At 36.7% G+C, this 144,179-nt stretch overlaps 5 protein-coding genes and 1 long non-coding RNA gene across 32 annotated transcripts in view; 5 read left to right on the forward strand and 1 right to left on the reverse strand.

The window, feature by feature from the left end:
- Window positions 1-3,639, reverse strand: part of LOC104607868 (uncharacterized) — a 5,689-nt gene extending 2,050 nt beyond the window's left edge. For 2 of the 13 annotated variants that reach the window (XR_016078272.1, XR_016078273.1), the window contains exons 1-6: window positions 3,409-3,636; window positions 1,961-2,186; window positions 1,788-1,846; window positions 1,657-1,693; window positions 1,220-1,301; window positions 1-1,080 (exon numbers count right to left, since the gene is read on the reverse strand). The exon at window positions 1-1,080 is cut by the window's left edge. This is a non-coding gene — a long non-coding RNA (uncharacterized LOC104607868). Of the gene's footprint in view, window positions 1,081-1,219; window positions 1,302-1,656; window positions 1,694-1,787; window positions 1,847-1,960; window positions 3,291-3,408 lie in introns of all 13 variants that reach the window. The other 11 variants (XR_016078282.1, XR_016078277.1, XR_016078276.1 and 8 more) reach the window with 8 other exon arrangements.
- A 1,458-nt stretch (window positions 3,640-5,097) lies between these two features.
- On the forward strand, window positions 5,098-76,866 carry LNO1 (Nuclear pore complex protein). The gene is made up of 17 exons (XM_010273626.3): window positions 5,098-5,491; window positions 5,620-5,828; window positions 10,472-10,640; window positions 28,134-28,280; window positions 30,975-31,099; window positions 33,652-33,764; window positions 35,858-35,997; window positions 41,667-41,832; window positions 41,974-43,204; window positions 44,316-44,468; window positions 54,108-54,165; window positions 56,401-56,534; window positions 56,613-56,737; window positions 66,805-67,156; window positions 74,082-74,313; window positions 74,397-76,322; window positions 76,493-76,866. Exons 1-17 carry the CDS (start codon window positions 5,278-5,280, stop codon window positions 76,582-76,584), a joined length of 5,586 nt encoding a protein of 1,861 aa, XP_010271928.1. The 5' UTR covers window positions 5,098-5,277; the 3' UTR covers window positions 76,585-76,866.
- An 11,120-nt stretch (window positions 76,867-87,986) lies between these two features.
- Window positions 87,987-91,110, forward strand: LOC104591154 (E3 ubiquitin-protein ligase RGLG1-like). 8 transcript variants are annotated; one of them, XM_088891883.1, is made up of 12 exons: window positions 87,999-88,436; window positions 88,765-88,836; window positions 89,049-89,130; window positions 89,206-89,340; window positions 89,435-89,548; window positions 89,652-89,749; window positions 89,826-89,881; window positions 89,962-90,070; window positions 90,168-90,289; window positions 90,426-90,516; window positions 90,699-90,755; window positions 90,867-91,110. In XM_088891883.1, exons 1-12 carry the CDS (start codon window positions 88,287-88,289, stop codon window positions 90,960-90,962), a joined length of 1,182 nt encoding a protein of 393 aa, XP_088748009.1. In that variant the 5' UTR covers window positions 87,999-88,286; the 3' UTR covers window positions 90,963-91,110. The 8 variants fall into 8 exon arrangements, with proteins under 8 accessions (XP_088748012.1, XP_088748004.1, XP_088748009.1 ...); XM_088891878.1 differs by having other exon boundaries at window positions 87,996-88,436; window positions 89,049-89,340; XM_088891879.1 differs by having other exon boundaries at window positions 88,009-88,436; window positions 89,049-89,340; window positions 90,429-90,516.
- Window positions 91,111-103,319: 12,209 nt separating this feature from the next.
- LOC148790235 (E3 ubiquitin-protein ligase RGLG1-like) lies at window positions 103,320-106,559 on the forward strand. Its single transcript, XM_088891751.1, has 9 exons — window positions 103,320-103,638; window positions 104,402-104,483; window positions 104,565-104,705; window positions 104,808-104,921; window positions 105,031-105,128; window positions 105,311-105,363; window positions 105,749-105,854; window positions 105,957-106,084; window positions 106,197-106,559. The coding sequence occupies exons 1-9, from the start codon at window positions 103,474-103,476 to the stop codon at window positions 106,378-106,380; spliced, it is 1,071 nt and encodes a 356-aa protein (XP_088747877.1). The 5' UTR covers window positions 103,320-103,473; the 3' UTR covers window positions 106,381-106,559.
- A 10,205-nt stretch (window positions 106,560-116,764) lies between these two features.
- Window positions 116,765-119,888, forward strand: LOC148790236 (E3 ubiquitin-protein ligase RGLG1-like). 8 transcript variants are annotated; one of them, XM_088891893.1, is made up of 12 exons: window positions 116,777-117,214; window positions 117,543-117,614; window positions 117,827-117,908; window positions 117,984-118,118; window positions 118,213-118,326; window positions 118,430-118,527; window positions 118,604-118,659; window positions 118,740-118,848; window positions 118,946-119,067; window positions 119,204-119,294; window positions 119,477-119,533; window positions 119,645-119,888. In XM_088891893.1, the coding sequence occupies exons 1-12, from the start codon at window positions 117,065-117,067 to the stop codon at window positions 119,738-119,740; spliced, it is 1,182 nt and encodes a 393-aa protein (XP_088748019.1). In that variant the 5' UTR covers window positions 116,777-117,064; the 3' UTR covers window positions 119,741-119,888. The 8 variants fall into 8 exon arrangements, with proteins under 8 accessions (XP_088748022.1, XP_088748015.1, XP_088748019.1 ...); XM_088891889.1 differs by having other exon boundaries at window positions 116,774-117,214; window positions 117,827-118,118; XM_088891890.1 differs by having other exon boundaries at window positions 116,787-117,214; window positions 117,827-118,118; window positions 119,207-119,294.
- A 12,225-nt stretch (window positions 119,889-132,113) lies between these two features.
- Window positions 132,114-135,353, forward strand: LOC148790237 (E3 ubiquitin-protein ligase RGLG1-like). Its single transcript, XM_088891750.1, has 9 exons — window positions 132,114-132,432; window positions 133,196-133,277; window positions 133,359-133,499; window positions 133,602-133,715; window positions 133,825-133,922; window positions 134,105-134,157; window positions 134,543-134,648; window positions 134,751-134,878; window positions 134,991-135,353. Exons 1-9 carry the CDS (start codon window positions 132,268-132,270, stop codon window positions 135,172-135,174), a joined length of 1,071 nt encoding a protein of 356 aa, XP_088747876.1. The 5' UTR covers window positions 132,114-132,267; the 3' UTR covers window positions 135,175-135,353.
- Window positions 135,354-144,179: the final 8,826 nt, after the last annotated feature.

Here is a 144,179-nt window from a genome sequence, read left to right on the forward strand (position 1 = left end):
ACCTCACTGGTGTGTCCAATGTAAAGCGGATGGGGAGACTAGGTTTCACTTACTGGTGCCGTGCCAATTTGCAAAGTCAATTTGGGAATGGGCTTGTTCATTCTTTGGGCGTAGGTGAAATCCTCCATCTGATTTGCAAAGCCTATTTTCTCCTTCTTTGTTCAGGTGGCGTAGGAAAAGAGGAAGGATAATGTGGAGAGGACTGAGGGCTGCAATTTGTTGGTCCTTATGGGAAGAGAGAAATCGTAGAATCTTCTCGGATAAGGAGAGAGGGGCTGAATTGAGGGCTGTGATTCATATCAGGGCTGTACAGTGGCTGAAATCAATAGAGTTATTCATCGACTACACGCTGGATGACATGTTAAGGAAGTAGGGTGAGGTTGCAAGTTGTATGAAGTCCAAATCAGTTGTGAAGGTGGTTTGGACACCCCCACCTGTTGGATTCCTAAAACTGAACTTTGATGGGAGTTGTAGGGGGAATCCTGGACAGTCAGGGATTGGGAGTGTATTTAGAGATGAGAACAGAGTCATTTTAGCCATGTTCTCAGGTCCAATTGGAGTGGGGGACTCTCTTAGAGATGAGATCTTGGCAGTTATGGAAGGTGTTTAGAAAGCCAAGGAAATGAACGTCAGAAAGCTCATAATTGAAGGGGACTCGGAGGTGATAATAGGGTGGCTGTGGAAAGACAACTACGGGCTATGGAAGTACAGAAATGAGAAAAGAAAGTTCAAGTGGTTGGTGCGGGAAATGGTTGAGTTGGGTTAATAGATCAGCTTACTTCTTTTTCCCCTTCTTTCTTTGAGGACTTGAGCTATCTTTGGAAGACAAGAGTGTTTGTCTTCCTTGATGTAACTATTCCTATCATATTTCAATAAAATGTATGAAGTTGTTATCGATCCAAAAAAAAAAAATTCTCTTACCTGATTCGCAAGATCATAGATTCCTTCACTGACATCAGATAAGACTGATTTTGCTGGAAGTAGTTCATCACATGGGAGGGTTGAGCTCAAGCTGCTAATTGCTTGGGTCTTGTTGGAAATATTCAAGAATCAAGGATAGTGCATGTGTCTCTAGTGAACCTGCCATTCAGTAATTTCCTTTCTGAGATCTGTCATTGTTTTCTTAAGTTTGATAATTTTCTTTCTTTCTGTACATTTCTAGGAGGTAAAGAATTCTTGAAAATATGTGAAACTATGGAATAAGAGAAAGTGGATTTACCTTTCTAGAAAGAAATACATCCCAAAGGCCAACCAATTAACACAGGACTCGTCCTGTTAATATCCAACATGCTATAATAAGCCTGAAATAGAAAAGGAATTCCTTATGACACTTCCAAATTTACTCGTGTGTTAAGTTCCCAAGAGATTTGATCCATTCTTTCAAGCACGGAATCAAACTTAAAAAATACTGAACGTGTATAAAGACACAAAATTAGTGGAACATCACAATGGGGGAACCTGTCTTTGTATGAGGGGAATATGAAGAGGATTTTTGAACCATCATTTAATAGGTCCTACTGTAGCATTTAAGTCAAATTCATCTCATTATTTGATGCCAACTATATATTATTAGTGCTAGCATTATACTACTACATGTTATTATTTCTTTCTTCTAAGAACATTAGCATTCAAATGGGTTGGTTGAGATCTACTTACAGGTGAAATGAATGGCGCAACTTCAGAAATCTGGATACTGCAATAGAATAAATGTCAAAATGACTCAGGGTTGAATTGATCAAGTCTGAAATTCAGGTAAACCGACTCAAACTTTATTGTAAAGTAGTTACCTGACAATGCAATGACAGCAATCAGGTTTATTGGAATAGCTACCGTTGTTGTTACATACCTGCAACAGAAACATCTTAAGTATGGTAATTGTAAGCACTGTGAAAGGTAAGCCCTGATTGAGCTTATGGGCTTGTAAGGATTATAGGAAGAAGGAAAGTTACACTATGTTTACCCCTGTCTATCAAGTGCCTGTTCTTTCTAGCCTGCCTCTCTATGTCTGCAGCTTCATAGTCAAGCCTCTGAGATGTAGAGTTAAGGAATCAGAAGCCTCTCCACCTTCTTCAGAGGTTTCTAGGTTGTCTCTAATGTCCTTCATTGCTCCCTGTAATTTCTGCAAAACTAGATGCTAGAATTTCCATTGACAAATATGCAACCACTCTGTATTCCATCTTCCTAACCTGTCAAATGAAGAACTCCAAATGTTAGCAACAAAATACCCCTGTTTTGCCTTTATACCTAACCCATAACACAATTAACAAAACCAAGAGAGCAAGAGAGAGAGAGACTAACCATATTTTTAGGTTATGTTTGGTTGGATAGAAAATAAGAAACAGAAAGTTCTCAAGGAATTTCACAGAATTTGTTAAAAACTTTCCTTGAAATTTCTATTTCTCTCTTATTTTCTATCAAACCAAACATATCCTTTAACCTTAACCCCCGAGGTATTGCAGAGAAGAAGACTAAATCAAATGAATAGAACTGTCAAGTGCCAACTTAAGCTAGTTTAAATAAACTTCAAAACAGAGGCCAACAGAAGAAGAAAACAATTCATATAGAGGCTTACCAGAGCTTAACAAATTTCTTGAAACCTGATCAGTACCTCAAATAGAAAGCCTTTGATTACCAATATTTACAGTACAGAAGCATTTGCACCAATTTTCAGAACCTAAATCAACCTTCAGAGCTTCGAATTCAAGCTCACTTTTTCTCATTCCCTAGCTTTTTAAAGAATTGAAAATTTGAAACTAGCCGCAGCTACAAAGCCTTCAGAGCTTCCAATATAAACCACTTAGATCTTAAGGCTGAGTTTGGAGGGAGTACAAATACAAATATGTAGAGTGCAAAACCTTGTATTTTGTATGTATTTACTCTGTACATATTTGCATTTGTACTCTTTCCAAACTGAGCCTAAATTTCACAAAATCATACAATACCTATTTCATAAACTTGAGTACAAGTCTCTCCAGTTCCTGAAATCCCAACTCTCAAAAGCCTTAAGTTCTCAACTTCTAGAGACTTGGGCAAGTCTAAAAACCCAGAAGCCCCAACAGAAGAGAATGAAAAGTCCTCTTAAAAAGCCCAAGTTGTCAAAGAATCAGACCTAAAATCAAGAATATCAGCAACTTTACTCAAACCCAGTTCACAAACACCCAGAAAAATGTTCGAGCATGTAATCATTTTTCTTGAATTCTTCTTCACAAACCAGTAATGCTGAACATAGATGTTCGAGCATGCTCAAATGCATGAGGAAGCAAATGGTTTAGAGCTTGCATGAATGGCACCTTCGATCAAACCATGAAGAAAACTATTTTTAGTTTCATCGATTAATGCCCTAGAACCGGAGAAAACACAACTGAATCAACCACGAAGAAGCCGAAGAAGAAGAAGAAGCTCCCTTACCTTCAAAAGCTTTTCTCAATCGATTTCTAAAAAAGTTTTGCCAGAAAAACTCATCGAACGCGCAAAGTAGGAGGGAGTGCGAGAGTTTTTGACTTCTTGTTCTCCCTTTCAAATGGAAGAGGCTATTTAGACCGTCTCAAGCTCGGTTTAAATGCAAAAGTGTCGCGTCTGTTCTCAAAGACCGCCGGTTAGAATTTTATTTTCTTTATTTTAGTGTTATGAAGACCGCCGGCTCTAAACTTAAGTAAAGCAAATATTTGTATTTATACTCTTTTAATACAAATATTTGTGGTGTATACATATATATTATACGCATTGTACAATATTTGTATTTATACTCTTTCCAAACAGAGCTTAAAATAAAGCAAAGCATTTTCAATATATGGTGACAAAGGCGTTTTATTTAGTTGGTGCACATATCGGAGATTAATTACTCGTTGGCTTTAAGTGGATTGGACTCAACAGATTAAAAAAAGATGATGCAACTAAAGAGGGACGAGTTTATTTAGGAATTAATTGAGGGGGCAAAGGAGGATGAGGGCTTCAAGAACTTGGTACGAGTACCAGAGAATGGGATGTCAGATGTGGATACGGTAGGTTTCAAGAACTTTAGTCTATCTGTAGTTGTGATTCACTATAAAGCCTAATGAGTTTGTCTTGACCAGAATGGCCAAATGGGCGGTACTCTGCCTCATAGAATTTGGACTGGTCATGGGAGTAGCTAGACGTTTGAAGGATGTTAATAAAATGGTTTTGTAGTCCAAAAATGATGACCTTGGTGAAACCTAACGGTGTTCACGGTTTAGTTAAACCGGTCTTAACGTTTTTTCGATTTCTTTGAACCAAAATTAAACTGATACCATTGATTAACAAGTTGATCGGTTTCGGTTTTTTAGTTTTTGGTTTTTTATATTTATAATATATATTGTATAAATACATGTATGATATTATATTATAAATAATAAATAATATACATATATATATATATATATATATAAATGTATATATTGATCAATTCAGTTAACCATTATTTTTTTTAGGTTAACCGACAATCAAACTGGTCTTTTGATTTTTTTCAAAAGCATTGAATCAGAACCGAATTGATCAGTTCGGTTAACGGTATTTTTTGATTCAATTTTCGGTTTTATGGACACCCCTACCAAAAATAATTTAGTACCATCCATAGGAACAAAGGAGCCCAACAGTGAGTTGTGATTCTAGGAAAAACCTACAATGCATCCATAAATTCTGTACTTCATGAATTTTTACCTATTTGTGCTAGATTTAAATGCAAAAATGATTGTCGGGATTTGCAACGGTCATCTTCTTCGATATATTTCACTCTCAGCGTGAAAAAATGGGTCTCTAAAACATTCTATCCCTTTAAGTATATGATGGCAAAATGGACATTTTGTCGTTGCCAATCTCTCAACCTGTACTCTCTCCCCATTTCCCTGTTTCATTTTGAAAATTTGAAGGAGAATGATGGATAAAATAGTATTTTCGCTTCGGTCTTTAGTTAACAGACGTTAATGACAGTTGTTAATGGCAAAGAGTTTTTAGACAATTATAGAACTTAAGGGTGCTATATGATAATATGTAAATAATAAAGATAGAATTAATCAATTAACTAAATCATAAGGGTAATTTAAAAAATTTGTCCTAATGCATTTTCATTTGGACAACCAGCTCCTTGATTTATAGGGCAGCTTCTCTCTTCCCGCCCAAACGCTCCCTCTATTCTCACATTCCAGCCACTTCCGGTGCGCGTTCACAGGCACTTGAAATTGCAGTTAACTGTCTGTCAAGTTAGGGTTTTGAATCCCATTGTTGCATACAATTTGATGATTTGATCTCCTCTAAGCTCTAATGGCTGTATCGAACGAGGAAAGAGGTGCTACTGTTGTACTGGAGGAAGAAAAGGAGGGGAACCGTGAAGAGTCTGCTGATTACTATTTCGACAAGGTTGGAGAACCTGTGCCTCTTAAACCCCACGATTCCGTTTTCGATCTCGAAAGCCTTCCAGCACAGCCATTGGCGGTGTCCGAACAATTTAGTGCCATTTTTGTCGCCCATCCCGAAGGTTCTCCCTCTTACGTTCAGTTCGAGTTTTGTCGATTCTGATATTCTGTTAACGTTACCAAAAAAAAAAAAAAAGAAATTCTGTTAAGACTACTACTTATGGTTGGGTTTTGAGTTTATAATTTCCAGGTTTCTGCGTTGCGAGGACAAAGGACGTTATCGAGTTGGCCAAGGATATTAAAAACAAAGGAAGTAGTTCCTGCATCCAAGAACTGAGTATTGTAGATGTTCCACTTGGTAAGGTTTACATACTGGCACTGTCTATGGACTCTTCAACGCTTGCTGCTGCCGTTGGAGGAGATGTTCACTTTTTCTTGGTCGATTCGCTTCTCAAGAAGGTATTCATTTTAATTTTTGATGCTAATGATAATCTCATTTTCACAGGCAGGGCATAGACCCATACAATTCCTTAGACCAAAATATCTAGCAGAAATTCATTTTGCGATTGCCTTCTCTTGGATTTTATTAAATTCCTTTTGGGTTGTTGCTTCTGTTTTTCTTGATGCTTATGTAGTCCTACTTTAAAAACAGAGACCTTATTCAAAATCCAGAAATAATTTCCACATTCCATGTTACAATGAAGTACCTGACCTATTTTACTCAGACATACTAACTTCTGTTTTGAGTCTTTGTACAACGATTGGATACAAAATTCATAAACATGAAAACAAGAAATACCTTTATGGTATGAAATGAAAATCATTCTTTGGATGGATATTATTCAATTAGTATATTCTCTTTTTGCAAAACGGAACATACTATGTGATGATGCATTTGCTATCTATTCTATGCTAATTAGGAGGAGATGCTCCAGAGACATCAGAGGGTGTACTCAATACAAAGTTCGGTTATATCATGTTTGCTTCTTGACTTTGGAATTATTTAGGGACATCTCAGTAGACTCAATTTTGCCGAATTGGTATTCTGTCTGTACATAGGTTGGCAGCCCAAGTTGAAGAGATTGAGATTGCTAGGGTCCTCTCTTAGTCATTATCCTCATGCTATTTAGCATTTTTGGTGGCTATTCAATTGGGGATCCAATCCCTTTGGGATTTTTTTTGAATAAGGTAATAAAAGTATATTATTCAAAAGGAAGATATGCATGGGAGTCTCTCTTCCATGTGTATCAAGATGCTATGCATGACATGCTGAAATAACTACGTGAGCATAATGTCAATTAGTCAACAATGAGAGGTTCAGACTAAAAAATTGAAGCATGCCTAATTCCCTTGAAATCCTTATGGAATGATAGCTAAGATGAAGTCATTACAACCATATTCCTTGGGACTTCCTCTACTTATTGGCATATGCCCATGAAAACTCTGCTGCTTCTTTCCACCAGATGGCCCACATGATTTCCAAGGGAAAGCACCCATGTGAAATGGATCCTCTTTGACTTAGGCCATTCAACTTCCACAAGGTCAAGTTATCCTTGATGGAGTTTCCAGGGACTACTACACACCAAACATATTTAGATAGTGTGACCAAATACAAACGGAAAAATCACAATGGAGAAGAAAGTTATAAGCTGATTCCTCCCAAGAATAACAGAAAATACAGGTGGTAGAATCCAGTGTCAGGGCTCAGGCCTCTTCTAACCAGGCTGTCCATTGTGTGGCATTTCTCCCAGGTGGCAGTCCAAGAGGGAAAAAAAAACCAGAAAAAAATGGAGGAGGCTGCAGACTTCCAGATGACTTTGTGGGGAAAATCACTGTTAAGTGCATGAAGAAATAAAGGATCAGGTGGAGGAAATATTTAACTGAGACTGTCCCTGAAGGATCAATGATCCGTTTTCTTCTGTTGGAAATATTAGAATCAACTGGACTGTTTTTCATTTTTGGTGGTTATGAAGGGTTTGATTTTTTGGTTGGATCTATCTTTTGCCATCATTTTTTTATTAGCATTTGCCATCAGGTTTTATTATTACCCCAGTTGGGGCATCTTCTAATAGCGGGGTAGGATTCATGTAAGCTGACCCTATTTTTTTTTCCTTTTTGAGAAGTGGTAAAATGTTGTATTAATATTCAAGGATGAGTTTAGTTTTAATTGTCTGGAATTTTAGGTAGTAAAGGTATTTTTGTCATTTAACATTATTTGAGCAGATTAGCCATCCCAAGCATATCCTTTCAAAGTTTCAAGGTTCCAAGGCGAATCATGGCGATAGAGGGGTGTCTTGTCACCTAGTTGCCTAGGCACTTACTAGGCAAAGGAAATTTTTACATAGAAACCATGAATTCTAGAGTAACTCCCTAGGTTTCATAGCAATTGGCAACCATCTTTCATTGATAAATTATCTATAGACTTCATTAAAAAGTATAAGCTTCATATTAAAACATATAGATCAACATATTTATGAGAAGGAAAAGAAGAAAGGAAAATTCAGAAAATATAGGGGATGAGAATGTTTTGGAAATTGTAATCGTATCGTAAATTGTAGAGAAAGTTGAATCGAATCGAATTGTGAACTGTATTGTAAATCATAAGATTATTTCTATTTTATACAAACTTGTCAAAAAAATTAAATATGGATATATTAAGTCTAAATATATATAGGAAAGTGATTTTACCATATTTTTGATCTATATCTACCATATATCATATATGTACTTAAAACAATAGATAAGGGCTTTAAGAAAAGTCTCCCATGGAAAAACTAAACATAAACAAGAAAAAAAGTAGATAAGTAATTCTTAATTGAATTTATTTGAACCGTAGTGAATCGTAAAAACCGTAAGATTTATAAATCAAATTGTAGGATTCAAAAATCGTAAATCAAAAGATTTTGACAACATAAGATTTGAATTGAAACCCTTGGGATTCATGATTCAAATCGTGAATTGTATTGTAAATCAAAAGATTTTGACAACATTGTCTGAGCCCCTATTTTTGTCTAGGAATAAAGAATGTGTTGCTTGGACAGAATTTTAAATTCTTCCTTGCTTGTTGCTTTAGGTAGGGCTGTTCATGGGTCGGGTTAGGTCGGTTTATTGATTTTTTCCAATCGACCCGACCTAGTCGGGTTACCTGAAATTGAAACTGAAACCGACCCTGTGTTAAGCAAAACCGACCAGATCGGTTTGAGTCGGTTTGGGTCGGTTTCGGCTCTACTTAGTGGTGACTTAGTTGCTGTTCAAGTGTTCATTTCTGGCTCCACATTCCCAAAGGAAACCGACATTTCCTTAATGTTTTGTGGCCAATCCATGGATCCAGTTGTGGAGGGAGCAGAGTTTGAGAGACAACTTAGTTAAGTAGGTTGTAACTAGGATAGAGACAACTTAGTTAAGTAGGAACTAAGTAGGTTGTAACTACTAACTAGGAACTAACTACTAAGTCGGTTCGGGTTGGGTCGGTCCGGGTTGGTCGGTTTGGGGGTTAGGTCTTCTTATGAACAGCCCTAGCTTCAGGTTTTGAAACTAGTATATAAACCTACATAATGAATATTTTAGTTTAATAATATATTCAATTATTATAATATCACAAAACGAAGAATACAAAGTGTTTCATAGAGTCATGTACAAAATAGGTAGGCGATTAAGTGAGATGACCATCCATGGGCACCTTGTTGCCTGGGTGTCACCTTGATAACTATGATCCCAAATATGCTTTCCTGCTACTAATTCGATTATCTTGAAAATATTTTGAGACCTTAGAAGAAAATCCTAGGAAAATCACACATTCAGACCTTAGTCTATAGAAAAGATAATCACCCCATAAACAATCCTTTCAGCTGTTTTCTCAAATTCTGCTTGCATCTCAAGTTTTTGCAAATATCACCTTACTCTTCTTTAAGAGTTCTGCTATTGCAGTTTTTTTCCCTAGAAAAGGCAACTTTCATTTCCAGAAAAAAGAAGGGGAGGAGATATACATGAGAAAATGTACAGATGAAACAGCAAAAATCCTAGAACCCACCCAAGAATTAGCATTGTACAAAAAAGCCCTATCCACCCTGGATTTAGCTAAAGCATCAGCTATATAATTCAACTCCCTCAGTATCTACCGAGCAAGACAAGAAGCTGAGATGCCTTGAATGCCATTATGAAGGTGAGCAAGTCTCAAGGTTCCATCTCCTTATTGTAAGACCATCTAATAGCATTCTTGGAGTTTCCATCAACAACAAGGGAGTTGACTTGAATGGATTTGGTGACCCTCATACCAATCAAGATAGCCCTGACTTAATCTTCTGAAGCATTAGTAACTCCAGCTGGTCCACTGTAAGCCCAAAGAACAATGCCATCAGCTTTAAGGATTAAGCCCCTAATAATAGGTGATTCCAATTGATCAAGAACTAATCTATGTTTGGCCTTGGAATAAGCAAAGGATTGGGATGAGAATCAAAATAAAATGAGTGCAGGACTTCAATAAGATTTCTATCCAAATCACCCTAATTAATACCTTTCAACCGTTTGCAAGACAACATCCATGAAAAAATTTGAGACATAACTCTACCTCTAAGACCTTCCAAAGCAGTGATTTAAAAGGCAAGCTTGAGGCTTATAGGTGAGGCACATTTCAAGGCCTGCACCTTGCCTGGGTGCTTTTCTTCAGTTGAGGTACATTTCTGCATTTCTGGTAGGTAGGGTTTGGGTTTGAGGTTTTATTTTATTTTATGGTTGGTTTTGGGTGTCTCAAACCCAATAGATGATCAAGTTTGTTCTGGTTTGGGTGCTTTTCTTCTTGGTTGACTGTTTTGAATGGTTCAATCCATGAGACAAGTGCCCAACCTAATACCAACCCCAGACTGCCACTCCTTGTTAAAGATCATCTGCTTGCTCTGGTTTTTGGTCTAGAAAATTTTACAGATGATACTCAGTTTTGATCCTTAACCCTCTCTATATTATAAATGTCAATTCTATTACTTGGGTACTCGAGAATTTGTGGTAATGAAATATTAATAGCATTAATTTTATTCTGCTTTTATATTTGAATGATAATCACTTGGATAACACTTCCAGTATTAATTGCTTTTATTGGCATTATGAAGGAGAAAAACCCATCTTTCCACTGTTCGCTCACTGATTCTTGCCATGTCAAAGACCTTCGGTGGAGAAAAAAATTGGAGAATTCCTATGTTGTTCTTTCTAATCATGGAATTCTATACCAGGGAGTTGTTGGAAGCCCTTTGAAAGATGTCATGGACAATGTTGATGCTGGTTTGTTCTGGACTTTTAGATTTGTTTCATTGCATTGTGTAATATGTAGCATCTTTTGCTCTAATATGCCAACAATTCTTTTTGTTGTTTTTTGGTAATTCTTTTGTTCTGGATTTTATAGTAGGATATTGGTATCTTTCTTTTTTCTTCATTGATAACTTGATGCATAGAAAAGTTACAATTATTTGAAAAGCAAGTGTGAAATTAGAAAAGAGAGGCACCTATATAAAAATTTAGGGAAGAGAAGCGGAGGGTAGGCACAAGAGAAGTTGATCCACCAACAATGTAGGGGATCTGGAAAGGAATCACAAAGTTCATCTTAGCCTTCTTAAAAATGTTTGCAATGAAGTGTGAAGTGGGACTCTTTGCTGGTGAAGTGGTGATGGGTTGGATGGTTAACAACAATGATGGGCCATGGATTTTTTCAATTGCAAATAAGGGAAGCAAGGAGGCTAGCAGATGAGGCTAAGGCTAAATTTAAATGGATCAACAGGTCAGCAAACACAATGGAAAATATGCTGGCAAAGCAAGGGGTGCACAAGGAACATTTGTTCTAGGCTAACCTAGTCTCTTAATGTGTGGTTGGCTTGATCTAGGAGCCTTATACTAAAATGGGTGTGATTTTGGCAATTGGATGTGATTTTGGGATGACTTCTTACTTGATCTCATTTTCAAGGTCTAAAACGGGTGTGTTTGGAAATTTAAAAGAGGGATAGGAGGATTTGGACCTTGTCACCCTATGATACTTTTACATGTGCATCCTTTTTCTTGTCCCTCATTCAGCTGAGTGGTGGCCATGGTTTTTCTTTTCAATTAAGGAGATTTGGAGTAAGCTTGTTGTTCTACATAGGGTGGGTGGTGTGTGTTGGGAAGTGTATCGGGAAAGAATTAATATTTGTGAGTTACTGCAAAGAAAATGATCTAATTGATGCCTTTCCCCACATTGGTGCTCTCTCTGCAAAGTCAATGATGAGAATTGCTCACTTATTAATCTCCCGCCCTTTTTCTTCTTCAATTTAGGAGTGGTTTCTATCTTTGTTTGGGTGCAAGTGGAATCTTCTGCCTAATGTACAAAGCCTATTTGCTCCTATTTTCATAAGCTGGCCAAAGAAGAGGGGAAGAATACTATGGAGGTCAGTGATTTAAAAGGTGTGCCTAGGCACCTAGGCGAAGTGCATTTTAGGGTAGGCGCCTCGCCTAGGTCCTAGGCACAACCCTTTCAAAAGGCACATGCTTGGTGCGCCTAGGTGTGTGCTTGATGCACCTTGCGCCTCGGCCAAGGTGTGTGCCTTTTGAAAATTTGACTTTTTTTGAACCTAGTGGCTGGCCCGGGGGCAAAGCCCCCAAACCCTCATGCCACGCCCTTCATGGCAAGCCTAAACAAGTCCATGTTAGTGTCTTATTGAAGCTTCGAGAACACCCTATTTGGTAATGTTGTTCATTTATTCATCCTAATAAAATATCTTATTGAATAGCAATTAAAATTAAAAAATCATTATTTTTGTGTGAGAACTAAGAAGTTAAGACCCTAACATGGACTTGTTTGGGATTGCCTCGAGGGGTGCGACACAAAGGCGGCTCGTAGAATCAGGAATCTAATATGTTTTACATTACATTAGCTAGTTGAAGTAATGCAATTGAGAAAAAAAAGAGATTATGGGTTTTACATGCTTAAAAATGTTTTATATGTTTGATTTTATTTTTAAGTTCTCATTTGAATATGCTTTACATGTTATGTTTATGTATTTTAATTTTAGATAATAGGTTTTTTAAAATATTTATTTTAAAACTTAAGTTTATGTTTTTATATTAATATTATGTTTAATATTTTTTTTGCATTTTTTTGAAAAAAATGGCATTTTTTGGATTCTTTAGCATTTTTTTTTTTAATTTTTGTGCCTTGCTTCAAAAAGGCACATGCCTCGCCTTGCGCCTCAGGTGCAAATTGACCCCTGCACCTTTTTTTTGCACCTTGCACTTTTAAAACACTCCGTGCACAAGGGTAGTAGTTTGTTGGACAATTTGGGAAGAGAGGAATTAGAGAATCTTTCTTGAAAGAGAAAGAAGTAGAGAAGCTATCATAGAATCCATTATCATTATAGTGGTTCACTGGGTGAAGTCATTGGATCTCTACAAGGATATTTTGGGGATTGAGTTGATGAGGAATTGGAGGGAGGTAGCTGGTTCTTCTCCCTTTAAGGAGGTGGTTAGGCCTTTTTGGTCCCCGTCTCCTAGAGGAGTTAATAAAGTTTAACATTGATGTCAGTAGTGAAGGCAATCTGGGCCCGTTTAGCATTGGAGGAGTCTTTAGGAATGAGGAGGGAAAAGTCATTGCAATTTACTCAGGCCCTATTGGAATAGGGGATTACTTGAGGGCTGAAATTATGGCTATTGTAGAAGGGTTGCAAAAGGCTAAGGAGCTGAATATTGGGAGGTTAATAATTGAAGGTGATTCGAAGCTTGTCATAAGCTGGCTCTGAAAGGAAGAGGAGGCTGGATGGTGGTGCTACATATGTGAGAAAAGGAAAGCCATGAAATTGCTACGGGGATAGAAGTGACCTACAATTGGGTCAGAAGAGATGCAAATGCTTTTGTTGAAACACTTGCTAAACAAGGGGTGGGAAGGAACAATTTGTTTTTGTCTATGTTGTAATTGAATTCTCTGTTGGGGAGAGCTAAAAGAGTTTATTTCTCCCCTCTTTCTTTCTTTATCCATTGTTTTAAGATTTTCCTCATTAATGAATTTGGTTCTATTATTGATAAAAAAGTATGGTCTCTTTGTGATGTAGGGATTCATTGCAATTTTCTAATCTGGTCACTAAAGGATAGGGGAAATGAAATCTCGATGACTAGGAAATCTTTACTTTTGTTTTATTTTCTAGGCTAGAAAAGATTGATATCAAGGAACACAGAGATGACATAAGGTAAGGGTTTGGACGTTTGATGGGGAAATGGGCATGCTCCGAAGCAAGTTCTTCAGTTTATGTACTACTTACTTTTCTGCATAGGTTTGTCTAGAATTGGGGATGTCAACTGACCTAGTCTTATATGGGTGACTATCAGAGAGAAGACAAAATGTGAAAGTTTGATGGGGAAATGAGCAATGTTCCAAGCAAGTTTTTTAGTTTGTGTACTGCTGACCTTTATGCCTAGGTTTGTCTAGAATTAGGGATGTCAACTGACTAGGTTTGATATGGGATAATGGGACACTGCCACTAATACTTAGATTTATAGACTATACTATAAGAGCATGTCAAGAAACCAAGAACTTCATTTTTTATCCAAGGAGAAGCGCAAGGGCTGTCCAAGAGAAAGGTCAGCTTGCGGATGGATTAATTTATTTAGTTCTTTGTGTGTTGACAACAGAGTTCATCAGATCTCATAAGTTTCTTAAAAGATTCTAGTCCTATAATTATTATTTTTTGGTTGGTAGGTCTTCAATCTTATTTTTATAGGTTCTTTTGTATAAACAGGTTAGAAAAGTCCATGTGGGAGTATTTAAGAGTTATTTCTAATTCATTCTGCTTAAGATGTATTGTAGAAAGCCCTAGTTGATGTGATCATACACCTTTATTTCTGTTAACTTAATAGATAACCCCATGGATAACACTTTTAGAGTCAATGAGTTCGTTTGCTATGATGCCCATCCTATATTTGTCTACACTAATATTTTGAAAATCATTATTTTATTGTCCATTTGGTTAATGTAATGGTGAAGGACTTTTCCCCAACTTAGTGAGATTTTAGGGTAGGCAAGTCCTTTCCTCCCTTGCTTATTACAAATTACAATCATAGTTGATACCCTTAGCTGATTGATCACTTTAGATTAGGATTGATAATATGATGGAGGGTTTGTATAGGTGTAATGTGGGCTGTGCCTAGCTGGCATGACATGGTTTTGTTGTGCTGCTTGCATTATAGTGGGTTGTCCTGACACGACCCAATAGATCAGGGAGGGCGGATGGCTTGGTCCGTGGGCCAAGACAATTTTTTTATTAAGGAAAAATAAAAAATATATATTTATATATTATTAATACAATATGTATTTATGTATTATTAACACTATATATATTTATATATAATTTATAGGACCCAATTGGATTCCAATAGAAGTGTGGAAAGGTATGGGAGAAGTAGGCTTGTCATGACTAAGTTGAATACTTGAAAGTGCGGTATTGGCAGTAGAGGATATTAGTGAAAATAAGAAAGAGGCAGGGGTTAATTAGTAACTTTGAGAGATTCTTGACTGCCCTTGTTACCTTTGGTTATACACAGACTTAGTTTGATCATACTCTATTTGTTAAGAGGAGAGGTTCCTTGGTGACCCTTTTGATTGTTTATGTTGATGATATTGTGGTTACTAATGATGACACCCAAGAAGTAGTTAATTTGAAAAGGTTTCTTAACACTGAATTTGAGATAAAAAATTTGGGTGACTCAGATATTTCTTGGGAATTGAAGTTGCTCAGTCTAAGGTTGGTATCTTTATTTCTCAATGTAAGTATGTCCTTGATCTACTTGTGGAAACTGGAAATTGGCAAACTTGGTGCTAAACCGACTTCCACTCCTATAGACTTAAATCACAAGCTCTCAACTACTGATGGTGAATTGTTGACTGAAAGGGGAGTGTTACAGAGACCGCTTGGGAAGTTGTTATATCTTTTCATGACTCGCCAGATATTTCTTATGCAGTGTCATTAGTCTGTTCATGCATTCTCCTAAAGATACACATTTAGCAGCTATAGAGAGGATTCTTAGTTACTTGAAAGGTACTCTAGGGAAGGGTATCCTGCATGCCAAGCATGGGCATATGAAGTTGGAAGCATACACTGGTGTTGGGTGGGCTGGGTGTATTGATCATTAGGAGATCCACCTTAGGATACTGTGTTGTGGTGGCAAGGAACATTGTTTCCTTAGCTGAGGCAAAGTAGAGTTCAATGACACATGGAGTTTTAGAACTATTGTGACTTAGATCACTTTTGGGAGAATTGGGTATTGATTGTGAGAAGCCAATAATGTTATATTGCGACAACCAAGCAGCTATCAACATTGCACATAATCCTATCCAGCATGACAAAACTAAGCACATAAAAGTTGATAGGCATTTTATATGGGAGAGAGTTGCTTCAAGGGAAGTCTGCTTGCCATTTATTGCTTTTGAAGAACAATTAGCTGATGTTTTGACCAAATGTATTCTAAAAGGGAAGCTAATATATTATATAAACAAGTTGGGCATGATTGATATCTATGCTCAGCTAAACTCTCTTCTCCAACTTCTTTCTTTTTTGCTATTTTCTTCTACCTTTTTTCCCCGTTTTTTGTTATAATCACAGATTATTTTCAGTTTTGATTGCGCTGGATCACATTTGAACCAATGGACCAATTCCTAGAATTAGATTTGATAGGACCAACGAAAACCCCTTAAAGAGAATTAAGAAGACAAAGGACCTCCTAGGACTTTTGATCTCTAATGAGGTTTGGAGTTTCTTTCTCTTTGTATATTGGATAGTCTGGTTGATATCAAGTTATCAACAACAGCACACCAACTTTTGTTGACATGGCTGACCATTGCTTTTGGGCAAAAAGTTGCTGTACTATGGTTGAATAATCTATTCTTCACTTTTTGGTGATTATTGAAGGAACACCAGGATTTTTTGAAAACAAGTGAAGACCACTTCACAGAATCTTCAAAGAAATCAGTTCCTTAAATTTTGTAATGTTCTGTATTATATAAAGACCATGAGCAGGGGTATTTTATGTACAATGGGATGGTTTAATGTGACATTAACTATGAGCGGATACTTTTTTTTGACCTTTTCTTTTGTTTTACATGTGTAAGGTCCAAATAGTATGGGGGGATTTCACGTAAAACGGGAGAATGTAGTGTGACATTAACTGTGAATGGATGTTTATTTTTAATCTTTCTTTTGTGCTACACGTGGAAGGTGTCCCAATATCCAACTGAAACTTGTATATAATTAATAGAGTTGATGTTACTTATGGAAAGAAAAAAAAAATCATTGACTGTTGGTGAAAGAGGATCTTTCCTCACCCATTGAGTTGGTGTGTTAGCAATATACTATTGTTAAGGATGGGGGCAACTCATGGATCTATGGATGTTGTTGTTAGAATTAGTTTTTTATTTCTGCTGTTAAAGTGCTGTCAGTCTAGGATGTGGTCAGCATGTTCTTTTCTTTGTTTAGGTTCTTATTATTAGGGTGGGCCGCTAGGGGCATGCTTGTAATTTCTCTTTTCTTTTATTTTTACATCATGTGAATACAAATAGGAAGTTGAGAGCCACTAGCCGATGTTTTTGACTCTCAAACACTTTTCTTCCTCTCCTCTTCTCTTCGTTTCTCTCTTCTCTCGTCTCCTCTCTCTTCTAGAAAGAAAATATGGTCTGGGCGATAGGAATCTTTTTTCTCCTCTGAATCACATTCCTTCCACCCATTTTTCTGACTCTTGGATAGTGAAGGCAAGAAACTCTATTCAGACTGATCAGAACCAACTGTTGCTGTTTTTTCTGGGTTCTTCCTTGGTTGTAGCACCAAGGTAACCCTAGGAGGAGGGGGCTGATGCTGTGAAGGCTTCCTTTCTTTTGGCTGATGTTGTGAAGACTCAGTCTTGGAACTGCACCTTCGTACATGTGCTGTACAGGGATGTGCGATTCTCTTTTGTTACGGGTATGTGCTGTGATTGGTTGATGTGTGTTGTGCATAGACCAATGATAACTGAAGTCTAATTCTTTTGGACTATTCCTGGATGGTTTGAGTGCTGCTAGAGGATTTCATGAGTGTAATTTGTTATTTTTGGATTGTTTTTTGAACTGTTGGTTGAAGTCCAATTTCCTGGATGGTTTGATTATTGCTAGAAGATTTCAGCAATGTTTTTGGACTGTTTAGTGGCTGCCATTAGATTTCAGCCGTGGTTTTTTTGTTTCAAAAGCAGATTTCTGGGTGTTTAGTGCCCTAATTATGACTGTTAGAGTTAGTAGTTGAATGGGGATTAGTCTTGTGCACCTGTGGTTTAAGTCTTGTCTTGTAGCCTTTGTTTCTATCAATGGCAAATGATGATTTTGCCTCATTTGGGGTTACATCAACCCGTAGTACAGCTGGTATGGGAGCTGAAAATATGATATTTCCTATGCCAATTACCCCTTTGAATGGCTTTGAAGAAATTGTTGGTTAGCCACGAGTGTGGGGTTCCATACCCACACTCAGACTCTAGTGTGTGTGGTTCCATACCCACACCTTGTTGCTTCTAATTTCTTTTAAGTTGGGCTGGCTGGCCTTATCCATGTTATGTTTATCCTTTTTTTTTCTATTTTATTAGGACTAGGACTTTATGTTTATTTCCTATTCTTGTAAGGAACCTAAAGCTATAAATAAAGAAGTGTATGGGGCGGCAGATGTATCAATCACCGAACCCCTTCTTTCTCCTCCTCTCTTCCTTCCACTCTTCTTTTCTCTTTCTCTCTCTCCTTCTCTTCGAACCTGTGTATCACTTATCTGATTACACAGCAACAGTTCTAGTTCTTTCAAGTTGGTATCAGAGCATTCGATCTAGGGTTTCTCATGTGGATTTAATTCAGCTGACCACATGAGAATTATTTAGGGTTGGAAGTTTAGAGAGATCTTTTCTTCCGCTGATTCTTGGAGGTTACAAGAAGGCTTTAGCAGCTGTCCTAAGATTGGAGAGTGCTTCTTGTAATCAGGAAGAATCAGACAAGAATGCGATCAAGATCAATTTTTTGATCAAGATTGGAGGTGCCGATCAGATTTTTCTTGGTTCTTTGATCAAGATTCAAGGTGCCGATAGTAGTTGATTGATCAAGTTTGAAGACTGAAGGTAGCAATCAGTTTTTTGGGCAAATTTCTTCTTTTCTTGAGGCCAGCAGCAGTAAGAGATAAATTGGCATACTGTTCTTCATAAAAGAGGTGCGACTAGAAAAATCTCTTCTTTTTTCACCTGTATTTAGGGTTTTTTGAGAGGAAAACCTAAAGTCCAGGTCTGACATTAATTCCAGGACAGTAGTTGGCTGTTATCAGTCCTAGGTCGGCTGTTATTTGTTTTTGGGTAACTGCAAATCATTGTCCTAGGTCGGCCGTTATCAGTCTTGGGGTACAGTTTTTTTCCCTTATTATAGTAGTTTAAAGCCTTTTCTTAATCAACTCCTAACTTGGAATGTAGTTCAAGAACCAAGGGTAAGGTGTTTTTGAGACTGGTGGTTCAAGTAATATGACTGAGAACACCTTTTAGATTACAACTGTTAAGTTTGATGGATCAAACTACTTAGAACGGGCCCAATCAGCCATAATGGCTATTGGGGGTAGAGGAAAACTAATTTCTTGCTAGGGGATGTGAAGGAAGCCTTCAAAGAGGACCCTACTTATGCTAAGTGGGTTCAGGAGAATTTTTTGGTGATGACATGGTTGTGCAACTCTATGTAGCCACACATCAACCAAAACTACTTGTGGGCCAAAACAATTAAGGAAATATGGGATGTTATGAAGGAAACCTACTCTCAGCCCCTTAATGTTGCTAGGGCTTATGAGCTGAAATGTGAGGTTGAAAATACGAGGCAAAGAGAAAAGCATGTCTCTGTTTACTTTTCAACCTTGAAATCCTTGTGGCATGAAATTGACCATCTTGAAACAATTGAGTGGGAGAGTCAGAAAGATGCATAGACATATAGAAAGTAGGTTGAAACTAATAGAGTATTTGAGTTCCTATCTGGTCTAAATTCTGAATATGACATTGTGAGTGTGACTTTATCACAAGCCTATTCCCTAGTGCACAGTGAAGAAACTAGGAGAAAGGTTATGTTGCAGCAACAACCCAATGAATCAGCCTTGGTAGCAGTTAGACCTAAATCTGGGGGGGATAAGGAGAAGGATGTGAAGAAGGAAGCTAAGAAGGACTTAATATGTGAACACTACAAGAAACCTAAACATACTAAGGACACCTGTTGGAAGTTGCACCCTCATCTAGTTCCAGCAAAACTCAAAAATAAGAAAGGGAATGCTAATATGGCTGTCAACACTGATAGTACAACTTCATCAAGCACAAGAGGCACTCCTCTAGATACCCTAGCTGTAGTCCGAGCTGCTCTAACTTAGTTAGTAAATGAATTTAGTAATTAAGCTCATTAGCCAACACCAGCTCAACCTACTTCAGCCCTTGCTCATATAGGTACAAGAGCTACTACATGTCATGCTGTTGTCCCAGGTAATACTAGACCTTTCTAGGTAATAGATTCAAGCAAATCATATGGACAACATATCTACTTTATTTAGCACCTAATGTTTATTCTCTGGGAGAGACAAAGTTTCTATTGCTGATGGCTTTCTTGTACCATTTTTTGGCAAGGGAGACATTAGATTATCAAATACCATCACCCTATCCTCAGTTTTGCATGTTCGTAAGTTTAGTGCTAACTTACTTTCAGTTAGTAGTATTAATAAAAATCAAAACTGTTTGGTAACCTTCTTCCCTGATCGGAGTATTTTTTAGGATTTGGAAATGAAGAAGATGATTGGGATTGGCCGTGAGATGAATGGGGTCTACCTGCTTGAACATTCACAGGGGGAGTAGAGTGAAGCGGGGAAATTGTTTGTTTCTCGATCTTGTAGTAAGATTATGCTTTGGCACAACTGCTTAGGTCATTTATCTTTTGGGTCTTTAAAGAGTCTTTTTCCAAACTTGTTTGAGTTAGTAGAAGTGTCTGGGTTAAAATGTGAAAGTTGTGAGCTTGCAAAACTTTTGGGTGTACTTGTTTCAAATCCTTGGACCTCATCTCTCCAAGTTTGATCCCAAAGCCACTAAGTGTATTTTCCTTGGGTATGCACATATTGCCGTTATGAGCCCTACTATCATAAGGCTTCTCAGGGGGAGAATAGTGAGGGATGGGGTTTAGTTTCAGCCCCAAAGTTCCTTTACCTGTCCCAATTATTGAGGGGGGGAGTTGTGAAGAAGGTTATCAAAAATGCAGAGTTGAGAGTGTATCACAGAAAGTGGTGGAGGCAGGTTAATTCTCGTACTCAACAGCAATTCAGGCTAGTTCCAACATCTTCTACAATCCCAGATCCAGACACTACTACTGCTCCCACTGTTGATCCCACTGTTACAGATGCTCAACCTTCACTAACAGATGACCTTGATCTTCTAATTGCTATTTGTAAAGGGAAGTGTTGTTGCACCTCATCCATTGCCCATTGCATCTCCAAGCTCCTTTCTTATGATCGTCTCTTAAATCCTACAAATCTTACTGGACATCTATTTCTGCTATTCCTATACCCAGAAAAGTGCAAGAAGCTCTTCTGATACCTTAATGGAAGGAAGCAATCCAAGTAGAGATGGATTCTCTTGTCAAGAACAACACATGGGAACTAGTTAATCAGCCTGAAGGGAAGAAACTTGTTGGATGCAGATGGGTGTTTACTGTGAAATATAATGCTGATGGTACTGTAGAGAGGAATAAGGCTAGATTGGTTGCAAAGCGATTCACACAAACCTATGGCATAGACTATATAGAAACCTTTGCACCTATTGCAAAAATGAACACCATCAGAGTTCTTCTATCCATTGTTGCAAACTTCCCATGGCCACTATTTCAACTGGATGTTAAGAATGCCTTCCTCAACGGAGACTTGCAAGAAGAAGTATAAATGGAGTTAACCCCCTAGCTTTTATAGTACAGAAGCAGGAAAAAAAGTTTGCCTTTTGAAGAAGGCCTTGTACGGGCTGAAACAATCTCTGAGAACTTGGTTTGATAGGTTTAGACTAGCTTTGGACAAATTCGGATACATACAGGCTTAGTCAGATCACACTCTCTTCTTTAAGAAGACAGGTCATTCCCTAACTCTACTTGTAGTCTATGTAGATGACATTGTGATAACAGGAAGTGACACTAGTGAAATTGAAACCCTTAAACAACACCTTCACAAGGAATTTGAAGTGAAAGACCTAGGGAAGTTACACTATTTCCTAGGAATTGAGGTAGCTTGATCTAAGCATGGCATTTTCATCTCCCAAAGGAAGTATGTTCTAGACTTATTGGAAGAAACTGGCAAGTTAGGAGTGAAACCTGCTGATACTCCCATTGAGCCTAACCATAAGATAAGTGCAGAGAGTGGAGAACTCCTTGATGACAGGGCTATGTACCAAAGGCTAGTTGGGAAACTTCTTTATCTCTGCCTAACCCGACCAGATATTTCTTATGTCGTCAGTGTTGTCAGTCAATACATGCATTCTCCTAGGACAACTCACCTCCTTGTAGTAGAAAGGATTCTTGCCTACTTAAAAGAGATGTCCAGGGAGAGGTATATTCTTCAAGAATAATGGTTATATGAAAATAGAAGTGTATACAGATGCGGATTGGGCTGGATGTGTTGATGACATGGGGTCCACCTTTGGGTATTATGCATTTGTGGGGGGGAAATCTTGTTTCCTGGAGAAGCAAGAAACAAAATGTTGTTGCTCGCTCCAGTGCAGAAGCAGAATACAGATCCATGGCCAATGGTATTGCAGAAGTGTTATGGCTGAGATCTTTGCTTAATTAGTTAGGTTGATTGTGAAAAGCCTCTGATGCTGTATTGCGATAATCAAGCTACAATTAATATTGCCTACAACCCAATACAGCATGATAGGGCTAAGCATATCGAGGTTGACAGACATTTTATTCGAGAGCGAGTCGCATCTCAAGAAGTATGCTTCCTTACATTGCCTCAGACATGCAGTTAGCTGATCTCTTCACCAAAGCAGTCACAAAAATCAAATTGGAGACAGATCTACGCAAGTTGGGCATGACAAATATCTACTTTCAACTTGAGGGGGGAGCGAAGAAATAGTTGGTTAGCCACGAGTGTGGGGTTCCATGCCTACACTTAGGCTCTAATGTGTGTGGTTCCATACCCACACCTAGTTGTTTTTAATTTCTTTTAAGTTGGGCCGGTTGGCTATTTCCATGTTATGCTTATCCTTTTTTCTTTCTGTTTTATTAGGACTAGGACTTTATGTTTATTTCCTATTCTTGTAAGGAACCTAAAGCTATATATAAAGAAGTGTATGGGGTGGCAAATATATCAATCACCGAACCCCTTCTTTTTCCTCCTCTCTTCCTTCCACTCTTCTTTCTCTCTCTCCCATTCTCTTCGAACCTGTGTATCACTTCTTGATTACACAACAACAGTTCTAGTTCTTTCAAGTGGCTTGAACTACTTGGAGTGGGCTAAAGGTGTAAAACTACGTAACAGCCAGGGGAAAAGCTGGGTACATAAATGGAAGAGTGAGAGAACCCAAGAATGAGACAGTTGAACATGATAGGTGGGACCAAGAGAACAGTATGGTGATGTCCTGGCTTCTGGTAGCCATGGAATCTAATGTGAAGAACTTTATGTGGGCAGACAATGCTAGTGAAATATGGGAATGGGCCAAAACTACCTATTCTGAGCAGAGGCACTATGCCAAGATTTACTAGTTTCAAGCTGAATCCTCAACCTATAAATAAGGGATTCGTAGTTTGTCCACTCATTATTCAACCCTTACTTCAGTATGGAAGGAATTGGACGACTATCAAGCTGTAGAATGGAAACATGATGATGATGCTAAAGACTATAAGAAATCGGTTTCTCATCAGCGGGTTTTTGCTTTCTTGTTGGGACTAAACCTTGTATATGAACCTCAAATTTTAGGGAGTAAAGAGCTGCCTTCAGTTCAAGAGGTGTATGCCCTGGTTCAATTTGAGGAAAGTAGGCGGAGTGTGATAGTTACAATTGAGGGGGAGAAACAGGTGGCATTAGCTACAATGGGTGATAACAATATGGGAAAGAAAATTGACTCCAAGAAGGTTGATGATAAGGACAAGTTGTTTTGTAGCCACTACCGATGTTCAAGACATACATGGGACACATGTTGGGATCTCCATGGGAGGCCAAAGTGGGTTGTAAAGAACCAAGAATAGGGTAAGGTGCAGGGTTAGAAGAAGCCTAATACAAAACATAATGTGGCAAATATGGCAATCCAAGATACTTGGTCTGGTGGAGTGTTGACTAGTACTGCTCGGGAGTACTTCACTGGTTCTGACCCCAAGGAAGATATCATGAATTCCTTCCGAAGTCATTTGGAATCATATGGTAGGGCCTTGCGCTAGATGGATAGTTTAGTCACTAGTACCCCTTCTACTTCCTTGTGTCTACATCAACTAATGCAGCCTCTGCCTTCCATGTATCCATTGTCACTGATTCCCCCTGGATCATTGACTCAGGGGCCTCTAACCACACGATTGTAATCCAAACATTTTTTTTAGTTGTATAACCTTTTGTCACAAAGGGATAAGGTGAGACTTGCAAATGGATCATTCTCCTCCATTGCAAGCCAATGATCAATATCCCTTCCTCATGAACTTAACTTGAATAATGTTTTGCATGTTCCTCAACTTTCCATCAATCTGCTTTCCATTTGTAGTATCACAAACGCTTTAAACTGTAGTGTAACCTTTTTTCCTGATTCATGTGTTTTTGAGGATCTAACTTTTAAGAAGACGATTGGTAGAGGAAGCTTAGTGGATGGTCTCTACACTCTCGACAACAAGGCTGGTTTCTTGGTGTCATCTTCAGAGTCGCATAGTTAGTCAAATAAGAGTCATTTTTTTATGGCATAATCGGTTAGGTCATGTGTCCTTTGAAATAATGATGTCTTTGTTTCCTCATTTATTTAAGTCGTGTTTAGTGTCAGATTTCCAATGTCAAACATGTCAGTTGAGCAAGCAATGTAGAACAACATTTCATTCACGTAATAAAAGATCATGTTTCCTTTTCCATATTGTGTATTCTGATGTGTGGGGGCCTACTACTATAACTTTGGAGGGTGGGTATAAGTACTTTATCACATTGATTGATGATTTCTCCCATTATACATGGGTATTTCTCATGTAGTGGAGATGAAGTTCCAAAGGTTGTGCGGGATTTCCAGAGGATGGTGTTTACATTGTTTTTCAATCGGATAATGCAAAGGAGTATTTACATGGTGAGCTCAATGAGTTATTTGCTTTCAATGGATCCATTCATAGGAGCTCATGTGCAAGAACACCATAACAAAAATGGTGTTGTAGAGAGAAAGAATAGACATCTATTTGAGGTTGCACAAGGGATGATGTTGCATATGAATGTACCAAAACGTTTTTGGATAGATGTTGTATTGACTGTTGCTTATGTCATCAATTGCATGCCTTCCAGAGTGCTAAACTACAGGGCCCCTCATCAATTGTTGTTCCCCAATCTCTTTTGTTTTCCATTCCCATGAGTGTTTGGTTGTCGTGCTTTTGTCCATAATTTATTTTCGTCTCGTGGTAAGTTAGATCGTTGGTCTATTCCATGCATCTTTCTAGGTTATCCCTCTACTCAAAAGGGTTACTAGTGCTTTGATCCCATTGATCATAAGTTCTTTGCCTCTATGGATGTTTCCTTTTTTGAGTTTGAACCATTCTTCCCAGCTTCTCCTTAAGGGGAGAGTAGTGTGGAAGAGGAGAAGCAGGTCTAGGTCCAGGTCTAGGTCCGTTAAGTCTCTCTTCCCTCTATTCCTGATTATACTCCTTTTCGTATCTTCTAACGTACACGCTGTAGAGATCAGCAATGTGACAAAGATGTGGAGCCACCAAACACTGAGCAACCGACACCTTCAGACCATGGTTTAAAATGTCCCCAATTTCCCTAGTACTTTCATAACATATTTCCATTTCCATGGGTAGCGATACAATTTTACCGGAATCGTCATTTCGCCAATGAACACTACTTGCACTATGTGGAGTACAAGAGATACTTTCTATGACATATTTCCATTTCCACATCCATGGGTAGCAACATGTAATTTTTCTAGAATCAACATATTCCCTAGTGAACACTACCAATACTATGTGGAGTCCTAGAGATAGTATTATAACATAAGTTGGTGACAATATTGTAGATACGTGAAGTAACAATGTTGTTGTCCACCTAACTTACATGATTACCACTTTGAATTAGCTCAATATTCATTTCAAACAAGAAGTTAAATATTAGTTTTTCTTTTTTGTATAATAGATTATTTGGTTGATCTATTACAACCATTTACATTTTTTATGAGTTCTCATTCTTTCATGAAGCTCTGAATCTTAAGGTTTACAAGTTAACTTCCGAGCATATTCTTTTGTCTATAACCTTAGTTTCTTAGCTTTGTTTAATGATTTAGAACAAGATAATAATTTAAAAAGGTGTGCCTATACTTCTTTTATCATTTTATAAAATACCATTTTATATTTTGCATATTTTACAATGTCTTTACCATGTTTATAATTTTTACAAATATTTTCATACAATATTTTTGACATTTCTGACGTGTCTTATATTTGGATGACCAACATTTCCACCGACATCGACATTTTAAACCTTGCTTTCGACTCCTAAGAGGTAAGTCCAAATGAACTAGGTACTATTCCACCTGTTGATACTCCAACTCTCACTTCAGTTGTGGATGACCTTGACATTCCTATTGCTTAAAGAAAGGGAGTTAGGTCATGCACTACCAAACACCCCATTACTTAGTATGTCTCCTATGACCACATTTCCCCTCTTATCGTGCTTTCTTATCTGTAGTTGATAACATCCCGATACCTAGAAATGTTACAGAGGCTTTAAAATACGCTGAATGGACAGATGCTATGAAGGAGGAGATTAATGCCTTCCAAGGGGGGAGGACCTAGTAGGGTGCAATTTGGTGTTTTTAGTGAAACACAAGGTAGATGGGACAATTGAAAGGTACAAAGCAAGGTTGGTAGCAAAAGGGTACACTCAAGTCTATGGTGTTGACTATGATGAGGTGTTTGCTCCAGTAGCTAAGATGAACTCAATTCGGGTTCTTCTATCATTTGTTGCAAACTTTGACTGGGAATTACATCAGTTGGATATAAAAAATGCCTTCTTAAATGATGATTTGGAGGAGGAGGTGTACATGGTTCAACCCTTGGGGTTATGAGCTAAAGTGAAAATAAGGTGTGCATTCTAAGAGTCTCTCTATGATTTAAAACAATCTCCTAGGGCGTGGTTCAGTAAATTTCATATGGTGGTCCAGCAAGTAGGATTCAAACAATGTCAGTTTGATCACATTCTCTTTGCAAAGAGATGTTAGGAACATGTTACTGTATTGATAGTATATGTGAATGATATCATCATTACAGGAAACTGGAGCTCAGAAATACAAAGTTTGAAGGGGTTCCTAGCCTCCAAATTTGAAGCGAAAAATCTGGGTCCACTAAAGCACTTTCTAGGAATTGAAGTTGCCCGCTTAAAAAGGGGCATCTTTATGTCCTTGATCTGTTACAAGACACAGACAAGTTAGGAGCAAAACCAACAGATACTCCTATGGATGTAGATCATAAACTAGGTAATTGTGATGGTGAACCTTTGAAAGATGTGAAATAGTTTCAAAGGTTAGTGGGAAAGTTGCTTTATTTGTCCATGACACGTCCAAAAATTGCTTATTCAGTTGGGGTCTTGAGCCAATTCATAGAAGCAACAGAGAGGATTCTTAGGTATTTGAAGAAGCATCCGGGGCCAAGGTTGTTACTTAAGAAACATAATCATCTGAAGGTGGAAGTCTACACAAATGTTGATTGTGCAGGTGTTGTGGATGATAGAAAGTCCACAAGTGGATATTGCACATTTGTGGAAGGAAATCTAGTGACATGGAGAAGCAAAAAAACAAAGGGTAGTTGCAAAGTCAAGTACTTTGCACATGGGGTCATTGAAGTGCTTTGGTTGAAAGAATCTTCTAAGGGAACTTGGGATAATTGTTCACAATCCTATGTCTATTATGACAATAAGGCAACTATAAATATTGCTAGCAATCCTGTCCTATACGATAGGACCAAGCACATTGAAGTGGACAAGCATTTCATAAGAGAAAAATTGGAAAAAGAGAGAAATTTGTACTCCTTATGTCAACTCCAAGGAGCAACTAGCCAATGTTCTCACAAAAGGGCTTCATAGTTGCGGCATAATGAGTTGTGTGACAAGTTGGGCATGATAGATATATTCAACCCAACTTGAGGGTGTGTTGTTAGAATTAGTTTTTTATTTCTGCTGTTAAAGTGCTGTCAACATGTTCTTTTCTTTGTTTAAGTTCTTATTATTAGAGTGGGCTGCCAAGGGCATGTTTATAATTTCTCTTTTCTTTTATTTTACATCATGTTAATACAAATAGGAAGCTGGGAGCTGCCAATTGATGTTTTTGACTCTTAAACACTTTTCTTCCTTTCCTCTTCTCTTCGTTTCTCTCTTCTTTCCTCTCTCTCTTCTAGAAAGAAAATAGATGTTAATTAAGTTGGTTTATATCTTGTCCTTGGTAATGCCTTTATTAAGTTAGTGCTGCATATAACTATCTATATATATATTGTCATTTAATTTTTACCATTTTTGATCAATATTTAATCAAGATCCTTTTAATTTCTCTTTTCTACAGTTGAATGGAGTTTTAAAGGCAATTTTGTTGCTATTGCAAAGAAGAATATTTTAAGCATCTTGTCATCCAAATTTGAAGAACTTTTTCACATATCATTATTGTTCAAGTCATGGATTGGTGATGCTGATCCAAAATATACAATAAAAGGTATTCTTGTTTCTAGTATTTTATCTATTAGTTTTCCTTTAAATTCATTCTTTCTTTGATTTGTTATTCTCAATTCTTGATCCAAAATAAAAGGTGCTGAAATGTGGATAATTTTTCTTTTATTCTTGAAAGAAATTTTTTGACTTTGATTGATAGATAGCATCAAACCCTTTTTTTTTTCATCAGTAATTTTATAAAAGATTAAGACAATATGTACAAGTAAGAATTGTAGCTTGGTAGGCTACCTGTTGTTAGACAATGTATGCCCTTAGCTCTAATTAGATTGATGTACATAAAACATTATTAGTGAATGAATAAAATACATTATTGTTTTATGTTCTAATTGGTATGTTTTTTGTGAATTACTTCTTAAACTGAACACTTACGAGGCTTATGTTAGTTTAGAATGTTCTCAGCATTGGATAGATGTGGAGAGTCTATCTTGACAAGGTTGACACTGGTGTGTTGTTGAATTGGTGGAACAACTTGTCTCAGCTGCTAGTAGACCTTGTTCATGGGCCGGCTGAATAGAGAGAGAGATAGAGAGAGAGATTATAAAGAAAAGAATAAAAAATGTATATATTAAATTATAAATATATATTTTAATAAATATTATATTATTTATATATTTTATATAATATATAAAATACATATTATATATTTTATAAAATATATAATACTGAGTTGGGCCGGGCCGAGCTCGGGCCGGGCTTTTTTGACATATCCTGATCCCGGCCCGAAACATAGTCGGGCTTACTGTGTTAGGCCCCAAGTCAGGCCCGCGGGCCTAATTACATGACCAAGCCCGATCGGGGTGCGGGCCGGGCCATCGGGCTACCCGACCCATGAACAGGTCTAGTTGCTAGGGTTAGACCCCAAGCACATCTAGTGGGTGGTTTGAAAAAATATTGAACTTGAACCAATTTCTAGTTATTCCCTGTACCTTGGAGATAGATGGGAAAAATTGGAAAATTGGACTTAATCCAAACTTGGTTATGGTATTGCATTAGGTATTGAATTGAGGTGCCTTTGATGTACGAACCAGTTAGATCCATCAAGGGTCAAATACTTGCACCTGTTGGGGTAGTTTGGGAAATTACATGAGTGAATGATTATAGTGATATGATCGACCCTTTTGTTAGACAAAGTGAATATTAGGTTTTCCACTCTCTCTGATGGAAACCTAAACTGCCAGTTGTCAATTTCAATTGTGTTTGAAATTTGATTTGCAAAATGTATCTATATGTTATATTAGTGTTTTATGAAAATGGTTTGCAAAAGGTTTTAATCCCAAGATTTGTCCAAGCAGAGAGTGTGACACTGTTTTGCAGTCAGGGAAGAGGTCTTTCCTTGTGGGCAGTGTTTTGATGATTATGAGCCAAATGGTTAGGTGTAAGAGACCATTACAGGGCTGATTACTTGATGGGCGTTATCTTATATAAGTCCATTATCCTTGGGTTTTCATAGGGTGGTTGAATCCAATGATCATTTAGGTGTAAAAGTTTGGCCTAAACTGAGCCCAAACTGATTGAGTTAGGGGTTCAATGTCTTGAGCAATGAATTCGGCCTAACCCTTCCAACACCTATGCCCCACATAAAATTATACATTAGATTCTCTAGGAATCTCCCCTAATACATTTGAGCTCAATTAATTGCTTGCCTAGCTATAGCATCAGTCAGTATGTTTTCACTTCTAGGCACCCACTAAAAAAGTTACCATCATTTCTGGATCCAGCTTACTAATTTCCCTCAATACATATCTTATTCTTTAATTTCACGTTCCTTACATGTTATCTCTTAGCCAGGCTGCCACCACTCAAGAATCTCCCTCCATCATGTTTCCATATTGGAGTGTCTTGCATCAAGCCCTTAATTTGGTTAAGCAAAAATGGATAACGAATGCTTCTGAATTCAGATTCAGATTCATTATTCTAACTTCTAAGATTAAAATAGTCTAGCTCATTACAAGCTTTGCAGGATTCTTGGCCTATGCAGAATCATTCTTTAAAGTTGATGCTCAGTTTGTGTAAAGACAAAAATGAGGCCTATTTGCAAGCATACATTACATTTTGGTCAATACTAGAATGCTTTTAGTTGATGTTTTAGTTTGTTTCTGATATTCATTTATAAGCATGATCAACATCATCATTTAAACCTTATCATAACTACATGGGGTTGGTTACATGAATCCTGTTTTGCTATTCCTTTCTTTTTAATGCCATATCCCTTGTTAAATGGATACCTTGGACATATCCGTTTCCCATTAAATATCTTCTTAAAAAGCTATTAAAATTATAATTTTTTTGTGTGTAAGAACTATGAATTTAAGACCCCAACATGGACTTGCCTCAAAGGTGTGGCACAAAGGCGTCTCATAGAATCAGGAGTGTAATACGTTTTAAATCACATTAGCTACTTGAAGTAAGGCAATTGAGCAAAAAAAAAAAAAAAAGAGATTGTGGGTTTTAGATTTTCTATTATATCTTGACATGGACATGGAGTATTTGGTTTCTCTTAAAATTGTTCTTCTTTTCTCTTTTGAATGTACTAGGTGGTTACTTGTGTTCATTTGTTAATATATTTATTTTCTTATTATTTGACCTTTGGCAATTCTGTGTGTGCATAATCTGGATTATTAATTTAAAATGAGTTATGTTATTGAGTTTTGATATTATGTTTTTTCTTGGAAATCAGTGGATTGTATCAAGTGGGTACGTCATGATTGTATCATTCTGGGATGCTTCCAATTGACTGAAGATGGCAAGGAGGAAGGCTATCTGGTTCAAGTAATCATCAGCAGGAATGGCAAAATTGTTGATGTTAGTAGACGATCCCTTCTGTTCAATCATGTGGCCATTTATATACACGATCTTTTTTGTTTTTGTCAGTTTTCTTTGAATTTTGTCATTTATTGCCACATTAGGAAATTCCTAAAATTCTGACATAAAATGCATTACATGTGCTGTAATTCACTACTGCTTTGATAATTGTCTTGGAATTTGGTGGTTATCTTGAACATAATTTTGTTTTCCGGTTGGGGTAGTTATTTTCCACTGATTGGATATTGTTAAATGTCTATTTAGAATTAAAAATTTGATGTGGCAATCTGCAATGAACTTTATTTTCCTTTATTTTACTTGTGATTTGTAGACTGGTAGTATTGTGGAAGAAAGAAGAGAAAGTCCAAGTGGAGAGGAAAAGATGAAAGAATTTGAATTAGTAGTGTTGGCGTAGCCATCTAATTAGCTTTTGTATTAACATAAAAAATTTACGTTTGAGTCCATCATTAATATAATATAACAATGAGAGAAAACTGCCCTTGTAGTAGCATCCCATAACAGTTCCCCTTAAGCCAAGTATAAATGTTATACATGCTTAGCTTGCATAAATTGTCTTCCACATTCTAGAAAGGAACACCCTTAGTTATGCAATTAGCTGACTGATCACTGAACTTTATTAATGGCAAACTGACCTAACCACTAGTGACTCTTTCATGTATAAAGTGTCTGTCAACTTCTATGTGATTTGTATGGTCATGCTAGATTGGCTTGTTGGCGGTATTTATTTCTGCTTGGTTGTCATGAAATAGCTCTGTAGGGCCTTCAAATGGAATTGCTGAGTGCCAGCTTAGGTAAGAGTCTTCAACGTGGCAATTTTAATAGTTCTGGTGACATTACCTCATAACAATATATTGTTCTTGCTTCATCAAGAAACGGTATTCCCTTCCATAAATTTGCAATACCCTGAGTACCAATCAGCATAAGCCTCTTCTCTTATGAAATGCTGTAGACTTGTGAGTCACAAGTCTCAACCTTGAGATGACTATCACAATATCACATTCAAAACTGCTAGGTGAGGAAGTCATAACTGGTGTATAGATTGACTAACCACATTGATCACTTAAGATCTATCTGTTTCAGTCAAGCATAGATACATACAATAGCCTCAATGGCACATCCCATTATCTGTCAACACATAGCCATTATTCCACAAATTCTGTGATTAGGGTCTATTGGAGTATTAGTTGGCTTAGCTCCATGTATACCTTTTTACCTTTAACAAGTCAAGTATATATATCATCCTTGTGAATTGAATATTCTCTTCTTGGACCTTGCAACCATTCTCCCCAAGAAGCATCTGAGTTCACCAAGATCCTTGATCTCAGATTGTTTAGCTAAATATTGCTTTAACTTGATAATATTATCCATGTTATTTCCTGTTATCATGATTGCCATCCACTTACACAATTTAATAGTCAAAGAATTACCATCTTTTTTAGTGAAGAGAGTTTGAGCAACATGTGGTTGTATAAAGTCCACCTTCTGAATCACTCTAAATCCATCAAACCAAGCATGAGGAGATTATTTAGACCATATATTGATTTTTCAAATCTGCACTCCTTTCTTTCACTTCCAAGGATGGGTACACAAGGAGGCAACTTCATGCACACTTCTTTCTGTATATCACCATTTAGAAATGTGTTCTTGGCATCCATCTGGTATAAGGGTTAGGCAAATGAGCAGTTAAGGATATCAAAACCTGAATGGTGTTCATTTTTGCAATAAGAGTAAAGGGCATTTTTTTTTTGATCAATCAATAAGGGCAAAGGTTTTCAGGTAGTCAATGTTGTATATTTATTTGCATCCCTTAGCAACAAGCATTGCATTGTACCTCTCAATGGAGCCATCAGCCCTATATTTTACTGTGTACACCTACATACAACCAACAGGTTCTTTGCCAAGTGTATCTATCTATCTATCTTGCCAGGTTCTTTGCCAACATTGACTACCTGAAAACCTTTGCTCTTATTGATTGATAAAAAAAATGCGCTATACTCTTATTGCAAAAATGAACACCATTCAGGTAATGAATAATCAAAATTGGGATTAGGATTACTTGAATCCAATGAACCGGAATTTTGGGGGAGCTCAGCTTCTAAGGTTGCTTTCTTATGATTGGTATACACATATAACTCTTGTTCTTGTGCACAGTGCACTAATTCGGATACTAGTACCAGTGGACTCATACATTGAAACAAAAGGAAAGGATTGAAACTCAAAGAATGTAAAACCTCTGGAGAATATATGTTTTCTAGAGTAAGGTTCAAACATTTATACCCCTTATGAGGTAACTAAGGAAAATATACTTCACAGCCTGCATTCTCATGCTTAAACTGAGCAAGGGCTTTTCCCCCACATTATTTAGCTTCTGATACATTCCATGCATATTGTGGTTCTTCTCATACATTCCCCCAAATTCATCTTTGCCGATGGTTGCAAAGATGAATTTTTGTATTTGTTTTATATATCAATACTTTCATTCGTATGTGTTCTTCCTTGTCATTGAATGTTTCTGTGTTTCTTTTCTGCAGGCTGCTTCTGAAAAAGTCGTCCTGTCCTTCGATGATTTGTTTGAAGGTTTTGTTGATGATATAGTACCTTATGGAGGGGGACCATATTTGTTCTTCAGCTATTTGGAAAAATGGTATAGTAGACCAATTCTTGATAGCATAATCATATAATATGGAGGAACTAATTGGAGTCTATTTAATGCCATGAAAATTTGCAGTGAGTAAAGAACATGATGTAGAGACTTCAATTAGAGCCATCAATGGACTCTGAAAATCTGTTACCTGGTTCGACTCCGAATCCAATTATCCTGGATTTGGATGTTAGAACTTGAATCTGATTAACAATTGGATTGGCTGAGGATTTAACCCCATCTGATCTGATCAAAATTTGAGTCTGATAAAAAAGTTATTATTTTATATATATTTAGTATAATTATGTATACATAGATATTCTATACAATTATGTAAAATTTATAACTGATAAGTTTAATATTTTATATTTGTATACATCTATTATACATGTATAAGTTAAAAATAATTGTTTTTTTTTTTAATTTTTTTGTCATTTCAAACACAATAAGATGAATGTGTATTAAATCCGAGTGCGATATGTTCGATTTGGATCCAAATATTTAATAATTGGATCAGATGCAGATGTAGCTGGATCCAATCTGAATCTCATCCAGTTACAGCCTTAACTTGCAAAAATGATGGTAAAGGGAAAAATCATTTTACTGAGAGCAGCTAGTCTATTTTCCTTAAATTAAATGTTCTCCAAATGTAATTATAGGATAGCACAACTTGTATTAATGTAAATGAGAAGGCAATGTCTCCAATGATAAGAAGTTATACAAAAAGCAGAGGCCATATTCAACTATGTAACTGTCAAATGAATCTATCACAAAAAAAAAAAAAAACTATGTAACTGACAAATGACCATGAATCATGTATGTCCTGTTAATACAAAACCTCAGAACTCAACTTAATTAAACTAATCATTTTCCCACTTATTTGAGGGCAACTACATGACTCCTGCTTTATGCTTGTGCTTTGCAGAGGATCATATGTGCTTTCAAATAATAGATTCTCAAGTAGTCAAGTGTTTTATGAGAATCTGTTTAGTCATTTTTCTTTTTAGAGCTTTCAACTTGTACCAAATTGCTGATTCTCATTTATGCAGTCAACAGTGGTGGATCTAGGACCTTTGATCAGTGGGGGCAGACATTATTATAACATCAACTTAGTCATAATAGGGTGGGTTCGGAGCGGGGACCATACTGCTTCATCCTCGACCCTGATCCCCACTGGGGAGAAAGGTAACCTCCTTCTAGACCTGTTCACGGGCCAGGCTCTACAGTGTAAAATCAGGCCTGAAGCCTGGCTTTTGAACAGGTCTACCTCCTTCCCCAATCCCTGATGGAGATGGGTTCCCCATCGAAGACCCAAATCCCTGACTTTTTTAATTAAAGGTTTTTTTGGGAAAAAGATTTACTGAAAGTAAATGAAAAATTTTAAAGAATAAATAATATGGGATTGGGGCAAGGCAGGGGCTTCACTCCCCATCCTTATCCATGCTAAGGTAGTCTCCATCCCTAACTCAATTAGGTTGTGGAGTTCAAGTGCCCAGGCAGGGACAGGGAAAACTGTCATCTCTAACTTTGAGGAGACAAAGTAGAAAGATAAGATTGAGCTGTTGAGGGATGTAAAATGAGGAGAAAAAAAGGAAGAACAGGAAAACATAAAAACGTAAAAGGTAAAAGTAAAACCCTAAGCCCCAAACTTCATAACTTGGTTACATAGGATAGGGATATCGGTGTCATTCTTGTAGATTTTTTCTTTATTTCTTACTTATTCACCTCTAAAAAAGATCCCTTTTGAGAAGCCGAATTTTATTTTACCCCTACTACTTTATTTGAGTGGGGGCAATTGTGAAAATTTTAAATTTATTCAAGAGTTCCATAACTATATAAATTTCAAATCTTAGTGGGGGCAATTATGCATATATTAGATTGTTTTTGTAGTTACATTTAGGGATTTTATTTTTATTTCTAGTACTTTTAACATTTCATGATGTCCATCCGACTCCATCTCTTTATGCATATATGTATATGTATGCATTACATTGTTGTATATGTGTATGCAATTATGCATATATTAGATTGTTTTTATTATTACATTTTGTTTTGTGAAGAAATGAGAGCTGACATTCAACTGTCTTTTGTAACAGGGGTTTTGCACTTACTGCTAATAGGAAGAATACAGATCGGCATATTGTTTTAATGAGTTGGTTGCTAGATGATGAGCAAAAGGAAGCATCAGTTATTGATATCACTCGCGATAATTTGCTTCCAAGGATTGAGCTTCAAGGTGAAACATCTAAACTGTAAAATTGACCATATAGGATTTTTAGTTCTTGCATTTTGAAAATTACACTTTCTATTCATATTTATTATAATTGTCAGTAATAAAAGCAAGAAATAAGAGAAGAAGGGAGATGAGGAGAGAATTGATGGAAGCCAAAAACCTGATTGGTAGTTCCAACAATAGTGTTTATAAGAATCATTTTTACAAAATAAGGGTAAATGACAAGTTTGTCCTTGTGGTACATAAGGTAAGAAATACAACACTCCCCCTCAAGTTTGGACATAGATGTCTATCATGCCTAATTTGCCACAAAGATCATTGTGCTGCAAGTGATGAAGTCCCTTTGTAAACACATCTACAAGTTGTTCCTTGGAACTAACATTAGGTGTACACACTTCTCCACTTTCAAGTTTTTCAATAGTGAAATGTTTATCTACCTCTATGTCCTTCATTCTATCATGGAGTATTGGATTGGCCACAATACTAATGTCGGCCTTGTTGTCACAATAAAGTGACATGAGGCCCGCAAATTCTTTATTCATCGGATTTCTATAACTCCATGGGACATAGTCCTATATTCAGCTTCTACGTTGGATCTGGTTACAACACTTCGCTTCTTACTCCAAGTGACCAGGTTACTTCCTACAAAGGTACAATACCCACTGGTGGACTTTCTATTAGTAACTGACTAAACCTAGTCAACATTTATGTAAACTTCACAACCTTTAGGTGATCATTTTTCTTGAACAACAACCTATTTCTTGGGAACTTCTTGAGGTATTCTAAGGACCCCCTCTGCATCCTTTAAATGAGTAGTCTTAGGTGTATGCATAAATTGATTAAAGATACTTACAACATAGGCAATACCATGTCTGGTCATAGATAAGTACAAGAATTTCCCCACAAGTCTCTAATATTGCTCCACATCTCTTATAGTTTCACCATTACAATCACCTATCCTATGCTTTGGGTAAACAAGAGTGTCAACAGGCTTAGATCCTAGCTTATCCGTATCTTCTAGAAGATCTAGGATATATTTCCTTTCTGAAATGAAGATCCATTCTTGAGAATAGGCAACTTCAATTCCAAGGAAATAAGGTAAGGAACCTAGACCCTTTACTTTAAACTACGTAGTTGGGACTCCTGCAATCTCTGTATTTTTGAAACCCAGTCACCAATATCCGCTCTGGTTCGCTCGCTTCACTCGCTCATCGAAGCTCCGAGAACCCCTAATTTGGTAATGTTGCTCATTCATTCATCCTAATAAAATTTCTTCTTAAAAAGTAATTAAAACTATAAAATCATTATTTTTTTGTGTGAAAACTAAGAATTTAAGACATAACATGGACTTGTTTAGGCTTGCCTTGAGGGGTGTGGAATGGGGGTTCGGGGTGGAGTTCCCGGCCCAGCCGCTACAATAAAAAAAGCAAAAAATGGTCAAATTTTCAAAAGGTGCACGCCTGGGCTGAGGTGCAAGGCGCACCAAGCATGAGCCTAGGACCTATGCGCATACCCTGAAATGCACCTTGCTTGTGCGCCTAGGCGCGCCTTTTAAATTACTGGATACACATTGATACAAAGGATTATTAGACCGATTTGCATGATTAGTAGGATACACCAATAGTCGTAGCGTATCCTATACTAGTACCCTTTGATACCGATACAAGGTGTATTGTATCAATATTTTAAACCTTGTCACTTGATATGCCTCCTTACCGGACTACTAGTGCATATTGGACCATATAGACTGATATTGTATGATACACACTGATAGAAAGGGTTATTAGATGGATATGCACGATTAGTAGGATACACCTATAGTCGTAGCGTATCCTGTACTGGAACCCTTTGATACCGATAGAAGGTGTATTGTATCAATATTTTAAACTTGTCACTTCTTTGTTGCCATTGATGAAGTAGAGCTTTATGTGGGTAGATACAGCTCATGAGATTTTGGAATAAGCAAAGTCTATGCACTCTGAATAGTGACACTATGCTAGAATTTGTCAGTTGCAGGCAAAGCCTTCTGCATGTAAGGGGGGCGTAGTCTTTCTGTTTACTGCTCCACTTTTACATCCATTTGGAAGTAACTAGGTTGCTGTTAGAGTGTTGAATGGGAGAGTGATAAGGATGCTAAGACCTATAAGGATCTTGTACCTCAACAACGAGTGTTTTTTTTTTCTTACTTGGATTGGACCTAGTATATGAGCCTATTTAGGCAGCAACGATCATCCATTCGTCCAATAGGTGTATGGATTAATCTAGTTTGAGTAGAGTAGAATAAATGCAATGAATGCTCATAAGGGTGAGCCGATAGCCTTGGCAGCAAATGGTGGTGTGAATACTATAATGAAGGGTGATTTCCCAAAGAAGGGAGATGAGAAGGATAATATGTGGTGCACCCATTGTTAGAGGCCTAGATATACTTGTGATAGTTGTTAGGATCTAGTTGGCATGTGGAAGTGGGCCCAAGAGTTGAGAAAGAAACCAGCACTGGAGCAGAGTAAGAAATCCAGTAAGAAGTATAAGTATACCATAGCAAATATGGCTTCTCAGGAACAAACGAGTGGTTCTATTGTGAGCACACCTTAGGATCGTCTTAACCCCTCAACTTCATTTGTGTCTACATCAGGTAACACTGCCTTTGCCTTTCATGTGTCCTCTTAGTCGTCGGAATCTCCTTGGATTATTGATTCCAGAGCCTCAAATCACATGACTGGTTAGTCAACTGTATTTCATTCCTTTACCCTTCTTTTTGGTAGAGAAAAAGTGAGACAAGTCGATGGTTCTTTCTCCTCCATAGCTGGTCAAGGGTCTATCTCTTTGTTATTTGGATTCTCTCTTTCAAATGTGCTCCATGTCCCTAATTTACCAATTAACACGCCCATTAGTAGTATTAGTTGCTCTTTAAACCATTTAGTGACATTTCTTCCGTATTCTTGTGTGTTTCAGGATCTAGCCTCTAGAAGATGATTGGTGGTGGGGAACTTGGTGGATGGCCTTTATGTGTTCGAGAACTAGTCTTGCAGCTATAGAGTCTACGAGCTAGTTTCTTAAGAGTTAAGTTTATTTGTGGCATAATTGCTTAGGTCATATGACCTTTAAGTCCTTAAAGCTTTTATTTCCAGAATTTTACAAGCGTGTGTCAGTAACTCAGTTTCAATGTCTTACATGTCAGTTAAGTAAACATTGTAGAAATTCTTTTTCTTTGAGATATAAAAGATTAGATTTCCCTTCCCATATTGTTTATTCTAATGTGTGTGGTCCTGTTACTCTACCATTTGAGAATGGCTATAAGAACTTTATCACACTTATTGATGATTCCTCTCATTATACATGGGTTTATCCAATGCGTTCTAGAGGTGAAGTGCTTAAACTTGTAAATGATTTTCAACATATGGTATTCAACTGGTTTCAGTATGAGATGCAAATCTTCCATTTTGATAATGCACAAGAGTACTTTCATGGTGACCTTACTAAATTTTTTTCTTCGTTGTGTATCCATTCACTAAAGCTCATGTGCTAGGACTCTGCAACAAAATGCCATTGCTGAAAGAAAAAACGCCATCTTCTTGAAGTTTCTTGGGCCACGTTACTGCACATGAATGTCCTCAAACATTTCTGGATGGATGCCGTTTTATTTAGTGCATGTGTTATCAACCGCATGCCTTTTCGTTGTTGGAATACAAGGCCCACAACAGCTCTTATTTTCTAAAGCCCCCTTGTTTTTTTTCCTATGTGTGTTTGGGTTTTGGTGCTTTTGTCTGTGATTTGTCTCATACTTGTGCTAAGCTTGATCCCAAAGCTACTCCCTATGTCTTCCTTAGTTACCCTTATTCTGAAAAGGGTTACAAATGTTTTGATTGCACTTCACGTAAGTACTATGTCTCCATTGATGTGTCATTTTTTGAGAATGAAGCCTTCTTTCCTATTTCTCCTTAAGGGTAGAATAGGGTTGAGAAACTAGTTCAGGTTCAACTTCCTCCTCTTTCTGATCCTCCTCCCTTTTGTGTCTTTTTTCGTTGTCGCAAGAGCCAATAGAGTTCAAGAGCCGTGGAGCAACTTGAAGCTGTGCAACCAATATCATCTACTTGACAACTTCTTTGGGGACAAATCCGATAGATCTTCCTTAACCATGTACTCTTATTCCTATTGATGTCTCTAATCCCATTGATATTGATACCTTTGTTGTTAGTGACTTGGGCCTTCATATTGCCAAAATGGAGGGTGTTAGATCTTGTACCATCAATTATCTCATCTCACATTATGCATGTCTCACCTTCTTTCTATGCTTTCCTTTCCTCCAATGATAGCGTCCCTATTCCCAAAAAGTTGTGGAGTCTCTATCTGTTCCTGAATGGACAAATGCAATGAAGGAAAAAATTAATGCCCTACATAAAATTGGCATGTGGGAATTGGTGGATCATCCAGAAGGTAAAAAACCAGTGGGCGTTTTTATTGAAACACAATGCAGATGGTACATTGGAGAAGTATAAGGCCCAATTAATGGCAGAAGGGTTCTTGTAGGTGTATGGAGTGGATGCAAAGACCGACTTATGGTGCCAACAATAGTGTTTATAAGAATCAATTTTACAAAATATGGGTAAAAAGACAAGTATCCCTTGGAGCACATATGGTGAGAAATACAACAATTATCTTGGCTTGATCAGAGTTTTTTCTATTATCTTTGTGATCTTTTTAGTCCAAAATCTATATCAAGTACTTGGAACTTTAGCATCTTTGATTGGTGAACTGGTTTACTATTTTGAATGTGATTCATTGAATCACTATAATGCAAAAAGTGGAGACAGAACTAGAGAGGGGATTTTTAGTCTAACCAAAACATCTAGTTACAGGAAAGATGAATGCGTTTTTTATGGTAATGAATTAAATGCTTTTGGTAATCAAGAAGACATTACCCTTTTCCAAATAAAACCGTACCTATTTAAATCATTTTTATCTTTTCTTATTTGGTATAACCATTGTTTGCTATGTTTTTTTTTTCTTCTTTTTTTTTTTGGGATGTGCAACCATACTTCTCCCAACAGTCCCTGAAGTTTTATTAACAAATTCCAATATTTCAGTAATGTCTGCTTAATTTCTCTGTATTTTCCTAATGTCTTAGTGATATTGGTGAAAATTTCCACATTTCTGCATTGCAAAACATCCATTGATACTGAAACTGTGAACCAAGGTTATATATCCACCAAAAGTCAGTATGGTGTATGTTGATCAACTGATCAATTGGTTATTTTAATATTGTCAAGAAAATTGCTGACTACAATCTGATGGAAGTGTCGGTACTCGGTTGCATAAATATGGAATTATCACATCAGGGTGGTTTCTTGGTCTAATTTCACTCAGTTGCTTTGCAGCAGAAGACTCTTGAGGCTAATAAAGAATCTCAAGTTTTGGCTCGCAGTTTTCAATCACAAGTTTACTTCATACAAGTTGGTTACATTTTTGAATGAATGGTTCTGGGCCATTCTTTTTGTTTCACATGTTTTTATATTCTTGATTCTGGTCAGTGCTTGACTTTTAGGACTTCTGATATGATCTTCATATTCCCCCTCGGCATTTTATTGTAGTTGATCTCATGATTTATTTGATAATTGTAATACTTCTCTGAAGAACTTTTCAAATTCTCACTTAAGTGCTGTCTTCTGTTTCAGAAAATGGTGATGACAATTTGATTTTGGGGTTTGGTGTTGACAAAGTCTCCTTGTATGAGAAAGTTAAAGTCATGGTGGGAGATGGGGAACGGATAGAATTATCACCATATTGCGTTTTACTCTGTCTTACCCTTGAAGGGAAGCTCGTTATGTTCCATGTTGCAGGGTACTTCTCAATGTTGCTTTTCATATTGCCATCAATTTCATTGTTTCAGTACAATGACATACCTACATCTCCAGTTGCACCTAGCCTAAGGTTCTATAATAATCTTCTATTCTTTTTTTATTAAATCTGTTTTATCTCTAGTGCTACAGAAACTACAGTTGCACCACCGATTTCTTCTGCCTTTACTGACGAGGAAGATGATTCTTCGACAATTTTACCTGTGGGATATGATTCCTCTAAAACTTCAGCGGCTGAACAGCACAAAGTAGAAGGGGCACTTTTGAATTCTAAATCTAAGGAAACAACCCAGGGGGCAATTATCAAAAATCATAGTGACATTGTAAAGTTTCCTGAGCGGAATTCTCCAGGCCAGGAACTTAAAGTTCCAGAGAATTTGCAGAACTCTGATAGGGATAGACAGCATAATGAGTATTCTGTCAAGCAGAACCTGGATAATTCACAATTACAGATTTCTTGGCAGCGAAGCTCAACCTTGGATCAAGTACCTGTGAAGCCGCCTCCTGTGCTGGGATTTGGATCAGCATTTAGGGATCCCAGTAAAATGGAAGGCCAAACGCTTGTTTCGGCTCCTTTAACTGGTGTTAAAAACACTGATTCTTTGACAGGGATGACACAAAGTGATACATCTAGCATTGGTCAATTATGCTACAAAGATCCACTTGAAAGTGCTGAGGTGGGAAAAGAAATCCCTAAGATGGTTGGATCAGCAAACATTCAAAGTGCTTCATCTGAATCATGGTCCCGTGGAAAGCTTTTGTTCTCAAATGACCCCACTGCAAAATTATCATCATTTGCTTCTAGTCCCGTTCAAGGCAATAGGTATGAAAAGTCTGGTGCAAGTACTGGGGCTACTCGGTTTGCTGGAAGCCATAGCTTTTCTTCTGATTTGTCTGGTGGGAGTATTTTCAATTCAAGGGATTCTAGTGCTGGTGCATCACTTTCTGTCTATTCATCTGGTAAAGCCACTCAAATTGGAGGCCAGAAAGCTTTTACTGGGACAGGAAATGTTGAATCAAAACCTACCATTCGAAGCTCACCAATTTCATCCCAGGAAAATTCTGATTTATCTGGTGGGAGTATTTCCAATTCAAGGGATTCTAGTGCTGCTGCATCACTTTCTGTCTTTGAATCTGGTAAAGCCACTCAAACTGGAGGCCAGAAAGCTTTTACTGGGACAGGAAGTGTTGAATCAAAACCTACCATTCGAAGCTCACCAATTTCATCACAGGAAAATTCTGTTTTAGGGAGGTCTCTAAACTATAAGTTGCATCCTACCAAGGAAAATTTTAGAACAACACAACCCTCAGGCGTGCTGGACTCTGATCCAGAGTTATCAAAGCATTTTGGCAGTGTAAATTCCTGTTCTTAATTATTCCCTGATAACTCTTGATTCTTTTTATTTTTATTTTTTCAATCAATGCTTCTGAATGTAGTATTCTGATCAGAATTTTACAAACTTAGTTGGACTAGATGAACTATTCATAATATTACCAGTACAGAAGTGGATCAACATCAACCTCTTTTTGACTTTTTGTGCCTGACTCATACAAACTTCTAAATAGGAACATGATGGCTCCATCAAATTGGTGGTTGAAATACTGATTATAATGTCTTGCTGTAAGATCTCTTAGTTATTTACTTTCCATATGAGCTAGCACCCTTCTTGTTTTATTCCATCTATTGCCTTTAAGTTACTGCAATATGGTGTTTCATTAGGCTGCATTTGGATTGTGGGAGTGGATTTGAAATTAGGCTACAACTCTATTCTTGGGAAGAATTTGAGTTCCGGTAAAATACAGAATTTGCAGGGTTTTTCTTCCACATGCTTCCAAATTCCATATTGCTGAAAAAGCGGAATTTGAAATCCACCTTAATCTAATAATCATTACCCTAGTGAGTTGATAATTTCCATGAAATCTAGGTTCATTACATCCCAGTAGGCCTCTGGAATTGTCCATAACATTTAATTTTGGATCCTGTCCTTGATCCCTATGAATTGGTTCATTTTCTGTATTTTTAGGTTTTAGGTTCTAGATTCTACTTTGATCTGTCAAATTAATATTAATAAAAACTCTTGAATTATGTTTTTGCATGTTCCTTGAGTTTTTTCAAGAAAATCTTTCTTGGGATTTAGCAAAATGAATCATGCTAGTCCAAAAACTTGATTAAATAGAGTTAGAGTTATTTGAGAATCCAAGTGGTCCTATAAATGTTGGTATCTGCAAATCATCATTTCTTTTTCTTTGGTCTCAATGTGTTCTATTTATTTTCTAATTTGGTGATGGTATTCTTCATCTATTAGAGAGTTAATGATTTCTTTGATCTTATTGGGGAAGATGATTTGGTAGTCTTTTACCGAACTGCTACACTTATATGATACTTTGGAAGTGTTAATTTCTTCAATATGAGTGGTGTTCTTCTTCCCCTATCTTTCTGTTCTTATATTGTAGTTTGTTTTTCAGGTGAAGGAGATGGTAAAGGAACTGGATACCCTTTTATCACATATAGAAGAAGATGGTGGTTTTAGAGATGCCTGCACAATCTCCCAGAAGGATTCAATTATGTCATTAGAGGAGGGTATAGATAATCTTTCGGATAGATGCAGAGTATGGAGGGTATGTTTCATACTTTTATTGTGCTCTGCTTTTTTATTTCGAGTTACTGATTTGGATATAAATGTTCATACTCCTAGGAAACTAATGTTGTAGCTTGGGTTGCGTAACATGCATATTCTACTTGCCAGAACTTGTTGATGACTAGATGCAATAGGGAAAGCATTGTAATAAATCTGGATGGGTGATAAGATTACTTCAATCACTATTGTTGCCTTGGTTTCTTAGAGGAAAATCTAGTAAAGTCTGTTAGAAACTGCTAATTCTAGCGAACCTAATGGTTGTTATGGAAATTCACAAGGCAAGTTTCGACTCAATAATGAAATTGTCCTACTTACATGGCTGACAATATTGTATGGAGCAGAGTGTTGTGCAGCCAAGAATAGGTGGGTGGCCACACTAGAAAGGACTATATTAAAAATGAGTATATTCATGGAAAATTTGGAGTTTTTTCCCTAAGTGATTAAATGAGGGAGAGTAATATATTTGCAGAAGGCTGCAGTTGGGCTTTGGAAGCAAGAATAACCTACAATGCCCACAAATGGATAACAATGTGGACATCAGTACAGGAAATGGGGATAAGACCATTTTTGTGATCCCAAAATGGATACTAAAGGTTTTATATTAGTATGCTTGTACCATGAGTTGTTTACTAGTTTTTTTTCTCAATGCTTATATATTGCTAAATTTAATTAAGGTTCTAACACATTCATAATTTTATATATGATTTGTTAAAACATACTCTTTACATAATATAAATAATATGAAGTATCTAGAACTGTCCACATGGTATCCACTGTCATATTGGGCTTAATTTATAATATCTGATCATGGGTGCTGCATTGCTAATATGAACCATAGTGGAACTTGTCTCAACACATTCCTTAGTGACTTAATTTTTTATGTTGTTCTCAACAAGTTTTAATTAGTTTATTATATCAATTTAAGGTTTTCAATATACATGTACATAGATGTCATCCAAATAGTTTATTTTAATATGGTTCTTTGCTCTTTAAAACTACTAGTTTCTTTTTTCAAATTAATTGTTATCATTATTGATAACTTTTAAGTTCTTATTTATTCATAGAAAAAAACTTTTTAGTTCTTATTTCTCTTTTGAAATATTTTTGATTATGCATTGTTTAATAAGTCTATGTTTGGTTTGAAAGAAAAGGTAGGGAAACCTGGTACACTTCTATCTACCTTTCCCTCCCTTTCCCTACCTTTTCTTTTCAAACTAAACATGGCTCAGGTTATAGTAGATGCTTTAATACCTTATATTTGCAAATTCTGGGATACAATTATTTCTTTGTTTGAGAACAGCCCACACCATACCACCACAGTACAGAACATCAAATGGGGTGTGTCAAACATTACCTTGGTGGGGTCCAGGAGCCTGGAACACACCACACTTTTTGACACCACAGCATCGAATACACCCTAAATTACACAAAGCAAAATATTATTTTAGCTAAAATATCAATGGTGGGTACTATATATTTATGCCTTAAATGTTTTTCCTAAGTAGAGTAAGGAATCATCTTGAAATGGTGTAACCATTTTGCCACTTTGTAATGATTTAATTAGTCAAAAGAGTATGCCCTTTTGTAATATAAAATCTATAGAATTCTATACTTCTTAAAGGACCTAAACTATTTTATAAGCTATATTTGCTTACCAGCTACACATTACACTAAGCATAATCAATTCAGCATAGCATACCATCAAGTTTCAGAATTCAGATTTTCAAAATAAAGCAAAATGCAAATCAGAAAATTCAATATTGCAACATTCATGTATTTCCTAAATCCTAAGTAAGCAAACGACCATAATGCAAATCAGCAAATATTGCAATATACTTATATACAAATAGAAATTAAAAAAAACAGCCATACAATCAAAACAGAACTGATAAAAAATAAAAGAGCATTGGAGTAGTTCAGCCATGTAAAAAAACATTAATGAAACAAAATAAAACTTAAAACATTTCAAATCTCAAATTTTAGATTCAGCATAGCATACAATCAAGTTTCAGTTCAGATTTTCAAAATAAAGCATTTCAAACATTTCAAATCTCAGATTTTCAAAAAGAAAAAAAAACAAAACAATGGACTCAACTCATGGAGTCAAGGGGCAGACGACTGTTGAACTCATGGCCTCATGGGGCGGAATGGAATAAAGGGGCTCATGGACTCATGGACTCGTGGAAGAAGAAGAGTGGAGAGAGGACTGACTACTGAGAGGAATAAAGGGGCTCTGCCCCTGTTTTTTCGGAAAAAGAAAAAGAAAAGGAGGTTTGGCGGAGCCCCTGTTTTTTTCAACTGAAGAAGAAGAAGAAGAAGAAGAAGAAGGGAGGACTGGCGCCTGGCCTGGCGGACTGTTTTTTCGAAAAAAAAAAGGAAAAAATGTTGAAGAAGAAGAACTGAAGAAGAAAAACTTACCTGCCACTGCCGAAGCTGAGGTGCGATGGAGTTGGGCTGCGGCTCAGTTCGGTTCTCCTCCCTCTCCAATCGAACAAAGAAAACCCTTCTGTCTTAACATTAAAACCCTTTTGTCAAAGGGTTTTCTTTTAACTTGTCTTATTATTAATTAAAAAAATAATAATTTTTATATATGTATATAGGCGCCCGCCTAAGTTTCTGGGCGGGCACCTAATATATAAAACTTGGGGCCTCTGAGCGAGGTGAACATAAAAAACCGCCTAGTCGCCTAGGCGTTGCCTTGACAACTATGATATATATATATACATACATAAATATATATATTTTTATTTATATATATTTATTTATAAATATTTATATGTATTTATTTATATATACATAAATATATATATTAATAAATACTTGTGTAATGTTATATATATATATATATATTAAAATAGGTTTACATGAAATTTCTGATGTTTTTCAGATTTCTTGTTATAAATGGCCCAATCCATCAAAGCTACACCTTAGGATTGGATATGTATCATGCCAGCATCGATATTTTAGTAAATACATGTATGCTGTTACCATGGGAAAAATGACAATAATCATTTTCATTGGAGCTAAGGAGATGGATCCTGTGGAGTCAAGACATGATAAGCCTCCTACTTTTTATTTATTTGTGTTAGTTCTTGTGAGGTTCTCAAAACAGTTTCTGTTATATTTATGTGGCATTTCAAGATTGGTTACCGATGGTACTTTAAATGAAATGGAGGCCACAACTTTGACACTTTAAATATGGTAGAGGTCTTTAACTTTACTTCACAGTTGCATGAGGGGGTTTTATATTGGGTTAGAAGGGTCGATATTTGGGAAGGAAAGAAGGCTTTAGAGAGGCAAGTTGACCTTTCTAAAGAATTGTGTAATATTTTCCTTGGGTGCTGGGTGTTGATACTAGAGCTAAGGAATACTTTTTGGTTGCTTATGGAACATGAAAATCAGGAAGTCCAAGTTAAAGAAAGAAATATATGTAATTTTAAGCTGTCAAATGGTGAAAAACCGGACATGGTTGTGGTGGCATGAGGGGATGAGGAAAATGGAAAAGACCTTTTGCTTTTACCTCTTATGAATTAAGTGGAAGATGCAACAATCAAGGATAGAAGGAAGAATAAAAGAGAGATGCCTGCAAAGCTAATGGAGAAGACCTGGACTTAGTATTTCCCCAAACTACTGTATACTCTCTGACCCAAACTACTGTATTCTCTGCAAAACTAATGGATAGAGTTGTTACCACTTACTAATCTCCCTTTTGTTGTAGGTCTCTGGGAAAAGGATTTTGGTATTCTTTGGTTGCAGGTGGACTGATCCTATGCATATTGGTAGTCTCTTTGACCCAACAACCTTCAGATGGCCTAAGAGGTGGGGTAAGGTTATGTGGTGATGTGCTAGGGCAGCTCTAATGTTGGTAGTTTGGGAGGAAAGAAATGCTAGAACCTTAAATGACAAGGAGAGAGATGAGGTTGCGGTTTGGGAATGCATACAGGGCTATAAATTGACCATATAGAGAGAAAGAGAGGCAGTGGCCATATAGAAAGAAATTTCTAAGTTCTTCAATTTGACCATTCAAATGGATGTTAGCTCACTTGAACTTTAAGAACTTGGATAGGGTGTCTTTGGGTCAGTTTTGCACACTTGAAGTTAGTGGATGAATCTGTATTATCATATAGTGGAATTTGGTCTTGATGGAAGGGCACTTTTCACTATTTGTTTTCGAGTGTTCCTTTTTCACATGTTGTAAAGGTCATTTCTTTTTAATGAAATTTTATGCTTTGAAAGAAAAAAGGTTGGAGATATCAGAGCATAGTTTTCAATGCACCTAGGCGTTGGAATTTAAAAATGTTTGTTTTATTGAGTTTTTACTTTATATATGCTTTTCCAAGTCATTTTATTGGTTTTGTGTGCTAACTAGCTATCATGTACACTAACTATTAACACTATAAATCATTCAAATGAGTATAAGTTTCATATAAAAAGCTAAAAATATAAAATATTATCAACAAAAAGTAGTCTAAACCAACTATATATATATGTATATATATAATCAATTAATCAATGGATCAAGTTTCAGACATGTAATTCAGCCATAAAAAAACATTTTTAGAAGAGAATCCAATTTGGCCATACAATCATTGAATCAAGTTTCAGCCATGTAGTTCATCCATATAAAAAAAATCAGCCATATGATCATATATATTAATGATATAAAAAAATTTGAATCAGAAGAAGAAGAATTAAAGAAGAGATTAGAGAAGAATTGAAGAAGAGAAGAAGAGTAGGTTTGGCAGCTTAGGCTGTTAAAAACTGAGATGATTCAAGTGTGAATCATGACCAGGACCAGTGTTTTAAAACACGGAGGCATGACGTGAGGCGTTCCACTACCTAGAGGCGTGAGGCGTAATTCAGAACGCAAGAGGCGTAAGCCTCCTTAAGAGGAGGGGGGTTTTGAGGAGGATGAAAAGGAAGGGGGGATCTCATTTTTTCTTTATTTTTAATAAAAATCTTTTATATTAAGAAGAATAAAGCTGCATTGAAAAGGGGGCGGGGGGGTCTGGGGGGCGAACCATTTTCTTTCCCCTTATCTTTTCTTCCCTTCCCTTACTTTTCTTTTCTTTCCTTTTCTCTTTTTTTCCTCTTTCCTTTCCTTTTCTTTCCCTTTCTTTTCTTTTTCTTTCCTTTTTTTCTTTTTTCTTTTTTCTTTTTTTTTTTCTGTATTTTCATATCAGATGTGCATGAGGCACAAGAGGCGTACGCCTCTAGCACGCCTCATGAGAAAAGCGCAAGAGGCGTACACCTCTTGCACCTGAGGCGTACGCCTCAGAGGTGTCAGCGCCTCTGGCATATGCCTCAGGCCGTTTTGGGAGCGCCTCGCCTGGAGAGCCTCCAGGCGTACCTATCCCACGCCTTTTAAAACACTGATCATGACTGAAATACTGATTGAGTAGGGTGGAGCCCCTGTTTTTTTCAAAAAAAACAAAAAAAAAAAGGACTCATGGGGTGGACTGACGACTGAGAGAGTGAGAGTGACTGACTAAGAGTCCCAAGCCTGTGTCAAGAACTTCGTCCAAGATGTACCTCAGACCACTGGCCCATACTGCTGAACACCAATAGAAAAATTAAAAGAAAAACCCCATTCAGATTGGAAAAATTCTGGCTACAACACAAAGATTTAAGTAAAAAGGTTGCAACATGGTGGGAAGACTACAAAGTAGAAGGTTGGGCTGGATTCAGACTTCTTCAGAAATTAAAAGCATTGAAGAAAAATCTTAAAGCTTGGGGGAGAGAAGAATTTAAAGCTGTTGAAGAAGAGAAAAAAAGAATTCTTTCGCAATTAGAGGACTTGGACAATAGAGTTCAAAATGGGATCCTCAATCAGAAATAAAAGAGCAGAATTAAGAAAGGAATGGGAGCAACTAGTTAGAAGGGAAGAGATCTATTGGAGACAAAGATCAAGAGTGAGATGGTTGAAAGAAGGGGACAATAATTCCAGATTTTTTCACACCTATGCCTCGAGAAGAAGCAGGAAGAATTTTATTTCTAAGCTCAACCTTAACCAGAGAGAAGTGGAGAATCCTGAGGAAATTTCTGAAGCTTTACTTTCTTTCTTTAAAAACCTTTACTCCAAGGGTAGTGAAAATCAGTTTACAATATTTAATTGGGATGGCACTACCCTATCAGCTGAAAAGAGGAATTGGTTGGAAAGAAGCTTTTAAGAGGAAGAAGTCAAGAAGACTACTTTCAGCATGGACGGAGATAGGGCTCCAGGGCCGGATGGCTTCCCTATTCTTTTCTTCCAAAAGTGTTGGGAAATTGTAAAGTCAGATCTCATGGAGTTTTTAAGAGACTTCCATTCATCTGCCATTGTTAACAAGGGCCTTAACTCTACCTTTCTCTGCCTTATCCCTAAGAAAGGGGGAATTTTGGGAGTTAAAGGCATTAGACCTATAAGTTTGGTTGGGAGCATATACAAAATTTTGGCGAAGGTTCTGGCCAACAGCATTCTTATTGCAAATCAGTTTGCTTTTGTAAAAGGAAGACAAATTGTGGACAGCATTCTTATTGCAAATGAGTGTGTGGAAGACAGAACATCCTCTAGGATCTCGGGGGTCCTTGTGAAACTTGATTTTGAGAAGGCGTACGACAAAGTGGATTGGGACTGCATTCTTGATTGCTTAAGGCTAAGAGGTTTTGGGAGAAACTAGATCAGGTGGATTAAAGGCTGTATTGGCTCTCCTAGGTTTTCAGTATTGATAAATGGTGAAGCAAAAGGTTATTTCAAGGCTAGCAGGGGTCTAAGACAAGGTTGCCCTCTTTCCCCATTACTTTTCACTTTGGTGATGGATATATTTGATTATCTCTTTGATAAGTCAATTCTTCTCAACTGGTGAAAGGTTTTGAAGTGGGTAGGGATAAACTTCACATCTCTCACTTACAGTTCGCTGATGACTCCATAACCAACATCACAAACACTAAAATGGTAATCGAATGTTTCGAGATTCTCACTGGTCTGAGAGTTAATTTCTGCAAAAGTAGTATTGTGACTATCAACTCAGTGGAAGTGGAACTTCTAGAAAATTTCAAATCTTTATTGGGGTGCAAAGTGGAGAATCTCCCCATTACCTACCTTGGGATGCCTCTTGGAGGGAATCCAAAACCTCTCAACTTTTGGAGTTCTGTGAGGGGGAAATGCGAGAAGAATTTATTGACTTGGAAAAAGTGTTATCTCTCCAAAGGGGGTAGGCTCTCTCTTAAAGGCCTCCTTATCAAATCTGTCAGTCTACTTTCTCTCTGTTTTCCAGATTCCGACCAAAGTGAGAAATCAGATTGAGAAGCTTCGAAGGAATTTTCTTTGAGAAGGTGGTGGAGATAAGAGAAACCATTTAGTCAGCTGGAAACAAGTATGCAGACCAAAAGAGGAAGGCGGTTTGGGTATTGGACAACTTAAAGAGAAAAATTCTTCTCTCCTAGGAAAATGGCTATGGAGATTTCCGAAAGAACCTAATGTTCTTTGGACTGCTGTTATCTCAAGTAAATTTAGACGAAATACAAACGTGTGGGATTGCAATCTCATGGAGATTTCCGAAAGAACCTAATGTTTTTTGGATTGCTGTTATCTCAAGTAAATATAGACGAAATACAAACGTGTGGGATTGCAATCTCCATTTGAAGAGGATAAAGGCCACCAATCCTTGGAAAGGTATATGTTCCATTCATACTTCTTTCTTTCCTTTATATGGTATAAAGTGGGAAATGGTTCTGAAAAGATCTTTGGTGGGAGGAATCTACCCTGGAAGCCTCTTTCCCTAGGCTGTTTAACCTCACCCTTGACCAAGAAGCCTCTATTTCTGCTTGCCTCCCAAACCAGTTCGCCGAGAACACTTTAAACCTCCACCTCAGAAGACCCCTAAGGGGCTTGGAGATTTCTGATTTAATAGCCTTGATCCAAACCCTCAAAGATGCCTATATATCTCCCTGTCATTCTAACACCCGAATATGGACCCTTCACCCAAATGGCGAATTCTCTTCTAAGTCTATGTTCAGGGCTTTGACTGCTGAAGATCAGCATCCCTCTTTTCCTTACAAGAAAATTTGGTGCAGCCACATACCCTCAAGAATTCTGGTTAAATTTTCAAAAAATAAAAATAAAAAAAAGAGCAGTTGGACTCATGGGGTGGGAAAAGAAGAAGAAGAAGAAGTGGAGAAAGGGAGGACTGAGGAGTATAGGGGCGGAGCCCTTGTTTTTTCGAAAAATATATTTTTTTTTAAATGCATGTAAGCTGGCAAAGCCTCTGTTTTTTCGAGAAAAAAGGAAAAAAGTCTGAACCAAAACTTACCTGTTTGGTTCTCCTCCCTCTCCAATCGAACCAAAACCCTTGTGATACAAGGGTTTAGAAAAGAAAATAGAGATACTAAAATGATACAATGTATAGTTTTCTTAATACTAAAATGATACAATGTAACAGGTTTATTTTAAAAGAATACAACAACCAATGAAATATCAAATTAATAAATTAAAAAAATATTTTGTTTAAATGCATGTAGGCGCCCACTTAAGTCTCTAGGCGGGCGCCTAGTACGCAAAACATATGGCGTTTGGGCGAGGCACACTGTGAAAAGCGCCTAGTCGCCTAGGCGACACCTAGGCGTCGCCTTGACAACTATGTATCCGAGTCTAAGTTGGTTGATAGGACACATGTTAAGGTGGTGTGGAGCTTTGGGTTGTTTGTAGCATTCTAATGTTTGTGGACGATTCTTTGTGTATAATATTTTTAATTAAGAAAATAATAAAATCTTCAAGTTATCCATCAAAAATAGATGTTTGTCAAGGTTTTCCTTGGGCTATGCTATTTGATTTTCTGGTATTTGATTTTCTTGGGGATAAGGGGTATATATGTTTGAGTTCCTTTTTTGAACAGCCTCTCTGTGTATTTCAGGGGTAAGGCTGCTCCTTCTCTTGATCCTGCATTGACGGGAGAAGCTTGCATTGAGCTACATTTGAGTTGAATGGATCTGGTCTTGATAGAATTGAAAGGACATGGGTTGTAGTAATGTTAAATGGATGTGGTTTTGATAGAGTTGAATGGCAAAATAGTATCTGTCTAGCTGACACACTATGATTGGGAAAAAGGCTTTGTTGAGCTAAGTTTATTTTAAGAATACTGAAGTCTCTCATCCAACTTAAGACCTAAAAAATAATTTCAGCTATTCACCTAGTGAGTTCTAGTAAAATAGTCTAATCATCTGAAAATCACCCTAAAGAGAGAATCCTGTTACAAGTATATATCCTATCTGTAACTGAAAAACCATTCTAATGGTACAAGACCAAGGTATTTGAACATGTTTGGATATTTGAGAACCCTGGCTGAAAATGAAATTGATGTTATGGCTAATAGGACATGGGTGTTGGTCTTTTCCTTTGTATCCTATCATACATCATTTTTTCACTTGAGGTTTTCCTTTTTGTTTTTTTGATCAGCAAGAAATTTTCATTAATAACAGAGAAATTCAGTTACAATAGATAATGATTGCAGAGAGAAATTCACATTCTCATCAATTGTATGGTGAATTCTTTGCAAAGTGCATTCCCTTAAATTTTTGGATTATGATCGTATATTGGTTCTCTTTCTCTCTCTCTCTCTCAGACTGGTCTTTGATTTTGTAGAACACACTGGATGAACAACTTAATGAGGTCCAACAACTTCTAGACAAGACTGCTCAGGGTAATCTTCAGAGCTTTATTGCACAACAATTTTTCTTTGATGTTTTGGTGGTTTTGTAACAAGTGTGTATTTATTCTTTCTTTACTTTTGAGTAAATGAAGCCTTTTCAGTGTCTGGTTAGGAAATACTAATTGAACTTGACTATGAAGAAATATTTTTTCATTGTTGCAATGAAGCTATGAGCAATTGGCACTAATTGATGTTAGGTTTTTGTAGCTAAAAGTAAAGGATTGGTATAAAAGTAAGCAAAATATAATGCAGCTAAGGCTTGAAGGGCTCAAGGCCAATGAATTTGATTCAAATGGGTCAAGGTAGGCGAGGTGATATTTATGAATGTATTTTAGTTAGTCAACATGGTTGTCTAAATTACAAAAGCAACAAGGGCCTGTTCGTTTGCTCTAAAGTCTGACATCCGAAAGTGCAATAATTATGTTAAGAGGTATATTGGTATTGGTGAACTTTTCTTTCCTCTGAACTCTGAATGCAGAGAATGTAGTTCTGAATTCTGAATTCTGAAAATTATAAAATATCCATTTTGACTCCGTATATGAGAGTTTTTGTTTGCCTTTTTGGGGGTATCATTAGAAAACAAAAAGTTGTATGATTGCACTTTAAGAAATAAGAGATAAGAGGAAACAAACAACCATTTTTCTGTTAAAGTTAAAATATTCCTCTTAAGAGATACGTGTTAAGAGGAAATGAACCGGCCTTGAGTGTAAAGCTAAGGGCAAGAGTGGAAATTTGTAGAAACAGAAAGGATGAAGTGCTAAAAGTAAGTATGGGGAATATTGATTTAACAACTTAGGACTATTTAGATGGATTCAATGGGGCAACTGGGTAAGATATGATTTTTCTTGATCTTTTTTCAAGACTAGAATTTCTAGTAGAAGAAATTCAGAATGGAATTAACACATACTTATGGAGATGAACCAGTCCAAGGATTAAGGTGTTGATACGATACTCCCGATATGGGGTGTATCATATCCATATCCATGGTCATAGGTATGGGATATGTATCCCACGAGTTGTGCGTATCGACACAATACGCCTCCGTATTGGGCCACATCATGCTGTATCTGTGGATATGGTCCGATACACATTGATACCGAGGCAAATCCGTGCCTAGTTTGACAAAACTGTATATTGACTACATTTGGATTGTTTTCATCTTTAATAAAAATTATAATAATATAATTATAAAAATGAAATAAATAATTTAAGATTTAACTTTTCCAATAAATTTAATTAAAACTAAAAATAATATATTTCATCTTCCTTATATGATTTATACATTTTATTTTACACACATATATATGTTAAACATGAAAACATAGTTATTATTTGAAAAAAATTGAGTCATTGTATAAAAATACTAAATAAATAAATTTTCCCAACAAAATTAATGGAAAATAGAAAAATATAATTATAAAAACTGAAGTGAGTAATTTAAGATTTAATTTCCCCAAAAATTTAATAAAAACTGAAAAATATTAATAATTTATTGTTTTTTCTCTGCTTCTGTCCTGCTTTCTGGAGTTATGAAATTTCATCTTTGAAGGGCCATTAATTCCTTGGAGAACATGGATCATGCATCACAAATATGGGTGATATATCAATTTTTGCTAAGTTCATTCAATAGTTCTGACCAATTCTGCATTCCCTTTCACCTACCCTAATGAGAGAAATTTGCTAGGTTAAGAAACCCCAAAAGTTCTAGTCCTTATGGCGCAAAAGTTGATTTTGTTTTTCTCTTTTTTAGGAGGCAATGCTATGTATTAGACAAATCCTATATCAACCAAATATCCATCTCAAACTTGACTGACTAGCAACTGTATGAGAAGCAATAGGTTGATCATAACTAAGGAAGATACCAATGTAGGGAATAGCTAAAATATTTCAAGTCTATTGTATGAAAACTCTATCACATACAAGGCTTGTTAATACTAGTGGTAGAACTTACAAGTTTCAATATTTCAGAAGCTAAAATAAAAATGGGCATATTGATGATAATGTCTTCAGATATTTTATGACATATTTGTAAATGAAACATGAAGTTCTTGTACCATGACAATCATTTCCTATAAATGTTGCTTCTTTTAAGTAACAAGCTCTACCTTTACATTTCCAGTATTTGTTGAATTCATAGACCTAGCCACTAGGAATGAATATGAATTCCTATATAATTTCTTAGGCATGATATGTTGTTGAAGAATCTTATTGTCACTGGGCTTTCAGTTTTGGTGAGGAAAGTTTATATTGAAGGCATTGTTAAACAAGCTTCAGATAGCCAATACTGGGACCTTTGGAATCGTCAGAAATTGAGCCCTGAATTGGATCTGAAACGACGACAGATATTAGAAGTAAATAAGGTAAATTACCTATTACTAGTTTTAGAATTGAACTATCCTACCATTTATTCATCCATTTCTATTTTATTTCTCTTCCAGAATTTGACGAGTCAGTTAATAGAATTGGAAAGGCATTTCAATAACCTTGAGCTAAATAAGTTTGGTGAAGATGGTGGAGTTCCTTTTGGCCATAAAGCTTTCCATGGTAGTTTTGGGACTTCAAGGTATGAATACTGTCTGATAGTGAACTTTCATATCATGTCCATTATTCTCTGCAGCTCTTTTTTTTTAAACATTTCTGAAAAGCATCAAACATTATAACATTTATTAACATTTATTTTGACTTATTATGGGTTTTTTTCTACACTTATTGACACTACTAGTCTACTACCATCCTGGTATTACTCCCTGTTAACGGCAAAAGAACCAGGTGGCTAGCTGTGCTAGTATATATTGTTTTATTATAAAAAGATTTTTCTTTTAATTCACAAGGAAAACAATAACAACAATATATAGCCAACAACTCTGAAGCACCTTCATAGTTCATCCCAAGACAACTATCTAAGGATCACATCTGTAGTATAGGTACTTGGTCTGTACAGATGAAACTTCTACAAAAGTAAAATAACTGGTGAACTCCAGCCCTGAGAAGGAACATCTTGACCTAATGACCCTATGAACCAACCAACAGCATTGTACCTCAATATAGAATTAATCCAAAAAAGACAAGAATCCAATATTTTCAGCATCTTCTCATCCAAGGCAGCACCTTACTTTTGTCTAGCAGCTTCCTGATCCCTTGACAGACCACAACTGTGTCATCGACAAGGTTTAAAATGTCGATGTCAGTGAAAATGTCAGCCAATCAACATAAGAAACATATTGGAAAGGTCGGAAATATCGTATTGAAATATTGTAAAAATTATAGGCATGGTGCAAACATTGTACAATATGCAAAATATAGAATGATATTTTATCAAATTTTATAAGGAAGCATAGGCACACCTTTTTAAATTATTATCTTGTACCAAGTCATTAAACAAAGCTAAACTAAGGTTATAGACAAAAGAATACGTTTTGAAGTTGCCCTATAAACCTTAAGATTCAAAGCTTCATGATAGAATGAGTTAAAGCAACATTTTAACTCATAAAATATGTAAGTGGTTGTAATAGATCAATCAAATAATCTATTACTTAAACCAAAAACTAATATTTAACTTTATGCTTGAAATGAATACTGAACTAGCTCCAAGTGGTAATCATGTAAGTTAGGCGGACAATAACATTGTCACCAACTTATGTTATAATATTATCGCTTGGACTCCACATAGTACTTGTAGTGTTCATTGGAGAATATGTTGATTCTAGTAAAGTTTCATGTTGCTACCCATGGAAGTGGAAATTGAAACATGTCATGGAAACTATCTCTTGTACTCCACATAGTGCTGGTAGTGTTCATTCGGAGAAATGTTGATTCCGGTAAAATTTCATGTCACTACCCATGGAAATGGAAATATATCATGGAAATATTAGGGAAATTTGAGACATTTTAAACCATGGTCCTCCATGCTAATATACTTAAAACTCATTTTCAGTTTTCTTCCTATCTTCTAATCTTGTATAGAAACCATTGTAATAATTGATCCCTATCTTTCTTTTTTTTTTCTGTGTTTTTGTCCATATTTTGGGGTTGGTTCAAATTTCTGCTGATTGGAGCATATGATAAATACTTTCTTGAGCTCTTAGTTTTGGCTCAACTTTTCTAACATCATCAATCTGGAAATTTTAGCTCTACAGTCTTCTGCTTTGCATTTGTTACTTCATGACTCCTCTCCTCACCCTTAACTCCCCACCATCCTCACCATCCTTAATAGCTGGCACGGTGGTCATCTTGTGTTTCAATCTTGAAATCTTCTCCCTTATGGGTGTTTCTGTTAGGCCTGGCTCATTTCTTTTACAATCCCTGCAATGTAATCCCTCTTCTAATCACCAATTTCCTGACACTCCTTTCTTGATTTTTTTGATAATTAAAAAAATATTTCATTAAAAGAAAAATGAGAACACAAGGAAGTTGATAAGATATCACCTTACTAATGTTGTTTGACTTCTCCCTTCGACCATTATCTCTTGCAAGTCCCTATAAATTTTCAGCGTCAAATGGATGTTATTTGAGTCTGAAATTTAGAACAACTCTGCACTGCATCCTTTTGCTTCCCATTAAAGTGACTCCAAGGGAGCAACCATATCTGTTGCAACATCCAGTGGTTTAATCATCAAAGGAATTTTCATACTGTTGCCAAAATGCCAAAATGCAAAGACTATTTGGGAATGGGCTTCTTCCCTCTTTGGGTGTAATTGGACCCCTCCATCGAAGCTGCAGAGCTTTTTTTCTTCTTTTCTCAAGTGGCATCTGAAAAGGGGTAGGACTATGTGGAGATGCCTAAGGGCTGCGTTATGTTAGTCTCTATGGGAAGAAAGAAACTCTAGGATTTTCTTTGAAGTAGAGAGAAGTGCTCAAGATCTGAGACAGATTATACAGTGGATGATCCACTAAGGAAATGGGGAGAGGTTGCTAGATGCACCCAGGTCAAAACTGGACCGAGTTTGTCTTGGATCCCTCCCCCCTTTGACTTTCTGAAACTGAACTTTGATGGTAGTAGTAGAGGGAACCCTGGACATTCAGGGGTTGGGGGTGTGTTGAGGGATGAGAATGGGAATATTTTAGCCATTCTCTCAGGTTCAATTGGGGTGGGTGTTTCTCTCAGTGCCGAGATCTATGCAGTTATGGAGGGTGTCCAAAGAGCAAAGGAGATGAATATAAGAAGACTTGTAATTGAAGGATTCAGGGGTGGTTGTAGGGTGGCTGAATAAAGACAATACTGGGTTATAGAATTACGAAAGGAGAAAGTTTAGATGGCTGGCTAAAGACATGGAAGCAAGGTTCAAAAAATCGTTACGTATTGGCCCGTATCGGCCGATACGTATCGTATCGGGCCCTTCTCAATACGCCCCTACAGGGGTTGTATCGGGTCAGGGCCTGGTTCAGAGTGTAGCCAGGACTTAAATCGGCCCCTTTGAACCAAAACTGAAAAAAAAACGACTGGAAGTCATAGTTGTCAAGGTGACTAGGCGAGGCTAGGCGACCATGGGGCGCCCAAGCGCCTAGGTGATGGAATCTATAAATATAAAATCTATAGATTTCTATACTTCCTAAAGGACCTAAACTATTTTATAAGCTATATTTGCTTACCAGCTACACATTACACTAAGCATAACCAATTCAGCATAGCATACAATCAAGTTTCAGAATTCAGATTTTCAAAATAAAGCATAATGCAAATCAGAAAATTCAATATTGCAATATTCATGTATTTCCTAAATCCTAAGTAAGCAAGCAACCATTATGCAAATCAGCAAATATTGCAATATACTTATATACAAATACAAATTAAAAAAAAAAATCAGCCATACAATCAAAACAAAACTGATAAAAAATAAAAGAGCATTAGAGTAGTTCAGCCATGTAAAAAAACATTAATGAAACAAAATAAAACTTAAAACATTTCAAATCTCAGATTTTAGATTCAGCATAGCATACAATCAAGTTTCAGTTCAGATTTTCAAAATAAAGCATTTCAAATCTCAGATCTTCAAAAAAAAAAAAAAACAAAATAATGCACTCAACTAAAGGAGTCAAGGGGCGGACGACTGTTGGACTCATGGCCTCATGGGGCAGAATGGAATAAATGGACTCATGGCCTCATGGAAGAAGAAGAGTGAAGAGAGGACTGACTACTACGCCCCTTTTTTTCGAAAAAAAAAGAAAAGGAGGTTTGGCGGAGCCCCTGTTTTTTCAACTGAAATTTGAAGAAGAAGAAGAAGTGACTACAAAAGAAGAAGGGAGGACTGGCGCCTGGCCTGGCGAACTGTTTTTTCTGAAAAAAAAAAGGAAAAAAATGTTGAAGAAGAAGAAGAAGAGGAAGAAGAAGAAAAACTTACCTGCCACTGCCGAAGCTGAGGTGTGATGAAGTTGGGCTGCGGCTCAGTTCGGTTCTCCTCCCTCTGCAATCGAACAAAGAAAACCCTTCTGTCTTAATATTAAAACCCTTTTGTCAAAGGGTTTTCTTTTAACTTGTCTTTTTATTATTTAAAAAATAATAATTTTTATATATGTATATAGGCGCCCACCTAAGTTTCTGGGCAGGCGCCTAATATTAAAACTTGGGGCGTTTGGGCGAGGCGAACATAAAAAACCGCCTAGTCGCCTAGGCGTCGCCTTGACAACTATGCTGGAAGTTAAAAAAAAAGGGCCGATATCGGCCAGTATCGATACTTTGAACCTTGCATGGAAGTCAAGATCAGTTGGGTGAAGAGATCAGCTAACTTGTTTGCTGATGGGTTAGCTAAGCAAGGGGTGGCAAGGGAATCTATGTTCTGGGCTCAGTTGCAACTCTAACTTCTATTCATGGGTGCTCAAGCCTCAATTGGGGAGATGAGAAAATTTATCTCCTCCTTTGTAATTAATATTTCTGATTGATTAATGAAATGCGTTATTGATCAAAAGATAAAAGAGCCAAAAGCCCTAACAGCACCAACCTCCTCATTCAGGAATCAGAATGACATGATATTTCTTCTAAATGGAAGTTCATTGAAACCATTGGGCATATTTTTAAATCCTTTTTATTTTTTATTTCTTGATTGGTAACTATTAAGCTTCATTAATTTGTGTAAAAAATATATGTATATATACTAATACTATTACCTAGTGCAATGGCAAAACCTCAGGCTGGTCAACATGAGAAAGTGGGTTATAAAACTAATTTTTTTGTACAGAATAAGAATTTAAGGCCCTAGCATGGACTTATTTGGGCTTGCCTCAAGGGGCTTGGTACAAAACAACCCATAGAATTATGAGTAATGCGATTTGGAAAGAAATAAAGAGATTGAAAGTTTTATGTGCTTGAATATGTTTTATAGTGTTATGTTTATGCATTTTAATTTGAGCTAATAGGCTTTTTAAAAATTTAAGTATGCATTTTTATTAACATTTCTTTTAATATTATTTCATTTTATGCATTTTTAATTTTTAAAAATATTGCACTTTGCTTCAAAAGGCAGATGCATCTCCTTGTACCTTGTGCCTTGGGTGCAGAAAGCCCCTTGCGCATTTTTTGCACAGCATCTCACACTTAAAAAACACTGCCCCTAATGTATTTCCTTCTCTTCTAAAGACTGCACCTAGCCCAGAAGTTCCAAGATTGCCAATTCAACTGCCATCGGCATACTTGTCAAGGTGCCTAGGCGATGGAATCTGAAAGTATAAAATCTAAAGATCCCTACTTCTCCTAAGCTACTTTATTAGTTTTTTATGCTAACTGTAGAGAAGATGGTTCGAATGGCCCATAGGCTGTTTATTCTTTTTATCTTTTTATGTTCTTTGCTGTAATAGGCCTTAATCTGGGCCCTTATTTTTCTTTATGTTATGTTTTAAATTTTCTGCCTAATCAGGGGCTTTTCTGTAAATTACTAAAGTTTAACTTAATGAAATGGGATTAGGGGTGTAAGAGTGAAGGGATGAGAGATCCATCCTATGGACGCCCAAAAGATTGCGGAATAAGGGGCGAATTTCAAAAATTTTTCTCTCCCTTCAACTGGGAATCGTATTCTCCATTTAGAAAATCATATTTTCAAGGATCAATTCTGAACCATAAACTGAACCAGATCTGAACAAAAAAGGAGTGGGAAGGATTATACCTGATACGGAGAAATAATATCTCCCAACGAAGGTGTTCACGCCCAAGGAAGGATCCAAAGACTGCTCCCACTGAAGATGGCGCAGTGCAGGTGGAGCAGAATCAACAGTGTTCTTCTCCAAGAACTCTGTCCTTCGCAAGAATCAGCAAGATGGTACGTGAGCACAGCTTCCTTTCAATCCTTTCTCAAAGGACTGATGTCAAGATCCAATCTTGACTTCTCCCACAAGTGGAGATCGAACTGGCAAACAGGGCGGCAAGAACAGGGAGGCGGCAAGAGAGTATTTGCAGGGAGCAGAATTCTCTCTTCTTGATTTCAGCACTAAAGAAAACCTGATGATCTGTGTGTGTTTTAGGCTGCCGCCCCCTTCTTCTTTTATAATCTTAAAGGGATCAGCTCCTAATCAGATTAGGAGTTGCTAATCCAAATCATATTTGGGTTAGAAGTCCCTTTAAGTGATAAGGGATAATCCTTATCTTATCTGGAGATCAGATCAGCCATCTCCTAATCTGATCAGGAGGTTTCCAGATCTAAATCTTATTTAGATCTTGGACTCTCTAAGTGGATAGGGTCTAAGCCCAATCCTATTAGCTGATCCACTTCAGATTTCACCCCTTCATTAACTAAATAAACAGCCCAGTTCGAATTGGGCTTCAGGCCCATTAAGCTCATGTGCTCACTTAACCCTCTTAACTGCTGCCCAGTTGGGCTTCCTTGTATGGCGTGGGACACCAAGCATTGACTACACATCAGCCACATGGGTTCGGCCCAGCCTTTGTTACAAGGCCTGGCCGAATACACTGTTAAAGACAGTGCACCCCCTGAAACCCATCAAATGGGCTCTACGGGCCCAACACTTACCCTAAGAGGTCCCTGAGCCAAGCCACCTTGTAACACCCAGGAACTGTGGGCAGATGCAAGATTAGCCCATCAGGTATTATCCTCAATGGTTTTACACTTAACCTCTCAGCCCATAATGATCATACACTGCCTGACAAGAGAGGACCTCTCCCTCGGCTGCAAGGAACAGTGTTGCACTCTCCATTCACATGGATCCCGGGAATTAAAACCTTCTTGCAAACATTTTAGAAACCATATATATATATATTCTTTTATATCTTATATAAAATATATTTTGCAAAACAAATCTCAACGGTTGAAATCGGCTGCCGGCAGTCTTGGTTTCCATCAGTGAGAGTGCATCCCCGATCATTACCTTTGTCCGACAAAGGGGTTGATCCTGTCACTATGATCACCCACTCAGATGAATTCTCGAACTGTCCCAACATACCCAGGTTTTGACCCCCGCTAAGGATCTCACTGATTGGTACATCAAAGATAGCCCAATCCGACACCTAGTGCAGTATCATAATCGAGTCTAGGGGTCGGGTGTAACTTTCCAGTTTTGCCCATCAATCTCCAAGGTCCAGGGCAATACTGGAAATCTGGTCCAGTTCAAAGATTCAATTAATCCTACACTGTATGTGCCTAGGGTCTCACCCTGGCAGCTGAGACAAGCCACCCCAACCGACTTGGTGGCACTACAGTGTCAGCCTTGTCAGGATAGGTCTCCCCAGACCGACCCACTGGCTGTGAACATTCTAAACTAACACGAGTCTCATTAAGTGTCCAGTTTAAGGGTATTACACAGAAACATACCAAGAGAACATGAATCAAATATGTATCTTTATTCATTTACAATAAACTCATAAAGTACATCATTCTGATTGAAGCTAAGGGCATACAAAACTGTCTAACAAAGAGAGGAGATTATGTTCGAAAATCTCTCTCTGAACCCTAGTTGCCGCCGCCTCCTTCTTCCTCTTCTCTCTTCTTGAAACCTGATTTCTACTACTTTCTATTGATTCTCTGCAACTTTTTAAACAATCCTTTCATTTCAAAAGGCTGTTTTTCTTCTCTAACCAATATACCTATATACTACCTATTAGCAATAAACCCATTCAAATGAGTGACTAACTATAAATTTCATATAAAAACATAAACATGCCATCATAAATACATCATTTACATAATATATTAATTTCAATGTTTAATAACAAGAAATGCAGCGACAAAAAGAGAAAAATAAGGGGCTATGTTTCGTTCCCAAAAAAATTCTTAAAAAAATAAGAAAATAAAAATGCATGTATAAGAGGACTGTGTTTAAGGGGCAGAGACCCTGTTTCAGGCCAATAAAAAGGTTGAATGCAGTGAAAAAAAAGGGGATGGAGCCCCTGTTTCGTACCAAAATAAATAAATAGTGCAAAAATACAGGAAAAAATTTAGAACGTTGAGGCGCACAAAGAAGGGGGCAGAGCCTCTGTTTTTTTCCAACAATATTCCTTAAACAAATGTAAGAAAGAAAAATACAGGAGTACAGGACAACTAAAGAACTTACCTGGAGGTCCTGGACGACTTGGACTGAAAGAATGGAAACTCTTCTCAGTTGTCGGTCTTCCTTGTCTTCTCTTCTCAATCGTCAGTTTTTCTGTCTTCTCTTCTCAGTCTCGGTTCAGAACTCTAAACCCAAAAAACTTGTAACATACACATAGTTCTAATTAAAGAATAATTATCTTAATAAAAAGTGTAACATACAACAGGGTGTATGTTAATAAAATAAAACCAACCAATAAAATGATATAAATATACATGGGAGTTGAAAAAAATGAAACAAATATGTATGGATAATATGAAAACATGTTGGCGTTAGGCGAGGCGACCTCTAAAAGTCGCCTAGGCGTCGCCTTGACAACTACGGAAGCATGCTTCATGCCTTTGCTGTGTGCTTTTGTAGTTTGGTAAATATTGCCTTCAGAACAAGCTTTTCAAAGTAGAAGCATAAATAGGCATTTGGTTGCAATGTATTGCTTTGCCACATCTGACAAAAAATTTTATGTGTCAGAGTATAATCTGTTCCCTGCTCGTCTTGCCATGTGGCAAATGCACATGTCTTCAAAGAGCCTACCCTTTTTAAGCAGCTAGATGGCATTAACTATTCCACATGGTTCACAAAATGTTAAAAATGAACATGGTTATGATATATTGAACAAATTAACACCACATGGCACATTTTTTTTGCCATGTGGCAACTCTAAATATGTGGCATAAAAGTGCCATGTCTTTGTAGTGACTGTATATATATGGCACATGGGAAGGCATCACATGCTTGTGCCTCCCGTGGTTTTGCAAAAAAGCAAGAATGCCCTGAGCTGTGTAGTCAAAGCACAAAGCATCCTATCTTGCTTCATGCTTTTTATTACCAAAGTATTTTTGCTTTGGAAACCATGCATTACCAAACTTCAAAGCAGTTTCTTGACCCAAAGTACAATACTAGCATATCCAAGCACCACCCTCGGCAGCTTCAGCTACCTAAGCCATGTACGTCCTTGAGTAATTATTATATGCAATAATGCAAATGCTATAAACCAGGTTTTCTGTAAGCATCCCCAATCATTTCAAACCTGTTCACCCCTTGTTTGGCTAAAGAATGTGCCAACCTTCTTGTCTTTTGAAATTGAGCTCTTAATTCCTGTGCTAGTGTTCTAATTTATCGTTGAAGGTGTTGATTCTGCCATTTACATGGGCTATTCTTTAATAAAATGCTTGTAAAATACAAGAGTTGTCTTTGTAAAAATACATATTGGGTTACTTGAACCAATCACTTGACAGGTTGTTAATATTTCTAACTTGTCTTGGTATGATTGTAGACCATGTGAAAACACACAATACATAATAGGCTAGCTTAGCAGTTCTTAGTTCTCATAGTAAGGTATGAGACCTTGGAGGTAACCTCTACTTTTCCATATGTTAGAGGGTTGTTTTTATGTCATTTGGGTTAGGAGAAAAGGCAATCACTCATTGGGTAATTTTGTTTTACCCTTGATTGTTAGAATTTCTGTCTTATATTTTGTAGGGTTGCAAGAAAGTATTGTCCAGAAACCAACTTTGCATCATCCTAGGGGTTGGTTCTTGGATGGAGATTTTTGAAGTAACAAAGCAATGAAGCATTTCTCCCATCTAAAACCTATTAAGCCATGAAGCATTTTAACAGAAGCTTGTTCCATTATTTATATGAAGCATTTCTATGTTCTCTGAAAAAAACTTCATATTGCTTGAAAAAGTACAAAAGGCCATTACCTAATATTGGTGTCAGCTATCTGGGGTCTTGGGGAAGGGGTGGACTGTAGACCCAACTTGTCAGTTTTTAGCACAAAGTGGTTACTCTCAGAATTGAACCTGCATTTGCACACTTGTTCCAAGCAATGGCCCCTTTTGATTGAAAAAATACTGCTTGGATAAAATTATCACTACTAACAACTACTAACGGTACTTCAGATTTAAAACTTTATATCTACTTCATCTGTAACCTCAACATAAGTTTTTAACACTTGATGATTTACAAGACTGTTCTGCAACCTCAACATAACTTCATATCTACTTCATCTGCAACCTCAATTTGGTTAGACTGTTCTGATTTAATTTTATGACCTACAGCATCTTACATTTATTTGACTACTTGTCATATTTATATGTGCAGACACACTCAGCCCTTGCATAGTTTATATAACACAATGAACTCCCAATTAGCAGCAGCTGAGCAACTTTCTGAGTGCCTCTCAAAACAGATGGCTTTGTTGAATATAGAGTCACCTTCTGTGAAAAGAAAGAATGTGGCCAAAGAGCTGTTTGAATCAATTGGGTTATCTTATAATGGTGATTGTTTCAACTCTCCAGATGTAAAGGGTAGTGGCCATACACCAAATCCAGTCAAGCGACTTGCATTTTCTTCACAGAGTACTGCTACTAAGGATCAGTCCAGAAACCCTGCAAGCGCTATGAAGAATCAGGAACCAGAAACTGCAAGGAGGAGAAGAGATTCATTGGATCGGGTAATATTTCTTTTGATATCTGTTTTTGTTATCTATTGGATATATGCCCCTTTTTTTTCTTGTTGTTATCTTCTGTCATATCCCTGAAACAAGGAGGTTATTTGGTACCATAGTGGTTATCTAGATATTCTGCATCAACAATTATCATGTCAGCAATTTGGTTATGCCCATTTATGTAGAAACAACAGAAAAAAAATGCCAATGCAGATTTTTGTGAATAAGGCCAACTGTAAAATTGTCAAATTGTTTTTTCTACAGTGGGGGGTGTTAAGTCAGCACCACAATGAGGTGGCACATTTGGCAATGAGAAAATTCTTTACTTATATGTTTTGTTTTGTTGCGATTGCAACATGTTTTTTTGGTATTCTGAAATAGTACTTTAGATGCCTAGTAATGTAGGAGCCAAAATGTCAAAAATGTAATTTTCTAGAAATTTGTATTTTTTACTCTGGATCTTCTCCTCACACCGACCTCACAACATGTCTTGGCCTCACATCGGAACATCTCCTATATTTGTATTTATTATTCATGGGGAGATGTTCCCAATACACAGTGGGATGTGGCTGTGAGGAGTGCTCTTTGAGGAGTAGATAGTTGTCAAGGTGCCCTTTGAGGCTCACCTTGCCTAATCACCAAGCAGTTTCCTTCTTCTACTAAGGGTTCAGCCCCTATATATTTTTTTTAATTTCCTTTTCCTTCTTCTTTTCCATCTTGGCAACCGGTGCAAACGTCTCTGCATAGGCAATACCATGTTCTTGCTTGTACACCTGAACAACAAGGTGGTCTTTATATCTATCCAAATTGCTATCTAAATTCAGCTTAACAGAGTACACCCAATGACTTCCAATAATGGAGGCATTTGGTGGAGGGGGGACAAGTTCTCAGGTATCGTTTTCCAGTAGAGCTTGGATTTTAGAGTTCATGGCATCTTTCCAATGCTCAACTGCTATAGCTTACTGATAAGACTTTAGGATATCTGTGGAAGACAAATAGCAGAAAGGGAGCTATGGATTGTAGGAAATCCATAGCAGTCAAGAGGATGAGAAACTCTAGAGGAACAAAATAAAGGAGATGAAGTAGGAGGTGAAGGGTCACTTACATAAGGAGAATATGTGGATGGAATAAGGTCTAAGGATGATAGAGGAGCAGGCATTGGAGTTGATGATGGAGGAGGAATAGTTGATGGTGTAGCTGGATACTTCCTGAGTTATACTTGAAGAGGTAGTATTGGAGACTCAGAACTTGTAGAGGCAAGTTTTACAAAATAGAGAAGGATGGTGTGGGTGATTTAACAATCTGTTCAATGAAGGGCAGAATTAAAAAAAAAACAAACATAACAGAGAAAGCCCTTGCCCCTTGTGTTCTAAACTGTAACCCATGAAGGCATACATAGTCAATTGCGCAGTAAGCTTAGTGTGTTCATGGGGAGGGAGATGCACAAAACAAATGGTGAGTGATGAAAGAAACAATAACATGGTGATTGATTACTGAGAATTGAAGACGGAATGGTGTTAATGAGATACATAGTAGTGCTGGTCGACAAGACCCCCCCTTTCAACTACTGCTATGCATCTTCGTTCTTCTTAATATAAAAGATTTTTATTAAAAATAAAGAAAAAATGAGATCCCCCCTTCCTCTTCATCCTCCTCCTAACCCCCCTCCTCTTAAGGAGGCTTGTGTTCGGGAGGCTTATGCCTCTTGCGTTCTGAACTACACCTCACGCCTCTAGGTAGTGGAATGCCTCGCGTCACGCCTCCGCGTTTTAAAACATTGGTCTAAAGAAGTTTGGATCAAAGAGTCTTACTACATCTGAAGGAGGGGTCCACCTGCAACCAAAAAGTGAAGAAAACCAATTCCAAACAAAGGACATGAAAAGGACAGGATATAAGTAAGTGTGTAATTGTCTCAGCATAGGCCAAGCAAAGGCTACACATGTGGGGTGATTCGGGTGGAAGGTGCAGTTTGGCCTTATTTTTGGGGGTGATTTTCTGGAGCACCACCTCCTAGTAAAAGGCCCTTATTTTTGGGGGTACAAGGTTACACCAAACCTCTTTCGTTGGAAAGAATCTTGCCATGTTAGAGGATTGAAGAAGTGCTAGTAAAAAACCCAGGAGAGGCTGACCAAATTTTGCTATCCAAGCAAGACTGATCTAGGAACATCTTGGGGGTAGTCTTCTTTCAAAGATCAACTTCCTTCTTTGTTTAATTTCTCTCTTTTCAGAATGAGTCTATATCAAATGTGCGTAGTTGGAATTGGGTTTTATGAGGGGAATTCGAGACTTCGAATTTTCAAATGTATTGATTTGTTGACTCTCTTGGAAAAGGTTTGTCTTGATTCTTTTTCTCATTTGAGGTCTGGTGCAAGCATGTTCCTCCAAAGGTACATGTTTTCTGTTGGGAAGTGACTCTTAGATGTATTGGCACAATCGATATCTTACAAAGGAGAAGACTTTTCTAGTGTTTTTCTCCAAATTGGGTGTGTTGTTCTTAGGGACTAATTCTGCTGTTTTGAACTCCAAACCTGGATTCCCATCCAACACTGTTATCGACCCTCCTGTAGCATCTCTAAGTGTGTCCATTCAGTTTTGGCTACTGATGTGTGTGCTTTGCCTGAAGCAGGTACAACAGCTACCCAATCTGATATTTTGAGGCAGGAAAGTGGAGGTGGGACAGTGAGGATGGAAGGGAGGGTTGATAGAAGGAAGATAGGAAGGGGGTGGAAGTGCAAGTAGAAAGGATTTGGGGCTTGATCAATGAGTTTTTTGATGACCTTAAAAAAGGAAGAAATAAGTCAGGAGTGGTTCCAAAATAAGGTCGACTCAACTATAAAGGAAAACACAAAGACAAGTGAACCAATGGGTGAAGATGTATGTTAGAAAGAGAAAAGAGAAAAAGGAAAAGAGGAAGAAGGAAGAAGAAAAAGACAGAGGTAGAAAGGTTAATATCTAATGTAGAGGGTGACATTGAATTTAGTGAGAGAGGAGATAGAGAGAAAAAAACCCAAGTAGGGAGGGAAGAGTAAAAGAGGATTAAAAGGTAAAAAAAAATGAAAATAATCAATTGGAATGTAAGAGGTCTAGGGAGTGCAAGAAAAGGAGTGTGATAAAAAATTTAATAAAAAGAGAGGATCCTAATATGTTTATGCTGGAGGAGACCAAACTAGTAGAGTTGGATAGAAGATTGATCAAAAGATTGTGGAAATCGAGGGGGATTAGATGGGTGGAGACCCCATCCCTTGACGACATTTGGGGGCATAGTGATATTATGGACAGATGAGGTGTTGGAATCATTGGAGGAACTGATTGGCAGATATACCATATCTATTAAGTTCAAGAATGTGGAGGATGGATTCACTTGGGTGCTAGCTAATGTCTATGGACAAATATTTATAGAGACAACGGTGATATATGGGAGGCACTGTATGTAGTATGGGGCCTGTGGGAAGGTGCTTGGTGTTTGGGAGGGGATTTCAATGTGATAAGATTTTCCAATGAAACTTCTAATCTCTATCAGTTTATAACCACTAGTATGAGGAAGTTTAATGAATTCATAGGCTTTTGTGAATTGAATGAGATCCCCCTATTGCAAACAAATTTTATCTTGTCCAATTTTCAGGAAAACCCATTGTGCTCAAAACTAGATAGACTTTTGTTTAATATAGGATGGGAGAATTATTGGGAAGGCTTGGTTTCTAGAGAATTGCTAGTCATTTCAAACCACCACCCCATTAGATTAGGAACATATTGCTTCTTACATGGTCCTACACTTTTTAGATTTGAAAACATGTGGTTGACACATCCAAATTTTATTCGAAGAGTGGAAATGGTGGAAGGAAGATCTAAGGGGGATAAGGTGATTGGGAATCAAATTCCATAAGAAATTGCAAAGATTGAGAACTAAAATAAAGGAGTGGAAGAAGGATCATTTTGGAAGGTTAGGATAAAGGAAGTTGACTCTTATTTCTCATATTGAAGAGTTGGATAATGTAGAAAGTGGAAGAAACCTTCAAGCAAAAGAGAGGGAATTGAGATGGAAATTAAAGAAAGAATTGAAGGAAGTCCTCAAGAGAGAGAAAATATCTTGGAGACAAAAGTCAAGACACAAATGGATAAAGGAAGGGGGTGGGAATGCAAAATTCTTCCATGTGGTGGCCAATGGAAGAAGGCGTAAGAACTTTGTGGCTAGGTTGGAGATCAATGGGGAGCAGATCTTAAATCAGGATGTAATAGCTAGAATTTTTGTGGATCACTTTAAATCCTTTTACAGAAGACCTTTGGAAGAAAGATTGAGTTTAGAAGCATCCGAGTGGCCCTTACTTGATGTGGAGGCATCAAGTTGCCTAGAAAGATATTTTGAGTGGCCCTTACTTGGTCCAGGTGGATTCATAATGGCTTTCTATCAGTGTTGTTGGGAAGTGTTGAAAGTTGATTTATTTGAATTCCTTAAGGAACTCTCATTGTTAGCTTTGGAGTTGATGCGGACCTATCCAAAGGGCTTCCGACCCATTAGTTTGGTTATTAGTGTCTACAAGGTAACTACAAAAGTCCTATTGTTGAGGGTCAAAGTAATACTCCCTCCCTCATCAACTAGTTTCAAGGAGGCATTTGTGCAAGGAAGACCAATAATTGATCAAATCTTAATAGCTAATGAATGTGTAGAGGGAATGAAAAGGTCCAAATAGGAAGGATTTGTGTGTAAATTGGACTTGGAAAAGGCCTATGACCAGTGTTTTAAAAGCAAAAGGTGCAAGGGTATAATTAAAAATGAGGCAAGGTGCACAGTTTTTTAAAAAATAAAAAAAATGAAAAAATTGGAAGGGTATAATTAAAAAATATTTTCCTAAACTTCAAATTAAATTAAATGGTTAACAAACAACCTATTAATGTCAAATAACAACAAAAATCTGAAATAATCAAGTTCTCAATTACTCATCAATCAACATTAAGTTCAAGACTTAAAGCAAGCTATAAGCCATTAATGCGCAATACAATGAACAATCACATAGAGTTAGAGTCATGTCATAGGCAATTTTCTTTCAAAAAAAAGAGACAGAGAGACAAATTTCTTTCAAAAAACAACATAGATTATATACAATTTTCTTACAAAAAGGAAGAGTCAGAAACAGTTTTCTACCCAAAAAATGAGTCATAGCCAATTTTCTACAAAACAAAAGTCATAGACAATTTTCTATATAAAAAAAAGTCTTAGGTTTCATCTTCACTTGGATGCTCAACTTCATCTTCATTGTCATCTAACTTGTAGTCATCAAAATCCTCTTTAATTTCTTTTTCAACTTTAACTTCAATGTCAACTTCTTCCTCTTCTTCATCTTCCAATTGAAGCCGTCTTGGTCTTCAATGTCAACTTCATCTTCATTTGCTGCTCTTGCTTGTGAAGTTGAAGCTCTAGACCTTGTGTACCTTAGTGGATTTTCAACTCTAGAAGCATGAGCAACATCTCCCCATGTTAGTGTATCATCATCAAACACCAAATCATCTTCTGCACCATCCTCATCACATCCTACCTTACCCATTAACCATTGATTACACTCATCTGTATCTTTTAATATACTACCGTATATTATTATCCTACCAAAATGAGGTCCTGAGGTGTAGAGAACCAAAGAATGGAACATGGTTATTCTTGCTTTCTCATTTGTTTGCTAATGGGGGCAGTGTTGTCTTTTATGTATTCCTAACAAGGAGCAAAATATCGATATGCACTGATTCCAAAAATTGGGTTTTGGTGCATATTGATAGACCGATACTCTTGTTTTATTTTTATTTTATCACCGTGAGAGGTATGCCTTTCTACCATCCCAAACTTCGAAAACCTGCAAACCTTGTGTATTTTGGTGTATCTATGACCTTGGATACTGATATGGGGTGCATTGTATCGATATTTTGATCCTTAATTTCTAATCAAGTATATAATGAAACAGAAAGGGCTTTGGTCCAATAATAGTTTTTCACCAGACCTCTCTCTCTCTCTCTCTCTCTCGTTTCAATTCATCTCGCACTCCTTTTTCTAATTCATCACACATCATCGACCACAGCATGGTAGAACACTGGTTTAGAAGGATTGGAATTATCATCATCATCTGTTGACATCCCCTCGCACAGCTTCTGTTGTCGGTATGTTGTTAGATGATATAAGTAGGTTATATGTATGGTAGGAACTCCTCTCATTGAAATTTATGTTGTTTGATGTGTAATTTTAGGTGTTTTTTATGCAAAAAAAAAAAATTATAGCAGATGAAACTGATTTTTCTGTCTACTTTTCTAAGAAAAATTGAACTAAACTAGATCTGGCTTTTGTGACTTATATGATATGTTGAGGTTATATTTTCAAGTTTGTCTTGATGTGTTTGATCCATATGATATTTTAGTAGATCTGAGAAGTGGTTGCACAATTTTTTGAGGTGAATTTTTTTTTCTTGTGCAATTTTTTCTAGTTCATATGTTGCACCTTACCATAAATTACTTTTCTTGGAAAGGCAGTAAGGTAATTTTGCTCTTTTTATATACCCCTAATTCCCATGAGTACTCTTGAAGTCTTGATTATAATTCTTTTCTTTTCAGTCATGCCATTGATCATGTCAAAGTTTCATCCCCATTTTGCGCAGTTTCTTTTCTATATATTAACTCATCAAGATAACGCTTTGAAAGCACCTCTTCAATTCAACCACTGAACTGTAATTCGATAAGCAACAGCTTATTTAATCTCATTTGTCATTTTGGATTATCCTCTTTTGTATGATATATGGTCATACACCATAAAAAGAGAAGTTTTCTGTTTCTTAAATATTTTTATTTTTTTTTACAAGTGCACAGAGTGATTTTTTGTAATGTTTAGTTTTCTTATATTAGTTGCAGCCAACTATATTAAATTTTCTTAATTGTTCTCAATTTAACTTGAATGTAGAGTTGGGCTAGCTTTGAACCTCCAAAAACAACTATAAAAAGGATGGTATTGCAAGATGAACGTCCAAGGGTGACTGGAATTAAACCACCCCTGGTGAAAACTAAAGAAATATTTAGTGCTCGTGTGTGGGAAGGACCTTCCACTACTCTCTCGAAAGACCATAGAGCTTCTTCACCTTCCTTGCAGACAACCATTAAAAAAAATGAGCCACAGAGATATGGAGGAAGCAAAGGTAGTCTCTTCAGCTTAATCTTTTATAAGGAATATCTAGTTAGTATAATTGCTGACCACATGCCTTGTATATGTTTTCTGTAGACATGCAAGATAGACCTTCAAAACAGGCCTTCGAAAATCAACCAACTTCTTTGTTCAAATGGGCTAATGACCATTCAGGGCCTTCAGAATCTTTGGGATTAAAAGCTCCTACCATGCAAGTAACACAACAAAGCAATCCTCTACCATCTTCATCAGCAATGGCATCTCAATCATTATACAATGCAATTCGAAACAACACAAGTGAGACTCAGGATGTGGCCTCAGAGAGATCAATCATTGGAGTGACTCATATTGGGAAGTCTGGTCCATCCACTGTCCAACCAGTTCCTGTCTCCAGTTTGAAATCAAATTTGCAGTCTGAAAATCTTACAAATCAAACACTATCAACCAGTACGAACTTAGCTGAACAGCCACATGCAACACAAAAGAAAACCACACCTGTAAAGGCTCAAGTGAGTGATATGTTGTTGAACAGAGGCCCTCTGACAAAGCCAACTGGAAGTGTAAAACAAGGAGCAGGATATCCAGAAAAGTCGGTTGGAATACTCGAAAGAAGCCATAGCTCAACATTTGCCTCCATGTCTGCTGCTGAATCTGCTACATCTCTGCATGAGAAAAATTTCAAATCTGATACTGTCGCAACCAAAATCCAATCAGGTAATACAATATCATCTTCAACAGTTTCTTCTTCAGCCTCTGTGCAGCCCTTGGTTCCATCACTGTCGTCAGCTGTTCTTTCATCAATTTCCCAATCTTCTCCCATTGAGCTAGCAACCGTCCCATCCTCATCACCAACCATATCATTTGGGGAACTAAACAATGTTAAACCCAGTAAAGATGTTAACCAAACGGTTGCATTGCAGTTTTCTGCTCCACCTACTCTTCCTTCATCTTCTTCCTCTTCACAGGCCTCAAAAATGGTGATTTTTCCATCTGCTCCAGAAAGTAAGCCTCCTATTGGTGAGCTTATGTCAAAATCAGAGATACTTGGCACATCACAAGCTTCCCTTCCGCATACTGATCACCCTGCAAGTGAATGCAGTTTAAAATTAGAACCACCTATGCAACCAAAACCTGCAACTGAAGTCTCTACTGGATTGGTGTCTGGAGTGCAGCCCAATTTTAAGAACATATTCCGTTCTGCCTCTATTGTTGCTTCGAGCACTAAATTTGAACAGCCATCTATTGCAAATGTTCCAGTTGCAGCACCTTTCTCATCTTTTAGCAGTACCACTGATGGAAAAAGTGAAAGTATGGACAATGTGTCACAGGAGGATGATATGGAAGAAGAAGCTCCTGACACAACAGAATTGAATTTGGGAAGCCTTGGTGGATTTGGAATTGGATCAGCCCCCACATCAGCTGCACCAAAAGCCAATCCTTTTGGTGCTCCATTTGCTAATGCAACAGCAAATGCTGCAAGCTCTTCATTCACTTTCACAGTTCCTACTGGGGAGCTGTTTCGCCCTGCATCCTTTGATTTCCAGTCTGTACAGCCTTCCCAACCATCTCAACCAACAAATCTGTCTACATATAGTTGTGCTTTCAGCACTGGACCCACTTCTCCAGCACCTACTGGGGGTGGGTTTGGCCAGCCAGCAGCTATTGGACCTGGGCAGCAGGCCCTGGGGTCAGTACTTGGTAGCTTTGGACAGTCAAGACAATTTGGCTCTGGTCTACCAGGAACAGGTTTTGCTTCTCCCAGTGCATTTGGTGGTGGCGGGTTCTCTGCAACTGCAAATCCTGGAGGATTTGGATCTAGTGGTTCATTTTTAAGCACTCCTACGGGTGGAGCTAGTAATGCAGCTATAGGTGGTGGCTTTGCTGGAGCTGCTGCTTCAGGTGGTGGCTTTGCTGGAGCTGCTGCTTCAGGTGGTGGTGGGTTTGCTGGTGCGGCCTCTGCTGGTGGTGGTTTTGCTGCTGTGGCCTCATCTGGCGGTGGGTTCTCAGCAGCTCCTGTAGCAGGTAATATTTTATTCTCATTACTTATTTTTTCTAGGGAATCTGGTATAGAATGTTGTTTAACTCTGCTCGTCTTGCAACATGTCTGAGCCTAATTTAACTTTGATGCCACTTTGTAGTAAATTCGGTGTCCTGGCAAAATTCTCCATTTAATCTGAGGGTTACTTTCACAGGTAGTGGATTTGGTGGATTTTCTGCTTTTGCCAACGGCGGGCCAGGAACTGGAACACCACCGGCTCAGTTAATAACACAGATGAGAAAGTAGTTGAATATGATTCAGACTACCAAGGTTTGAGACTTTGGAATGTTAATCCGTCAAATTTTGTCTATATTTCCAAATCTAAATAGTACAAGTCTCCAATCAAATCGTCATGTTAATTGGTGTTCCCAATAGTAATTAAATGAAATGCTCACAATAACCTCCTAAGCCCCACCTCCCCGAAGAAGAATGTGAAAATGTATCTCGCTTCATGATTATAGATTTTGTGTACAGTAGTATATCCTGCTTAAATACATTTGCTGAATGAATCTCAAATACCTTAATTGATTTTAAGATGCCAAACTTTTTTCTTGTTAACAGGGTTTGAACTGCAAAGATTATTGAGGCTGATGCCAGGTTCAAAGTATCGGAAATGCTATGCGTATCGGAAAGGCAAATTTAAGAGACTTATTGGGATCGGACGAAAAATTAAGATACGCATGGAAACACATGAAAATGTTATAAATACTCTAATAAATCATAAATAAACATCAATATCACTAAATATAAGACGTAAATGAGCTATTTATGTATAAAAATAACACATTTTAGTGGGTTTTATGAAAAAACATTATAATCAATAAACGGGAAGTTGGGAATAGAAACATACTATCTAATTATGGACATAACAGATCAAGTAATTATTTTGCGTGTTTTATTCTAATTTTCTAAAAACTAAATAATTATTTATTTTTATTCAAATAATTATTTTGCATGTTTTATTATAAAAATTAAATTAAAATTAAGAAAAGTAAATATGTAACAAAAAATTGAATGGATTTATAGACATAATAGATGAAATAATTATTTTGCATATTTTATTCTAAAAATTAAAAAAAAAAAAATTGTAATGTTTTAAAACACAGAGGCATTCCACTACTTAGAGGTGTGAAGCATAGTTCAAAATGCAAGAGGCGTAAGCTTCCTTAAGAGGAGGAAAGAGGAAGAGGGGATTTCATTTTTTTTCTTTATCTTTAATAAAAAACTTTTATATTAAGAAAAATAAAAACACATAATAGTTGTTAAGAGGGGGGCAAACCACTTTCTTTCCCCTTATCTTTTCTAACATTAGCTGAAAATGTAAAAGAAATTTGAAAAAACATATTTAGTTTCACTCATTTTTTTCACAACCTTGAAAAACTTGTTGAATCTTGTAAATTTATAGATGCTTTGGCAAATTTTTACAAGATTTCAGTCTTTAAAAATGTTAAAAAGCTTTTTAAAGGATTTGGTAAAGAAAGAGGGCTTTCTAAAATGGGTTTAGAAGCCCTCTTTCGAACGGAGTTTTATTTGCATTTCCACCATAGTAAAATTGTACTATATCAGTTGATATGCTACCTTATTGATAGCGTATCGGTCGATATAGTATCGAAATGCACTGATACTCAACAATACAGGTTCGATATGGGCACGATACGGCCTTGATACGATGAATAGATATGGCACATTCAATTTGGTACCATGTACCATGCCGAAAACTTGCTAGAACGATACATATCGGTCGATACGGGCCGATACGTGATGAAATTTTGAACCTTAGCTGATGCTACATGCCTGTATGGCTGTATGTAGGGGTGGCAAATGGGTGGGTTGGGTGTGGGTTGAGTACCAACCCATGACCCACCCATATTGACCCATTGACCCATTGTCATCCATATTTATTGGGTATTAGTGGGTCACAACCTACCTTGACCCTAACCCACCCATATGACCCATTAACCCAATGCAAATATTAAGAAAATATAAGATTTATACCAAAGAAAACTATAAATATAAAAAATTAGAGAAAAAATATAAAAAATACAAAGAAATAATAAAAATGCAAAATTTGACATAATTTGCAAAAAAAAATCACAAAAACAATAAAAATTGCAGAAAAGAAGGAAATTTTAAAATATGTATTTCAAAAAAGTAGAAATAGAATAAAATACATAAATTGATAAAAATTCAAATTAAATATATATTTCAACTGAGAAATTATAAAACAAAAATCAAAATACCTAAATCATAAAATTTTTAAAATTTATATATTTCAACAAAAAATATTTAAAATATAAAAAAACAAAACGATCATATACTTCAACTAATACCAAAAAATATAGAAAATGATGCAATTTTAATATATAATAAAAAATATAAAAATTGCAAAAAAAAATCGCCTCTTTTTCCTGTAACCTGTATTGACCAATGACCAGCGACGACGGTAAGAATAATAAGAAGAGGGGAGGAGGGGTAGAATAATAGATTTGAAACTGATATCTAATACCGACGGAGGCATTGAGAAGAGGAAGAACAAAATCGGGACACAAACTGGCGATGACAATATTAGTGATATCTACAGCAGCAAGATTGGTGGTACCAGTGGCTGTAGCCATTGAACCCTAAAAGCTAATTACGTAGATGACTAGTGTTAACTAAGGGTGTCAATGGACCAGTTTTGGATTGAACCCCATCCAGTCCAAAATGAATTTGGACGGATTGGATGGACCAACAAGAAATTGGATTGGACCAATTTGTTTCAAAAGATTTATTAGATTGGATTAGACCTGGCCCATCTGTAATAAATTTATATTGGATTGGATTGGATTAAGCTAATATCTGGACCATTGATATAAGATAAGAATATAGGTGTTAATGGACCAGGTTTGGGTTCAAACCAATCTAAATCAAAACGAATTTGAACAGATTGGACAATCCAGACATTGAATTGGATCGATCAAAAATGATCCAAAATATTCATTGGATTGGATTGGACCTGGTTCATTTATGATGGACTCACATTGGATGGGACTGAATTGTACCAAATCCAGTCCAATTGACACCCCTAGTGTTAACTTCTACCCATGGGTACCCTCAATCCAACCCCACCCTGACCCTTTTTCCTTGACCCAAATGGGTCATTCAACCCATAATGACCCTTTACTAAAGTGGTTGGGCATGGGTGGATTGGGTGGTTCAGATGGGTTGGAGTCAAAATTGCCACCTATAGCTTATATGTTAATTAGGTTTAGTTTGGAAAGAGTACAAATACAAATATGTACAGTGCAAATACATACAAAGTAATACAAAATACAAGATTTTGCACTCTACATATTTGCATTTGTACTCCTTCCAAACTGAGCCTTATTGGAAAATCCATGGACATTAATTGGTGATAATTGATGGGCTTAATTTGAAATTTGGAATCTAAAAAGACCACAATTATCAGTTTAGCACATTTAAAGGCATACCAATGGATATTTAAATCCGAATTTCAAAATAAAAATGGTTTATTTCAATCTATACCATTTTGTCAGTCTATACCAATTGTTACAAATCGATGTGAATCAATATGGAAGGAATGGTGCAATACCGAGCCATTCCACCTGTGTTGTATGAATCCCCTTGATACAAAATTACAAATACAATTTGCCTTGTATCAAATATATTGTATTGATTTTAAACCTTGATTAGATGATTGGGTGAGCAAGGTGTAGTGGACTGCTCATCATGGAAAGAGTGAAATGGTACCACGCTGAACCCATTTCTGTCATGTGATTCCCAATTTCCCAAGGAGCTGAGCTCCACAAAGATTGATTTCTTAATAAAATGGAAAATCATCAGTCTTCTTCAATATGGATGATTCTCAACTTCTCCGGTAGGTCCTATACATTACATTTTGTATTATTATTATTATTATTATTATTATTTTTGGATTTTGAGAGGGGAAACTTGGTTGATGGGATTTTGGTTCCCATTGACCAAGAACCTTATGTTCTTTTTTCAGCTTTATGTGGAGACTAGGAAAAGTTTATTTTCTTGGGTATCACTTACCCAGGAAAGTGGTACCCATCTCTTAGGTGGATAAAAAACTTTCCCACATAAGGGGAAGCTGCCAATACTTGAATGGGACAAAGATGCCCCTTTTAATAATGGATTTCTATGGCTAAAATGGTTGCCTTATTTACATGAGAAATAAAAGAACATGGGAAAATACACTTAACCAAGAGTGTTACTAAGGAAAAACTTACCCAAGTAATTACATTTACCCGGGTAAGTTACTTACCGAAAAGCAAGTAGGTCCTAAGAGAAAGGGGCAGCAAAAGAATAATGTTGGGACTAAAAGAACGAAATCATTGTCACTCAACACTTGTTCATGAACATTTGAGACCAATCAAGGTTCAAAATATCGATACGCCTGATACGCTGGTAGGGGCATATCGGGCAAATCGATACTGCATTTTTTTACTTTTTTTTTATTTTTTTTGCAACCAGTTCAGGGGGCTTGTTTAGGGCTCCTCCACCCCCTGAACCGGTCAGACCCCTGATACACCCACTGTAGGGGCGTATTGGAGGGGTCCCAAATCGATACGTATCGGTCGATACGGGTCAATACTTTGAACCTTGGAACCAATGTTTTCAAAAACAACCTGGAACTAGAACTGCTTTGACAACCGGTTTTTGGGTAAGTAGTTCAACCATTCAGTTTGAATGGAAGGTCTATTTCAGTTAAAAATAATAGAAAAAATAAAAAAAATGACCAAAAACTATTGTCAAGTTGAATGGGTTTATGGTTTGACTAAAGAATGGGTTGAAGATGGTTTTTGGCTAAAGAATGGGTTGAAGATGAAATAGAACCAGTTGCCTGAATGGTTTTGGGCCAAATGGTCCAACTGTAAACGTAAACAATGGTTCGAAAACAGCTGGAATAGCCAGGGATTGATTTTGATGCTCTTTTAGTGACGAGCAAAATATTGAGAATTATTGAGAAGTTGAGTTTTACTCTATTGGACTTTCAACCATAATTACCTTGGTGTTATTTCGTCTTGTGTTTCAATGCACTTATGTATTAAAAATTCAGTCTCAAGCGTCTAAAAGTATTAATACTCTTTTTTTCTTAGTTTCAATCAATGCCCTTCTTACCAACATTAATGCATACCTAGTTACCACCCTAGTCTTGTAGGAAAAATATAATTCATTTTTCGCTTTTTCCACATTTTCTCTAAATTATAGGGTGTTTGATTTCGTGGGCGTTTATTCAATAAATGCCGCCACATAAACGCCACTTCAGCAGTTCTCTTCTTTCATACTTTTGTATGCATCGAGAATGGTAAAGGTGCATTTTGGTTTTTGTGCATATCTAGGAAGTTATTTTTTAAAGCTTTCATGATCAGTTAGGCGTTTTTTCACTGTTACACTGATGTAGTGCCTAGCTGTCATAAATAATTATAATTATTACCTTTCTTAGTGCCTAACTTTCATAAACAATTGTAATTATTGCCTTTCTTGGTTTTGCAAGTAAATAAAACATAAGAATTGAATGAAAAAAATATAAGCGAAACAAAACACATATTTAATTTCCTCTCTCTACACTCCACACCTATCCAGCTATCCACAAGACAGTGGAGCTTCACATCAAGAAAATCTCCCAAACTTGTATGTTGTCATTCATGAAAGATATTTATAAAAAAAAAAAAAAAAGTTGTTTATTTAAACACCCCTATAATTTTTATATTTACTAAAACCAATGCTTATTTTATACAGGATAGGAAATGACATTGTATCACTGCTTATTTTATACAGGATAGGAAATGACATTGTATCCATTTGACCAAATTAATCAAAGGAAAATGAAAAACAAAATATCAATTTTGAGAGCAGGTATTTTAGGAACAAAAATCATGGGTGCATGCCCTTTCTCACATTTTTCACTCATTTTAAGAGGTCAGGTCCCCAATCACCATTCACAAACGAAATGAACAATCCTTTTACATATGGTATCAAACGAAATGAACATTTTTAGGATCAAAATATCAATTTTGATTTGGATTGAACCAAATCAAATCCAATTGACACCCCTATATATACCTTCTACATATGGTATCCCTTTGAGGATAGCTATCATACAAAAAAATGAACAATCCTGCGAATGAATTTTTCTCGGTGAGCCACATTATGCGCAGGAGAATTAAAAGTACTATTTACAAAATTAAAAAAAAAAAAAAAATCTCCACATAGTTGGACATGTAAATCGGGCTGTACCGCCCACGGCCCGACACGATAGTCTGCAGGCCATGCCAGGCCCGGCACGACCATGCGGGCTATGCTGGGCCTGGAATTTTAGGTCCACGGCCGGCCCATATATATTTTATATATATTATAATTATATAATAATATATAAAATATAATATATCAATAAAATAAATATTTTTTTAATTTTATTATAATAATTTATTTAATTATTGCATATATAAACAATTTTATACACAAAATTCATATAAAATTAAAATTTTAAGTTTTTCTGTCAATTATTTTAAATAAATAGCTTTGATCCGATACACGGCACGACCTGGCCCAAGAATCGGCCCATGGGCCAGCCCGGCCCATGGCAAGGCATGACATAGCACAGCACAGGCCCACATGGGCCCGGGCCGTGGGCCATGCCGGGCTGACCCCCAAATTTTTCACCGAAGAAGGCATTAAGTGCGAGTCACCAATGGGTCGTGTCGTGCCGGCCCAACCCAGCCCACTTTACACCTCTACACAGTAAAAAGATGTTAATTTTTGTTGATCGTTGTCACAATAAGTACGTAGTTGTTATTTTCCAGGGACCACTAGCGAGGGCCCATGCTATGCAGGGGCAAAACATGATGGCAAATAAAGAAAAAATTGAAAATGAAGAAATTAATGGAAAAATTGAAAATCTGTAAACGTATTGGATCATTGGGGCAGAAACATTGATCAAGTTTCTTACCAGTATCAACAAAGTCATAAAAACAAGTTAATACACAATTGAAAGATAAAAGGAAGAATTCACTACAAATTCTAGTGGTGAGAGGGACAGAAAATTTCTAAGAAACTTACCTAGAAGACCAAGTCAAATCTTCTCTAAAAATTCCAAAAAACAGGCTTTCACATAATTGATACTATTATAATTCCTTTTGTGTCTAGAAAAAAAAAAGGGAAATTGTCTAAAACTTACCATGAATTTTTAACATTTCTCTTAAACTCACAACTCTTCAAAATGTCTAAAACTCACCATGTCAGTAAGTTTTTATTTTCCAAAACTCACCTTTTGTTAGTGCACCATTAATGCTTCTTAACAGAGACGTAATAGGTTTCGTTTTACCCCAAATCTAATATTTGGCCAAAATCCATTGAAAAAGTTAACAACCCGTTGACCCAGGCGGTCGAACCGTCGACCCATCAACCTGTTCAACAATTTTGACCATTTTTTATTTTTAAAATTTATGTGTCAAAATGGGCCATCTGTTCGAACTGGACGGTCAGGTTGTCGACCTAGAAACCAGTGGTCAAAACGGTTCCGTTTCCGGGTCATTTTTTAAAACGTTTTATGGGAGAAAGGAAGTTTGAGCTCGCTTTGGGGTTAACAGGACGAGCTAATGGTCGTCCCATTAGCCCAGCACACGAGAACGCCCCACCACGTGCGACTGGACATGTGGCAGTCACACGTTGTGTGGGGCGTTTGTGGGGCGACAGGCAGTGGGGCAGAGATGCGAACTCCCCTAAGAGCTGGTCTCTACGAAGGTCACTTTTTGGGCCCTTAAAGGTAGCTGAACATGAGCAACCCTGATGGGTTAGGATTAGGGTGAATTATTTTTTGATTTTGGGTAATTTTTCGAGATCTATGCATTTTAAGAGGCTGTAGATGTCTTGTCCTACAAATTTTGCAAATAACCTTTTATTTGGCTTCAAATTGCAATTTTTAATACTTTTTACAAATAATAAATTAAAAACTAAATTAATAAATATAAAATAATGATATATATATATATATATACAACTTGAGCCATTTGATATAAACAATTGAACTGGTGACTCACGACCCAAATGCAAAAACGGTTTGGCCTCTAGGTCACTTTTTAAAACATCAATTGTAGCATGACAATACAAAGCACGCTATTTGAGCATATTAATATTATTATAGAAGATGTTCAATGTTTTAAAAGTTACAATCTTTCTTTTCTTCCATCTTATTATTTTGTTGGGTTATGGGTTTCCAAATTTGGGGGATGTTTGGAACCATGGCCATTTTTCAAAAAAACGGTGCCATGTTGGATCCACATAGGCGTTTCAATAAACGCCCATGTATCTCATTGTTTGGTTCAGCCGATTATTAAAAAATTGGACATGCCTCGAAAATCAGGACTCCATTGATTGGCGTTTCATGCATCAGTGAACTGTTTCCCCCAACGGTTGACTGATGTGTATCCTATGTGGTGCTTACCTGTCAGCACATACATGAAAAATGGTGATGAAAATCACCTTACCAAACAGCATATTGTTACTCACTGCCTACGTGTGGCAAAAACGTTATTTTGTGAAAAACGGGTCTTGGAAGCATGGGCATTTTTTCTTGAAAATCGGTCCCAAAAAATGCCCATGCTTCCAAACACCATGTTGAATGTCCTGATTGAACCGGTTACGCCATTAATATGATGGATAAATCTAAATCTGTATAATAATTCTCTTTGGCGAGGCGAAGCCAAAATGCCAGGCTATAACCTAGGGGATGTTTGGAACTATGCCTGTTTTTCAAAAAAACGGTGCCACGTCGGATCTACATAGGCATTTCAACAAACGCCCATGTATCTCATTGTTTGGTTCAGCCAATTATTAAAAGTCGGGCATGCTTCAAAAATCGGGACCCTGCCGATGCATCGGTGAATCGTTTCCCCCAATGGTTGACCGATGTGTATCCTATGTGGTGCTTACCTGTCAGCACATGTATGAAAAACGGTAATGAAAATCACCTTACCAAACAGCATAGTGTTGCTCACTGCCTACATGGCAGAAGCATTTTTTTGTAAAAAATGAGTCTTGGAAACATGGACGTTTTTTCTTAAAAATCGGTCCCAAAAAACACCCACGCTTCCAAACACATTTCATGCGGCATATACATAAAGGCTAAAGAATTATATATACTTTTAAGGCTTAATCCTTAGATCACCTTGAACGTTAACACCTTGCCTCTACCCTTAAGCCTTCTAAATCCTTAATGAAATGTGTTGTTAGAGCTTAATGGATTAAGGGTAAAACAGACCCACCCTTTTCTCTGGGTGATGGATAAAGCAGTCCAACCATTTGTGTGAATGATCGATTGCAAATATTAGTTGGGTTAGGATTGGCAGGGATAGGGCTAGGACTTAGTAGAAATGGCAACAGGCTGGAGCAGGGCTGAGTTTTATATATCTTGTCCCTGATTCCAAACACATATACCTCACCCAATGCCCTAACAGGGCTTGAAATCCCTGCCCCATCCCTACAAGGAACGAGGATCCCGGAATTTGCCCCACCTCTTATAGGCCAGCATGGTTTTATTCACATTTTGGGTTGGCTTACTGCTTGATATGCTCCACCCTGCCAATCTGCTTGGATTGGCTTTCTGCTTGATATGCTTCACCGCTTGTTTTCTTTATATTTGATTTTTAAAAGGGTATGTCAATTATTTGATTTATTATCAAGTAACATTGATATATCCATTTGTTATATCATGTGTGTGTTAATAAATACTGTTCCCACCCATCCTCGGTTAGAATAATTCCAGCCGGGTTTCCCTAGAACCCACCCCAACCCTATCAATGATCCAAAAGGGTAGGGCCTGACAGGGGTGGGTTAGTTTGCCGTACCTACTACTTAAGCCTCTATTCACAAAGCCAAGCCAGCTGCAATGGTGACCGGTGAGAATGTGCAGATGAAGTAGTAGATAAATTTTAGGATCTGTTTTTTGGGGGGGGATTTTGAGAGAGAGAAAAATTAGTTGATGGGATTTTGGTTTGAACCCACCAAGAAATTCATAATGTTTTTTTTTTTTTTTTTGAATTTTTCTCGAATATCACTTATTCATGTAAGTGATAGTCCTCTCCAAGTGGATAAGTAATTTTTTCACCTTTCAAGGTTAATTTTACACATAAATGTGACATATACCTGTGAAAATGCTCATGCACCATCATCTCTTTAAAATCTTATCAAGAGGATGACATATACCTGCACACACTCTGTCATTCAAGAAATAATTTTTGCTTTCACTTGGCAATCGAAAAAGGGAGAGAAAGTGGAAGGAAAATCAAAGAAAATGATTAGCCATAATGTGTCTGACCTCCAGTTAGAAATGGAAGCTTCCATAAAAAAGTCACCATACCAAAATAAAAAATAAAAGAAAAAAGAAAGCAAAAGAATGGAAAAGAATTTTATTTTCATGAATACTATATTCAGCTAGCTCTTAATTGCTTGGCATATGCCTACTTTTGTGCAAATGCGATGAGTTCAAATTTTGGTTTTAATTTTAGGCAAATACTATAGGGCAGGAACAAAAACCGGTTACATGGTAAAGCCAAACCAATCTAATCAATCACCCCATGCATTGGTCGGGTGGGTTAGGTTGGATTGAGGTCAACCATAACCCAACGACAGTTATTGAATACTCTACGCCCTGACCCAAACCCAGGTTAGGTTCATGTGAGGCTTAGGTTGGGTTTGGAATAAGTTCGGGTTGGCCCAATTTTTCAACCTTCCTTTTGTCAAAGGTACTTATTTTTCAGATTTAAGGATTTATGATAATTCAATATTAATATTATTATGTGTAAAAAATAGGGTTAATTATTATGTAGTAGAAAAAAATTTACCCTTAAATTTAAAATTTGTATATATATATATACATATTATATGTTCATTTATGGGTGCATGATTATACATGCATCAATAGTGAACAGACATACACCTAATTATGCATAAATACATGTTTATAAAATATTATAAATGCAAATATGAAATTAAATCAGATTCGGATTGGGTTTGGTCAAGGCTTCAACCCTAACCCTACTTTTTCTTTTTCAGGCTGGGTTCAACTAACCTGGCCCAAGTTAGGCTATATGGTGTGGCGAAAGCGTTCTTAATTTTATTATAGGTTTTATTTTGTTTTGCTTGTTTGCATTGTAAAATGGAACCTGAAGCCATGTGGGGGAATCTCAAGCTCTTCTCTTGTTTGATTGTTTGCTTTGTCTCCCGGTGACTACTGTAAACCAAGATTTTATAGGTGAATGAAAGTTGGCTTCAGGCCTTTCCAACTCAAAAAAAAAAAAAAAAAAAGCAACCTGAAGCCAAATAAAATGAAACTCAAAACAAAAAATGAATCAAAATTTGCAATTTACTCATTTGCACTCCCTTGAATTTGTATTAGTGCAAATGAAATTTTGGCAGAAATGCTCTGAATGCGCATGGGTTAGGATCGGCTTCACAGTTATGCCCATGATGTAGGAGCGCAATGTGAACTAGAAACCATGTAGCACTGAATGATAAATCAATGAAGTATTCAACAGTTGTTGCCAGGACAATTCAGATAATAAAACAATAGTGATCATTTCAAAATTTGAGCCAATCTGTGCTTTTTTTGGTGGTGGGTAGTGGGTGGTTAAAGGAAATTATGCAAACACACCCTTGAATATTTGAGATGTGAGAATCTAATAATTGTTGGATATATAAAAAAGAATCTAGTTACCTTTATTCTGCTTGTCCTAGTCAAGATAATTGGGCTACATTAGGCTTTGATAATGTGGGAATGGAGACAAGGAAGATGTTCTGGCTTGACTGAAACTGAATTTGCGAAACATTTCTCATTTGTTATGCAAGGGAGCTAATCTCTATCATATACTGCACAGTCTCTTTGTTTTGTTGGGTCTGAATTATAGAAATTGAAGCTTTAGGATTTGATGGGTTCTAAAATTTCAAGGTTGTCTGGGACGAGTTTTTCATCGAAAGATCATGGGTCGAACCTCTCACCACCTGAATGTCATGATTCTGTGCTCCAAGATCGTAGAGGGGCGAGGGAGGGAGCCTGCAACTACAATTACTTGGAGCAGGTTAGATTCCATGTGATGAGATGTTTTACTGAGAACGGTTGTCTGTCTACTCTTCTCTCTCTCTCTCTTCTCCAAACCCTCAATCCATAACACTAATACTTAAAGCGTTTGAGAAACCTTACTCTGATAGCTTTTCTCCATAATTTGCTATATGGAAAGCACAATTTTCTAATGGGGTCTCAAAAGAACAGTACTCCTAGGAATGGAAATTTCTGAATGAGCCTAAACTCTTTATCTCTGCTCTTTCTGCTCTCTCTTCCTCTCCCTTTCTTCTGTACCCCAGAAGGAAGCAATCAGATGTTCTAACACTTCTACCTTCATGAGCCAGAAGGAGAGTGAAGAAAAACAGGGTCTCTATTTTTATAGTTTGGACTTTGGAGGAGATCTCTCCTTCCAAAAGGTGATTTCTGCTCTATAATCTGGTTAAGTGGGAGACCTCATTTTCTGTAGGGGGATTAAGCCATTAAGGTATCTTAAAAATATGCATAAATTGAGCTGAGTTACTTTTCCATCAGAATGGTAATTAAACTGTTTTTAATTTCTTTCTTTCACTTGATGTTCTATTTCTTATAGAACCAATGAATATAACCAACAATTACTTCCTCCGTTTAGGTTCCTGGGTTTCTCGAACTTGCAGGAATCGATCCTAATCTCATTCTTGGAATCGATTTTACAAAGAGCAATGAATGGAAAGGTTTCGTCCTATCTGTACGCTTTCTTAACTTCTTCCGAGTAATGAGCAACTTGTTAAATGTGGTCTGGAAACCAGGTAAAAAGTCATTCAACCGTAGAAGCCTGCACTGCATAGGAGAGAATCCTTATGAAGAAGCAATATCCATAATGGGAAGAACAATAAGTGCAGTCGATATGGATAAGAAGATTTCCTGCTTTGGATTTGGAGATGGTAATTTCTTCATATACAGTAATATAAATCCCTCAAAAATATTGCTTGGATAAACAGAAATCACGGTTTTCTTCCTGTCATGTGTTGATAACAGTAACAACACTCGATGAAGATGTCTTCACTTTCTATCCAAATCAGAGACCCTGTGTTGGATTTGATGAGGTATTGTCACGATATAGAGAAATAGTCCCACATCTTCGTCTAGCAGGTTCTCCTCCAACTTCCTTCATTGCCTGCAACTGGGTTTCAAGAAATTTGGAATTTTCTGTCATAAGCTTTTACTTTTCTGTTTTTTTTTTTCCTTCTGGTAGAGCCTACATCTTTCGCCCCCATTATCGAAAAAGCCATGGCCATGGTTGAGAAAAGTGGTGGTCAATACCATGTTTTATTGATAATCACTGATGGTCAGGTACTTTTGAATTCTGATTACATACAGCTCCTAGTTACAGTACATCTAGAAATAGTTTCGAAACTTGGATTTACAGGTACCAAGTGGACACCCACAGAAGAAAATGACACTGAACACAATTGCTCGAGCTAGGTAACAATAACTTGTTAATTTCCTTGGTGCATTCTGTTAATTTCTATAGTTATCTACTTTCTCATGGACCTTCTTGGCAGTACATACCCCTTGTTTGTTATCTTAATTGGAGTTGGAGATGGGCCTTGGAACATGATGAAGGAATTTGCTAAAAAGAAGATCCCGGATCGAGTCGTTGATAACATTCAGGTATATATGCTGTGATATATGCAGTATTTGAACTCTGAAATGTGTCTGTGATTGCCTTTTAACTGACTGAATATGGCAATTGCTTTGTACTGCCCAGTTTGTGAATTTCACAGAAATTATGTCCAGCAACAATCACAACAAAGAGATAGAGTTTGCTCAGGCAGCCTTGATAGGAATACGTGGTCATTATGAAGAAGCAGTTAGGCTTGATTTATTGGGGTACTAGTTCAGTCTGTGCAATAATGCTTACTTGTTAATATTTCCATTATTTTTGTATGGATACTTACATATTCTGAGGCTTAAATGCTAACTACATATTCCTTACTTTTTCTTTTTTCTTTTCCTCATGTTAAAGCAGTCACCAAAAATTGCAAGCTCAAATTAGGGCCCCTCTTCGCCCACCTCTTCCTGTTCCAGATAGCATAAGAAATTCTATTAATCTCTTGGTACTCAAATAATTACTTGAAATTCTATTTCCTTTTTAACTTATTTTTGAGAAATATGATACTAATTAATCAGTTTTTAATTAATTAGTTTCCTCTACTCATTGTTCTTAATTTAGGAACTATTTCAAGATTATTAATATGTTTTCCTCCCCAACCCCAACAACAAAATTAAACCTGAACAGCTTTGTCCTATCTGCCTTACTAATTCAAAAGACCTGGCCTTTGGTTGTGGGCATCAGGTAATGCAGTTTGGTTATTTTCTCTAAGTTATTGCTAGGGTTGAGGTTGAGTTGAGGAGAGAATAAAGGGAGGAGTCTGTACTGAAATGTTCTAAATTTTTATGTTGGCAGACATGTTCTCAGTGTGGACAAGGACTTCTTCTATCATGCCCCATCTGTAGGAGTCGAATTGATACTAGAATAAAGCTTTATTACCACATGTGCTGATGCTATCTGATGGACTTTGCCCTTTTTTAATTGTTTTCTTGGTGTACGTGAGAGAGTGGTTTAAATGTGTGAAAAAATGGCTGTAATGATTCATACTCAACCAAAGCAAAAGAAAAGGATAAATTACAGTGGGATGTTTCTTGTCAAAGGAATACTGATTACTTTCTGAAAATTTCTATTTTCCTAGTCCTTACCGAGTCTGTGGGCATTGAGCAATACCTCACTGGACAAAAGAGTAAAAGTGATAAAATACATGTTTGGAGTTCACACTTAATGCAACTAATTGATTATAATTCAGTGATGAGTTTCATTCTCTCTCTCTCATAGAGGACAATTGTATGATTAAAATCTTAAATGCAAAGGAATCAGATACCACACTAGAAAAGATGTGACCCACTTTTGTGTATGTAGGCACATCCATGGAGTCATATGGGGTCAGTAACTTAAGGACTTTATGTAGCCTAATGGGGTTAAGAATTAGGAATTATTCCATTCTATTGGACAACATACCTCTTCTTATGGAATTATCACTTAAAGGTGATTCGTCTGCCCTCCCTTGTACATTGGTGGAGTTCAGTCTCATCTAAGATGGGACCCGTCCCAATAAAATCACCGTCATATGATTCCTTCATAAATACATACATCAATAGTGAAAGCATATATAATTTCATAAATAAAAGGCAAAAGAAGCATACTTTCATAAATTGGTCAGTTAATTTTTCGGATATCATATCTTTTCCATATGTGGCAAGCAAGAAACTCTCCCTATTTTCTTAAGTTATGTAGCTGCAAAACTAAGTTTGTTTCTCTTTTTTTTTTAGTATATGTTGGGCCATTACATTCTACATATATAAATGGGGATAAACTGTCTCACTCTAAAATTTTCATGGTTGGGTAAGACCAACTAGCAGCAGCAACAATTGTAGAGTTTCGAATAATCAGAAAAAAATGTGTGAGAGATGAAGAAAGAGAAGAGAACGATCAAAAGCTTGATTTCTAACTAGATTGGTTAGGGTTAGGGGACACACATTGGAGATAAAGAGTTCATTCACTTTTCTTTAAACTGTGTAATACAAAAGCAAGAGAAGTGTTCATATACCATGCAAAAGATGTAATAATTGTTAGAAAGTGTATGCCCTTAGCTCTAATCAAATTGATGTGCATATACATTTATTGTAAATGAATAAAAGTTCATTATTGTTTTATGTTGATATTGGTATGCTTCTGTGAAATTATCTCTTAAACTGAACACTTATGAGATTCGTGTTAAATTACAATATTCTCAGCCATTGGATAGACTTAGTGAGTTTATCCTACAAAGGCTACCACTGATGTGCTGCCAAAGAAGTTTGGGCAGCTTGTCTCAACTTATAGGGTTAGACCCAAAGCACATGCAGTGTGTGTTTGGTTGAAACACTAAACATTGACCATTTTTCGGTTATGCCCTATACATTGGAGATTGATAGGCAAAATTGGAAACTTACACATAACACCTAGACTTGATTATGGTACTGCACTAGGTGTTGGATTGTGTTGTCTTTGATATGCCAATCAGTAAGATTCACTGAACTTAGACCATTTTTCAGTTATGCCCTGTACCTTGGAGATTGATGGGCAAAATTGAAAAGTTACACATAACACCTAGACTTGATTATGGTACTGCACTAGGTGTTGGATTGGTTTGTCTTTGATATGCCAATCAGTAAGATCCATTAAGGGTCAAAACCTAGGTATGTTGGAGAAGTCTAAGAATTCATCTGAACGGGTGGTCATAGTAATAGGATTGGCCCCTTTGTCAAACAAAACGAATTATAAGGCTTACACTCTCTAATGGAAACCTAAATTGCCAAAAGTGGATTTCAACTTTGTTTGAAATTTTAGTTTTATAATATATATATTATGTTTTATGAAAAAAGTTTGCAAAAGGTTTTAATTCCCGGGATCTATCCGAGCAAAGAGTGTGACAATGCACCTTGTAGCCAGGGGAGAGGTCCTTCCCTTTCGGGCAGTGTTTGATTATTATGGGTCGAAAGGTTAAGTGTAAGAGACTATTACAGGGCTTATTACATGATGGGCTTTATATTTCTTAAGTTCATTATCATTGGGTCTTGATAGGATGGCTGAATTCAACGATCATTTAAGTGTAAATATTGGGCTCATTTTGAGCCCATAGTGATGTGCTCAGGGGTTCACTGCATTTAGTAGTGAATTCGGTCAAGCTTTTTCACAGAGGTTAGGCCAAACCCATGTGGACTTATATGAGCTCATTGTGGGGTCTTACACCATATAAATCAAGTCTAAATTGGCCATGCAACACCCTTGGGTCGTGAGTCTTATAGTTGATGGTTATAAGGCTCATAATTAATATGATTAATTAACCTGTCATATGACAATTTAAGTTGTCATGTAACATGGGATGAATTTGGGTTTGGAATTGGGTATGGAGCACCCATCCTCTTAAGAGGATAAGGCTTATCTCTTAAAAGAGTCCACGTCCAAATTAGATTTGGATAATCTTCCAATTTGATTAGGAGAAGTGCTCCATAAAGAGATAAAAGAAGAAGAGGGTGAACTAGACTAGAACACTTCTCTATTTTTTTTCTCTCTTCTTCTTTTTGTCTCCCAAGAAACCCTAGTTCGACCATAGCTATTTTGGGACTGATAGAGATCAGTTTTCTTTTGATTTTTGTAAGAAAATTTCAGAGAAATTTCATGATCACCTTCCCCAGTTTGATCTAAGCAGTTGGAATGTAGTTTTGTTGAAAATTGTGTTGTTGAACAGGCTTCAGGAATACATTGCGCCATCTTTAGTGGAGGTTGGTTTTAGAACTGATTTGGGAGTGAACCTCCACCTTGGGATTTGCATTTGTGGTATCCGTATCAGATATACATCTCCCCCTTTGGTTGGTTTCAAATCTGGTCCGGTTTAGTGCAAGACCGATTTTGAAAAAAAATCATAGGGAATTCGATTCCTGAAAGGATTAAGAAATTTTTGAAATTTCGCCTAGCTATCTAATATGGTTCGGCCATCCATATGATGGATCCTAACTCTTTCTTCAATAATTCCACAGATGAAGCAGTCAAGAACTATTGCCTGATCGTTTCCTCTCTGGAAGTAAGCTTTATGTTTTCGACTATAACATCTCTAAACTTTTCTTGTGCTCTAGAATTCAAGTAGGCACCAACAATCGCATGCATCACAACCTCGTTTTCTATGGAAACCCAGATTTTCTACTCAATTTCTCTACCCACACCCTAGCAACAATGCACAAGATGGCAATGTGTGGTTGCAATTCAAGCTACAGTACACAAGAGTCATTCAAGCTTAGTTGACAAAAAGTTCAAGTTTTGAGCTTCAATATATAGGTTTGATTGCTAATCATAGAATAAAGCTTGGCTTGTTAAGTCCACAAACTTAATCGAGTTCGTATATAATTTTTAAATTTTTATATAATAAGAAATTATTTTTTATATGTATAATTTTTAATTTTTTTGTATTAAGCTTGGTTTAATATTGAGCTCTAGCTGAGTCAAGCTCGAATTAATATACGAGTTACTGAGTCAAACCAAATTTCTAGCTTGAATGAGGCTCAAGTTCGGGGTCCTATGAATGTTAATTGGGGTCCTATGAATAAAAATATAAGTATGGAGATGTTTCCATTGCACGGCTGCAGAAGGCTATGTGGATGGTGTGAGAACGGTTCTATGAAGATCAAATCCGAATTTTTGTGTTATAACCTTCATTTTTTCCACCACCACTGCTAATAGACTACACCTGTTTGATCTTTCCCTTCTCCTTCACATTCTCTACAACCAATCTTTGCCGACCTCCAATTCTACCACCATTGACACCATCACCTCCACCAATCTTTAGGCTTAACTGGTTTGAATTGTGAATTTCAGTTGCACTGGTGTAAATGCATTGAGAGTACTTGGTTGAATATGCATGTTTTGGCTTACTGTAGATTTGGTTTATGTTATTTGTTGTTTGTTAGTGAGAAGTGCAATAGGATTGAGTAGTCTCTACCTTGTATGAAAGAGAATATAGGTAGGAAAGAAGGTTATCTGTTTTAGAGTAAGTGTATAGGAAGTAAAATAATTTAGTCCCCAATTTATATGAGGGAGACAATTGAGGTAAGAGGAAGGTAGTGCAAGCTTTGAATGAGTTTTTGGGATACAAAGTTTGCACTACCAGAAAGTGCAAATGATACAAGAAGTATAAACTTTGTATCAAGTCAAAGTACAAATCATATAATTTACAAATAAATGGATGCAAAGCTGAGCCGGATACAAATTTTATATTTGCTTACAATTTGCACTTCAAACTCAACAGAGCCATATTTTCATGTCATCTATTATGATTTGCATTTTCACTACTAATTCCCATGGTTTTGAAAACTGGATTATACTGAACAGTCATATTGGTTGACCTAGGAACCGGTCAGTAATTGGTTCCATTTCACCCTAAAGCCGCTTTTTGGCCAAAAACAGTTGATTTGGTCAGCAACCCACTAAATCGGGCTAATTTAATTTTGGCCTTTTTATTTTATTTATTTTTTTAATTTGTTATTTTTTAAGTCAAAATGGGCCATCTATTCGAACTGAACGGTCGAACTATTTCACCTGAGAACCGGTCCCCAAAATGGTTCCGTGTCTAGTATGGTTTTTAAAACCTTGCTAATTCCTTTACCCTCAATTTTCTTTTTCTCTTTTTTTGTTATCAAACCAAATACAACCTTAGAGATTTAGGTTGAGTTTGGTTTGAAGGAAAAAGTAAGGAAAGGAAGGGAAAGGTAAGGAAACCTTTACAAACCTTGTATAGGTTTCCCTATCTTTCCCTACTTTTTCTTTCAAGCCAAACATAGCCTTAGGTTAAGGGTATTAAAAAGATGGGATGGAAACTTTGAATAGTTGGGAAGTGAGAATTTGATGATGATGATGATAATGATGATTGTAGAGAATTTTTTTCTTTATAAAACCCAATTTGTCGGTCGAGCTATCAACCACTCATTTCTTATTTGTTTTCTTTACATTTTTATCGTGGGAAATGTCTAGCTCATTTACCACCTCTCATTCTCATGTTATCATCTCTCTCTCTGGTTTTTTATTGGTTGTCGACAGGCGGCAGGAATTCTTGTCGCCTATCAACCTCTGTATGACAAGTGTTTAATTTGTTTTCAACTTAACGCTTAACTAACAAAACTTTTTGGGTAAATTACAAAGACTCCTCTTGTACTATGGGATCAGTGACAAAAACCCCCTATACTTTAATTTGCGACAAAGGCCCCCTTGAATTTTAGTCGTTAGACAAAGACCCCCCTTTGTTAGTATTCCGTTAGTTATCTTTAAAAAAGATTCTCATCTGACTATTTAAAGTTTTGTAAATGCCCAAAGTACCCTTTTCTAATTTATTTTACCTTTTTCTTTAATTTATAAAACCTAACAGCTTAGCGCTTATAAGATCCACCTCCTTCTCTTTCTTCTATCTTCACCGGAAATCCATCTTTCATTTTCGAAGTTAAATATGACAATAAAAACCGGCTCGCAAACTTTCCCCATCACGAACATAACCTAGAACCGCCACAAAACACCAGCTACGACTTGCTTCATTTGCAAGAATGCCATGCCCTTTCTTAAGCTTATCTTGAGTCACTGTTTGGAATACCGAGTAAGTGTACTGATCCCTCCCCATGAAGATCCATTTTCTAATGACTTTGTCTTTTTCTAGCCATTGCTCTGGTCAAGAATATGACCAATTTGAGCCTCACAGAGCCTCCATCCTTCCCTTGATTAAATGAATTGCAAAAAAGGGAAAAGATGGTTTTTCTTATTCTCCCTATACTACTGGAGAAAAGATGGCTTAGACGCTTAATTGAAATGAAATTTATCTTTGTTCAGATTTGGTGGAATTTCTCATGTTGGGACAGGTTGTAGTGATGAGTATCAAAGGTTCTTTTAGGTGGAAGAAAAAGACCCAAAAACAAGGAAAACATTGGAAGATAGAATTTGAGAACTCTCGATCAAAATCTCTAGGGTAGTATGAACAATGCTATGCTAATTTCAAGAGTCCCTCTCAGTTTTGTTCAATTAATTAATCGTTTAAAACATAACAGAAACTTAGCAAATAATCTATTTAAGATTGAAGACTAAACAGGGGTTGATTATTCATTGTTGGAATTGTGTTCTTTTTTTTCCAACACTCTCCTAATCATCTTGATGTTCTCAACAATTAGAGTTTTTTCACTTAGGGATTCATGGCATTCAAAATATTGTTCCTTTCATTTTACAGATGCTTATATAAACTATGTGGAAGCATAAGTGATTAGAAAATTTTCTTTTGATCAGATGTTGGTGGTTGAGGAATTTGAATTCGTATAAGGAAATATGAATCAATGATAGACTATGTCAGTATTTGACTTCAAAAAACTGAGGTCATAACATGTCCTACAACAGACTCTGTTATCACATTGTTCCTAGGAATATCAGTGTCTTAAACAATCACACTCTGATCATTGTTGATGTTAGTGGTGTAAATGTATCCTTTTTTATACTACTTTGGAAGTAGGAAGAATGAATGGAGGAAGCTTCATAGCTTTTGATCGATTAACTACAAATACCCATTTTTTAATAGTGGAAATTTTACTACTTATATTTTGATATTCGCTCATGCCAATCTTAAATATTATGATCTCTCCACATAAGGCCATACCATGTAATGTCATATACCCACAACGTCACAGCTGTCTTTACTAAGTAGACCAACTCTCTCGTTTTGGGTCACTGCCGACTTCACCATAGCAATTGGACCGCCTTTCTGGGTCTCTCCAAGCACCAGGTTTTCTGCAGGACTGCATTGTGGTAGCATCTTTGGGTAAAATGGGTTTATCTACAAGCTCATCAGAGACCGGGAACATGTCCCCATATGTGATCCGCTTCTTTTTCGGTGACAATCAAGGTTGTTTTGGGTCGATTAGGTTTTAAGAGAAAATGGCAAGAAAAAAAGAAAATAGAGAAAGTTTAAAGGGGTATTTTGGTATTTTAACACTTTTCATCATCTAACTTAACAGATAAGGGGGTTTTTGTCTAACGACTAAAGTTCAGGATGTCTTTGTTGCAAATTAAAGTATAGGGGGTCTTTGTCACTAACCCCATAGCACAAGGGGGATTTTTGTAATTTACCCAAAACATTTTTTTTGCGCCAGACAGAAAGGCTTAACAAATGAAATCTAAATCGGTTTGTTTGACATAAAAGACGTTTTCTTTTTATTTTATAAAATATTTTCCGCATTTGACCCCATTCATCTCTCCCATTTGCCCCTTTCTTCCTCATCTCCTCTTCAGCTCTTCCCCAACTCCCATCAGATCAGCCACCACCGCCGTTGTCTAAATAGATGACCATAAAAGTTTTTTTTATTTGTTAAAATAAAATTTTACTTATTAAAAATGAAAACAAAACTACAATAGGAAGGACAAATGACCAAATTATTTGCACCTATCAGAGAAAACAAAAAGCAGCTAATCGGATAGATGACCTAAAAGATCAAAGTCAAGATAGAGAAACACAAAATCTATAAGAGTTAACTACATCTCTTTGTTGCTACAAACAGATTGCAAAAAGACCATAGAGCAAATGCACCTCCAAAGGTAGAGAAGAATTCAACCAAAAAAACGAAAAAATGAAAGCATTTCAAAATTACAATAAGAAGAGAACTTAAGTAAGAAGAAAAAAAAAAATTCTCAGCATGAATTTATGGAGGCACACCTAGAACCAGACATGTTTTACTCAATAATGTCTCCAGCCATGTAAGAACTATTAAGAACTAGTAGACTATGGGGTTGCAAAGTAATTAACCCCAAAAGTTTTCTATATATATTGTAATTAGGGCATTACAACTGTACATTGGGAATATCACCCCTTGTCATTGATAGAGAGATGTTCCTAAAATATGTGGTGGTAGTGGCCTTGTGTAAGGACGTGTGAATAATTTTTGGATAGCAAACCCCAAGTGGATCAAACCAGCAAAAGGTAATTTCTGTTCTACAACTTGCACAAGTCACCTGATTAGGTAGTGAGGGTTGGGTAATGATAAGACTGAGGGTTAGACAATGCTTGAAGGCCTCGAGTTCTTCTCGGCTCTTGATTGAAGGAAATGCTTGTGATAAAAGCTCTGTCGGAGACTAGTACTTCATCCATTATTTGCTCGCAGATTGCACAATTCACCTTTCTGGACTATCCTGCTCTGTGCAATTTGTGCCTAGGTGTGATAACTCGGCTGATTCTTGTTTATCCAAGCATAATTCATGAAACCACCTCATTAGGCTTGGAAAAGCAGTAACCAACCAGATGACATTCATAGGAATTCATGGGAGATTTTGATGATTGGTTAAAGCCCTTCCCAGTATCATATCTTTCTGGCATTATATGTGTTATTATTATTATTGTGGGTGCAAGTGCATGCAACCCTATTTTCTAAGAAACTAGGGTCCATTTAATTAATTTATAGTTGGAATCAGAATCAAAATCTCTTGGAATTGTAATTGAAATTAGAATTGGAATGGCCTGTTCTCATAATCTATTTGGTTCAGATAAGAATCCAAATCATTGAAATGGGATTTCATTCCCAAGATAGGGGAATTGAATGACTATTCCCACAAATGGGAGAATACAGTAAAATTCCAATTCTGTTCAACCAAACAATTAGAATCGGAATGACCGATTTCAATTCCAATTCCAAATCCCTATTCCCATGAACCAAAAAGGCCTTAATTAATGATGACACCAAACAATTGTTTTCCTTCGTTTAATTAAGTCCTTGGGTTTGGAACCGATCCAAATTTCATCATGGATCAACTTTACAAAGAGCAATGGATGGAAAGGTTTGGTTTCTAATTGTATGATAGTGGGCAACTTTTAGGTAAAGAGTCATTCAACCAGAAGGTCGGAGAACGAATCCTCCCTTATCCTCATAAAAGAAGAAGAAGCAACCTCTAATAATGAGAAGAAGATTCCCGGTAGTTTCTGGTGTGATAGTGCCATTTAGTAAGTCCTTCAAAATTTGGTATTTGCTTTATAGAAATCATGGTTTCCTCTCACCATGTGTTGACAATACAGACAAATAGTCCCACATCTTCTGACTGGCAGGTTCCTTTGTAGAAGTAGAACCCACATCATTGAAATGTCTATGGAAAAATACAATGTACTGATGGGTAGATATTTCTCACATTGGATGCACTAGGATTCAATTTGGGTTTTGGAATGAGTTGAAGCCCAAAACAGAATAAAACCGTACCCAGATCCCAACCCAAGAGGAGGACTAAAAAAGTGCACGAGAATTGGTTAATTTACCTTTCTTTGTTTTGTTTCTTGTTCTTTCTCTTCTTTCTTCCTACTCAATAATTTCAAATTTAAAATAACCAAACATAGTAGATAAAGAGGCACATGACATCTGCTTTGTGATTGGATAGGTTTTTGACTATGGGATAAGCCAATTGTTTTTCCTATATAATAGTAGGACCCGTTTAGACATTAGGACAAAGGCTTATTATATATCTACACTCTTTCATATATGGGGAGACATTTGTCCCACTCATCATCTCTCTCTTTGTTGCTTGTCTTCTTCCTTCAATCACGAATCACGACAGTGGGTTTAGGTAAATTCTATATTACAAAAGCCCAACCAATACGGACAGACACGTCTTCATTTTTTTTTTTTTCTGAGTAAAGATATAAATTCTTTTATTCAATTGCTAACCATGCTTGCTTATCCGGCCAATCATTTTTATAAATATATGTAAAAAGCAGGGAATACTTCCTTTCCGATGCGTGAAATCCGCTCAGATGGCGTAGCTTTCGACTAAAACCTTAAATCGTGGCCTTTTCGATGTGCCTTTTTCTTATTTCAAAATGTTGGATGTGTTTTGAGGCCTTTCTTAAGGCTTCGTTTGGTTCGTGGGATGGGAATTAGAAAAAGGGAAAGGAAATATTTTAAAAATATTCCTTTTTTTCTTATTTGTTTCGAGGGAAATAGAGGGATAGGATGAGAAAAATGTGAGATGTCAGATCTCAAAATCATGGAATCGGGGTTGCACCAAAATAGTGTGATCCCTTTTGGTGTGACCCCAATGAAAAAATTCAAGAAACCACTGTTACCACTTACCATCGACGACGAACAGAGAAGGGATGGGTCGAGAAAAATGAACCATCGACGACAAACAGAGGAGGGAGAGAAACAGTGCGACTCTGTTTTCCTCCCTTTCTCCCTTTCTCATCGATCTCTCGTCTCCCTTATCTTCTTCTTCCTATTCTTCCCATCTTCCTACTCCTATCTCTCTTTCATTCCCTCTCTTTGATCGCCGCTGCTTTCATCGTCTGTTATAGAGAAAGTGAGAAGAAGGGCGGACCACTACGCGGTGGTTGATTAAGCACCAGTGGAGGAGGGGAGACTATTGCTGCCAGAGGACCTCTTCGGAGCTTCAGTCATGGAGTTCTCTGTCTCTCCCTCCATCTTCCTCTTCTCTCTTCTCCATCACCTTCTTCTCTCTTCTCCCTCGTAACAGTGTTTTCTTATTATTTTCCCATATATAAAACCAAACAATAGAAAGGTAAATTTTTACACTTTCCCATCCCATCCCACCCAAATCTTCCCACAAACCAAACAGAGCCTAAAATCACGTTACCTCATCCAATTCAAGGTTGGGCATTAAGGTTGTGTGATTCACAGGTTTGGTCTTAAGACTATGGGTGTCAATGGACTGGTTTTGGGTTGAACCCCATCCAATCCAAAATCAATTTGGGCGGTTGGACGGACCAACAAGATATATTGAATTGGATCAATTCGGTACAAAATAATTATTAGATTGGATTGGACCTGGTCCATCCTTAATAAATTTATATTGGATTGTGTTGGATTAAGCCAATATCTAACCCATTGATATAAGATAAGAATATAGGTATCAATGGACCAGGTTTGGGTTAAAACCAATCTAAATCAAAATGAATTTGAACATATTGAATGGTCCAGACATTGAATTGGACCGGTCCAAAATGGTTCAAAATATTCATTGGATTAGATTGGACCAGGTCCATTTATAATGGCCTCACATTTGACTGGATCAGATTGGACCAAATCTAGTCCAATTGACACCCCTACTTTAGACCAAGCCAACCGGCGTAGCAAATATTTCTCCGCACTTGTTCTTTTTTTTAATTCTAATATTTCTCCATACTTTAAACATTTACACCATTTAACCAAATTACTTTCATGCTTTGAAACAAATTCTTTTTTGCAGTTTTGCTACGATAGTGTCTTTAGGGCTAAAATTGAGAATCATGGCGTCAGATTAATTGTTATATGGCTCCGTCAAAATGTCATTTTATCTAATTCAAGGTACGATCATATCAATATATCAAAAAAGCAATGCTTTTAACCCGTCATCAACTATGATTCCAAGTCTGGTTTTAGTAAAACTTCAGAATTAGTTAAAAAACTGTTGATCTAGTCAAAACTATTTTGGGCTGTTGATTCATTCGATCCGATGATTAGGTCACAGGTTGCACACTAAATGTATATATAAACTTTAGAAAGCCATAACTTTGCACTCCAATAGTCGATTGGAATAATCTTTTTTTATTATTTTGGATAACTTTTTAATATCTATACATCCCAAGGGGTCATAAGTGCCTTGCTTTGCTAATTTTGCAAAAAAAAAAAAAAAGAAAAATTCAAATCACAATTTTTAATATTTTAAATAAAAAATAAAAATTGAATTAAAAATACAATACTAAATATATTACATGCAAAATATAATTATATATTATCTATTGATAAAATCAATATGTATTTATACATTTATATATATCCTTGTGTATAAAATGATGTCATAGTACGATCTAATCCGTTCAACCCAAACGGTTGACTTTGATTTTATTGTTCCAACACAACTTATACGTAGCAAAAATGGTTTGGGTTCATGAATTTTTTTATGGGTTTATGAACGCGAATAGCCGGTCTCCATCCCATAATGAGCCCCGATCTGCGGCTCTATGCGTTGTGTATCACATGCTATGTAATGTAACCAATTACAAGTAAATAGTCCCATCGGCCCATGTTTCGTGATTGAAGACATTAAGTAGATAGACAGTAATGAAAGAAGTAGATCTTCCCAATTTTGCCAGATGGCACCGACAATTATAGTGAATGAATTTGCAACATGAGACCAATCTTATATCTTGGACGAGGGTATTTTACATATATAGCCCCTCCATTTAATAATAAAGTGATGACTTCTTTAGTTATCAAAAAAAGTTATATTTATTAATAATGTCATTTATAAGTGTGTGTGTGTGATTCAATTATTATTATTTATTATTTTCTCTCCACTCATTTCTCTTTCACATACCCTTCAACTGGTGGTGACGAAGTAACTAACATGAAGTGGAGGGTCCCTCCTCCTTCCATTCAAGTTTGAGAGTTGAGAAGAGACGTCTGTTACTCTCTTTCTCTCAGAATTCATGGGCTCTGCAGGTTCAAGGCCGTCTGGATCGAGGGTTCCATCGGAGGATCATTGGTCAGTTCTCTCACCACACAGTCCTCCACCTGAACGCCATGGTTTCTGGGCCAAAGGTCGTCGAGGGACGCGGAAAGGAGACTACTGCTGCAAGTATAATCCGGATCAGGTTAGATACATCCAGACGCTTTAACCGATCCAGTAAGCTAATTATTGTCTGTTCAGTCTGTCTACACCCTACTTTTCTTCGAGAATTCCTCGATACTTTGTAGGTTTCTGCCCAATTGCTACAGATGGGGTTGCTCTCATCTAATCATCATCACTTCTAAGTCGCACTGGTGAGCAAATTATGTCTTTGAGAGATCGGACTGTCGGTGGTCTGTCACTAGTATGTTCCCTCTTCCGCCAGTGGGTCGACACAGACACGGCCCATGGAGAAGCCCCACCCATCAACCATTTCTGTATATCTTCCCCCTCTTCTATACCAATAAGGAAGGAATCATTCAGAGATTTAGGAGTAGGAAGATGTTCTAGCTCCCTGAGCCGGAAGAGGTGGAGGGAGTGGAGGAAAACTGGAGGTCCCTCTCGGTTCTTTCTGGTTTGCGTGTTTATAGAAGTTCTCTGATTCCCTCCTCCAAGTGATCTGGGAGGAGATTCCTCCCTGGGAAATTATCAAAAAAGTAGCTTCTAGATCTGTATATACTTGCTGTAATTCTGTAATCGTAATCTTATCAGGCGAAAAAACTCATTAGTTTGAGTGGGATTAATTAATTAAGCCATTAATGGATTGTTGATGAGCTAGTGTGTTTCATGATCATCAGCTGCTGCTTGCAATGTTAATTAGGAACTGTTCTGTTCTTTTTTCTTTTCTTTTCTTTTTTTTTTTGTCATTTTTATGCCTACTGATAATGCTTCTTTTGTCCTCCGTTTAGGTCCCTGGTCTACTTGGTTTCTTCGATCTCCATCCAAATTTCATAATTGGTATCGATTTTACAAAGAGCAATGAATGGAAAGGTTTCGCCCTCTTCATCTGTATTCTTATCATCAACTTCTTCTGCATTGTGGGCAACATGCTAAAAGGTGCTACGTAACTAGGAACAATTTCATTCGGAGCGAGCAGCCTGCATCGCATTGGGAACTCCACAAATCCCTATCAAGAAGCAATACAGATGGTTTCAACTACAATTGGTGAATTTCATGAGGAAGAGAACATCCCTTGTTTTGGATTTGGAGATGGTAGTACTTCATTGTCTGAGCTTGATCTGATACAGTAAATTCTTTCGCAGTTCTTATTTGGAAAACAGATATATAAATTAATCATGGTTTCCCTTGTGACAGTAACGACTGGTGATAAGCATATCTTCAGTTTCTACCCAGACCAGAGACAATGTGTTGGATTCGATGAAGTCCAAATGCGATATAGAGAAATAGCTCTTTATCTTCAACCAGCAGGTCCATATTCAACTTCTTTCAATTCACCGTCTTCATATTATTTTCAGTTGGACTGGTTTTCTGGTTTTATTACAGTTCTTGTTTTATTCAACTTTTTTTTTTCTGGCAGAGCCAACTTCCTTTGCCCCCATCATTGAAATGGCTATGAAAGTTGTTGAGGAAAGTGGTGGTCGGTACCATGTTTTATTAATATTTACAGATGGCCAGGTACACTTCTCTTCTTGGGTAGAGTCAGTTTAGTCCATATTTAGCTTCAGCAAGTAATTTTGCTTTGCACATATTATGAGACAATACTGTCTAATTTGATTGGTAGCTATTACAAATTAAAGTTGTACCGTTCTAAGTTAAGGCTATGCGTCCACGACAATTTTATTACTTTGGATTCACAGGTGCCACAACAAAGCACACAGAAGGAAACAATGGATGCAATTGTCGCTGCAAGGTAAATTTGAACCAGATGGAAATTATGCATCTAATTCAGTACTTTTACAATGTTCATTTGTTTGTGACTTTGATTTACACCCCTACCTGATGCAGATTTTGCAGTTTTTGTCTCATTTGCACCACCATTTATTCTATGATTCCATCTCATATAAAGTGGGGATCATATTCATACTCCTAAATAAATAACTTTCCTCCTCTTTCATATAAACATATAGTGCATGAGACCACATCATTTTACTTCCTATTTTACCTCTAACTAACAAACAACACCAGGACAGGTCAAATCCTGAAACAAAAAGTAAACAAGAATCTGAAAAGGAACCCTATGGTGACTTAGCTATTTCTTGGGTTTCCACGTTCTCATCGTATTTCCTTCCTTTCAGTACATACCCTTTGTTTATCATCTTAATTGGAGTTGGAGATGGGCCTTGGGATATGATGAAGGAATTTGCCAAGAAAGACCAAGATCAAGCCCTCCATAACATCCAGGTATGAAAGATATCTGAAGTTCAATCGCTATAGCTATCCTTTAATTAGTTGTAGCTAGTCTGTTATTGCCCAACTTTCCATGATTGTTTTGTGTTTCTCCAGTTTGTGAGTTTTACAGAAATCATGTCCGAAAATAAATGCATTGAAAGAAAAAGAACGAAGTTTGCTGAAGCAGCATTGAAGGAAATACGTAAACATCATGGAAGCACAATAAGAAGAGACATATTGGGGTACGTTCTAGTGGAGTCTGTCCAGTACTGCCTACTTATTAATTAATATTATCATCATTAACATTATTTTGGCAGGCTTAAACCCTAATTGCCTATTAATTGTCCAATGCAGTCACCCAAGTGGAGGAGCTCCAAATATATCGCCTTTGCCCCCACCTCTTGGAATTGAGGGACCAAGTCCAAATGTGTTGTTGAATGCATCTTACATTGAACATGGAGCAGCAAGCAATTCTTCTGATGACCTGGTACCAAGACCATTACCACTAAGAAAAATAAAAACACATAATAGTTGTTAAGAGGGGGGCAAACCACTTTCTTTCCCCTTATCTTTTCTAACATTAGCTGAAAATGTAAAAGAAATTTGAAAAAACATATTTAGTTTCACTCATTTTTTTCACAACCTTGAAAAACTTGTTGAATCTTGTAAATTTATAGATGCTTTGGCAAATTTTTACAAGATTTCAGTCTTTAAAAATGTTAAAAAGCTTTTTAAAGGATTTGGTAAAGAAAGAGGGCTTTCTAAAATGGGTTTAGAAGCCCTCTTTCGAACGGAGTTTTATTTGCATTTCCACCATAGTAAAATTGTACTATATCAGTTGATATGCTACCTTATTGATAGCGTATCGGTCGATATAGTATCGAAATGCACTGATACTCAACAATACAGGTTCGATATGGGCACGATACGGCCTTGATACGATGAATAGATATGGCACATTCAATTTGGTACCATGTACCATGCCGAAAACTTGCTAGAACGATACATATCGGTCGATACGGGCCGATACGTGATGAAATTTTGAACCTTAGCTGATGCTACATGCCTGTATGGCTGTATGTAGGGGTGGCAAATGGGTGGGTTGGGTGTGGGTTGAGTACCAACCCATGACCCACCCATATTGACCCATTGACCCATTGTCATCCATATTTATTGGGTATTAGTGGGTCACAACCTACCTTGACCCTAACCCACCCATATGACCCATTAACCCAATGCAAATATTAAGAAAATATAAGATTTATACCAAAGAAAACTATAAATATAAAAAATTAGAGAAAAAATATAAAAAATACAAAGAAATAATAAAAATGCAAAATTTGACATAATTTGCAAAAAAAAATCACAAAAACAATAAAAATTGCAGAAAAGAAGGAAATTTTAAAATATGTATTTCAAAAAAGTAGAAATAGCATAAAATACATAAATTGATAAAAATTCAAATTAAATATATATTTCAACTGAGAAATTATAAAACAAAAATCAAAATACCTAAATCATAAAATTTTTAAAATTTATATATTTCAACAAAAAATATTTAAAATATAAAAAAACAAAACGATCATATACTTCAACTAATACCAAAAAATATAGAAAATGATGCAATTTTAATATATAATAAAAAATATAAAAATTGCAAAAAAAAATCGCCTCTTTTTCCTGTAACCTGTATTGACCAATGACCAGCGACGACGGTAAGAATAATAAGAAGAGGGGAGGAGGGGTAGAATAATAGATTTGAAACTGATATCTAATACCGACGGAGGCATTGAGAAGAGGAAGAACAAAATCGGGACACAAACTGGCGATGACAATATTAGTGATATCTACAGCAGCAAGATTGGTGGTACCAGTGGCTGTAGCCATTGAACCCTAAAAGCTAATTACGTAGATGACTAGTGTTAACTAAGGGTGTCAATGGACCAGTTTTGGATTGAACCCCATCCAGTCCAAAATGAATTTGGACGGATTGGATGGACCAACAAGAAATTGGATTGGACCAATTTGTTTCAAAAGATTTATTAGATTGGATTAGACCTGGCCCATCTGTAATAAATTTATATTGGATTGGATTGGATTAAGCTAATATCTGGACCATTGATATAAGATAAGAATATAGGTGTTAATGGACCAGGTTTGGGTTCAAACCAATCTAAATCAAAACGAATTTGAACAGATTGGACAATCCAGACATTGAATTGGATCGATCAAAAATGATCCAAAATATTCATTGGATTGGATTGGACCTGGTTCATTTATGATGGACTCACATTGGATGGGACTGAATTGTACCAAATCCAGTCCAATTGACACCCCTAGTGTTAACTTCTACCCATGGGTACCCTCAATCCAACCCCACCCTGACCCTTTTTCCTTGACCCAAATGGGTCATTCAACCCATAATGACCCTTTACTAAAGTGGTTGGGCATGGGTGGATTGGGTGGTTCAGATGGGTTGGAGTCAAAATTGCCACCTATAGCTTATATGTTAATTAGGTTTAGTTTGGAAAGAGTACAAATACAAATATGTACAGTGCAAATACATACAAAGTAATACAAAATACAAGATTTTGCACTCTACATATTTGCATTTGTACTCCTTCCAAACTGAGCCTTATTGGAAAATCCATGGACATTAATTGGTGATAATTGATGGGCTTAATTTGAAATTTGGAATCTAAAAAGACCACAATTATCAGTTTAGCACATTTAAAGGCATACCAATGGATATTTAAATCCGAATTTCAAAATAAAAATGGTTTATTTCAATCTATACCATTTTGTCAGTCTATACCAATTGTTACAAATCGATGTGAATCAATATGGAAGGAATGGTGCAATACCGAGCCATTCCACCTGTGTTGTATGAATCCCCTTGATACAAAATTACAAATACAATTTGCCTTGTATCAAATATATTGTATTGATTTTAAACCTTGATTAGATGATTGGGTGAGCAAGGTGTAGTGGACTGCTCATCATGGAAAGAGTGAAATGGTACCACGCTGAACCCATTTCTGTCATGTGATTCCCAATTTCCCAAGGAGCTGAGCTCCACAAAGATTGATTTCTTAATAAAATGGAAAATCATCAGTCTTCTTCAATATGGATGATTCTCAACTTCTCCGGTAGGTCCTATACATTACATTTTGTATTATTATTATTATTATTATTATTATTTTTGGATTTTGAGAGGGGAAACTTGGTTGATGGGATTTTGGTTCCCATTGACCAAGAACCTTATGTTCTTTTTTCAGCTTTATGTGGAGACTAGGAAAAGTTTATTTTCTTGGGTATCACTTACCCAGGAAAGTGGTACCCATCTCTTAGGTGGATAAAAAACTTTCCCACATAAGGGGAAGCTGCCAATACTTGAATGGGACAAAGATGCCCCTTTTAATAATGGATTTCTATGGCTAAAATGGTTGCCTTATTTACATGAGAAATAAAAGAACATGGGAAAATACACTTAACCAAGAGTGTTACTAAGGAAAAACTTACCCAAGTAATTACATTTACCCGGGTAAGTTACTTACCGAAAAGCAAGTAGGTCCTAAGAGAAAGGGGCAGCAAAAGAATAATGTTGGGACTAAAAGAACGAAATCATTGTCACTCAACACTTGTTCATGAACATTTGAGACCAATCAAGGTTCAAAATATCGATACGCCTGATACGCTGGTAGGGGCATATCGGGCAAATCGATACTGCATTTTTTTACTTTTTTTTTATTTTTTTTGCAACCAGTTCAGGGGGCTTGTTTAGGGCTCCTCCACCCCCTGAACCGGTCAGACCCCTGATACACCCACTGTAGGGGCGTATTGGAGGGGTCCCAAATCGATACGTATCGGTCGATACGGGTCAATACTTTGAACCTTGGAACCAATGTTTTCAAAAACAACCTGGAACTAGAACTGCTTTGACAACCGGTTTTTGGGTAAGTAGTTCAACCATTCAGTTTGAATGGAAGGTCTATTTCAGTTAAAAATAATAGAAAAAATAAAAAAAATGACCAAAAACTATTGTCAAGTTGAATGGGTTTATGGTTTGACTAAAGAATGGGTTGAAGATGGTTTTTGGCTAAAGAATGGGTTGAAGATGAAATAGAACCAGTTGCCTGAATGGTTTTGGGCCAAATGGTCCAACTGTAAACGTAAACAATGGTTCGAAAACAGCTGGAATAGCCAGGGATTGATTTTGATGCTCTTTTAGTGACGAGCAAAATATTGAGAATTATTGAGAAGTTGAGTTTTACTCTATTGGACTTTCAACCATAATTACCTTGGTGTTATTTCGTCTTGTGTTTCAATGCACTTATGTATTAAAAATTCAGTCTCAAGCGTCTAAAAGTATTAATACTCTTTTTTTCTTAGTTTCAATCAATGCCCTTCTTACCAACATTAATGCATACCTAGTTACCACCCTAGTCTTGTAGGAAAAATATAATTCATTTTTCGCTTTTTCCACATTTTCTCTAAATTATAGGGTGTTTGATTTCGTGGGCGTTTATTCAATAAATGCCGCCACATAAACGCCACTTCAGCAGTTCTCTTCTTTCATACTTTTGTATGCATCGAGAATGGTAAAGGTGCATTTTGGTTTTTGTGCATATCTAGGAAGTTATTTTTTAAAGCTTTCATGATCAGTTAGGCGTTTTTTCACTGTTACACTGATGTAGTGCCTAGCTGTCATAAATAATTATAATTATTACCTTTCTTAGTGCCTAACTTTCATAAACAATTGTAATTATTGCCTTTCTTGGTTTTGCAAGTAAATAAAACATAAGAATTGAATGAAAAAAATATAAGCGAAACAAAACACATATTTAATTTCCTCTCTCTACACTCCACACCTATCCAGCTATCCACAAGACAGTGGAGCTTCACATCAAGAAAATCTCCCAAACTTGTATGTTGTCATTCATGAAAGATATTTATAAAAAAAAAAAAAAAAGTTGTTTATTTAAACACCCCTATAATTTTTATATTTACTAAAACCAATGCTTATTTTATACAGGATAGGAAATGACATTGTATCACTGCTTATTTTATACAGGATAGGAAATGACATTGTATCCATTTGACCAAATTAATCAAAGGAAAATGAAAAACAAAATATCAATTTTGAGAGCAGGTATTTTAGGAACAAAAATCATGGGTGCATGCCCTTTCTCACATTTTTCACTCATTTTAAGAGGTCAGGTCCCCAATCACCATTCACAAACGAAATGAACAATCCTTTTACATATGGTATCAAACGAAATGAACATTTTTAGGATCAAAATATCAATTTTGATTTGGATTGAACCAAATCAAATCCAATTGACACCCCTATATATACCTTCTACATATGGTATCCCTTTGAGGATAGCTATCATACAAAAAAATGAACAATCCTGCGAATGAATTTTTCTCGGTGAGCCACATTATGCGCAGGAGAATTAAAAGTACTATTTACAAAATTAAAAAAAAAAAAAAAATCTCCACATAGTTGGACATGTAAATCGGGCTGTACCGCCCACGGCCCGACACGATAGTCTGCAGGCCATGCCAGGCCCGGCACGACCATGCGGGCTATGCTGGGCCTGGAATTTTAGGTCCACGGCCGGCCCATATATATTTTATATATATTATAATTATATAATAATATATAAAATATAATATATCAATAAAATAAATATTTTTTTAATTTTATTATAATAATTTATTTAATTATTGCATATATAAACAATTTTATACACAAAATTCATATAAAATTAAAATTTTAAGTTTTTCTGTCAATTATTTTAAATAAATAGCTTTGATCCGATACACGGCACGACCTGGCCCAAGAATCGGCCCATGGGCCAGCCCGGCCCATGGCAAGGCACGACATAGCACAGCACAGGCCCACATGGGCCCGGGCCGTGGGCCATGCCGGGCTGACCCCCAAATTTTTCACCGAAGAAGGCATTAAGTGCGAGTCACCAATGGGTCGTGTCGTGCCGGCCCAACCCAGCCCACTTTACACCTCTACACAGTAAAAAGATGTTAATTTTTGTTGATCGTTGTCACAATAAGTACGTAGTTGTTATTTTCCAGGGACCACTAGCGAGGGCCCATGCTATGCAGGGGCAAAACATGATGGCAAATAAAGAAAAAATTGAAAATGAAGAAATTAATGGAAAAATTGAAAATCTGTAAACGTATTGGATCATTGGGGCAGAAACATTGATCAAGTTTCTTACCAGTATCAACAAAGTCATAAAAACAAGTTAATACACAATTGAAAGATAAAAGGAAGAATTCACTACAAATTCTAGTGGTGAGAGGGACAGAAAATTTCTAAGAAACTTACCTAGAAGACCAAGTCAAATCTTCTCTAAAAATTCCAAAAAACAGGCTTTCACATAATTGATACTATTATAATTCCTTTTGTGTCTAGAAAAAAAAAAGGGAAATTGTCTAAAACTTACCATGAATTTTTAACATTTCTCTTAAACTCACAACTCTTCAAAATGTCTAAAACTCACCATGTCAGTAAGTTTTTATTTTCCAAAACTCACCTTTTGTTAGTGCACCATTAATGCTTCTTAACAGAGACGTAATAGGTTTCGTTTTACCCCAAATCTAATATTTGGCCAAAATCCATTGAAAAAGTTAACAACCCGTTGACCCAGGCGGTCGAACCGTCGACCCATCAACCTGTTCAACAATTTTGACCATTTTTTATTTTTAAAATTTATGTGTCAAAATGGGCCATCTGTTCGAACTGGACGGTCAGGTTGTCGACCTAGAAACCAGTGGTCAAAACGGTTCCGTTTCCGGGTCATTTTTTAAAACGTTTTATGGGAGAAAGGAAGTTTGAGCTCGCTTTGGGGTTAACAGGACGAGCTAATGGTCGTCCCATTAGCCCAGCACACGAGAACGCCCCACCACGTGCGACTGGACATGTGGCAGTCACACGTTGTGTGGGGCGTTTGTGGGGCGACAGGCAGTGGGGCAGAGATGCGAACTCCCCTAAGAGCTGGTCTCTACGAAGGTCACTTTTTGGGCCCTTAAAGGTAGCTGAACATGAGCAACCCTGATGGGTTAGGATTAGGGTGAATTATTTTTTGATTTTGGGTAATTTTTCGAGATCTATGCATTTTAAGAGGCTGTAGATGTCTTGTCCTACAAATTTTGCAAATAACCTTTTATTTGGCTTCAAATTGCAATTTTTAATACTTTTTACAAATAATAAATTAAAAACTAAATTAATAAATATAAAATAATGATATATATATATATATATATACAACTTGAGCCATTTGATATAAACAATTGAACTGGTGACTCACGACCCAAATGCAAAAACGGTTTGGCCTCTAGGTCACTTTTTAAAACATCAATTGTAGCATGACAATACAAAGCACGCTATTTGAGCATATTAATATTATTATAGAAGATGTTCAATGTTTTAAAAGTTACAATCTTTCTTTTCTTCCATCTTATTATTTTGTTGGGTTATGGGTTTCCAAATTTGGGGGATGTTTGGAACCATGGCCATTTTTCAAAAAAACGGTGCCATGTTGGATCCACATAGGCGTTTCAATAAACGCCCATGTATCTCATTGTTTGGTTCAGCCGATTATTAAAAAATTGGACATGCCTCGAAAATCAGGACTCCATTGATTGGCGTTTCATGCATCAGTGAACTGTTTCCCCCAACGGTTGACTGATGTGTATCCTATGTGGTGCTTACCTGTCAGCACATACATGAAAAATGGTGATGAAAATCACCTTACCAAACAGCATATTGTTACTCACTGCCTACGTGTGGCAAAAACGTTATTTTGTGAAAAACGGGTCTTGGAAGCATGGGCATTTTTTCTTGAAAATCGGTCCCAAAAAATGCCCATGCTTCCAAACACCATGTTGAATGTCCTGATTGAACCGGTTACGCCATTAATATGATGGATAAATCTAAATCTGTATAATAATTCTCTTTGGCGAGGCGAAGCCAAAATGCCAGGCTATAACCTAGGGGATGTTTGGAACTATGCCTGTTTTTCAAAAAAACGGTGCCACGTCGGATCTACATAGGCATTTCAACAAACGCCCATGTATCTCATTGTTTGGTTCAGCCAATTATTAAAAGTCGGGCATGCTTCAAAAATCGGGACCCTGCCGATGCATCGGTGAATCGTTTCCCCCAATGGTTGACCGATGTGTATCCTATGTGGTGCTTACCTGTCAGCACATGTATGAAAAACGGTAATGAAAATCACCTTACCAAACAGCATAGTGTTGCTCACTGCCTACATGGCAGAAGCATTTTTTTGTAAAAAATGAGTCTTGGAAACATGGACGTTTTTTCTTAAAAATCGGTCCCAAAAAACACCCACGCTTCCAAACACATTTCATGCGGCATATACATAAAGGCTAAAGAATTATATATACTTTTAAGGCTTAATCCTTAGATCACCTTGAACGTTAACACCTTGCCTCTACCCTTAAGCCTTCTAAATCCTTAATGAAATGTGTTGTTAGAGCTTAATGGATTAAGGGTAAAACAGACCCACCCTTTTCTCTGGGTGATGGATAAAGCAGTCCAACCATTTGTGTGAATGATCGATTGCAAATATTAGTTGGGTTAGGATTGGCAGGGATAGGGCTAGGACTTAGTAGAAATGGCAACAGGCTGGAGCAGGGCTGAGTTTTATATATCTTGTCCCTGATTCCAAACACATATACCTCACCCAATGCCCTAACAGGGCTTGAAATCCCTGCCCCATCCCTACAAGGAACGAGGATCCCGGAATTTGCCCCACCTCTTATAGGCCAGCATGGTTTTATTCACATTTTGGGTTGGCTTACTGCTTGATATGCTCCACCCTGCCAATCTGCTTGGATTGGCTTTCTGCTTGATATGCTTCACCGCTTGTTTTCTTTATATTTGATTTTTAAAAGGGTATGTCAATTATTTGATTTATTATCAAGTAACATTGATATATCCATTTGTTATATCATGTGTGTGTTAATAAATACTGTTCCCACCCATCCTCGGTTAGAATAATTCCAGCCGGGTTTCCCTAGAACCCACCCCAACCCTATCAATGATCCAAAAGGGTAGGGCCTGACAGGGGTGGGTTAGTTTGCCGTACCTACTACTTAAGCCTCTATTCACAAAGCCAAGCCAGCTGCAATGGTGACCGGTGAGAATGTGCAGATGAAGTAGTAGATAAATTTTAGGATCTGTTTTTTGGGGGGGGATTTTGAGAGAGAGAAAAATTAGTTGATGGGATTTTGGTTTGAACCCACCAAGAAATTCATAATGTTTTTTTTTTTTTTTTTGAATTTTTCTCGAATATCACTTATTCATGTAAGTGATAGTCCTCTCCAAGTGGATAAGTAATTTTTTCACCTTTCAAGGTTAATTTTACACATAAATGTGACATATACCTGTGAAAATGCTCATGCACCATCATCTCTTTAAAATCTTATCAAGAGGATGACATATACCTGCACACACTCTGTCATTCAAGAAATAATTTTTGCTTTCACTTGGCAATCGAAAAAGGGAGAGAAAGTGGAAGGAAAATCAAAGAAAATGATTAGCCATAATGTGTCTGACCTCCAGTTAGAAATGGAAGCTTCCATAAAAAAGTCACCATACCAAAATAAAAAATAAAAGAAAAAAGAAAGCAAAAGAATGGAAAAGAATTTTATTTTCATGAATACTATATTCAGCTAGCTCTTAATTGCTTGGCATATGCCTACTTTTGTGCAAATGCGATGAGTTCAAATTTTGGTTTTAATTTTAGGCAAATACTATAGGGCAGGAACAAAAACCGGTTACATGGTAAAGCCAAACCAATCTAATCAATCACCCCATGCATTGGTCGGGTGGGTTAGGTTGGATTGAGGTCAACCATAACCCAACGACAGTTATTGAATACTCTACGCCCTGACCCAAACCCAGGTTAGGTTCATGTGAGGCTTAGGTTGGGTTTGGAATAAGTTCGGGTTGGCCCAATTTTTCAACCTTCCTTTTGTCAAAGGTACTTATTTTTCAGATTTAAGGATTTATGATAATTCAATATTAATATTATTATGTGTAAAAAATAGGGTTAATTATTATGTAGTAGAAAAAAATTTACCCTTAAATTTAAAATTTGTATATATATATATACATATTATATGTTCATTTATGGGTGCATGATTATACATGCATCAATAGTGAACAGACATACACCTAATTATGCATAAATACATGTTTATAAAATATTATAAATGCAAATATGAAATTAAATCAGATTCGGATTGGGTTTGGTCAAGGCTTCAACCCTAACCCTACTTTTTCTTTTTCAGGCTGGGTTCAACTAACCTGGCCCAAGTTAGGCTATATGGTGTGGCGAAAGCGTTCTTAATTTTATTATAGGTTTTATTTTGTTTTGCTTGTTTGCATTGTAAAATGGAACCTGAAGCCATGTGGGGGAATCTCAAGCTCTTCTCTTGTTTGATTGTTTGCTTTGTCTCCCGGTGACTACTGTAAACCAAGATTTTATAGGTGAATGAAAGTTGGCTTCAGGCCTTTCCAACTCAAAAAAAAAAAAAAAAAAAGCAACCTGAAGCCAAATAAAATGAAACTCAAAACAAAAAATGAATCAAAATTTGCAATTTACTCATTTGCACTCCCTTGAATTTGTATTAGTGCAAATGAAATTTTGGCAGAAATGCTCTGAATGCGCATGGGTTAGGATCGGCTTCACAGTTATGCCCATGATGTAGGAGCGCAATGTGAACTAGAAACCATGTAGCACTGAATGATAAATCAATGAAGTATTCAACAGTTGTTGCCAGGACAATTCAGATAATAAAACAATAGTGATCATTTCAAAATTTGAGCCAATCTGTGCTTTTTTTGGTGGTGGGTAGTGGGTGGTTAAAGGAAATTATGCAAACACACCCTTGAATATTTGAGATGTGAGAATCTAATAATTGTTGGATATATAAAAAAGAATCTAGTTACCTTTATTCTGCTTGTCCTAGTCAAGATAATTGGGCTACATTAGGCTTTGATAATGTGGGAATGGAGACAAGGAAGATGTTCTGGCTTGACTGAAACTGAATTTGCGAAACATTTCTCATTTGTTATGCAAGGGAGCTAATCTCTATCATATACTGCACAGTCTCTTTGTTTTGTTGGGTCTGAATTATAGAAATTGAAGCTTTAGGATTTGATGGGTTCTAAAATTTCAAGGTTGTCTGGGACGAGTTTTTCATCGAAAGATCATGGGTCGAACCTCTCACCACCTGAATGTCATGATTCTGTGCTCCAAGATCGTAGAGGGGCGAGGGAGGGAGCCTGCAACTACAATTACTTGGAGCAGGTTAGATTCCATGTGATGAGATGTTTTACTGAGAACGGTTGTCTGTCTACTCTTCTCTCTCTCTCTCTTCTCCAAACCCTCAATCCATAACACTAATACTTAAAGCGTTTGAGAAACCTTACTCTGATAGCTTTTCTCCATAATTTGCTATATGGAAAGCACAATTTTCTAATGGGGTCTCAAAAGAACAGTACTCCTAGGAATGGAAATTTCTGAATGAGCCTAAACTCTTTATCTCTGCTCTTTCTGCTCTCTCTTCCTCTCCCTTTCTTCTGTACCCCAGAAGGAAGCAATCAGATGTTCTAACACTTCTACCTTCATGAGCCAGAAGGAGAGTGAAGAAAAACAGGGTCTCTATTTTTATAGTTTGGACTTTGGAGGAGATCTCTCCTTCCAAAAGGTGATTTCTGCTCTATAATCTGGTTAAGTGGGAGACCTCATTTTCTGTAGGGGGATTAAGCCATTAAGGTATCTTAAAAATATGCATAAATTGAGCTGAGTTACTTTTCCATCAGAATGGTAATTAAACTGTTTTTAATTTCTTTCTTTCACTTGATGTTCTATTTCTTATAGAACCAATGAATATAACCAACAATTACTTCCTCCGTTTAGGTTCCTGGGTTTCTCGAACTTGCAGGAATCGATCCTAATCTCATTCTTGGAATCGATTTTACAAAGAGCAATGAATGGAAAGGTTTCGTCCTATCTGTACGCTTTCTTAACTTCTTCCGAGTAATGAGCAACTTGTTAAATGTGGTCTGGAAACCAGGTAAAAAGTCATTCAACCGTAGAAGCCTGCACTGCATAGGAGAGAATCCTTATGAAGAAGCAATATCCATAATGGGAAGAACAATAAGTGCAGTCGATATGGATAAGAAGATTTCCTGCTTTGGATTTGGAGATGGTAATTTCTTCATATACAGTAATATAAATCCCTCAAAAATATTGCTTGGATAAACAGAAATCACGGTTTTCTTCCTGTCATGTGTTGATAACAGTAACAACACTCGATGAAGATGTCTTCACTTTCTATCCAAATCAGAGACCCTGTGTTGGATTTGATGAGGTATTGTCACGATATAGAGAAATAGTCCCACATCTTCGTCTAGCAGGTTCTCCTCCAACTTCCTTCATTGCCTGCAACTGGGTTTCAAGAAATTTGGAATTTTCTGTCATAAGCTTTTACTTTTCTGTTTTTTTTTTTCCTTCTGGTAGAGCCTACATCTTTCGCCCCCATTATCGAAAAAGCCATGGCCATGGTTGAGAAAAGTGGTGGTCAATACCATGTTTTATTGATAATCACTGATGGTCAGGTACTTTTGAATTCTGATTACATACAGCTCCTAGTTACAGTACATCTAGAAATAGTTTCGAAACTTGGATTTACAGGTACCAAGTGGACACCCACAGAAGAAAATGACACTGAACACAATTGCTCGAGCTAGGTAACAATAACTTGTTAATTTCCTTGGTGCATTCTGTTAATTTCTATAGTTATCTACTTTCTCATGGACCTTCTTGGCAGTACATACCCCTTGTTTGTTATCTTAATTGGAGTTGGAGATGGGCCTTGGAACATGATGAAGGAATTTGCTAAAAAGAAGATCCCGGATCGAGTCGTTGATAACATTCAGGTATATATGCTGTGATATATGCAGTATTTGAACTCTGAAATGTGTCTGTGATTGCCTTTTAACTGACTGAATATGGCAATTGCTTTGTACTGCCCAGTTTGTGAATTTCACAGAAATTATGTCCAGCAACAATCACAACAAAGAGATAGAGTTTGCTCAGGCAGCCTTGATAGGAATACGTGGTCATTATGAAGAAGCAGTTAGGCTTGATTTATTGGGGTACTAGTTCAGTCTGTGCAATAATGCTTACTTGTTAATATTTCCATTATTTTTGTATGGATACTTACATATTCTGAGGCTTAAATGCTAACTACATATTCCTTACTTTTTCTTTTTTCTTTTCCTCATGTTAAAGCAGTCACCAAAAATTGCAAGCTCAAATTAGGGCCCCTCTTCGCCCACCTCTTCCTGTTCCAGATAGCATAAGAAATTCTATTAATCTCTTGGTACTCAAATAATTACTTGAAATTCTATTTCCTTTTTAACTTATTTTTGAGAAATATGATACTAATTAATCAGTTTTTAATTAATTAGTTTCCTCTACTCATTGTTCTTAATTTAGGAACTATTTCAAGATTATTAATATGTTTTCCTCCCCAACCCCAACAACAAAATTAAACCTGAACAGCTTTGTCCTATCTGCCTTACTAATTCAAAAGACCTGGCCTTTGGTTGTGGGCATCAGGTAATGCAGTTTGGTTATTTTCTCTAAGTTATTGCTAGGGTTGAGGTTGAGTTGAGGAGAGAATAAAGGGAGGAGTCTGTACTGAAATGTTCTAAATTTTTATGTTGGCAGACATGTTCTCAGTGTGGACAAGGACTTCTTCTATCATGCCCCATCTGTAGGAGTCGAATTGATACTAGAATAAAGCTTTATTACCACATGTGCTGATGCTATCTGATGGACTTTGCCCTTTTTTAATTGTTTTCTTGGTGTACGTGAGAGAGTGGTTTAAATGTGTGAAAAAATGGCTGTAATGATTCATACTCAACCAAAGCAAAAGAAAAGGATAAATTACAGTGGGATGTTTCTTGTCAAAGGAATACTGATTACTTTCTGAAAATTTCTATTTTCCTAGTCCTTACCGAGTCTGTGGGCATTGAGCAATACCTCACTGGACAAAAGAGTAAAAGTGATAAAATACATGTTTGGAGTTCACACTTAATGCAACTAATTGATTATAATTCAGTGATGAGTTTCATTCTCTCTCTCTCATAGAGGACAATTGTATGATTAAAATCTTAAATGCAAAGGAATCAGATACCACACTAGAAAAGATGTGACCCACTTTTGTGTATGTAGGCACATCCATGGAGTCATATGGGGTCAGTAACTTAAGGACTTTATGTAGCCTAATGGGGTTAAGAATTAGGAATTATTCCATTCTATTGGACAACATACCTCTTCTTATGGAATTATCACTTAAAGGTGATTCGTCTGCCCTCCCTTGTACATTGGTGGAGTTCAGTCTCATCTAAGATGGGACCCGTCCCAATAAAATCACCGTCATATGATTCCTTCATAAATACATACATCAATAGTGAAAGCATATATAATTTCATAAATAAAAGGCAAAAGAAGCATACTTTCATAAATTGGTCAGTTAATTTTTCGGATATCATATCTTTTCCATATGTGGCAAGCAAGAAACTCTCCCTATTTTCTTAAGTTATGTAGCTGCAAAACTAAGTTTGTTTCTCTTTTTTTTTTAGTATATGTTGGGCCATTACATTCTACATATATAAATGGGGATAAACTGTCTCACTCTAAAATTTTCATGGTTGGGTAAGACCAACTAGCAGCAGCAACAATTGTAGAGTTTCGAATAATCAGAAAAAAATGTGTGAGAGATGAAGAAAGAGAAGAGAACGATCAAAAGCTTGATTTCTAACTAGATTGGTTAGGGTTAGGGGACACACATTGGAGATAAAGAGTTCATTCACTTTTCTTTAAACTGTGTAATACAAAAGCAAGAGAAGTGTTCATATACCATGCAAAAGATGTAATAATTGTTAGAAAGTGTATGCCCTTAGCTCTAATCAAATTGATGTGCATATACATTTATTGTAAATGAATAAAAGTTCATTATTGTTTTATGTTGATATTGGTATGCTTCTGTGAAATTATCTCTTAAACTGAACACTTATGAGATTCGTGTTAAATTACAATATTCTCAGCCATTGGATAGACTTAGTGAGTTTATCCTACAAAGGCTACCACTGATGTGCTGCCAAAGAAGTTTGGGCAGCTTGTCTCAACTTATAGGGTTAGACCCAAAGCACATGCAGTGTGTGTTTGGTTGAAACACTAAACATTGACCATTTTTCGGTTATGCCCTATACATTGGAGATTGATAGGCAAAATTGGAAACTTACACATAACACCTAGACTTGATTATGGTACTGCACTAGGTGTTGGATTGTGTTGTCTTTGATATGCCAATCAGTAAGATTCACTGAACTTAGACCATTTTTCAGTTATGCCCTGTACCTTGGAGATTGATGGGCAAAATTGAAAAGTTACACATAACACCTAGACTTGATTATGGTACTGCACTAGGTGTTGGATTGGTTTGTCTTTGATATGCCAATCAGTAAGATCCATTAAGGGTCAAAACCTAGGTATGTTGGAGAAGTCTAAGAATTCATCTGAACGGGTGGTCATAGTAATAGGATTGGCCCCTTTGTCAAACAAAACGAATTATAAGGCTTACACTCTCTAATGGAAACCTAAATTGCCAAAAGTGGATTTCAACTTTGTTTGAAATTTTAGTTTTATAATATATATATATATATATATATATATTATGTTTTATGAAAAAAGTTTGCAAAAGGTTTTAATTCCCGGGATCTATCCGAGCAAAGAGTGTGACAATGCACCTTGTAGCCAGGGGAGAGGTCCTTCCCTTTCGGGCAGTGTTTGATTATTATGGGTCGAAAGGTTAAGTGTAAGATACTATTACAGGGCTTATTACATGATGGGCTTTATATTTCTTAAGTTCATTATCATTGGGTCTTGATAGGATGGCTGAATTCAACGATCATTTAAGTGTAAATATTGGGCTCATTTTGAGCCCATAGTGATGTGCTCAGGGGTTCACTGCATTTAGTAGTGAATTCGGTCAAGCTTTTTCACAGAGGTTAGGCCAAACCCATGTGGACTTATATGAGCTCATTGTGGGGTCTTACACCATATAAATCAAGTCTAAATTGGCCATGCAACACCCTTGGGTCGTGAGTCTTATAGTTGATGGTTATAAGGCTCATAATTAATATGATTAATTAACCTGTCATATGACAATTTAAGTTGTCATGTAACATGGGATGAATTTGGGTTTGGAATTGGGTATGGAGCACCCATCCTCTTAAGAGGATAAGGCTTATCTCTTAAAAGAGTCCACGTCCAAATTAGATTTGGATAATCTTCCAATTTGATTAGGAGAAGTGCTCCATAAAGAGATAAAAGAAGAAGAGGGTGAACTAGACTAGAACACTTCTCTATTTTTTTTCTCTCTTCTTCTTTTTGTCTCCCAAGAAACCCTAGTTCGACCATAGCTATTTTGGGACTGATAGAGATCAGTTTTCTTTTGATTTTTGTAAGAAAATTTCAGAGAAATTTCATGATCACCTTCCCCAGTTTGATCTAAGCAGTTGGAATGTAGTTTTGTTGAAAATTGTGTTGTTGAACAGGCTTCAGGAATACATTGCGCCATCTTTAGTGGAGGTTGGTTTTAGAACTGATTTGGGAGTGAACCTCCACCTTGGGATTTGCATTTGTGGTATCCGTATCAGATATACATCTCCCCCTTTGGTTGGTTTCAAATCTGGTCCGGTTTAGTGCAAGACCGATTTTGAAAAAAAATCATAGGGAATTCGATTCCTGAAAGGATTAAGAAATTTTTGAAATTTCGCCTAGCTATCTAATATGGTTCGGCCATCCATATGATGGATCCTAACTCTTTCTTCAATAATTCCACAGATGAAGCAGTCAAGAACTATTGCCTGATCGTTTCCTCTCTGGAAGTAAGCTTTATGTTTTCGACTATAACATCTCTAAACTTTTCTTGTGCTCTAGAATTCAAGTAGGCACCAACAATCGCATGCATCACAACCTCGTTTTCTATGGAAACCCAGATTTTCTACTCAATTTCTCTACCCACACCCTAGCAACAATGCACAAGATGGCAATGTGTGGTTGCAATTCAAGCTACAGTACACAAGAGTCATTCAAGCTTAGTTGACAAAAAGTTCAAGTTTTGAGCTTCAATATATAGGTTTGATTGCTAATCATAGAATAAAGCTTGGCTTGTTAAGTCCACAAACTTAATCGAGTTCGTATATAATTTTTAAATTTTTATATAATAAGAAATTATTTTTTATATGTATAATTTTTAATTTTTTTGTATTAAGCTTGGTTTAATATTGAGCTCTAGCTGAGTCAAGCTCGAATTAATATACGAGTTACTGAGTCAAACCAAATTTCTAGCTTGAATGAGGCTCAAGTTCGGGGTCCTATGAATGTTAATTGGGGTCCTATGAATAAAAATATAAGTATGGAGATGTTTCCATTGCACGGCTGCAGAAGGCTATGTGGATGGTGTGAGAACGGTTCTATGAAGATCAAATCCGAATTTTTGTGTTATAACCTTCATTTTTTCCACCACCACTGCTAATAGACTACACCTGTTTGATCTTTCCCTTCTCCTTCACATTCTCTACAACCAATCTTTGCCGACCTCCAATTCTACCACCATTGACACCATCACCTCCACCAATCTTTAGGCTTAACTGGTTTGAATTGTGAATTTCAGTTGCACTGGTGTAAATGCATTGAGAGTACTTGGTTGAATATGCATGTTTTGGCTTACTGTAGATTTGGTTTATGTTATTTGTTGTTTGTTAGTGAGAAGTGCAATAGGATTGAGTAGTCTCTACCTTGTATGAAAGAGAATATAGGTAGGAAAGAAGGTTATCTGTTTTAGAGTAAGTGTATAGGAAGTAAAATAATTTAGTCCCCAATTTATATGAGGGAGACAATTGAGGTAAGAGGAAGGTAGTGCAAGCTTTGAATGAGTTTTTGGGATACAAAGTTTGCACTACCAGAAAGTGCAAATGATACAAGAAGTATAAACTTTGTATCAAGTCAAAGTACAAATCATATAATTTACAAATAAATGGATGCAAAGCTGAGCCGGATACAAATTTTATATTTGCTTACAATTTGCACTTCAAACTCAACAGAGCCATATTTTCATGTCATCTATTATGATTTGCATTTTCACTACTAATTCCCATGGTTTTGAAAACTGGATTATACTGAACAGTCATATTGGTTGACCTAGGAACCGGTCAGTAATTGGTTCCATTTCACCCTAAAGCCGCTTTTTGGCCAAAAACAGTTGATTTGGTCAGCAACCCACTAAATCGGGCTAATTTAATTTTGGCCTTTTTATTTTATTTATTTTTTTAATTTGTTATTTTTTAAGTCAAAATGGGCCATCTATTCGAACTGAACGGTCGAACTATTTCACCTGAGAACCGGTCCCCAAAATGGTTCCGTGTCTAGTATGGTTTTTAAAACCTTGCTAATTCCTTTACCCTCAATTTTCTTTTTCTCTTTTTTTGTTATCAAACCAAATACAACCTTAGAGATTTAGGTTGAGTTTGGTTTGAAGGAAAAAGTAAGGAAAGGAAGGGAAAGGTAAGGAAACCTTTACAAACCTTGTATAGGTTTCCCTATCTTTCCCTACTTTTTCTTTCAAGCCAAACATAGCCTTAGGTTAAGGGTATTAAAAAGATGGGATGGAAACTTTGAATAGTTGGGAAGTGAGAATTTGATGATGATGATGATAATGATGATTGTAGAGAATTTTTTTCTTTATAAAACCCAATTTGTCGGTCGAGCTATCAACCACTCATTTCTTATTTGTTTTCTTTACATTTTTATCGTGGGAAATGTCTAGCTCATTTACCACCTCTCATTCTCATGTTATCATCTCTCTCTCTGGTTTTTTATTGGTTGTCGACAGGCGGCAGGAATTCTTGTCGCCTATCAACCTCTGTATGACAAGTGTTTAATTTGTTTTCAACTTAACGCTTAACTAACAAAACTTTTTGGGTAAATTACAAAGACTCCTCTTGTACTATGGGATCAGTGACAAAAACCCCCTATACTTTAATTTGCGACAAAGGCCCCCTTGAATTTTAGTCGTTAGACAAAGACCCCCCTTTGTTAGTATTCCGTTAGTTATCTTTAAAAAAGATTCTCATCTGACTATTTAAAGTTTTGTAAATGCCCAAAGTACCCTTTTCTAATTTATTTTACCTTTTTCTTTAATTTATAAAACCTAACAGCTTAGCGCTTATAAGATCCACCTCCTTCTCTTTCTTCTATCTTCACCGGAAATCCATCTTTCATTTTCGAAGTTAAATATGACAATAAAAACCGGCTCGCAAACTTTCCCCATCACGAACATAACCTAGAACCGCCACAAAACACCAGCTACGACTTGCTTCATTTGCAAGAATGCCATGCCCTTTCTTAAGCTTATCTTGAGTCACTGTTTGGAATACCGAGTAAGTGTACTGATCCCTCCCCATGAAGATCCATTTTCTAATGACTTTGTCTTTTTCTAGCCATTGCTCTGGTCAAGAATATGACCAATTTGAGCCTCACAGAGCCTCCATCCTTCCCTTGATTAAATGAATTGCAAAAAAGGGAAAAGATGGTTTTTCTTATTCTCCCTATACTACTGGAGAAAAGATGGCTTAGACGCTTAATTGAAATGAAATTTATCTTTGTTCAGATTTGGTGGAATTTCTCATGTTGGGACAGGTTGTAGTGATGAGTATCAAAGGTTCTTTTAGGTGGAAGAAAAAGACCCAAAAACAAGGAAAACATTGGAAGATAGAATTTGAGAACTCTCGATCAAAATCTCTAGGGTAGTATGAACAATGCTATGCTAATTTCAAGAGTCCCTCTCAGTTTTGTTCAATTAATTAATCGTTTAAAACATAACAGAAACTTAGCAAATAATCTATTTAAGATTGAAGACTAAACAGGGGTTGATTATTCATTGTTGGAATTGTGTTCTTTTTTTTCCAACACTCTCCTAATCATCTTGATGTTCTCAACAATTAGAGTTTTTTCACTTAGGGATTCATGGCATTCAAAATATTGTTCCTTTCATTTTACAGATGCTTATATAAACTATGTGGAAGCATAAGTGATTAGAAAATTTTCTTTTGATCAGATGTTGGTGGTTGAGGAATTTGAATTCGTATAAGGAAATATGAATCAATGATAGACTATGTCAGTATTTGACTTCAAAAAACTGAGGTCATAACATGTCCTACAACAGACTCTGTTATCACATTGTTCCTAGGAATATCAGTGTCTTAAACAATCACACTCTGATCATTGTTGATGTTAGTGGTGTAAATGTATCCTTTTTTATACTACTTTGGAAGTAGGAAGAATGAATGGAGGAAGCTTCATAGCTTTTGATCGATTAACTACAAATACCCATTTTTTAATAGTGGAAATTTTACTACTTATATTTTGATATTCGCTCATGCCAATCTTAAATATTATGATCTCTCCACATAAGGCCATACCATGTAATGTCATATACCCACAACGTCACAGCTGTCTTTACTAAGTAGACCAACTCTCTCGTTTTGGGTCACTGCCGACTTCACCATAGCAATTGGACCGCCTTTCTGGGTCTCTCCAAGCACCAGGTTTTCTGCAGGACTGCATTGTGGTAGCATCTTTGGGTAAAATGGGTTTATCTACAAGCTCATCAGAGACCGGGAACATGTCCCCATATGTGATCCGCTTCTTTTTCGGTGACAATCAAGGTTGTTTTGGGTCGATTAGGTTTTAAGAGAAAATGGCAAGAAAAAAAGAAAATAGAGAAAGTTTAAAGGGGTATTTTGGTATTTTAACACTTTTCATCATCTAACTTAACAGATAAGGGGGTTTTTGTCTAACGACTAAAGTTCAGGATGTCTTTGTTGCAAATTAAAGTATAGGGGGTCTTTGTCACTAACCCCATAGCACAAGGGGGATTTTTGTAATTTACCCAAAACATTTTTTTTGCGCCAGACAGAAAGGCTTAACAAATGAAATCTAAATCGGTTTGTTTGACATAAAAGACGTTTTCTTTTTATTTTATAAAATATTTTCCGCATTTGACCCCATTCATCTCTCCCATTTGCCCCTTTCTTCCTCATCTCCTCTTCAGCTCTTCCCCAACTCCCATCAGATCAGCCACCACCGCCGTTGTCTAAATAGATGACCATAAAAGTTTTTTTTATTTGTTAAAATAAAATTTTACTTATTAAAAATGAAAACAAAACTACAATAGGAAGGACAAATGACCAAATTATTTGCACCTATCAGAGAAAACAAAAAGCAGCTAATCGGATAGATGACCTAAAAGATCAAAGTCAAGATAGAGAAACACAAAATCTATAAGAGTTAACTACATCTCTTTGTTGCTACAAACAGATTGCAAAAAGACCATAGAGCAAATGCACCTCCAAAGGTAGAGAAGAATTCAACCAAAAAAACGAAAAAATGAAAGCATTTCAAAATTACAATAAGAAGAGAACTTAAGTAAGAAGAAAAAAAAAAATTCTCAGCATGAATTTATGGAGGCACACCTAGAACCAGACATGTTTTACTCAATAATGTCTCCAGCCATGTAAGAACTATTAAGAACTAGTAGACTATGGGGTTGCAAAGTAATTAACCCCAAAAGTTTTCTATATATATTGTAATTAGGGCATTACAACTGTACATTGGGAATATCACCCCTTGTCATTGATAGAGAGATGTTCCTAAAATATGTGGTGGTAGTGGCCTTGTGTAAGGACGTGTGAATAATTTTTGGATAGCAAACCCCAAGTGGATCAAACCAGCAAAAGGTAATTTCTGTTCTACAACTTGCACAAGTCACCTGATTAGGTAGTGAGGGTTGGGTAATGATAAGACTGAGGGTTAGACAATGCTTGAAGGCCTCGAGTTCTTCTCGGCTCTTGATTGAAGGAAATGCTTGTGATAAAAGCTCTGTCGGAGACTAGTACTTCATCCATTATTTGCTCGCAGATTGCACAATTCACCTTTCTGGACTATCCTGCTCTGTGCAATTTGTGCCTAGGTGTGATAACTCGGCTGATTCTTGTTTATCCAAGCATAATTCATGAAACCACCTCATTAGGCTTGGAAAAGCAGTAACCAACCAGATGACATTCATAGGAATTCATGGGAGATTTTGATGATTGGTTAAAGCCCTTCCCAGTATCATATCTTTCTGGCATTATATGTGTTATTATTATTATTGTGGGTGCAAGTGCATGCAACCCTATTTTCTAAGAAACTAGGGTCCATTTAATTAATTTATAGTTGGAATCAGAATCAAAATCTCTTGGAATTGTAATTGAAATTAGAATTGGAATGGCCTGTTCTCATAATCTATTTGGTTCAGATAAGAATCCAAATCATTGAAATGGGATTTCATTCCCAAGATAGGGGAATTGAATGACTATTCCCACAAATGGGAGAATACAGTAAAATTCCAATTCTGTTCAACCAAACAATTAGAATCGGAATGACCGATTTCAATTCCAATTCCAAATCCCTATTCCCATGAACCAAAAAGGCCTTAATTAATGATGACACCAAACAATTGTTTTCCTTCGTTTAATTAAGTCCTTGGGTTTGGAACCGATCCAAATTTCATCATGGATCAACTTTACAAAGAGCAATGGATGGAAAGGTTTGGTTTCTAATTGTATGATAGTGGGCAACTTTTAGGTAAAGAGTCATTCAACCAGAAGGTCGGAGAACGAATCCTCCCTTATCCTCATAAAAGAAGAAGAAGCAACCTCTAATAATGAGAAGAAGATTCCCGGTAGTTTCTGGTGTGATAGTGCCATTTAGTAAGTCCTTCAAAATTTGGTATTTGCTTTATAGAAATCATGGTTTCCTCTCACCATGTGTTGACAATACAGACAAATAGTCCCACATCTTCTGACTGGCAGGTTCCTTTGTAGAAGTAGAACCCACATCATTGAAATGTCTATGGAAAAATACAATGTACTGATGGGTAGATATTTCTCACATTGGATGCACTAGGATTCAATTTGGGTTTTGGAATGAGTTGAAGCCCAAAACAGAATAAAACCGTACCCAGATCCCAACCCAAGAGGAGGACTAAAAAAGTGCACGAGAATTGGTTAATTTACCTTTCTTTGTTTTGTTTCTTGTTCTTTCTCTTCTTTCTTCCTACTCAATAATTTCAAATTTAAAATAACCAAACATAGTAGATAAAGAGGCACATGACATCTGCTTTGTGATTGGATAGGTTTTTGACTATGGGATAAGCCAATTGTTTTTCCTATATAATAGTAGGACCCGTTTAGACATTAGGACAAAGGCTTATTATATATCTACACTCTTTCATATATGGGGAGACATTTGTCCCACTCATCATCTCTCTCTTTGTTGCTTGTCTTCTTCCTTCAATCACGAATCACGACAGTGGGTTTAGGTAAATTCTATATTACAAAAGCCCAACCAATACGGACAGACACGTCTTCATTTTTTTTTTTTTCTGAGTAAAGATATAAATTCTTTTATTCAATTGCTAACCATGCTTGCTTATCCGGCCAATCATTTTTATAAATATATGTAAAAAGCAGGGAATACTTCCTTTCCGATGCGTGAAATCCGCTCAGATGGCGTAGCTTTCGACTAAAACCTTAAATCGTGGCCTTTTCGATGTGCCTTTTTCTTATTTCAAAATGTTGGATGTGTTTTGAGGCCTTTCTTAAGGCTTCGTTTGGTTCGTGGGATGGGAATTAGAAAAAGGGAAAGGAAATATTTTAAAAATATTCCTTTTTTTCTTATTTGTTTCGAGGGAAATAGAGGGATAGGATGAGAAAAATGTGAGATGTCAGATCTCAAAATCATGGAATCGGGGTTGCACCAAAATAGTGTGATCCCTTTTGGTGTGACCCCAATGAAAAAATTCAAGAAACCACTGTTACCACTTACCATCGACGACGAACAGAGAAGGGATGGGTCGAGAAAAATGAACCATCGACGACAAACAGAGGAGGGAGAGAAACAGTGCGACTCTGTTTTCCTCCCTTTCTCCCTTTCTCATCGATCTCTCGTCTCCCTTATCTTCTTCTTCCTATTCTTCCCATCTTCCTACTCCTATCTCTCTTTCATTCCCTCTCTTTGATCGCCGCTGCTTTCATCGTCTGTTATAGAGAAAGTGAGAAGAAGGGCGGACCACTACGCGGTGGTTGATTAAGCACCAGTGGAGGAGGGGAGACTATTGCTGCCAGAGGACCTCTTCGGAGCTTCAGTCATGGAGTTCTCTGTCTCTCCCTCCATCTTCCTCTTCTCTCTTCTCCATCACCTTCTTCTCTCTTCTCCCTCGTAACAGTGTTTTCTTATTATTTTCCCATATATAAAACCAAACAATAGAAAGGTAAATTTTTACACTTTCCCATCCCATCCCACCCAAATCTTCCCACAAACCAAACAGAGCCTAAAATCACGTTACCTCATCCAATTCAAGGTTGGGCATTAAGGTTGTGTGATTCACAGGTTTGGTCTTAAGACTATGGGTGTCAATGGACTGGTTTTGGGTTGAACCCCATCCAATCCAAAATCAATTTGGGCGGTTGGACGGACCAACAAGATATATTGAATTGGATCAATTCGGTACAAAATAATTATTAGATTGGATTGGACCTGGTCCATCCTTAATAAATTTATATTGGATTGTGTTGGATTAAGCCAATATCTAACCCATTGATATAAGATAAGAATATAGGTATCAATGGACCAGGTTTGGGTTAAAACCAATCTAAATCAAAATGAATTTGAACATATTGAATGGTCCAGACATTGAATTGGACCGGTCCAAAATGGTTCAAAATATTCATTGGATTAGATTGGACCAGGTCCATTTATAATGGCCTCACATTTGACTGGATCAGATTGGACCAAATCTAGTCCAATTGACACCCCTACTTTAGACCAAGCCAACCGGCGTAGCAAATATTTCTCCGCACTTGTTCTTTTTTTTAATTCTAATATTTCTCCATACTTTAAACATTTACACCATTTAACCAAATTACTTTCATGCTTTGAAACAAATTCTTTTTTGCAGTTTTGCTACGATAGTGTCTTTAGGGCTAAAATTGAGAATCATGGCGTCAGATTAATTGTTATATGGCTCCGTCAAAATGTCATTTTATCTAATTCAAGGTACGATCATATCAATATATCAAAAAAGCAATGCTTTTAACCCGTCATCAACTATGATTCCAAGTCTGGTTTTAGTAAAACTTCAGAATTAGTTAAAAAACTGTTGATCTAGTCAAAACTATTTTGGGCTGTTGATTCATTCGATCCGATGATTAGGTCACAGGTTGCACACTAAATGTATATATAAACTTTAGAAAGCCATAACTTTGCACTCCAATAGTCGATTGGAATAATCTTTTTTTATTATTTTGGATAACTTTTTAATATCTATACATCCCAAGGGGTCATAAGTGCCTTGCTTTGCTAATTTTGCAAAAAAAAAAAAAAAGAAAAATTCAAATCACAATTTTTAATATTTTAAATAAAAAATAAAAATTGAATTAAAAATACAATACTAAATATATTACATGCAAAATATAATTATATATTATCTATTGATAAAATCAATATGTATTTATACATTTATATATATCCTTGTGTATAAAATGATGTCATAGTACGATCTAATCCGTTCAACCCAAACGGTTGACTTTGATTTTATTGTTCCAACACAACTTATACGTAGCAAAAATGGTTTGGGTTCATGAATTTTTTTATGGGTTTATGAACGCGAATAGCCGGTCTCCATCCCATAATGAGCCCCGATCTGCGGCTCTATGCGTTGTGTATCACATGCTATGTAATGTAACCAATTACAAGTAAATAGTCCCATCGGCCCATGTTTCGTGATTGAAGACATTAAGTAGATAGACAGTAATGAAAGAAGTAGATCTTCCCAATTTTGCCAGATGGCACCGACAATTATAGTGAATGAATTTGCAACATGAGACCAATCTTATATCTTGGACGAGGGTATTTTACATATATAGCCCCTCCATTTAATAATAAAGTGATGACTTCTTTAGTTATCAAAAAAAGTTATATTTATTAATAATGTCATTTATAAGTGTGTGTGTGTGATTCAATTATTATTATTTATTATTTTCTCTCCACTCATTTCTCTTTCACATACCCTTCAACTGGTGGTGACGAAGTAACTAACATGAAGTGGAGGGTCCCTCCTCCTTCCATTCAAGTTTGAGAGTTGAGAAGAGACGTCTGTTACTCTCTTTCTCTCAGAATTCATGGGCTCTGCAGGTTCAAGGCCGTCTGGATCGAGGGTTCCATCGGAGGATCATTGGTCAGTTCTCTCACCACACAGTCCTCCACCTGAACGCCATGGTTTCTGGGCCAAAGGTCGTCGAGGGACGCGGAAAGGAGACTACTGCTGCAAGTATAATCCGGATCAGGTTAGATACATCCAGACGCTTTAACCGATCCAGTAAGCTAATTATTGTCTGTTCAGTCTGTCTACACCCTACTTTTCTTCGAGAATTCCTCGATACTTTGTAGGTTTCTGCCCAATTGCTACAGATGGGGTTGCTCTCATCTAATCATCATCACTTCTAAGTCGCACTGGTGAGCAAATTATGTCTTTGAGAGATCGGACTGTCGGTGGTCTGTCACTAGTATGTTCCCTCTTCCGCCAGTGGGTCGACACAGACACGGCCCATGGAGAAGCCCCACCCATCAACCATTTCTGTATATCTTCCCCCTCTTCTATACCAATAAGGAAGGAATCATTCAGAGATTTAGGAGTAGGAAGATGTTCTAGCTCCCTGAGCCGGAAGAGGTGGAGGGAGTGGAGGAAAACTGGAGGTCCCTCTCGGTTCTTTCTGGTTTGCGTGTTTATAGAAGTTCTCTGATTCCCTCCTCCAAGTGATCTGGGAGGAGATTCCTCCCTGGGAAATTATCAAAAAAGTAGCTTCTAGATCTGTATATACTTGCTGTAATTCTGTAATCGTAATCTTATCAGGCGAAAAAACTCATTAGTTTGAGTGGGATTAATTAATTAAGCCATTAATGGATTGTTGATGAGCTAGTGTGTTTCATGATCATCAGCTGCTGCTTGCAATGTTAATTAGGAACTGTTCTGTTCTTTTTTCTTTTCTTTTCTTTTTTTTTTTGTCATTTTTATGCCTACTGATAATGCTTCTTTTGTCCTCCGTTTAGGTCCCTGGTCTACTTGGTTTCTTCGATCTCCATCCAAATTTCATAATTGGTATCGATTTTACAAAGAGCAATGAATGGAAAGGTTTCGCCCTCTTCATCTGTATTCTTATCATCAACTTCTTCTGCATTGTGGGCAACATGCTAAAAGGTGCTACGTAACTAGGAACAATTTCATTCGGAGCGAGCAGCCTGCATCGCATTGGGAACTCCACAAATCCCTATCAAGAAGCAATACAGATGGTTTCAACTACAATTGGTGAATTTCATGAGGAAGAGAACATCCCTTGTTTTGGATTTGGAGATGGTAGTACTTCATTGTCTGAGCTTGATCTGATACAGTAAATTCTTTCGCAGTTCTTATTTGGAAAACAGATATATAAATTAATCATGGTTTCCCTTGTGACAGTAACGACTGGTGATAAGCATATCTTCAGTTTCTACCCAGACCAGAGACAATGTGTTGGATTCGATGAAGTCCAAATGCGATATAGAGAAATAGCTCTTTATCTTCAACCAGCAGGTCCATATTCAACTTCTTTCAATTCACCGTCTTCATATTATTTTCAGTTGGACTGGTTTTCTGGTTTTATTACAGTTCTTGTTTTATTCAACTTTTTTTTTTCTGGCAGAGCCAACTTCCTTTGCCCCCATCATTGAAATGGCTATGAAAGTTGTTGAGGAAAGTGGTGGTCGGTACCATGTTTTATTAATATTTACAGATGGCCAGGTACACTTCTCTTCTTGGGTAGAGTCAGTTTAGTCCATATTTAGCTTCAGCAAGTAATTTTGCTTTGCACATATTATGAGACAATACTGTCTAATTTGATTGGTAGCTATTACAAATTAAAGTTGTACCGTTCTAAGTTAAGGCTATGCGTCCACGACAATTTTATTACTTTGGATTCACAGGTGCCACAACAAAGCACACAGAAGGAAACAATGGATGCAATTGTCGCTGCAAGGTAAATTTGAACCAGATGGAAATTATGCATCTAATTCAGTACTTTTACAATGTTCATTTGTTTGTGACTTTGATTTACACCCCTACCTGATGCAGATTTTGCAGTTTTTGTCTCATTTGCACCACCATTTATTCTATGATTCCATCTCATATAAAGTGGGGATCATATTCATACTCCTAAATAAATAACTTTCCTCCTCTTTCATATAAACATATAGTGCATGAGACCACATCATTTTACTTCCTATTTTACCTCTAACTAACAAACAACACCAGGACAGGTCAAATCCTGAAACAAAAAGTAAACAAGAATCTGAAAAGGAACCCTATGGTGACTTAGCTATTTCTTGGGTTTCCACGTTCTCATCGTATTTCCTTCCTTTCAGTACATACCCTTTGTTTATCATCTTAATTGGAGTTGGAGATGGGCCTTGGGATATGATGAAGGAATTTGCCAAGAAAGACCAAGATCAAGCCCTCCATAACATCCAGGTATGAAAGATATCTGAAGTTCAATCGCTATAGCTATCCTTTAATTAGTTGTAGCTAGTCTGTTATTGCCCAACTTTCCATGATTGTTTTGTGTTTCTCCAGTTTGTGAGTTTTACAGAAATCATGTCCGAAAATAAATGCATTGAAAGAAAAAGAACGAAGTTTGCTGAAGCAGCATTGAAGGAAATACGTAAACATCATGGAAGCACAATAAGAAGAGACATATTGGGGTACGTTCTAGTGGAGTCTGTCCAGTACTGCCTACTTATTAATTAATATTATCATCATTAACATTATTTTGGCAGGCTTAAACCCTAATTGCCTATTAATTGTCCAATGCAGTCACCCAAGTGGAGGAGCTCCAAATATATCGCCTTTGCCCCCACCTCTTGGAATTGAGGGACCAAGTCCAAATGTGTTGTTGAATGCATCTTACATTGAACATGGAGCAGCAAGCAATTCTTCTGATGACCTGGTACCAAGACCATTACCACTAAGAAAAATAAAAACACATAATAGTTGTTAAGAGGGGGGCAAACCACTTTCTTTCCCCTTATCTTTTCTAACATTAGCTGAAAATGTAAAAGAAATTTGAAAAAACATATTTAGTTTCACTCATTTTTTTCACAACCTTGAAAAACTTGTTGAATCTTGTAAATTTATAGATGCTTTGGCAAATTTTTACAAGATTTCAGTCTTTAAAAATGTTAAAAAGCTTTTTAAAGGATTTGGTAAAGAAAGAGGGCTTTCTAAAATGGGTTTAGAAGCCCTCTTTCGAACGGAGTTTTATTTGCATTTCCACCATAGTAAAATTGTACTATATCAGTTGATATGCTACCTTATTGATAGCGTATCGGTCGATATAGTATCGAAATGCACTGATACTCAACAATACAGGTTCGATATGGGCACGATACGGCCTTGATACGATGAATAGATATGGCACATTCAATTTGGTACCATGTACCATGCCGAAAACTTGCTAGAACGATACATATCGGTCGATACGGGCCGATACGTGATGAAATTTTGAACCTTAGCTGATGCTACATGCCTGTATGGCTGTATGTAGGGGTGGCAAATGGGTGGGTTGGGTGTGGGTTGAGTACCAACCCATGACCCACCCATATTGACCCATTGACCCATTGTCATCCATATTTATTGGGTATTAGTGGGTCACAACCTACCTTGACCCTAACCCACCCATATGACCCATTAACCCAATGCAAATATTAAGAAAATATAAGATTTATACCAAAGAAAACTATAAATATAAAAAATTAGAGAAAAAATATAAAAAATACAAAGAAATAATAAAAATGCAAAATTTGACATAATTTGCAAAAAAAAATCACAAAAACAATAAAAATTGCAGAAAAGAAGGAAATTTTAAAATATGTATTTCAAAAAAGTAGAAATAGCATAAAATACATAAATTGATAAAAATTCAAATTAAATATATATTTCAACTGAGAAATTATAAAACAAAAATCAAAATACCTAAATCATAAAATTTTTAAAATTTATATATTTCAACAAAAAATATTTAAAATATAAAAAAACAAAACGATCATATACTTCAACTAATACCAAAAAATATAGAAAATGATGCAATTTTAATATATAATAAAAAATATAAAAATTGCAAAAAAAAATCGCCTCTTTTTCCTGTAACCTGTATTGACCAATGACCAGCGACGACGGTAAGAATAATAAGAAGAGGGGAGGAGGGGTAGAATAATAGATTTGAAACTGATATCTAATACCGACGGAGGCATTGAGAAGAGGAAGAACAAAATCGGGACACAAACTGGCGATGACAATATTAGTGATATCTACAGCAGCAAGATTGGTGGTACCAGTGGCTGTAGCCATTGAACCCTAAAAGCTAATTACGTAGATGACTAGTGTTAACTAAGGGTGTCAATGGACCAGTTTTGGATTGAACCCCATCCAGTCCAAAATGAATTTGGACGGATTGGATGGACCAACAAGAAATTGGATTGGACCAATTTGTTTCAAAAGATTTATTAGATTGGATTAGACCTGGCCCATCTGTAATAAATTTATATTGGATTGGATTGGATTAAGCTAATATCTGGACCATTGATATAAGATAAGAATATAGGTGTTAATGGACCAGGTTTGGGTTCAAACCAATCTAAATCAAAACGAATTTGAACAGATTGGACAATCCAGACATTGAATTGGATCGATCAAAAATGATCCAAAATATTCATTGGATTGGATTGGACCTGGTTCATTTATGATGGACTCACATTGGATGGGACTGAATTGTACCAAATCCAGTCCAATTGACACCCCTAGTGTTAACTTCTACCCATGGGTACCCTCAATCCAACCCCACCCTGACCCTTTTTCCTTGACCCAAATGGGTCATTCAACCCATAATGACCCTTTACTAAAGTGGTTGGGCATGGGTGGATTGGGTGGTTCAGATGGGTTGGAGTCCAAATTGCCACCTATAGCTTATATGTTAATTAGGTTTAGTTTGGAAAGAGTACAAATACAAATATGTACAGTGCAAATACATACAAAGTAATACAAAATACAAGATTTTGCACTCTACATATTTGCATTTGTACTCCTTCCAAACTGAGCCTTATTGGAAAATCCATGGACATTAATTGGTGATAATTGATGGGCTTAATTTGAAATTTGGAATCTAAAAAGACCACAATTATCAGTTTAGCACATTTAAAGGCATACCAATGGATATTTAAATCCGAATTTCAAAATAAAAATGGTTTATTTCAATCTATACCATTTTGTCAGTCTATACCAATTGTTACAAATCGATGTGAATCAATATGGAAGGAATGGTGCAATACCGAGCCATTCCACCTGTGTTGTATGAATCCCCTTGATACAAAATTACAAATACAATTTGCCTTGTATCAAATATATTGTATTGATTTTAAACCTTGATTAGATGATTGGGTGAGCAAGGTGTAGTGGACTGCTCATCATGGAAAGAGTGAAATGGTACCACGCTGAACCCATTTCTGTCATGTGATTCCCAATTTCCCAAGGAGCTGAGCTCCACAAAGATTGATTTCTTAATAAAATGGAAAATCATCAGTCTTCTTCAATATGGATGATTCTCAACTTCTCCGGTAGGTCCTATACATTACATTTTGTATTATTATTATTATTATTATTATTATTTTTGGATTTTGAGAGGGGAAACTTGGTTGATGGGATTTTGGTTCCCATTGACCAAGAACCTTATGTTCTTTTTTCAGCTTTATGTGGAGACTAGGAAAAGTTTATTTTCTTGGGTATCACTTACCCAGGAAAGTGGTACCCATCTCTTAGGTGGATAAAAAACTTTCCCACATAAGGGGAAGCTGCCAATACTTGAATGGGACAAAGATGCCCCTTTTAATAATGGATTTCTATGGCTAAAATGGTTGCCTTATTTACATGAGAAATAAAAGAACATGGGAAAATACACTTAACCAAGAGTGTTACTAAGGAAAAACTTACCCAAGTAATTACATTTACCCGGGTAAGTTACTTACCGAAAAGCAAGTAGGTCCTAAGAGAAAGGGGCAGCAAAAGAATAATGTTGGGACTAAAAGAACGAAATCATTGTCACTCAACACTTGTTCATGAACATTTGAGACCAATCAAGGTTCAAAATATCGATACGCCTGATACGCTGGTAGGGGCATATCGGGCAAATCGATACTGCATTTTTTTACTTTTTTTTTATTTTTTTTGCAACCAGTTCAGGGGGCTTGTTTAGGGCTCCTCCACCCCCTGAACCGGTCAGACCCCTGATACACCCACTGTAGGGGCGTATTGGAGGGGTCCCAAATCGATACGTATCGGTCGATACGGGTCAATACTTTGAACCTTGGAACCAATGTTTTCAAAAACAACCTGGAACTAGAACTGCTTTGACAACCGGTTTTTGGGTAAGTAGTTCAACCATTCAGTTTGAATGGAAGGTCTATTTCAGTTAAAAATAATAGAAAAAATAAAAAAAATGACCAAAAACTATTGTCAAGTTGAATGGGTTTATGGTTTGACTAAAGAATGGGTTGAAGATGGTTTTTGGCTAAAGAATGGGTTGAAGATGAAATAGAACCAGTTGCCTGAATGGTTTTGGGCCAAATGGTCCAACTGTAAACGTAAACAATGGTTCGAAAACAGCTGGAATAGCCAGGGATTGATTTTGATGCTCTTTTAGTGACGAGCAAAATATTGAGAATTATTGAGAAGTTGAGTTTTACTCTATTGGACTTTCAACCATAATTACCTTGGTGTTATTTCGTCTTGTGTTTCAATGCACTTATGTATTAAAAATTCAGTCTCAAGCGTCTAAAAGTATTAATACTCTTTTTTTCTTAGTTTCAATCAATGCCCTTCTTACCAACATTAATGCATACCTAGTTACCACCCTAGTCTTGTAGGAAAAATATAATTCATTTTTCGCTTTTTCCACATTTTCTCTAAATTATAGGGTGTTTGATTTCGTGGGCGTTTATTCAATAAATGCCGCCACATAAACGCCACTTCAGCAGTTCTCTTCTTTCATACTTTTGTATGCATCGAGAATGGTAAAGGTGCATTTTGGTTTTTGTGCATATCTAGGAAGTTATTTTTTAAAGCTTTCATGATCAGTTAGGCGTTTTTTCACTGTTACACTGATGTAGTGCCTAGCTGTCATAAATAATTATAATTATTACCTTTCTTAGTGCCTAACTTTCATAAACAATTGTAATTATTGCCTTTCTTGGTTTTGCAAGTAAATAAAACATAAGAATTGAATGAAAAAAATATAAGCGAAACAAAACACATATTTAATTTCCTCTCTCTACACTCCACACCTATCCAGCTATCCACAAGACAGTGGAGCTTCACATCAAGAAAATCTCCCAAACTTGTATGTTGTCATTCATGAAAGATATTTATAAAAAAAAAAAAAAAAGTTGTTTATTTAAACACCCCTATAATTTTTATATTTACTAAAACCAATGCTTATTTTATACAGGATAGGAAATGACATTGTATCACTGCTTATTTTATACAGGATAGGAAATGACATTGTATCCATTTGACCAAATTAATCAAAGGAAAATGAAAAACAAAATATCAATTTTGAGAGCAGGTATTTTAGGAACAAAAATCATGGGTGCATGCCCTTTCTCACATTTTTCACTCATTTTAAGAGGTCAGGTCCCCAATCACCATTCACAAACGAAATGAACAATCCTTTTACATATGGTATCAAACGAAATGAACATTTTTAGGATCAAAATATCAATTTTGATTTGGATTGAACCAAATCAAATCCAATTGACACCCCTATATATACCTTCTACATATGGTATCCCTTTGAGGATAGCTATCATACAAAAAAATGAACAATCCTGCGAATGAATTTTTCTCGGTGAGCCACATTATGCGCAGGAGAATTAAAAGTACTATTTACAAAATTAAAAAAAAAAAAAAAATCTCCACATAGTTGGACATGTAAATCGGGCTGTACCGCCCACGGCCCGACACGATAGTCTGCAGGCCATGCCAGGCCCGGCACGACCATGCGGGCTATGCTGGGCCTGGAATTTTAGGTCCACGGCCGGCCCATATATATTTTATATATATTATAATTATATAATAATATATAAAATATAATATATCAATAAAATAAATATTTTTTTAATTTTATTATAATAATTTATTTAATTATTGCATATATAAACAATTTTATACACAAAATTCATATAAAATTAAAATTTTAAGTTTTTCTGTCAATTATTTTAAATAAATAGCTTTGATCCGATACACGGCACGACCTGGCCCAAGAATCGGCCCATGGGCCAGCCCGGCCCATGGCAAGGCACGACATAGCACAGCACAGGCCCACATGGGCCCGGGCCGTGGGCCATGCCGGGCTGACCCCCAAATTTTTCACCGAAGAAGGCATTAAGTGCGAGTCACCAATGGGTCGTGTCGTGCCGGCCCAACCCAGCCCACTTTACACCTCTACACAGTAAAAAGATGTTAATTTTTGTTGATCGTTGTCACAATAAGTACGTAGTTGTTATTTTCCAGGGACCACTAGCGAGGGCCCATGCTATGCAGGGGCAAAACATGATGGCAAATAAAGAAAAAATTGAAAATGAAGAAATTAATGGAAAAATTGAAAATCTGTAAACGTATTGGATCATTGGGGCAGAAACATTGATCAAGTTTCTTACCAGTATCAACAAAGTCATAAAAACAAGTTAATACACAATTGAAAGATAAAAGGAAGAATTCACTACAAATTCTAGTGGTGAGAGGGACAGAAAATTTCTAAGAAACTTACCTAGAAGACCAAGTCAAATCTTCTCTAAAAATTCCAAAAAACAGGCTTTCACATAATTGATACTATTATAATTCCTTTTGTGTCTAGAAAAAAAAAAGGGAAATTGTCTAAAACTTACCATGAATTTTTAACATTTCTCTTAAACTCACAACTCTTCAAAATGTCTAAAACTCACCATGTCAGTAAGTTTTTATTTTCCAAAACTCACCTTTTGTTAGTGCACCATTAATGCTTCTTAACAGAGACGTAATAGGTTTCGTTTTACCCCAAATCTAATATTTGGCCAAAATCCATTGAAAAAGTTAACAACCCGTTGACCCAGGCGGTCGAACCGTCGACCCATCAACCTGTTCAACAATTTTGACCATTTTTTATTTTTAAAATTTATGTGTCAAAATGGGCCATCTGTTCGAACTGGACGGTCAGGTTGTCGACCTAGAAACCAGTGGTCAAAACGGTTCCGTTTCCGGGTCATTTTTTAAAACGTTTTATGGGAGAAAGGAAGTTTGAGCTCGCTTTGGGGTTAACAGGACGAGCTAATGGTCGTCCCATTAGCCCAGCACACGAGAACGCCCCACCACGTGCGACTGGACATGTGGCAGTCACACGTTGTGTGGGGCGTTTGTGGGGCGACAGGCAGTGGGGCAGAGATGCGAACTCCCCTAAGAGCTGGTCTCTACGAAGGTCACTTTTTGGGCCCTTAAAGGTAGCTGAACATGAGCAACCCTGATGGGTTAGGATTAGGGTGAATTATTTTTTGATTTTGGGTAATTTTTCGAGATCTATGCATTTTAAGAGGCTGTAGATGTCTTGTCCTACAAATTTTGCAAATAACCTTTTATTTGGCTTCAAATTGCAATTTTTAATACTTTTTACAAATAATAAATTAAAAACTAAATTAATAAATATAAAATAATGATATATATATATATATATATACAACTTGAGCCATTTGATATAAACAATTGAACTGGTGACTCACGACCCAAATGCAAAAACGGTTTGGCCTCTAGGTCACTTTTTAAAACATCAATTGTAGCATGACAATACAAAGCACGCTATTTGAGCATATTAATATTATTATAGAAGATGTTCAATGTTTTAAAAGTTACAATCTTTCTTTTCTTCCATCTTATTATTTTGTTGGGTTATGGGTTTCCAAATTTGGGGGATGTTTGGAACCATGGCCATTTTTCAAAAAAACGGTGCCATGTTGGATCCACATAGGCGTTTCAATAAACGCCCATGTATCTCATTGTTTGGTTCAGCCGATTATTAAAAAATTGGACATGCCTCGAAAATCAGGACTCCATTGATTGGCGTTTCATGCATCAGTGAACTGTTTCCCCCAACGGTTGACTGATGTGTATCCTATGTGGTGCTTACCTGTCAGCACATACATGAAAAATGGTGATGAAAATCACCTTACCAAACAGCATATTGTTACTCACTGCCTACGTGTGGCAAAAACGTTATTTTGTGAAAAACGGGTCTTGGAAGCATGGGCATTTTTTCTTGAAAATCGGTCCCAAAAAATGCCCATGCTTCCAAACACCATGTTGAATGTCCTGATTGAACCGGTTACGCCATTAATATGATGGATAAATCTAAATCTGTATAATAATTCTCTTTGGCGAGGCGAAGCCAAAATGCCAGGCTATAACCTAGGGGATGTTTGGAACTATGCCTGTTTTTCAAAAAAACGGTGCCACGTCGGATCTACATAGGCATTTCAACAAACGCCCATGTATCTCATTGTTTGGTTCAGCCAATTATTAAAAGTCGGGCATGCTTCAAAAATCGGGACCCTGCCGATGCATCGGTGAATCGTTTCCCCCAATGGTTGACCGATGTGTATCCTATGTGGTGCTTACCTGTCAGCACATGTATGAAAAACGGTAATGAAAATCACCTTACCAAACAGCATAGTGTTGCTCACTGCCTACATGGCAGAAGCATTTTTTTGTAAAAAATGAGTCTTGGAAACATGGACGTTTTTTCTTAAAAATCGGTCCCAAAAAACACCCACGCTTCCAAACACATTTCATGCGGCATATACATAAAGGCTAAAGAATTATATATACTTTTAAGGCTTAATCCTTAGATCACCTTGAACGTTAACACCTTGCCTCTACCCTTAAGCCTTCTAAATCCTTAATGAAATGTGTTGTTAGAGCTTAATGGATTAAGGGTAAAACAGACCCACCCTTTTCTCTGGGTGATGGATAAAGCAGTCCAACCATTTGTGTGAATGATCGATTGCAAATATTAGTTGGGTTAGGATTGGCAGGGATAGGGCTAGGACTTAGTAGAAATGGCAACAGGCTGGAGCAGGGCTGAGTTTTATATATCTTGTCCCTGATTCCAAACACATATACCTCACCCAATGCCCTAACAGGGCTTGAAATCCCTGCCCCATCCCTACAAGGAACGAGGATCCCGGAATTTGCCCCACCTCTTATAGGCCAGCATGGTTTTATTCACATTTTGGGTTGGCTTACTGCTTGATATGCTCCACCCTGCCAATCTGCTTGGATTGGCTTTCTGCTTGATATGCTTCACCGCTTGTTTTCTTTATATTTGATTTTTAAAAGGGTATGTCAATTATTTGATTTATTATCAAGTAACATTGATATATCCATTTGTTATATCATGTGTGTGTTAATAAATACTGTTCCCACCCATCCTCGGTTAGAATAATTCCAGCCGGGTTTCCCTAGAACCCACCCCAACCCTATCAATGATCCAAAAGGGTAGGGCCTGACAGGGGTGGGTTAGTTTGCCGTACCTACTACTTAAGCCTCTATTCACAAAGCCAAGCCAGCTGCAATGGTGACCGGTGAGAATGTGCAGATGAAGTAGTAGATAAATTTTAGGATCTGTTTTTTGGGGGGGGATTTTGAGAGAGAGAAAAATTAGTTGATGGGATTTTGGTTTGAACCCACCAAGAAATTCATAATGTTTTTTTTTTTTTTTTTGAATTTTTCTCGAATATCACTTATTCATGTAAGTGATAGTCCTCTCCAAGTGGATAAGTAATTTTTTCACCTTTCAAGGTTAATTTTACACATAAATGTGACATATACCTGTGAAAATGCTCATGCACCATCATCTCTTTAAAATCTTATCAAGAGGATGACATATACCTGCACACACTCTGTCATTCAAGAAATAATTTTTGCTTTCAC

This window comes from Nelumbo nucifera, chromosome 7 (assembly GCF_055504915.1).
Source record: "Nelumbo nucifera cultivar China Antique chromosome 7, China Antique-T2T, whole genome shotgun sequence".
Lineage (NCBI taxonomy): Eukaryota > Viridiplantae > Streptophyta > Magnoliopsida > Proteales > Nelumbonaceae > Nelumbo > Nelumbo nucifera.

Bases quoted from the DNA above. Each gene is read 5' to 3' on its own strand.
- LNO1 (XM_010273626.3), top strand. From the start codon at position 5,278: ATGGCTGTATCGAACGAGGAAAGAGGTGCTACTGTTGTACTGGAGGAA. The intron at 33,765-35,857 runs GTATAGTAGACC...CTTTTGTAACAG, and splicing joins TTCAGCTATTTGGAAAAATG to GGGTTTTGCACTTACTGCTA. The intron at 67,157-74,081 runs GTAATATTTCTT...ACTTGAATGTAG, and splicing joins GAAGAGATTCATTGGATCGG to AGTTGGGCTAGCTTTGAACC.
- LOC104591154 (XM_088891878.1), top strand. From the start codon at position 88,287: ATGGGTTCTAAAATTTCAAGGTTGTCTGGGACGAGTTTTTCATCGAAA. The intron at 90,071-90,167 runs GTATATATGCTG...TGTACTGCCCAG, and splicing joins GAGTCGTTGATAACATTCAG to TTTGTGAATTTCACAGAAAT. The intron at 90,756-90,866 runs GTAATGCAGTTT...TTATGTTGGCAG, and splicing joins CCTTTGGTTGTGGGCATCAG to ACATGTTCTCAGTGTGGACA.
- LOC148790235 (XM_088891751.1), top strand. From the start codon at position 103,474: ATGGGCTCTGCAGGTTCAAGGCCGTCTGGATCGAGGGTTCCATCGGAG. The intron at 105,129-105,310 runs GTACACTTCTCT...TTGGATTCACAG, and splicing joins TAATATTTACAGATGGCCAG to GTGCCACAACAAAGCACACA. The intron at 105,364-105,748 runs GTAAATTTGAAC...CCTTCCTTTCAG, and splicing joins GATGCAATTGTCGCTGCAAG to TACATACCCTTTGTTTATCA.
- LOC148790236 (XM_088891889.1), top strand. From the start codon at position 117,065: ATGGGTTCTAAAATTTCAAGGTTGTCTGGGACGAGTTTTTCATCGAAA. The intron at 118,119-118,212 runs GTAATTTCTTCA...TGTTGATAACAG, and splicing joins CTGCTTTGGATTTGGAGATG to TAACAACACTCGATGAAGAT. The intron at 118,327-118,429 runs GTTCTCCTCCAA...TCCTTCTGGTAG, and splicing joins CCCACATCTTCGTCTAGCAG to AGCCTACATCTTTCGCCCCC.
- LOC148790237 (XM_088891750.1), top strand. From the start codon at position 132,268: ATGGGCTCTGCAGGTTCAAGGCCGTCTGGATCGAGGGTTCCATCGGAG. The intron at 133,278-133,358 runs GTTTCGCCCTCT...CTACGTAACTAG, and splicing joins AAAGAGCAATGAATGGAAAG to GAACAATTTCATTCGGAGCG. The intron at 134,158-134,542 runs GTAAATTTGAAC...CCTTCCTTTCAG, and splicing joins GATGCAATTGTCGCTGCAAG to TACATACCCTTTGTTTATCA.